The sequence below is a fragment of the Oryza brachyantha genome, chromosome 12 (genome assembly GCF_000231095.2).
Source record: "Oryza brachyantha chromosome 12, ObraRS2, whole genome shotgun sequence".
Taxonomy (NCBI): domain Eukaryota; kingdom Viridiplantae; phylum Streptophyta; class Magnoliopsida; order Poales; family Poaceae; genus Oryza; species Oryza brachyantha.
Genome location: NC_023174.2, coordinates 15,055,420 through 15,195,542, shown reverse-complemented (window position 1 = coordinate 15,195,542; position 140,123 = coordinate 15,055,420). Strand labels below are relative to the sequence as shown.

Sequence of the window (140,123 nt, the reverse complement as noted above, 5' to 3'; positions counted from 1 at the left end):
CTACAAATTAAAGTAACGTCATAAAAATATCTCTAAATGTGAATCTAACTACTTGACATGCGTGATCTTCTGGATTCTGAGCGGCGCTGGTCCAGTGAATTCCGCGACTGGAGGATGTGTGCTCCACGGGCCAAACCAACTGCGTGTGAAGGGTGACAATTAATAGACCTTAAGGCTAATGTTTAATTTGAAACATTAGGAATTAAAGGATTAAATTGACCACATAGAAAAGCTTCAGTGATCGGATTGGCTATCCACCCTAATTTAAATTAGTTCCAGTAAGACATGCAAATATATTTTAAATTTTGATGCATTTTTTAAGTTGCTTCCCACATGGAACAACCTAGGTTGTTCATCTTCATCATGCCTTCTAGGAGTCTATTCCTATAATCTGTATTGTATAAATTTAAAATTTCAGGAATTATTTAAAGTTATTACTAATTGCAATTTTTTTCTCACGAAATTGTTAAATGTCCGCCGCACAATGACAGTGACATGGAAAAAAATTAGAATAATAATGGAAGTATTTTTAAATATTCCGTTGCAATACACAGACAATATGCTTGCAAATTGAGGATACGAAAGGGATATGAGAAGCAAAATATATTCATTACATACACATGCCTTCTTTATAAAATAATATCATATCTTTTAAATTGAATTTTACAGTAATGAACCATCAGTGCTGCATGAAAGTGCAAGCTAGCTAGGGATATGTAAGATTTTCAGGATTGACTATATTAGGCTTGCTGCACGTTCACTGTTCGTTTGCCTCATCTCCTTTTTCTAGGCAAATGGCAGGAGCTCTGCCAATTTATTAAGGCCCTCTTTAGTTTCGAAAAATTTTCGCGTTCACCCGTCGCATTGAATCTTTGGACACATATATAGAACATTAAATATAATTTAAAAATAACTAATTGTATAGTTTAAAATGAATTTATGAGATGAATCTTTTGAGCCTAATCAGTATATAATTAGCCATAACTGCTACAATAACTCACATGTTCAAATGATGGATTAATTAGGCTTAAAAATTTTGTCACGTGATTTTCTAACATCCTATATAATTAGTTTTTTAATTAGTCGCCAAAATAGTCTTTCGACATGCAATCAAACATTCGATATGACATATAGCCCAAAATTTTCGCGAACTAAACACGCTCCTAAGCTGAAAAGGAAGAAAAGTTTGGTACAGAGAGCATAACTAGAAACGCTATCTCAGCGTCGACAGAGAGACGACAAGCACCGATTAGAAACCAAAACATTACACTAGGAGAGCTTCATGTATCTCTCTTTTTGTTGGTAGGATCACCGTTTGAGCAACTTCCCTGGGTGTGTTGTTGTTTCGTTGCAGCATATCAGTAATCTATTCTATGCATGATGATTCTATATATATACATACTCCTAATTAAATAAAACCTATGAACACCTATCGCAGAGAGGTAATTAATTAATTAAACATTATGGTAACCATGAAGAGTACTAGCTAGCTATACATAGGAAGGCTCTAAATGACTAATTCTCCTGAATCCACTTTGACAACGAGTAATATAATCCGGCCCCGCGGTATGTTCGAAGCATTGGTGTGCTTAGTTTCCCCCCAGATTCCTGTAGAAATTAAACCAAGAAGTTTGTGATGAAATCCTTGCAAAAATATGTGTAGTTGCATGGATTCAAATTTAGGTACATATATGATCATATCACTAACTAATTTCTTCTACACACATATACCTGACTGAATTAGTGTTTCTGGCGCAGGCTGCTGCTACTGTTCTTGCTTCTGTAGCCATGTCGACGAGAAGCCGGAGGCACGCCTGGAGCGGCCTCCGCCGGCCGGTACATTGGCGGTGGCGGCGGCAGCAACACCGCCGGGTAGGGGAGCATGCAGGGCACCATCACCGGAGGTGGCGGCGCCCCTGGCCCTGGAGCAGCTGCAAGAACCATCCCTGCCGGCATCGGCACCGTCGTCAACGACGACGTGACCGCCGGCGGCATGAGGTACTGCGGCGGGTACAGTGCTGGCGGCGGCGCGACGACGGACATGATCAGCTTCAGCTGGTGCTGCAGCGACCTCATGTACTGGATTGTCTGCTCCAGCGTCGACGCCTGGTTGCTCTGAAATTAATACATTCACGCATCGATCCGTGATGCATGCATGCCGGCATTAGTTGTCCACATTCATCAATTCAGAGAACGCACGCAGCATGCGACTATTCTTCAGTTAAGTGCCGCTAGCTATTACATGTACTGATATGTCGTTTGTCCACAAGCACGCATGTCCTAGTTAATAAGCGCGCATAAGTGCAGTAATACGATTCTTAAGAGCAAGTCAATAGACTAGCTCGAAATCATGGATAATTAAACGTTTGAAAATTTTAATTCCATCAATCAAATCCTGTCACTAACATTGGATGATAATCTGAATACATACACAAGTCAAAAATCTCATACACGCCCCCTCCCCCCAAGCCCTCCATACATTGCGCACGTGTTTGACAGAAAAACAAAAAATCAAATGTTTGATCAATAACAAAAATGCCAAATCATCTATAGTGAATGTAATAGTTAATTCATACAATAGGTACCTACAAATCATATACTGCAATATTAATATCTAGTCTCACCTGTCATATATGCATTACGTCTTGGAGTCCGTGCTGCAGCTGGCTACAAATCTATAGCTCGCTGCTCTTCTATCTCCTCTCTTATCACCTTAAAATATGTTTATAGTTGGCTTATAACCTGTTATTGTACCTGCTCTAATTATGACTGCTCTAGGTTAATTTACAAGAAGTTTACAGGGACCCCAAAACTCTTTTATTTTGCATGTTTACGCTTCTTAAACTACTAATTAATATTTTTTGTAAATAAATTTTATAAAATATGTCATATGCTAATACTTAACTAACAATACGATAATTCACTGCTCCGGTTTGCGTGCAAGGATTTTTTTCCCAACCCTAAATATGTCTGAACGTATGCATAGCGTATGTCTATGTATATGTCTAAATTCAAATAAAGTTGATTCTTTTGGATGGAGAAGGTAGCTGACTCCTGACTGGTTGATCGATCTGACCTTATCGCATCCCGGGACGAGCCGTTGCAGCGTCTTGAGCTTCTCACTTATCTTGACCCTCCGTCTCTGCACGTTCAAATTTTAGAATTTAATTTTATAGTTCACTTTGAGGTTTTAGTCATTCTTGTCTATTTTATAACATTAATTGACTTTAAACCAATATTAAGAAAGCTTTCATATAAAAAAAATCATCTATAAACTATTCCAGTTGCTTAGTTTATGTTTTCACACGGATACCAGAACAATCACCATTTTAATTATACGCATGCATGCATCTATTTTATCACAATGAATTTGGGTAATGATCGATAGGTAAGAAATTTTACGGTTCTTCGAAAAGTATCCAGAGACATCAAATTTTTATTGCCTGAAGTTTATCACGTTTGTACACTGAAAATACACTTATATATGATAAAAAAAAACCCTGGATAGAAATCACCTTTTCTGAAAGGTTATGAGCTCCTGCAGCGTTACGAGAGGATCTCGCCCTTGCTCCAGCTTTTGCTGACGATGTATGCTTCTTCCTCTCACCGGAGACGTCGCTCGCTGCATCCTGTCAGACACAAAAGATCCTAGGGTCGGTTAATTTGAAACAACATTATTATTTACCGAATTATAAGAACACACTTAATATTTTTAGTGAATAACTTAGTAAATATGGTCTGTGTAATACCGTATTTTGAAATAGAATCGATCTTTGCTGTCTTTTTAAGGACGGTAAAGAAAACTCTTTTTTAGAAACTGTCATTTTTAAGAAGACGTGCAGCTAGCAAATAATTCATGGCAGTAATCTCACGAAGTAGTCTGGCCAAGAATGTATGGAGGGAACAGGGAAAAACTCTTACGAATTTCTTCCGGAAATTAAGAAGAAAAAAAAATCATGTTTTGCCTTTTTTTTCTTGAACAGCTGCTGAGCTGCACAGCACATATGCTGGCTAGTTACACAGCAGGTTTCATTTCATATTCGTATGGAACTACACGTGGCCGGTTAAACCAAAAGTTTAGACGGTGATTGTTTGTTCTTTTCAAGGGAAAAAACCTTGAAAAAAAAAACAAACGATCGACATAGTCCCTCACAACTTCCATAGTTCACTTTTAAACTACCCAACGTTAAACATTTACGCATAAAGAGAATATTTACAAAAATAAAATTTATTAATAAAATTTTATATACATATTCTAGATGATCTGAAAAACATAGACGGAAGAAGAAACCACGTAAAAAAATCTTAAAATTATCTCTAAATTTTAAGGTTAAAAATTTAATTTTTAGCTTATAAACATAAAAAGAAGCGTAAAGATGGGAGGGTTAAACTAATTGATGTTTTAGTTTATAAGCATAAAAATATATATGCTTGTTTCAGTTTCTTATTTTTATTACTCCACATTAAACTAGATGCTTTACTCCCTCTTGCCTAAACTAGTTAGGCCGCGTTCGCGTAAGGAAGAACGATGGTCAGTTATCTGGTGTGGAAAATATAATAATATATTACTATATAATTAATTAATTATTAATTATTAAAAAACTATAAAATAGATCAATATGATTTTTAAGTAATTTTTTATAGAAAATTTTCGTAAAAAATACACCGTTTAGTAGTTTAAGAAACGTACACGTGAAAAACGAGAGAATCTGGGTTATAAAAAGGAGGACAGCCGAACATGTTTAGTAGTATACCTTTACAATTTACATTACATTGCAATAAGCTCGTACAGTAAGAGATGAGCTCGTATAATAAGAGATGCGCTGGGAGTGTGGATCAAGCATAAAGTAATATTGGATCCAACCAATCTTTTCATTAAATCAATTAAGTGCATGGTTTTCTGATTTTCTCTAGAAAGGTGGAAAAATCTGATGTCGGGAGGAGAGAGGAGGATGAATCCACTTAAAAATAATCTGCATCTATCGGATATATAATTACTATTCATATTAATTATTACTATGAAAGTATGTTGTATACTAAACAAATATGATCTTATAACTTTTCAATATATGATAACGTAAAAAATCACTCCACTCAACGGTAACAAGTATTACCTTCATTTCAAGAACATGCATATGCATATCGACGTGTCTAAATTAACGACGAAATTAATGAAATTACGTTCTTAATAAATTAATTAATTAGCTTGCATTTATATACATCTACGCACCTTGGTTGTCGTCCCCGGCCTGCCCTCCATCTCCGGCAGAGCTCCTCGCCGGCCACCGCCGTCAGTCGCCGCCAGCTGGCCGGCGGCCTCGCCGCCGCAGACGATCGGGTACAGCCACGCCGCCATCTCTTCCTCTGAAGGTGCAGCAGGGTGATCGCAAGGTGGCTGCTCCGGCAGTAGCATCCCTGGCTCTGCCGGCACAATTTCCGGCGGCGCGGCCGGCTCCGGCGACGACGCCGCCGCCGGCTGCTCGAAGCTGGTCCCTCCTCCTCCTCCTCCTCCTCCTTGGTGCCCCATAAACTCGAACAGATCGACGTCTTGGCTGTATGTATAAACAACATACATACATATGCATCCATGAAATTATTCGTACGTAGTAGTCATAGCATGCATGCATGCGCCTCCACATGCAACACATATATGGATCTCATATATATATATATATATATATATATGCAGATATATGTAGACGTAAAGTTATAGGGTCGAGTATATAGGATGTATCAATTTGAGATGTTTATGTAGCTATATATTAAGTATATATATCTGCTGATAATCTGTGTATCTATATAGTATATATGGACTGTAGCTGCATAAGCTGTATGCTTTTGACACAGGCACAGACGTACGTACGTGAAGTATTCGAAGTCATGTAGCATGCCGGAGAAGTCGCTCTCAGCGGCGGCGATCTCGCCGTCGTCGGTGACGACGACGAACCCTGCAGGATCTTGCCGGTTCATGAATAATATATATTCCAGTGTGTGGCAGCTATAGCTTTAATATTTGCTGGATCTCTTAGCTTGTAGTAACTGCTAACTTAACAGCAATGACACTATCTGCATGCCTCTGTAGCTTTAGCTCTCTCTCTCTATACATATATATATACTGCGAAACCCCTGCAGGGTTAGATTTTTTGTTTTATTTTATTTTGGAAACGACTTGAGGGGCTATGAATTAGCTGATCATGAATCCCATTTTGATGCAGTGCATATTAGGATTGGCCTTATCAGGGGCTACCTGACACTACTGCTGTTTAGAGACAGAGATAGATAGTGAGTGAGTGAGTGAGAGAGAGGCAGCTAGCTGCGTTGAAATGTCGCCGGTGTGGAAGACGACGATCGGGAGAGCTAGCTCCCATACGCATGCCATGCGCTATTCACCTGATTGTTTGCAACCCAAAGCAGCTGGCTTCGATCTAGCTCTACGTACGTCCCATCTTTTCGCTTTGTTTATACCTACAAGCTAAGATTTGAATTAACCTTAAATTTAGAGTTAAATTTAGGGGTTTCCACCGTAGATTTGAATTAGATAGTTCGAGAGGGAGAGATAGAGATGAGGTCAATGAGATATTTGAGCATGTAATGACACACATATGTAGCTAGCAGGTGTATAGTATGGGGAAACTATTTTAGTCTCTCGAGATGACATCCTCTCATCTATTGCATGCTATTTAAATAGTCATTAAAAATATAAAAAAAATTATAAAAATAGATTAATATGTGATATATCACTATATAAACATATAAGTTAAAATACGACTTCTACCATGCATAGAAAAAATAACAAATATATGATTGTGAGTATGTGTATACTATTTACAATTTAATTTATTATTTTTGCTATGGATTGTAAAAGTTATATTTTAACTTGCATGTTTTTGCAATGATATATCACATATTAATCTATTTTTATAAATTTTTTCATATTTTTTATGACTATTTAGATAGTATGTAATAGATGAGAAGCGGACGAGAAAACGACCCTCGAGAGCTTAGAATCCATGCTCGTATGGTATGTTGAAATGTCGCCGGTGCAGTGGAAGCCAGCTAGACGACGAGGAGAGAGAGCTGCCATGCGCTACCACACTTGATCTCCTGATTGTTTGCAGCCCAAAGCTGCTGGCACGTAGGTCTAGTGCATTGTACTCTTACTTGCATACATACATATATATATGTGTGTGGCCGGTCTGCTGTTATTGTCTTCTTTTTCGATCTCTTACCGACATCAATGTTAAGTGCATGCGTTGCTTCTCTCTTTGATTGACCTGCATGCGTTGCTTCTGTTATATGATTGATCGATGCTGTTGGCTGTATACGTCGTCTCTTGTTCCTATTGGATGGGAACACTGCACATGTATGTACGTACTTTCCTCCGTTTGTTTTATATTATAAGACTTCATGTGTTTGTCTAAATTCATCAATATATATTTTGTATATATGTTTAGATTCATTACCACTCATATGAATTTAATCAATACCAAAAGATTTTATGATATGGAACGGAAGATGTATGTATGTATATTAGGGTGATGCCACAGCCCAAGCACGACCCAAAAGCATATCGTGCCTGTTTTGGGTCATGCCGGCCTAAGCACGACCCAATACAGGTTGCCTAGTCTGTTGTCGTATTGTCATATCATATTACTGTCGTCCATGTGCCAAATGCATTAAGCCACCAATGTCATGTCGTATCGAAACACCGAACTAGAGTAATCGTCCGATCGACAAAACGGTCGCGTCCACGTAAGTACGTAACAATATCCGTGAGACAGGTATACCGAGTTGTACATAGATATGGCGTTAACATGAGCAATGACCTAGAAATAAAATCGACCTATTGTGAAAGCATGGTCTAGGAAGAAAACTGGCCTAGTGTGAATGTTTCGTGCCTCTTTTAGGTCGTGCCACCCAACGTACTTGTGTTCTAAGCCCAAGTCCGGCTCATGGTCGTGCTGGACCGGCCTGGCCCAATTTATGTTGGACCATGCCGTGCTTTCTGTCGTGCTTTGGGTTGACTCATGATTAATTCACATGAAGTCACTTCGACAACGAATTAATAAGCCCCAATTTGAAGCCTTTGGATCTAGCGCTTAATCTTTTCCCCCCATATTTCTGTAGAAAGCGAAAATGTTGGTCATGAAATCCCTGCAAAAATATGTAGTTGTTGGCGTTATAATACACGGACTCAATTTAATTAGCTACGATCATGCATATTGGTTACATTCTTTTGTCATATTTTCTCAAGATTTTACACACATATATATACCCGATTGAATTACTGTTTCTGGCTCAGGCTACTGCTCTTGTTTCTACCGCCATGTCGACGACGAGATGCCTGAGCAACGCTTGGAGCGGCCTCCGCCGGCCGGTACAGTGGCGGAGGCGGCGGCAACACCGCCGGGTAGGGATGGTACGGGAGCATGCATGGCACCATCGCCGGAGGTGGCGGCGCCCCTGGCGCCGGAGCTGCTGCAAGAACCATCCCTGCCGGCATCGGCATCGTCGACGACGTGACCGCCGGCGGCAGGACGTACTGCGGCGGGTACAGCGCTGCCGGCGGCGCGACGACGGACGTGAGCTTCAGCTGGTGCTGCAGCGACCTCATGTACTGAATTGTCTGCTCCAGCGTCGACACCTGGTTGCACTGAAATTAATACATTCAGTGAGATTCAGAGAACGCACGCAGCATGCGACAAATTCTTCAGTCAAGTCGTTTGTCGATACGACGCATGGCATTCTAGCTAGCTTCTAGTAACAGCTTCTATGGAAGTATGGATGAGCGATCTCACCAGCTCAATTACCAAACGCCAGAGATTAAATTATTGGAAACTATTTTCTCTTAAATTACTAGGAGTTTTTACTGACTGATCATTGATAGTATATATGATCTGACTGACCTTGTCGCATCCCGGGACGAGCCGTTGCAGCGTTCTGAGCTTCTCAGTTATCTTGAACCTCCTTTTCTGCACACAGCATGATCGAACAACACAAATCAGAACTAAGATCCATCGAGCTTGAACAAAAAGATCAATTGATTCATCGATTCATGTGTACCTTTTCTGTAAGGTTGTGAGCAGGAGACCTATGCTTCTTGGAATCGTCGCTTGCTGCGTCCTGTGTCGGACTCATCGTCAGGGAATCAGAGTAAGGCTAAGAGCAAGTTTAATAGTATAGTTAACTACTGTCTCCAATTCAATTATAGTCTAATAGCCAATTTATACAATACTTATCTATAACACATTAATACATGGTCTCACATATCATACACACATTGTGTCTTAGAGTCCGTGCGGCAGCTGGCTATAAATTAATAGCTTATCTCTTTTCTCTCTACCCTCTTATCTCTTTAAAATATATTTATAGCTGACTTATAGCCGGCTATTATACCTGCTCTAATGATGTGCAGAGTGTCCGGACAGAAACTATTATGATGATTTTCCTTAAGAAAATAAAATCGACCGGTCTCTTCTTGTCTTTTTCATGAGCAACTGCTCCCCACATCTATATATTAGTCTATATATCCGTATTTAAATATACGACACTAACACGCTATTGATTTTGTTCTGTGATTGGTGTGCAATTTTGACTAGTATTTTTTATATATGATTATTAACCATTTTTAAGAATTTGTAATACAGTAAAGTGCATATAAAGAAAAAATGTATTCATGTGATTTTTATATATGTTATATATATAAGAAACGAAATATCTTGAGAGGCATTCATGGTTGAACTTTCAAAAGTTTGACCGAGTAAACACTGTTAAATTTATTTGATGCATATTTAGAGTCATATTTGTTTTCTTAATTTGTAGAGTTTAAATTTGATCTTATGTAGAATATATCCTACATTAATCTATCTTATAATTTTTTAAAATTTTATAACTATTTAGATAACGTGGAAGAAACGAGACGAGATAACACTCGAGGGTTTAAAAAGTTCCCTGCAAGCTGTCAACTTTGGTTGCATATCAACAATTCTAAATTAATGACGCAAATAAAGTGCTTAATACTTAATTAGTTGGTTTGCATATCTAGCTATTCACCTTGGTTGTCGTCAGCGCCCCCGACGTGTCCTCCATCTCCGGCAGAGCAGCTCGCCGGCCAACGTCGTCGTCAGCCTCCGTCCGCCGCCCGGCGACCTCGCCGCTGACGATCGGATACAGCCACGCCGCCATCTCTTCCTCTGAAGGTGCAGCAGGGTGATCGTCGTCAAGTGTTGGCTGCTCCGGCAGTAACATCCTCCCCGGCACAATCTCCGGCGGCGCCGGCTCCGGCGACAGGCGGCGGTAGGAAACCGGCGACAACGCCGGCCGCCCGAAGCTGCTTCCTCCTCCTCCTCCTCCTCCTCCTTGCCACGTCAACTCCAAGAGATCATCTTCGCTGCACGTGTACATGTGAATATATACAAACACAGATGAATTAATTAATTAATTAACATGACTCCATTAATGCAATTAACACCCATGGGCGACGTACGTACGTGAAGTAGTCGAAGTCACGCAGCATGTTGGATAAGTAGTGGTTCTCGGCGCCGCCGCCGCCGCCGGCGGCGGTCTCGCCGTTGTCATCGTCGTCGGTGACGATGAAACCGCCTGCAGGTGCAGGATCTTGGAAGTTCATGAATGCCAGTGTTTGAACTTGAATGTACGTACGTATCCGAGAGCTGGTCTATATCTGTCTCTACAGCTTCTCCATAGATGTATATATAGTGTGAAGTGAAAATTTACGATCGAAAAAGTTACTGTACTTTTTAGCGTAAAATGTATCTTGTATCTGAGGTCCCGTTTAGTTTAAAAAAATATTTCGTAAAAACATCACATCGAATCTTTAAACACATATATGAAGCATTAAATATACATGAACATTAAAATTAATTACATAGTTATGCGGGAAATCGTGAGACGAATCTTTTAAGTCTAATTAGGACGTAATTAACCGTAAGTGCTACAATAACCAACATGTACTAATGATGGATTAATTAGACTCAAAATATTCATCCCGCGGTTTTCGGGCGAAATCTGAAATTTGTTTTATAATTAGAGTATGTTTATTACTTTAAATGGGTGTCAAAAACTTGATTTGATGTTTTTGTAAAAATATTTTGCAAACTACACAAGCCCTGAAGATATATACCAAGTTTTTTACTCTACACAATCTGTATCGGTTACCTTTTCTAGGATACATAGTAAAAAAAACACAGGAAAGATATATGATGCTACCTGACACTATTGCTGTTTAGAGAGAGAGAGAGAGTACAATGCATGTAGCAGGCGTTGAAATGTCGCCGGCGAGAAGAAGACGGGGAAGTGCTCCATGCATGCCATGCGCTGCTCATCTGACCGTCATGGATGCAACCCTACATGTGTACAGTACAATGCATATGTACGTGAGGAGATGTAGTATAGTGCCTACCTAGCTAGCTATAGGCAGATACATGTCCATCTTTCTTTCTTGACCAAGACTATTTAATTGTGCATACATGCATATCGCTAAAAGCAAGTTCAATATAGCTAAATGCTACAATATATATATAAATATATATATATATAGTAGCCAATTTATATAATAATTATTTACAAAACATATACTATCATGTCCCACTATCAATCATGTCCCACCTATCATACACACGTTGTGCCTTGAAGTCTATGCTAAAGCTAACTAAATTTGTAGATCACTCTCTTAACTTCTCTCTCTGCTGTTGTACCTGCTAAGGCGGTATATATATATATATATTGTGTGTGTGAGTGTGTGTTATAGTCGTGTCTTAGTTTTCCCACTACCTCTAGGAAGGGAACGTACGCCCACAGCATATGGTTATCTGTAGGCAAGTACATGGATCATCTTATGGTACTATAGAGGCATACATAGCACGTATAATCGTATTCGTCTTCAGATATATATCATGATATTTACCATTAGATGCCGTAAAACAGATTTGCTATTTGTCAAGTTTAAAACTTTTTATCTATCTCCCTATGTGCAGTGGCTTTCTCCCGGCTGATTCAGGATCCGAAAACTAAAGAAGTTGATTACTTTCTTCTTCCTCCTCCCCTATTTTTCATGGGGGATCCAGTGCGTTGGGGAACAGAGCCCTCGGCCTCCTCTATATCTGTCCATGTTCCTTGAGGAGACATCCCTCCTCTATATCCGTCCATGTTCCTTGAAGAGACATCCCTCAAAGATTTAGAATATTTTCTCCATCGATCCCTCGATTATCTATATGGCTATATATTACTTCAATAAGCATTTGTACAACCATTTTATTGTATTCATGCATGCATGACTCAATGCATGGTTGGTTCTAGATAGTTCTATATCGGAGGGTATCTCGATCTGTGCACGTACAATGCAACAACGAGCTAGATAGATAAGATGTTTTTGTGTTTTTGCATCTATATGGACCGTCACAAATAAAATATATGCGCTCCGATATATATTTTCGTGTAGCATGCAGCCGCCGTGCATAAAATATCAAATGCGGTTTTGATTTCTAGCTAGTGCGAACACAAATATGATGTCGTCTACAAGAGGACAATGTGTGTACTGTATCTGTACGTACGTGCGTGCGTGCTCAGAGCTGTAGCTATATAGCTAGCCAGCTAACTTATGTACGTACTACTGCATACTGTATATACTTCTACCTCCTTTTATATTATAAAATTTTTTAGTATTATCTAAATTCATCCATTGATATATATATATATATATATATATATGAAAATTACTCCTTTCACGTCATCACGTCATGATGAGAAACACATTCATAACTGTTTCTGCTCACACCCAACAGAAAATATAGATAATATTAAATCTCATATGAATGAGATAACCATATGTATAGAGCTTAGTTTTCTGTTGGAAGAGAGCAGAAATATGTATGGAGGTGTTTCTGCAGCTTAAACGTGAAGAGAGTAGCTACACCTAGTAATAGGATATATATATTCATATGAATCTAGACAAAAATATAAAATCTTGCATCGTAAAACGGAGGAAGTACTAAACCATCGAGTAGCAGTATATGTCTTGTTCATCCATGGATGTATGTGTAAAATATCTTGTGAAGTTTGTGATGGACTGGACATGCATAGTCACCTGTGTGTCGTACTTAATTACTGCTTCCTGAACCATCGTCATGTCGTATATATCGCCGTCGTGGCGTGCATTATATATGCACGGGAACTGCCTGCCCAGTCTACCTGCCTGCATTGTGTATGTATGTATACACGTTACCTCTATCTTTACTTTTAAGTCTGTTACTATTATTATTATTATTATTATTATTATTATTATTATTATTATTATTATTATTATTATTATTATTATTATTATTATTATTATTACAGAAATTTGTAATCGTGTTATTATAATTTCGCAAATGTAGAAATATATCACTGATATCTCCATGACATGTAGGGCCTACATAAATCAATGACACGTGGACCAGGATGTCATATCTACGATTTTAAAAAATTATAATGGCATCTTTGCAATTTTTCCTCTTATTTATTTATTAAATATTAACATTGTCTACCATGAATCTTGTATAATTAGAAAATTGCCTGTGTGTTACACCAGAAAATTTAAGATTGCGAAGAAAAACATAAAAAAGGCTAAATTTCAGATTGTGTAGAAAAACACACAAAATGATCATGTGTAGAAAAAAATACAAAAGTTTATACAAAAATATTCCACATAGAGAAAAACAAAAAAAATAAGATTAATTTCACCATAGTTTCGTGTACACTTTTTCACCAAAAGACTTTGTACATAATATCAATTATGTACAAAAAACACAAAAAAATTGATATTATGTAGAGAAACACACACAGAAAGAAAGTGTAAAAATACAAAAAGATCTAAAAAGATGAGAATGAATCTGTAAAAAATATACAATTTTTTTAGAAAAATGAGAATGTGTAAAGAAACAAAAGAATTTCAAAAAATAAGAACGCCTAAAGAAATAAGAAGTTCTTTATGTAGAGATTGGGCCCCCTTGTGACTCTGAAATCTGAATTAATTATTAAGGAATAAATTAAAAGGCCACAACAAAGTACGTGGCTGAAATCTCGACATGGTCACTTGGGGCATTTGAGTTTGGCTCAGAACCAATAGGCCGGTGGGATGCACGGCCCGCTCTGCTCTGATGGGCCGGGCTGTCCGAACATGGCCCATAGCAGGTTGCAGCAGCCGGATCTGCTCTCATTCCTGTTTGGAAAGAGTCCACCGGAGGTCACAACTTAAAGTCGAATTTGTTTTTCGTCACTTAAACACGGAATACTATAAATATGTACCGCTAAATTTGTGCTGTAACTTTGTGCCTGTCAAGATCTTAGCTCGTATCTCGTTATGTTATACTTCTAGCCAGCTACTCATCTCAAAATATCTTTCTGTCACTATCCCCAATATGATGGAGCACTGCAGACACATGTTAACACTAATCTAAACAATATTTAAGAAGGTCGAGCGTGATTTTCTGTGTTTTGGTAAAATTCACAATCAAAGGCGTGTCTCAAATCAGATTCTGGGAAGACATATGGTTAGGACAAACAACATTGTGTGAACAGTATCCTTGCATATATGATATTGTTAGGAATAAACAAAATACAGTTGCGAATGTTTTAATTACATCATCACCAACCAAATGTGTACTGGTGAAGGGATCTAATAGGTACTAAGTGGCGTGGAACAAACTTTTACCATGAATCGCTAATTTTCAGCTTACGTAGACTCTGAATGATTTCAGATGGAATTCAACTTCAAATAGAGATTTTTCAGTAAAATATTGTTGACGTCAAAAGTTGACCTGATAACGTGTCACACACGAAGGCCTGGGAGTCTTTCTTATACACTCCAGTGCATGACCTAAATTCTTAGAATGCACGGACGTGCCAGTCAGTTTGATCCTGCAACTGACAAGATAAAGAATAAAACAAGTCGATTGGCTATCGAGCCGATAGATAACCAAAAATCCAACCGATCGGACGTTGATGCAGTAGTGCTTAGCCGATAGGATGAACAATCGGCTGTTGAGAACTTGGATCGGCTGAGAATCCGAGACGAGCGTACTTGAATAGTTAAATAAACAATGAAACATTTGCTAGGATTGGCTAAAACCAACTTGCATGCAATACTCATAAGCCGATGCAACATAAATAACTACCGATCTAAATAAATAAAGCCAATTGGTATAAACATGTTGCAGTAAGGTAATCGGCTACTCTATTGATATAAATATAATAAACATGTAGATTGGCAAATATTATCGGTTATAAACGACTAATAGTAGAATAAGATTTATAAAATATCTAGCCTAATTTACTAGGAATAATCTTAGATGATCAGATCAAACCAAGACAGTTCGAGATTACGCCTAGCAATGTCAGGCTAGATACTAAACATATCCACATCGCTACCAAGCCGATGAGCCAATGACTGGTAACTTATCAGTTAGTACTCCGATAAAACAATAAGCAAAATATATCGATCTGATATATAAACCATCTGTGTGGTCCATAATTCAGGTGGCTTTAGGTCTGCCTCAGCCTCCTTCTGTTGCTCATATGTCTAGTAGTTGGTTACGTTGCTTCGGAAAAGAAAGGAAGTCACTTATCTTACTAGGGGCGGCATGAACTTGTTGGTCGTTGTGGTTATGCAGTAATGACATGGTATTTGACATAAAGATAACTTCTTCCTCTCTAGAGATTATTTTCAGAATTATTCACTGGCTCTGTACATAGGATATCCTTCATAAGTATGGTTCATAGAATACAGTTCTTATGGTGTGTCAGCATTTGGAACAGGTGTCCACGAAGTTTTTTACCCAGGAAGTCAGGAACATATAGGTTGCTATCCAAGATTGAGGATTTCAACTTAGCTATGTTGTGCCTTTTGGAATAAACGGTTAAGTGTGAGTCAAATGTTTTGGTGTACATCTTAGTTCTGCAAAGGCCAGGAGTGGTCTTGATATAGTTGTATCACCCTTGATGTAATCATCTAAGATCAATAAAAGTTTATTTTGTCTTTAAAAAATTAATCTTATACATAGGGTAATCATAGCATGTGAGCGTTGGTCTCCAGGGCAAGGCACCTCTTTCACACACGTGTATATATATATATATATATGTATGCGTTGTAGATAATTTATTTTTTCTTGGAAACGTTAATTGTAGACTTGTAGCTTACGTTGATCACTCGATCGAGGACCCAAACTATTGCAGTTTGATCGTTGATCTCCGCCACTAAAAGACTGAATGTTAACCAAAATTTGATCAAATTTAATCTCTTACTCATCAATTAATATAGGATTCTCAGCTGCTTGCAAGGGAAAAGAGAGGCTGTTAACATTGTCTTTCGTATAGTTTGCTATCACCTGCAGGTGAAGAGTCAACTACTCTGGATAGATGGATTTAATCATTTAAAACCTGCAAATCGCGACAAAAACATTTTAGAATTCAAGATATGGAATAGGCTGAAGTTTTCTTATAGGAGTTTTATGGGGAATCCTGTTTGCTTCTCTCCCTGATGTTATCTGTGGTGTGGCTGTGTTTTTCTCCCCTCCGTTGTTTTCTCGACTTTGTTAACTTCTAAGTTGTTGTGGCTTATTTTGTTTTCGTTTTGAAACTGTGTGTACTCGTGTAAAACCGATAACCCTGTATCCTAAACTGTTTTTTGGCTTTAATGAAAAACAGGGGAATCAAACTGTCATAAAAAAAAAGTGAGGCTTCTATGCTGGCTATATATATTTCACTTTTTGCACGTGAAAGATCGAAGCTTTCGCTGCATGCTTGCAGTATGATCGATTAACTTGTTCTAGCCAATAATTAGTTTCTGTTTCTGGCTGTCCAATTTGTCCATTTCACGGGTGAGTTAATTGATGGTGCCCAGTGTCCTCCATGTCTAGCTATCCGACATACAGTGGATTAGTTTCGTGTCAAGTCGTCGGATTATTAATTAATTCCATATGAAAGCATCCAAACACGCTAGATGAAGTGATCTATCCTGGATTTATAAAGAGATTGACCTGCATGTAAACTGATTTCATCTCAAACAGGGACGGATCTAGAGTGGGTGCTGTGGGGACTCCAGTTCCCCTACATTCCCCATAGAAAATGAGGAAGAGTGGAGGGAAATAAGGAGAGGAAGAAGAAGATAGAGGCTGGAGGAGGAAGAAGCTCCAGATCCTGGATTCGCTCCTGATCTCAAATCAGACTAGCTAATTCCATCGAATTAATGATTTCACTTTGGGGTTTCAAACACATTCGATGTGCTTGCTTGCTACAAGAGGGCGTCGTCGCACACTGCGTCGTGTTCATCCACGTCGACGGGGGAGTACGTGAATGGATACATGCGACGGAGGGAGGTCTTTCCGGCGAGCGACGGCTACTGGCGATGATGATGACGGCTGCTCTTAGATAAGCCCTGACCGACGATGCTCACCAATATATGGAGGTCGACGGCGGATACATCAACGGCGGCGCCGCCGCGGCCATCATCGGCACCAACGGAAGCATGGGCGCCCCAAATGGAACCACCGGCGCCGCCGCCGGATGAGGGAGACCACCAGCAACAACCGGCCGTCCTCCCTCGGCAGGTGGCGCCAATGCCGGCGCCGACCGTGACGGCCATGGCAACGGCAGACGCACGACGCCGACAGCGGCCGGCGATGGCACGAACGGCGCCGGCCGTGGCTGCACGACGGCGGGGTACACCGCCGCTGCTGCAGGCCTCATCACCGTGGCATACATTGCCTGGAGATTTAACACGCGCAAGTACGTTAAGAGACAAAGTAAAACAATTCGATGAATTAACACGCCCAAGTATAGCTGGCCATAAGACCCGATAACCGATGGCCCGGCCCAAGCACAGCATGGCCCGACCGTTGTCAGGCCTAGGCCGGCATGACCCGAGTGGTGGGCCGTGCCTATGCTACACCCTCGGCACACTGGCTAGCCTAGCACGGCCCAGTTTAATTAATAGGAATGAAAAATTATTAAAAGATATAAAATAAACTTAACTTAGTCATATAAGGTTTAGCCTAAAAGTAGAGGTATGTAAAATAGATTTATTCTGGCCATCGAAGACACAACCTAAAAAAGAGGAACAAAAAATAGACTCATTACACATCCCAATGAGTTAAGGGAGAAAATATAGACTTATTTACAGAATAAGCACGATGAGGCATCGTGTCTTCGGGCCAATCCGACACGACCCGAGTGTTATTGGGTCATGCCTATGTGCTCGGTGCATACCAGGCCGACGGAATTAGGCATGAGCCCAGCTATGCCTAGGCCAGGCGGGCCCGACGGCCCCTATGGTATACACGTTTAGAGACAAGAATTTATATAGGTCAAATGCACGTGGGATTAATGGTAATATTCTAGCCCGCTAATCGAGCTAATAATTTGAGTAAATTTTAGAAAATGGAATGTCAATTAATCTGCTGCTGCTGCTACGTGGATAATACGTGGCAACAATTCGATGAAATAATCTATTTCAAATGAGGCGTGACATTAATATGTGGTGATATATATATTAGATAATTAATTGTTTAGAGGATTTTGATACATTTGGGCTATGAATTTAATTCTATTAAAAAATTATCGATTATCTCGAATGGAACGGATAGCAGATCGAGAGGGTCAACCTGGAGTTGCTGCTGCAGTGACTTCATGTAATGGATTGTCCGATCCAGCGTCGATGATTGGCTAGACTGCAGCACAACACCGAGACATGCATTAGACCCACAAGATGGTAATCATCTTAATTGTAATTCTATGATTGTTGCAAAGTTTTAATTTCCTGAAAATTAAAACTGCTTGTATATATTTTTCTCATCCTTGGGAAATAATATGAGCTACCACTGTTTTTTTAAAAAAATTTGGTATCGTCTAATATTTAAGATACCAAGAGATACCAAATTTTACATAGAAAACAATATAGTAAATTTTATATAGAAAACATTGATGTCTTTCTGATGCCTTTTTAAGATGGTAAAATTGCTCATATAAAATTGTTGGAAGCAAAGGTAATTGTACTCATTAATTCCATTTCAAAAGAGGACAAAATATTGAGTTGTGAGCCGACCTTGTCGCACCCTGGAACGAGCTGCTGAAGCATCTTGAACTTCTCATTTATCCTACTCCGTCGTCTCTGCGTACATACATCACAAACATTCATGCACCATGCACATATATAATGCCACGTACGTTGATTGTATGTTATGTAAAATTTTATATCATTTAAATAATACAAAGTAATGAGAAATTCTATGTTATCTGAGAAAGTATCTCGATGTTTCAAAAATTTTGATATAAAATTGTCTTATCTACGGGTACTTATTATCTAAAGGTACCAAAGTGTGATACTACATAATACGGTGTTTTGTTTCCATTTTTCAAGAACAATAAAATTACAATAACTAAAATCTTTGAGAAGAGGAAAAGAGAAACTTCTTTTGTTCCTTACGTGGATGTTATGTTTGTCTACTGTAGATGGTTTTGTTAACATCTTGGTTACAAAGTTTATCCTTCATCTTATTTAAAAGACTTATATAATTATTATTTATTTTGTTGTTATTGTATTTATTACTGTATATATTTTAATTATAAACTTTCATACATTTAAAAAAAATTTTAAATAAAACAAATTGTTAAACATGTGCTACAAAATAAACATAACGAGTTAAGAAATATTGTAATGTTTAACGAATTTAATAGTTGGTTGCTAGTACAGTGTATATGCATGTGTGTATAAATATATATACCTTCTCTGTCAGGCCGTGTGTTTCTGCATAGCGAGGATTTCTTCTTGCTTTGTGCTGTCGACAAAAGGTAATAGTAGATCAAGTCGTCAGTTTAATTGTTAATTTCGAATGTGTATAAATACGTATTGCCAAAGAAATTTAACTGGCTTTCACGTATAATTCGAAACAAATTAGCCCATCTCCTCGGAACAGTTTTATTTGCTCTCTTTCAATGTATATATAAGATAATAGATGGTCAGATGGGCCATCTGGCCAGCCTCGGCCCAGGCATGCATGAACAAGCCCGTGCTGTAATTCATTGGGCCAGCACAACCCGACCTGTCGGGCCGTGTCAGACCCGTCCTGCAATCCACGGGCTTCACCAAAGGCACAAGCACTGAACTCAGACCATGCTGGACCAGTTCGAAGGCACGACGGTCTATCGTGCTTTTTCATTGAATAAGTCTATTTATATTAATCTTTATCTCTTTGGGTCACGTGAATAAGTCTATTTTACATATTTTTTCTATTTAAGTAAGCTTTATATAGCAAAATATAGTTTATTTTTAAGGTCTCCTGGTAATTTTTCTTCCTTACTCATTGGACCAAGTCGTGTCGGGCTGGCCCATCGTGCCAAGACATCAGCCCAGGCACAGACCAACAACAGTCATGTGGTGCCATGGTGTGGGCTAGGCCGTTGGCCCTCGGACCTTGTACGATGAGACGAGACATGCACGAATTGAAGATGTATACCTTGGCGGGCTTCTCTTCCTTTCTTGGGAGCTTCTCTGCATTCTCCATCCGCCGCCGCTCGCCGGACTCCACCGCCGGAGCTTGAATAATTTCACCGCCCGCTGCCCTGGACAGCTGGTGGTCGTCGTTGCCAGAGCCGGTGACGATCTCGGAGAGCCACGCCGCCATCTCGTCCTCGGACGGCGGCATCTCCGGCGCCGCCGCCGCCGTTCGCTGCGACGACAAACGATGGCAGCAGGGAGCCCCCGCATGGTACTGTATCTCTCCAGCACCGCCGCCGGCGGCGCAGGCCCACACCAGCTCGAAAAGATCGCCGCTGTGACTATATACAAGACCACATATATATAATAATTAAATCACGCAGGCATTGTATGATCGAATTGGATATATAAATTATGGGCGTACGTACGTGGAGGCGTCGTCGACGTCGTGGTCTCCGAACATCTGGTCGAGCGTGATGTCGACGGCGGCGCCGTCGCCGAGGTCGCCGGAGTAGTACGGCAAGCTCATCATCTCAATTCCTATAAGCTAGCTATATATGTATATATAATTTCTCAAAACTTTCTTCGATCCTGGAATAGGTTAGTTTTATGTGTGCATGAATGATCGAGCACAGGCAGGCTGATCGAGTGATATATATACTGGAGAGTGTGTGATCAGTAAGCAACAAATTAGTGGATCATGGAGAGGCATCGAGAGATCGAGAGAGCAAGGACGTGAGCTGATTGGTTGTGCACATGCGCATGGGAATAATATAGCGCCATATCGGTGCGCGCCGGCCGGTCCGTGAAATGTCTTTCTGAAAAACAATATTCCATTAATCAATCAATAAAACCACTTCTGGCTTATGCATAAATAGACGGTCGAGCAACAGAGATACGATATACCTCTGTACCTCTGTCCCGAAATAAGTTTATTTTTCGGTTTTTTAATATAACCTATTTTGATTTTTTATCTTATTTGAATTTTGTTTGCGATTAATGTTTTTATTGTTACTACATGATAAAACATAAATAATACTTTACGTGTGACTAATTTTTTTAAGTTTTGTACATATTTTTCAAATAATACAAATGGTCAAAACATTGGACACATAAATATAAAATAATGTTATTATGGGACGAAGGTAGTATATCATCCGACTATGGCTGCAGATTATACATATCTCTATGCATGTGTATATATTTTTGACACAATCAAGACCCATCTTTTCGCTTATGTTTATGCTTATAAATTAAAATTTGAGGTTTAAATTTTAGATTTAGAGTTGAATTTATAACTTTTTCATCATAGTTTACTTTTTAGCGTAGGTTGCTAAGAACACATATATAAAAGTCTTGCCCATAAATTATTTTTTTATTTACAGATAAGTTGTTCACTTCTTTATTCAGAAAACGAAACGATGGATACAAATATATGTGGTTAGTATAACCACATATATTTGAATACTCATTACGTACGTACGATGCAATCATGCGTGCACCAATTCCAGGGGTTTCCTGACTCATTTCATTATACTTCCCTCCGTCCCAAAACAAATAAGTTTTTCAATTTTTATATACAATAGTTAACTCTTCGTTTATTAAAAAAATTTACGATTAATAATTTTATTTTTATTAGATGATAAAATATAAATAGTACTTTATGTGAATAATTTTTTAAAAAAAATTAAAAATTTTTCAAATAAGATGAATGGTCAAGTGTATTTTTCACCGAAAAGTTAGTTTTTTTTTTTTGGTACGAGAGGAAGTATATATCTAGCTAGGGGCTAGGGCACAGGCTAGGCTTCCATCGTCGTCGTGGAGCTAGGTGTATATATGTCAATACGTGCATATGCATGCTTGCAAGGTGTCATTGCATACTTGGTGGAGAGGGAGGCGAGTGCACAGGTGTCATGAGACATGAGGCCACCAGCTATACCCAGCTATATGCATGGTATTTTATGTGTGTATATATAATCGCAATGCAAGCAAAACCAGACAGCCCGAGCCCCCGGAAATACCCCGGCCGGCCCGCCGCCGTCGGCAGCGGCCGGCGGCGCCGCCGCCGACGTACTATATATACGAATGCATCTCTGTGAAGCTGCGGCGGATGTACGTACCGCTTGGGCACCCTGTTGGGGCAAATTAATCCTCGGTATGAGGGCGGCGGCCACTACACCCCCATATATAGGGCTATAGGCCACCGGGCCATATATGCATGCAATGCACAGTTTAGCTACTACTTTTGTTTCCAAAGACAACATAGTTTCGAAAACAACTTAGGAAATTGCTATGCGTACGACTCAATCATTGACTTACGTGCGTACAACCCAATTAATCAACGGCTGCAGTACCACTCACTTGGCCCCCTTTGCCTAATCAATAGTCGTAGTGTTTCAGTCGTACGCATGTCGTACAATTGGATTGTACGTATAGCGGGACTGAGCAGGTTAATGTTAAGATCTCTTATATTTGGTCTCACATTTTCTTCGATAACCTAGGAGCCAATTAGGTCAGTGGCACTAAACTATTGCCTCTTGTAGTTTAGAGAAGTAGCAAAATCCTCTAATATGGTGGCGGCTTTTCAATAATAATGTCTGCCACAAACTTGTTTGGTTATTTATAGTTGTTGTTGTTCTCAAATTTCTTTACTAGCAGTGTCATTTCGTAAACCTATTCTACTGTAGAACGGTCATCTGACCATCTTTTATAGTAATAAAACTGCTCCATGACATATAGCTTGATGCGAACGTAAAAACTTCGACGTCGGCATCAACTACATCCCACATCTCTTTGCCCGAGGGCATATGCATGCATACATCCACTATGTTGTCTATCAATACAAACAAGGCCTTGTTTAGTTCGCGAAAAGAAAATTTTTGGATGTCCCGTCATACGTTTGATCGACTGTCGTAAAGGTTTTTTGGACATAAATAAAAAAAACAAATTTCATAGCTCGATGTTAACGCCAAAATTTAGAATTAGCTTTTAGAGGAAAAAGCATGAGACAAGAAGTGAAGCAATCGGACTAATCAATCGGAAAGCGAATTAGATAAAGCCGATGGAAAGCGACTCGGATTGAGAGATGATCAGTCCGATTGGGCCGCAAAGATTTTTCACGTTAAATCTATTTCTCCTATGTATCTTCGATCTAATCAATTTTCCTAACATCCTGCAAACATATTAAACTGCTGGAATTCAAATTGTTGGAAGCTAGGTAATTAAGTTATGTACTAGTAATTAATTCCATTTCAAAAAAGGACAGAATCCCGAGTTAAGCAGACCTTGTCGCACCCTGGAACGAGCTGCTGCAGCATCTTTAACTTCTCATTTATCTTGATCCTTCGTCTCTGCATACATACACATATACATCACATATATGCATGCACCGTGCACATAATGCCACGTTCTTAGGTTATGTGTATTACTTTTTATTTTTAATAGATAATACTGTTAATTTATTTTTATCACATGTTTGATCATTCATTATATTTAATAATATGTAATTATTACTTATTTTATTGTGATTTGATATATTATTAAATGTATTACCTGTAATGCCTATATTTTTACATATTTGGATAAATTTAAATAATTAATTATTTAATGCTTATATTTTTACATATTTTTGCATAAATTTAAATAAGATAAATGGTTAAACATGTGAAAAAATTAAAATCCTGGGAATAGATCTTATACCAATACTGACTACCCATTTCCATTGCTGTGCTTTCAAGATTCAAGAAAAAAATTTGTTGTGCTTTCTAAAATGGCATACCTATATGTACAAGGGTTCAAGTTTCGATCTATATTTGCAGAGTGGATCACCCCTCTCGAAAACGAAGATTTGAGGAGAATTTTTTTTCTGTAGAAAAGGAAGACAATTCCAATCTATAAACAATATACTATCACTGTTTATGCTAATACTGGCATTTTTTTTCTCAATATCAGGGATGGTTTAAAACTTGAACTTTGGTGAAATGAAATATAATCACTATACTCGACATCGTCAAGTTATTTACATATTTTTTCATATTTTTTTCCAATAACCGTTTACATTGTATTTGAGAGAGAACAAAAAACAAGGGATAAGAATGCATTACCAGCAGTCTACGGCCGTTTAGAGCATCTCTAAGAGAATGCTAATATTTTACTTTATAAAAATTTTTATTAGGTTTATCAAAAAAATATTTGGCATAAAAATTATATACTCCTCAAACAAATATCTAAAATTAAATAAGTTGTATTGGTAACACATATTTTTGCATGCCTTAACACATGTTTTTGTCTTAAATTTAGGATACAAGAGAGTTAATTTTAGCCATACGAAAATATTAGGAACGTATTTGGTAATCGATTAGAGATATATTTTTTAGCTTAATTTCTAAAATTTAGTTTTAAGCATTAATTTTAGACATCTCTTGGAGTTGCTTATAGTACATATGCCTTCTCTTCTCTGTCAGGCCATCCGTTTCTGCGTAGTGAGGATTTCTTCTTGCTTCGTGCTGTCGACAAAAGTAAAAAGTAGATCAAGTCATCAGTTTGTCAATTTGCAACGTGTATATATAAATGCGTATTGCTAAAGAAACTTCGCAGGTTTTCGCGTATAATTCTGAACAAAACAACCCAGCACCTCGGTAAAAAAAAAAGACGTACACGTGCATCAAAATTATATATACTACTCTATTTGTTCCAAACTATAAATGATTTTTGGTTGTATAGTGAAGATTAGGATTAGGGAGAGCAGACTTAATTTAGTGTGCCCCTCGATAGATATGGGACGAACGACAGTTGTGAAGTAGATGGTCAGAGAGATAGAAATTTGAATGGTAAATAATTTAATTAGATAAGTAGAACTATGACTAATGCATGGTAAATAATTTAATTAGAAAAGTAGAAGTATGATTAATGCTAGAAATATTAATACTATTATGGGACAATTTTGTATTTCGTTAATTACTTGATTATCAGTATTTTGTAATTTTATTTTTTTACAATAAATATCACAATAAAAAGGATGATACTATATCTTTAATTTCTACTGCACCTAATATCATTAATAGTATAATATAATCACAACCGTTTGATAAAAATAGATTAACGGTATGAATTCAATAATACACCGGAGTCAGCGCCTTAATTTTTACGGACGATCAGAACTCAAAACACACCTTATAATTTACAGGTGGAGGGAGATATGAGCTAAATGGAATAGATTGCTCGCGAACGTTCGCTGCGACAAACTACGGCTGCAGGGAACCCCTGCAGGCTAGCTGCAACTCGATCTCCGGCGCCGTCGTCGTCTTCACCGGCGCCGGCGCAGGCCTAGCTCCCACATGCACCAACTCAAAAGGATCACCGCTGTGACTACAAAACCATAACTAAAGCGCCCGATCGATCATCGATGCACGTACGCATAGACAAATTATGTAGTGAGTACGTACATGGATGGAGCCGTCCGCGTAGTCTCCGAACAACTGATCGATCGAGCGTGACGCATGTCAACGGCGGCGCTCTCGCCGAGATCGCCGGAGTAGTACGGCGAGCTCATATCTTCCTATGTGCTCTCTCTCTTTCGCTGCCTAAGATTTTCTAAGCTTGTCTAGATTCATATGGATGCTAACAAATCTAGACATATATATAAATTATATACATTTATCGATCGATAAATTTAGATAATGTTTGAAAGTCTTACAATAAATATATATATATATATATATATATATATATATATATATATATATATATATATATATATATATATATATATATATCACAACACTTTGCTTCGGTCTGGTCAATCTTAGACCCTGTTTGGATACCCAGGGACATTTTTTAGTCCTTGTCACATCGATGTTTAGACACTAATTAAAAATATTAAATATAGACTATTAATAAAACTTACCTCATAGACTGGACTATTTTGCGAGACGAATCTATTGAGCCTAATTAATCCATGATTAGTGAATGTGATGCTACAGTAAATATTTGGTAATCGTGGCTTAACTAGGCTTAAAAAATTGTCTAATGAAATAGTATTTATTTATGCAATTAGTTTTATTATCAGTCTACATTTAATACTCATAATTAACGGCCAAACATCCGATGTGACAAGAGACTTAAAAAAGGTCCCTATATCCAAAAAGCCCCTTAGTTAGGTTAATCTATGTGAGCGCTGTACATTGCACGATCGAGTACCGGCTATTCAGCCTTATCTTTTGCTTATACTTATGTTTATAATATAAATTAAAATTAAATTTTTAGCCTTTGTTTTTAAATTGACAAGAACTTATATATAAAAATTTTATTCACATATATTTTTTTATTTATAAATATTTTATTTAGCCAAACAATCACCCGTTGATCAAGTGATATATATACCGGCGAGCCCTAGAGCAAGGAATATGCTTGTTTCATTAGGCCCTGTTAGTTCCCAAAAATTTTCCATGAAAAACATCACATCAAATCTTTGAACATCTAAATATATAGAGCATTAAATATAGATGAAACGAAAAACTAATTGCTCAGTTATGTGAGAAAGCGTGAGACGAATCCTTTGAGCCTAATTAGTCCATGATTAGTCATAAGTGCTACGGTAACTGTCATGCACTAATGACAGATTGATTAGGCTTAAAATATTCGTTTCGTGATTTCTAGTGAGCTATAAAATTTATTTTTTTATTTATATCCAAAAAATTCATTCTGATATCCGATCGAATGGCTTTATTTCCGAGCTAAAACACCCCCTTTGTCGCAGGGCTAGCTAGGGCAGAGGCCTTCGTCGTCGCTGAGCTGAGCTGAGCTGAGCTGAGCTAGGCTAGGCTAGGACACATGCGTGCTTTCAAGGTGTCACTGCGTACTTGGTAGAGATGGAGGCAAGTAGTGCACAGGTGTCATAAGCTGCGTACTTTGTACCCAGCTGCTAGCTGTATACCGATGAGTTGCGCGCATACATACATATATATATATATATATTATTTTATATATGCATCACCATGCAAGCAAGCAAAACCAGATAGCTCGATGGAGCTCCCGGAAATATCCCGCCGACGTACCGTACGTCGGCAGCGGCGGGCGGGATAAACGACGTACGGACGCATGCGGCGGATGCACCACTTGGGCAACCTTTTGGGACAAACACGACCCTCCCGACGACGGCGCGGCCACCCAAAAATTTTCAAACTGAACGCAGCCTTAGCTATCTGCTCTTCTCATCCTAAAGTATAAAATAAATACTATCTTCGTTTTATATCGTAAGACTTTCTAGCATTGTTTAAATTCATCAATTGATGAATATATATATATATATATATTAGTATCCATATAAATCTAAACAAGACTAAATAGGGGGTAATCTTCTAGATAAACTATAATGATGAAGAAAAGAGTATATATTTACTTGTTGTTATATTAGGGTTATACGAGAAGTATGACCAGGGTAGTTGAAGGCAAAAAATGTAGTATTTTACTATACCTTATATTTTATAACACCTTATATAATACTGATGCTTTGGACCAAGGTAAATCATCCGATTCCAATGCAAAATCAGAGACATTATGGAGAATTACAATCACAACATTCATCACAAGAAAAGCACAAAACAGGGAGACTGTCCACCCTGCTGGGCCAATTGTCACCGTCGCTGCTCATCTTTTGTCAGATGGGCCTACAAAGGACATGGCCCGTTAGGCCTAACTAGGCCCAATAGTATACACTGGTGCTAGCTGGCATGCATCGTCTTCTTTATTTATCATCCGCGATGACATGGTCAAAGGTAAAAACCAGTATTAATTATTCACTCATCCACAGTCCATAACACTAACTTATTTTATAAGCTAATTTTATAAACGCATATATATGGCCAAAGTAGTAATAAGCTGGGTTTACTAGTCATCTAATAAATTAAGAGCAAATTAAAAAAATCAGCTCCTCCACTCGTTCCAAAATTTAGTAACCTAGTATTAGATTGTCTAGATTTATACCGCCTATTTATATATATATTATAAGATCTTTTGTCTCTACTCGGATTCAAAGGATGCTACTGAACCAATATGTATATATTTATATATGAATTAATATAGTTAAGATCATAAATTCTTATATGAAATAGAGAGAGTAATACTGTGTATCACCCAACATATTAAGCGGGTGATAGTTGCAGTATATTTATGAACGAAAAATAATATGTGAATAACATGTTTATATGTTTATATATGTATTCTTAGTGATGTAAAGTCATTGCTAGAAAATAAGCTACGATAAAAAAACGTTTAAATTTAACTTTAAATTTAAGGTTAAAAATGTAAATTTTATAAGCAGAAGATAAAATATATACGCATAAGCTAATTTGATCTTATGGTGCTATATTTTTTGAAGTACCGAGGTACTACTAAATCCTGCCATTAGCATTCCCCGTTTCTACTATTAGTCACGAAACGTTGGAATGCGAGGCGAAGAGAGAAGAAAATCAGTCGTTTTGTGTGCACGTTACCATGTTTCTAAAAAAAGTTATATGTAAAAAATGCTTTTAATTTTATATTAATCCTTTTTTAACTTTGAATAATTAATTTTCTTAGTCTCAAAATAAGATCACCCCGTTACCCTTTTATTGTCCCAAATAAGTTTAATTAGGAGTCTCACTGCTTTAAAGTTTGTGAAACAAATAAATAAATATATTGGAACTATAAAATGTGCTAGACAATTGCATCGAGATTTGATAGAAATAGTGGATATTCAATATTTTTATTTTATTTTAATGTGAACAGGACAAATAAAAAAAAGTTATTTTGAATAATGTAGTACTTAATTAATTAACCGTATGGTAATGATTTAACTAGTTTTACGTATCTTATTGTTTCTTCCATCTCAAACTCATCCTTAGCATCCTCAGGAACCGTCAAGGTAATGGGTTTACTGTGGATGCATGGTAGCGGTAATAAGTGGTTTTGAACGATTTTTTTTCAAATTCAAAATTTTCTCGATTCAACATGCGATAGTTTTCATTTTAAACTGTGCGGTTACCACGGTGACGCCGTGAAAAAACTGTCCATGTCACGAATGTTCGATCTTTCCTTCGGTCCAACGAACGACAGTTGTTCAATTCAAAACATATAGTTATAGTGACAAAACCGTTGCCACCATATATTTTTAAATTAAATTTTTCCGAAGTCAAAATCTTCACAGTTTTGGGGGTAACCGCACAATAATCATGCTCCCACTTATTTTAGTTTCCAAAACTTTTTTAAAAAATATCGCATCAAATATTTGAACATATAAATAGAGCATTAAATATAATATAGATTAAAAAAAATTACACAATTATAAGAGAAAGTGTAAGATGAATCTTTTGAGCTTAATTAGGCTATGATTAGCCATAGGTGCTACAGTAACCAACATGTACTAATGACAGATTAATTAGGCTTAAAAGATTCGTCTTATAGTTTCTCGACGGAATCTGTAATTTATTTTTTCACTTATATCAAAAACTCTTTTCAACATATAATCAAATATTCGACGTGATATTTGTTTCAAAAAATTTTAGTTGGAATTGGATGCACCCTGATTGCTGGCTTGTTTCCCGAAAGAACCACGCAAGATACTCCTATAGTTTTAGATCCTCTACCCTGCAGCACATTGACGAGACAGAGGACACACAGGATGACCTTCGATTCGTGGATGGGCCATGGCCATGGCCATTGGCTAAGCTCGGATCGAGGTAGACGAAGACGGACGAGACCCCACGCGCTCTGCACGAGGCCTCCTCCGACCGCACGCCACCGAGAGTCTCGATCACGGGGTCAACAGCGGCGGGCCCCACCTGCCAGCGCCCCCTGGCCTTCGCGGAAAAGTAAGACGAAAACGGGTCGGGGGCCCACATGGCGGGCCCACTCCCCGGACCGGGGCCGCGGTCAACAAACCCGGCGTTTGTCAAGGAAATACGATTAAGAGCTAGTATAAAAATAGCGGGCTATAAGCTGTCTAAATGCTTATATGAAGAAGAAAGGAGATGGAAGAGAGTGTAAGCGAGTTGTAAGCTTGTATCTAGCTCGGACACAAGAACCAAAAAACTTTATAAGAGTGATATGTAGATCATGCATTAATGATAAAGAGCTAACTACTATATGAATGGAAAATAAAAGCTATAAAAATATTGTATTATTAGCCTTGCTCTAATAATCAAGTCTTTGGAGACACAGTAATACTCTTCATCAATCATCAGGATTCATGACGCACACATATCTTTGCCGGTCTTTACGTGCCAGCGACTCAACAACACCATTGCTACTGTTTTTTATCCACATGTCAGTATACTCCAATAAAACATGACAGATAATTAGGGACGGCGGAGTTCGAGTTCCCGCTACCCCTATTTAAACTATTAGAGCCCCACAACCCCCTAAAATTTATAACAAAGATTAATAGAAAGGTGTTGAAACTCTATCTAACTTGTTCAGACTCCTCTAATATCGTTAGCTAGATCAGTCACTGCAGATAAGTATATATTGTTTTTTATTATCTAAATACTTGTGTTTTTCTATGGATAAATTAAACTGTGCACGTACTATTATTGTTTGGAACAAGTTAATCATGAATTTTTTCAAACTTTCATCCCTGCGGATAGTTTTGTATAGAAAAATTATATTATATAGCTAAAATAATATATTAATAATATGTAGATAGATCTTTTAAATATTAAAAGTACCTGAAATATTTTTGACAAAAAAAATCAGCATACGAGATGAGACTGTAAATTCACCATCACCGTTGCCTTCCTTTAAAGAAGTATACAACTATACATCGTTCCTTAACAAGTTTATATAACAACGTAAGTAATTTGAGTACAAATGCTGCCTTCTGTAAAAAAGTTGATTTTATATATAATTCATAATAGATGCATTAAATAGATAAGTAAGAGAAAGTTATTAGAAGATAAAAATAGAGCCAATCTTATATCTAATTCATCGTACATTTGAACTCTTAACACTACTTCTTCTGGATGAGCATACAGGACAGTTAGATATGTGATTAAACTCTTTACATGTTCGCCAAAACAATAGAAATAAACAAATCTAAAAAATATGAATATGTCTATTGTTGGGTCCCACATGAAACAAACTCAATAGTAATACGCAAAACGTTGTTAAATGCGTTATTTCATAGAAATTTCAAATTCGATATATCCATTCCTTTGTTCTAAAACAGATTATAGGATTTCTTCTTTATAGGAACCCTATACCAAAATAACCCAACCTTCTTGGTACGATTCAAACATAGTTTTTTTTTGTTCTTGAGAACACTTGGGTGCATTTATATTAGACTTGTTTAGTTTGCTAAGAAAATCAATCATTTCAAATATTAATATATTTCCGTCAAAAAATTAATATATTTATGTAAAAGTCCATTGAGTTAATAATTTTAATAACCAGATAAATCCATCCTATTTCATCATAACATATTTATTAGTAATTGTTCATCAAATTGTTCTATGATAATCAATATTGAAATATAGTGATTCACCCATGGTACAATTATTTTTTTTCTCATGTCATTAGTTCTGTCTGCAGTAAAGCCCCGGGTTTTGATTAACCAGGAGCTCATCATGCTAACCAACCTAAATACTACCAGCGGAGCAAAGTTGAAGTTCTACAAAAGTTAGGGGGTGTTTGTTTCCATCCGACTATCTTTAAGTCGCTGTTATATCGAATGTTTGGTACTAACTAAAAGTATTAAATATAGACTATTTATAAAATCCACCTCATAGTCTGTTCATATTCTAGACTATTTCGCGAGACGAATCTATTGAGTCTAATTAGTCTATGGTTAGCGAATGTGATGCTACAGTAAACATTTGTTAATCGTAGATTAATTAGGTTTAAAAAATTTTCTAACGAAACAGCCTTTATTTATGTAATTAGTTTTGTTATCCGTCTATATTTAATACTTCTAATTAACGTTCAAACATCCGATGTGACGGACTTAAAAAAAAGTTACATAATCCAAACAACCACTTAATCAAATCTAATAAAACTTAACAAAAATTAAAAATAAATTGTACCATGGCGGCCGGGACATTTCACACGCAAATTTCTGCCCCACACCAGGGGCAAAACCGTAAAAACCCTTTCTTTACTAACAACAACATCGAAGACAGCATCTCGTTGACCCTTGTCCTTGACACTGCTGACCCCCACGGAGAACAATTCCCAGCCGCCCATCTCACCAATCCAACGGCTGGGATTTCTCCACGTCACCCCTCCCTCCAACCAAAAGCAGGTTACTTTTTCGCGCAGGTCCCTCGGAATCTCCAAAATTACGTTTTTTTATGCCTCCGAGCTCTTCCCTTCCAAGCGGAGCTCCAAAGCTACGGTTTTTATTTTCTTCCTCTCTTCTTCGTCTTCTTCTCCAACTCCTCTCTCTCTCTCTCTTTCCTCTGCTCTTCTTCCTCCTCTCCTGCGTCGCCTCGTCTGGTCCTCTCCGAGCTGGGACCGATCCACTCCGCAGCCGGTGGCCGGACGCGTCCGGGAAGGATGGGCCGCGCGTCGGCACGGCGCCCCGAGCAGGTGAGCGAGCAAGACGAGTTCTTGATTCTTTTTTCTTTTTCTTGTTTTCTTCTCCTCTTCCGGCGACGAATTCGGTGCGTTTCTTCGGCGACCTTCCTCTCTGCCGGCCGACGGTGGGTCGTCCCGTGGTGGGTGGCGACCGCCGGAGCGGCGGCCACTTGGGAACCCGGCCGCCCGCCGTTGATCGGCGGCTGGCTGGGCTTCCCCCGGGCGCCGGATTTGATGGCGGCTTGCTCGGCGAGCCGTCTGCTTTGGTCGCCGGGATGTGCCGCGGGGTCTCTCGCGTTTCTTGGAGGGGTTTCATGGAGATCTGTGTAACTTGTCTTCTTGTCCCGTGTTGTGTTTTTTATTCAGATCTGAGAGCAGCGAGAAGCGGAGGCCTTTTTCTGGTTCGGTTTAGCTCCGGGCGGCCGCCGGCGATGGAGGAGGAGGTGGAGGCGGCGAACAGGGCGGCGGTGGAGAGCTGCCACAGGGTGCTGGCGTTGCTGTCGCAGCAGCAGGACCCCGCGCTGCTAAGGAGCATAGCTTCAGAGACAGGAGATGCCTGTGCCAAGTTCAGGAAGGTGGTCTCCCTCCTCGGCAATGGCGGCGCCGGCGGCGGTGCAGGCGGCGGCCGTGGCGGCGGCGGGCACGCTAGGGGCAGGATAGCCGGGAGAAGCAGCAAGCCAGCGGCGGTGTTGAGAGAGAAGGGGTTCTTGGAGAGGAGCAGCAGCAGTGCTCATCTAGGGATGATGATGGCTAGTGCTGCCACTCCATCTACTAGCTCCGCGCATTTGCGCAACCGGATTGGCGGCGGCGCGCCGGAGTCGTCGTCCCGGGGGCTTGATTTGGTCAGCTCGAGCAGCAAGGGTGGTCATCAGTTCGAGCCTCCGAAGCTGGTGCAGCCGCTGTCGGTTCAGTTCCAGTTTGGCGCCACTGCACATAGGTACCCATTCCAGCAGCATCAGCAGAAGTTGCAGGCTGAGATGTTCAAGAGGAGCAACAGTGGGATCAGCCTCAAGTTTGATAGCCCCAGCGCGACCGGGACGACGATGTCGTCGGCGTTCATGTCGTCGCTTAGCATGGATGGCAGCGTGGCTAGCCTGGAGGGGAAGCCGCCGTTCCATTTGATCGGCGGCCCCGTCGCGAGCGACCCGGTGAATGCTCACCACGCACCCAAACGGCGGTGCACTGGGAGAGGGGAGGATGGAAGTGGCAAGTGTGCCACAACGGGAAGGTGCCATTGCTCAAAGAGGAGGTAAGCTATGTTCTTGTAGTTCCTGACCCTACTATGGCTCTCATTTGTGGGGGTTGAGCATTATGTGCTTTAACTTTATTCATGTTGTTCTGTTCTTCAGGAAGTTGCGAATTAAGAGGTCAATTAAAGTGCCTGCCATTAGCAACAAAATAGCAGACATACCTCCAGATGAATATTCATGGCGTAAGTATGGGCAGAAGCCGATTAAGGGCTCCCCTCATCCGAGGTATGAACTAAAAACTTTAATCTTAGCAAAACGCGAATCCTTGGTTAACTAATGTCAGTGGTCAACTAACACTAAAAAATATATCTGTATCCTTTTTTTAGTCATGATGTGGTATTCCCCATATTGTACCTTGAAAGATGCCATGCCACATCTGCATCAGGCACTCATTGTGCTCCTTTACCTGTGGAATAATTGTTTGTGGATCCTCCACTCCACTCCACCTTTTCCTAATTTCCAAGTGGATCTATAGCCAAGACGTGTTGATACCTTAGTCGCGGGCACAATTAATTATAACCAGCTTAGTGGATTAGTGGATCATGACAGTCTTTTGCTATTTCTTTACTCCTGTGTGGAAAAACAAAATATCAATCATGGGGGGACCTAAAGTAGTTATATTGTTAATGTAACATGGATTTGATCAGCATGCTTGTCTATCTGCATCCTAATCTTGATTGCCCTCATCCCCCACCTCATCTCAAGCTTTAAAGTCTGCACTTAATGATAGGAAAATGTAGCTATGCCATGATAGCATGCACATGTTGTTGATTCTTGATTGTTTCTCCTACAGCACATCATCTTTATCTGCTGACTGCATAGAAGACCGATTGGGCTGATTTCTCGAATCCATTGCAGGGGTTACTACAAATGTAGCAGCGTCAGGGGCTGCCCAGCGAGGAAGCACGTCGAGCGGTGCGTAGATGACCCGGCGATGCTCATTGTGACATACGAAGGCGAGCATAACCATACTCGGCTGCCAACACAGTCAGCCCAGACCTAGGGAACCCGTAGTATTTCGCGCAAATCCATTCTGGAAAATGCAGATGCTCCAAGCTTTTTCTGGGGGATGATCGAACCAGCCATGTGAAAGTAGGTCGGCAAACTGTGAAAGTAGGAGTAACAAACAGCGGAGCCATTTGATGAGAGCCTGGTCATTTGCTTGGGCCCTTACTGAACTGCTACAAGCCATTGCTGCTATGGGTGGTCTCAATATCTACTGTCCAAAGTGGGGACATACAAGTTGTTGTTCTCTCTTTGATGAGCTGTGGCACATCAGATTAAGAGAGGATGGAGGAAGAACATGTGATTGGACAGTGACCTGCGAGATTTGCTCAAAGAAGGGGGATTAGGTTTGAAGAATTCGAAGGGAAGATTTGACAAAAGGAAGTGAACAACTGAACAGTGTGTAAGCCTGGAAAAGGATAAGCAGGATTTGGCTTTTAGCTTGCACAAGTTTACTTGCAATGACTTGCCTCTGTATGTTGCTTTTGCTTTATTGAAAGATCAAATTTCTTTTGGCAGAAGAATCATTCCAGCATTAAAGGTGCTTCTTGCTAACATACTGACACACTTGGACCATTAGGTTTTTTTTTTCCAGGTGTTAGTTGTTGGGTATGATTTCTCAGTCGTACTGCTGCTTTTGTGTAAAGCATTCCATGTTAATGACTTTGACATCATCTGCTATCCTTGGGTTCTTTAAAAGCTCTGTAGCCTACACAATAAATGGAATCTCACAAACATCAAAGATTAAAATAGAAACAAACCTTGGCTAGCAATAAAATGGATATCTCTGTACTATTTTTCATGACTTCTTTTATGGCATTGTAGTAGTGAAGTCTACATCACGTTTTCTCAGGAAATTGAAATTCAACAGGAACCCATGTCAGCAAGTGGTTTACATCTAGTAAGCTTGTGCAAATATTCCTGACCCATATGCTTGTTTATTCTTCCCTCTGAATGCTTCTAACAACATGGGGTTGACGATTGAACACGTTACTTGATGCTTACAACATGGAGTCTTCCGGATATATAATTATGAATGCGAGTCCGTACATGCATGGTTGCACTGTGGGGGCAAACGAATTGAAGAAACCTATAATTGGAGCAGCTCACTGGACAAAAATGCCTCACCAACCGATGATTTATTGTATGGTCAACTACGCTAATAATAACTAGTAGAGCCCTAAATCGACCCATACGTGCAAGCCTTAATTTGGTGGGAGTTCTCAAGCATTTCCATGTGACAACTATTACAGGGAATTGAATTCATTTCTCTATTAGTAGTACTGTGTTAGTAAAGAGTGAGTTTTTTTGTTTCTTAAAGCCTGGAACTAGGTTACAACAAGTGTGTCTAAGAGAGGTCAAGGAGATGATTTAGCTTCAAGCAAAGGTTCAGCTTAAAATTCGTAGTGTATTCTGACTTCCAAGCAAGGGTATAACATAGTGGAAAACTATTATGTAGCAAATAGTTAGCACCCTCTCCGCTTTTGTGTATGTGACCATGTCCTATGTTTTCCTTGTGAAGCATGAAATCTTAGTAATTGCCAGGCAATGGAGTTTCTTTTTCCAGGTTGATTCCTTTCTTATCAAAGCTCTTGTTGAAGGACAGGACAGGCTAACTTGCCATCTTATGGTTTATCATTGTTACCTTTGCTAATGATTAATACATTGATCAGCAAGCAAAAAGGCCTTGGTCGATCGGTACATCATAGCAGCATGTCTGACAGGCTACAGTTATAAGGTAGGATCCTCAAACAGCTATGCATGTCTGACAGATATGAGATATCATATCACACGAAATTCTTCAGAAAACAAAATGACAGCCAACTGGTTGGTGCATCTTTTATGATCGAAACAGAGTTAAACAGACCTACTAGAGGGGGTGAATGGTAGAGAAAACCAAAACCCAAAAATCTTTCACGGAATAAAAGATTAACTCTGGTTAGCCGCTCCTGCGATTACCTCTGGTAACGCCGTCCTATGCCGCCAATCTGGTTACGCCGCTCCTGAGATTAACTTGATCGCGTTGCTTCTATACCGTCAATCAGGTCGTCGAGATCCAGAGAAATACCGGTAGATGAAAGCAGAATATGTAGATTGAATGCTCTCAACTTTATTGCTTCAACTAGTATTTACAAAGTGCAACAACAGCACTCCTCTTAAAATTGTTGATCTAGAATCAACAACTATTCAACTCTAATTTTCTAATTCTAAATATCCAAAAGCACACCGAGGGCATACCCCTCGGTACCTATTTATATCAACAAAATCTATCACTGACTAGGAATCAGACTCCTTATCCTAGTAAAACTCATCTCCAAAATTATCTCCAATTAGAATCCAAAACCAAACCTCGGTGCAACAGTACCCGCGTGCTACGGTACCCGAACATGAACAGTACGCGGTCGCTACAGGAGTCCCACTCCGCTATAGTAATCCGGATTCGCTATGGTAACCCGCGGCTACAGTAACCCGACTTTACTGTACCAACTCATTTTCGTTTTTTCTCATCTGATCTTGATCCAATTTACTTCGCGATTTTCCCGATGCTTACACATACAACATGTGAAGCCCGTTACGACTCCATCCCACACGGTGTTCCTCCACCATGTGCCATCTCGTATTCAACATCGTCATCCGGCATTCTTGATCGTCCGGACCTCAGCTCCTCCCTGAGCTTAGTCACGATCCCACCGCCGTTGACTGATATTGACCTCCGAGAATCACGACTCTACTCCAACCATGTCACATGGCATTTCGACCATCCAGACCTCGGTTCCTCCCTGAACTTAGTCATGGTCCGCATCCCGACTATCCAAACCGCAGTTCTCCCTGAACCTAGTCATGGTCCTCACCAGCCATTGACCACAGTTGACCTTAAGTCACCTGCACACACAGAGACAAACAAACCGTTTCTGGGCACACATATCGCAACCTGACCCACATTAGTCACACACACTCACACCAACACATATCTGTTTCCAAACCAAACTCTATCAATTTACAAGCCAATTATTTATCACAAAATATAGATCATGACTATGATCTTACCCATCTTCCTCCTTTGCAGCTTTCCTCGTGACACTGAATAGCAAAAAAAGATAACAGGCTGCCAAATTGGATTTGTCAAGATATTTTTTTTTCTCATCAACTTGCGAAATCATGATCTAGTGCTCCAGAGTCTACCACCCCACATTAATTTAACCCGATTCTTGACATGATGATGTCGACATTCCAGATACGACGTCAGCCGCTAACGAATACAAAATTATCTAGACTTTGAGACACTTGGGCAATTCATCTCTTTGTCAGAGAAAAAAAGACACTCTAGTTTTCTCACCTAGAGATGTGACTTGCAAGAAACCAAGTTTGGCTTTGTGCATTGTATCTAACGAAGTGATGACTCTGAAGGAAAAAAAAAAGAAGATTATTGTGGTCACTGATCTGGTGGTCTATGAGGGCAGCAAAAACGTGCCTCCTAAGTCTAAAATCTGGACCCCCACACTCCCACAGGACGCATCACACATCAAAACAAGTCAATCTCTTCGCTGGCAGTTCGCCAGCAAGTCAAGACTCGCGTGCAAACTTGTAGAAAAATCATAGCCTAAGGTGTTTAGGTTGAGAAAATTTTTGAAAGAAGTGTCACGTTAAATGTTTGATCGGACGTCGGAAGGGGTTTTCGGACACGAATGAAAAAACGAATTTCACGGCTAACCTTGAAACCGCGAGACGAATCTTTTGAGCCTAATTAATCTGTTATTAGCACATGGTGGTTACTGTAGCACTTATAGTTAATCATGGACTAATTAGGCTCAAAAGATTCGTCTCAAGATTTCTTCCATAACTGTGCAATTATTTTTTTGGTTCATCTATATTTAATGCTTTATTTAGGTGTCTAAAAATTCGATGTGATGTTTTAGAAAAAAATTTGGGAACTAAACAAGGCCTAAATCTGCCCACGTTGGACTGCCACTATAAATGAATAGAATAAAACATTCTCTTGTGTTAGGATCATAGCTTTCTTTCAAGGAGATGATGATGAGCTTTGTGGGGTACCTTGTTAGGCTGGCTGGCCAATGCCCATGTTCCTCTAGAGTCTCCAGCTATCCTTTCTTCTTTTAGTTAGGGTTAAAAACGGAACAAATATGGACGGATAATATAGGTACCGTATTTGTTTCCATACTTTTAGGCGGATACGGAAACGGATACGAATACGAATATCTCGGATGCGGAAACAAATACGAATTATCTCGAATACGAATAAGGATCGGATATAGTCGAACACGAATACGAAAATAAATATTTCTCGGAACATACAAACCAGTCAAACCGTTCGTAAAGACAAATAGCACCACATATATATAGCTAACTTAAATCGAGATAGTGGTCATTTTAGGCCTCATCATAGATTAAACATATTACATTTAGTTTCATGGGTAACAGATAAGTGACATAAGTCTACCCCATAGTCTAATAGCACAAAAACAATTTGTAGTAAATTAATTGATGCCTTGATAGGCCAGATCTGGAATCAAGCGAGCTGAACTGATTTTAGGTGTTCGCAGATATCCGCTCATTACAATCTGCGGATATCCATCGAAATATCCGTATCCGTCGGAAACTGCCATACCGTATTCGTATTTGTATCCGAAGAAAATTATCCGTATTCGTATCCATATTCGAATTATCCGGAAAATATCTGCTCCGAGCTACCTCCGTATCCGTTTTTTTCCAGAGCGGACAGAAACTATCCGCTCCGTTTTCAGCCCTACCTTCAGGTGACCAGGCATGAACTCAATCAGCAAATAAATATATACTCCGTCTATTTCACAATATAAAATTTTCTAACGTTGCTTAGATTCATATAGATACTAATAAATTAGACATATATATATATATATATTATATATTCATCCATAAATAAATCTAGACACAGGTTAAAATATCGTACGACATGAATAGGAGGTAATAGATAGCAATCGTGTTAGCGTGTAATCGTGTTGACCATAGGATTAGAGGAACAAGATCGAACCGTCTCCGGTAGAGTAGCTGGCAGCTTCTTTATGCCAAATGATGAGTTGGTAGAGGGTCAGCCTTGCCATCCCCAAGATGCCATTGTTGATTGGACATTCAGGTCTTGGTTTGCTTATCCATTTTGTTCGTCGTCATCATCCTGCATACCCATCCTGATCACGGGTACCCCTTCCCCTGCAAAAATCACGGGTGCTCGGATCTTGATGCACATGGAGGTATGGAGCAAGGGCCCCCTGTTACACCTACAGTTAAACCCAGTTACACCGTAGCAACATCAACTGCAACAACTCTCTGATGATTCGGATTTGGCTAGCAGGAAGAGCAGCAGGTGGAGTGCATCAAGAGAAATAATATTAGGTTAAAACGTCTAAAGTTTTACAGCACGACATGAGTAGCTAAAACAGCTGAGCATATGAGGAAACAGGAAACAGTTGGTGCCGCCGTCAGAAAGCAGTCTGCACCACTGAAAAGTTCAGGGAAGTCCTAACAACCAATAATCTGAGAGTTCTTCGAGACAGATGAGAACCAACAAAACCAAAAGATCCCACACTCTAAAGCCTGGGCGCAACTAGTATCCGTAGCTCGGAGGGTAGGGTGGTGCGCCGCCATAGCTTCCTCCGTTGTGAGGACCTGCGCTGCCAGGGGGGGATCCGTATGATGTTCCTCCGTATGGTGGGTAGGAGCTGTAGCCCGCGTCGACTGGTTGAGAAGGTGGAGCAGGAGCCTGTGGGGGGCCTTGGGGAGATGCTTCAGCCATGAAATTCTGCAATAGGAAGATGATGCTGTTAATAGGAGATTTTTTTTTAAAAAAAAATAATGCATACAGCAATGGATGCAGATAGCCAGCTCTATCTGAGTGTGCATCTGCAAGTTACGATGGTTCGATTATCAGTGACCATTCTTAAAATGAGGATAATCATCTTATACTGATTATCATATCAAACCACGAACGTAGGATTTTTTTTTCCCCACCACTCCGGTATAATACATGTGTAGATTTCTCTATAGACATTTTTTTACCGTTGATGTAAAAAGAGAGCTGTATATACAGTGGTTACCAAACAACAGATCCAATGAGCTACTATTAAGTTTCTTCTATGCATCACTTCTAATTAATGCAACAGATACAAAATCTAGCATCCACAGTTTGTAGTTGTACTTGCTTAGTTAGGTGGACTTGAATATACATTGCTAGAAGAAATATTACAACATATGATTGCCAAATAGAACATCAGAATATTATATTTAGATAAGATGCAGTTGATAGACAACGTGATAATGATTCTCTTTAGTTGTTTTGCGAAAGAAGGGAAGAATCTGGGTGCCTTTAAGGGCAAAAAAAAAAAGAATACCTTGATCAGTTGCTGAGCAGTTTGAACTTGTGAAGCACTTCCTGTTATCTCCACCGTCATTTCTCCAGGAACACCTTCTTGAATGCTTATTGTTGCACCACTATGCCTGCGGATGTAGCTGATACTGGCACCAGCTGCCCCAATGACGGCATCAGCGTAGGAAAGAGGAACTTGCATACTGTGGGTCACCTGCCAAATAGATTTATCAAATATGGGGAAAACTCAATAAAAGCAACCATTATAACAAGCATGCAAATGATTCATTAGCTCAGGTGGGTCAAAGTGATAGCAACTAACTTGAGAAGAGCCATGTGGTGTGTGCTGATTCCCTGAGGCAGGGGGAGCGCCACTAGGAGGTGCATCACGGCCATATGAAGAAATTCCATAGTGTGGTTGCTTCTCCACAGGAGGCACATCAGGAGGAGGATAATAGTGGTCTTGAGGCCGCGGAGGCATGAACTGTGGATTCCCAGCATAACCCGGGCCACCAGGAGGAAGGTTTGATGGATGACCCCAAGGTGGAGGAGGACCCCACGTCTGAGGAGGTGGCATAGGTTGCTCTCTGTGTGCACTGTGCACTTTCATCTGACAGGAAGGCAAATTACGATTATCGAACAATCATGCAAGCGTAAGCAATAAACCGTGCAGTAAAATCGAACTTACCTGCATTTCAAACAAAGGGAGAACACTGCGATCAACAAGAAATTTTCTTAAGTGGCTTGCAATCAGTTCCACTGCTTTGTGAACATCTGTAGGTTCACCTTGTATCTCAACAACTCGGTCATCACTTAATGCAACAGGTGGTACACTTTCTGTAGGAAAAAAATGTTAAACTATCTGAAGAACAGTGCTGTAGCATGCTTATAAATAGTCCATGCAAGAATTCTTGTGAAACTAATTATCAGCTGGTAGGGGAGCCTCCTAATAACAAATTGAAATACAAATGGACAAGTGGTAAAGAGAGCATGTTAAACCATGGCTAATCAGCCAACAATCAAATGAGAACTGTAATGGTACACCATCTTAGGTGTGGTAAAATAAATGCTATGGCTGGCATATACGTCCAGCATGCTGGAATCCTTAAAGAGTGACCTTTGCCTAAGGAAGGTAATGGATATTTTTTTCAATACATAAAATGAAAATGGTTGATCCTATATGGCATATATGCCCAGTAAATTGTATGTGGCTAAGCCAGTTATTGGATGAGGTGCAAAATACTTCTCTTGGGAGTACACATGGCATATAAAAACATCAATTGAGTGTATACTTGATATGACTAAAAATGCATATTTCCTAATTCATACAAAGAAATCATACAAAATATGACAAAGAGCCATACATCTATCACTAAAACTACTCCAGTTTTGAAACAGAATAAAGAAAAACATAGAAAGTAATAGACATAAAACATGGGATGAAAATGTAAAAGCTCACCAAGAATTCGGAGAACACACTTCGAAGCATCCTGTATGGATTTAATGGTTGCTCCTTGTTTGCCAATCAGACTGCCAGCTTGAGAAGCTGGCACCAGTAGCCGTGTTGGTCCTCCAGCTGCAGCACGTTGAGGTTGATCAGGTTCAACATCTAAACCATCTGTTATCCGCTTGTGAACTCTAAGCAGTCCATCAACAGCAGGAGGTACTAGTGCATCTGGTTCATCCTTTGCTGAAATCATTACCTTTAAAGAAGAAAATAGTATTTATGTCAGCAGGTACAAAAACAAGGTACATACAGATGACCAAACATTGGAGAGTCAGTAATAGCAACATGGCAAAGGCACCAGAAAATGCCATGATAATACAAGGGAATATTATTTCCATCCACATGTCCGAATTAGATAGATAAATTGATAGAACAGTTATATCTATCCTGAAATTATTAGTGAGGCTGTAACATATATTCAGTCTTATCCATTTATGCATGGCGTAATAGCCTTCCCTTGAAACATTGCAGATACACACCAAAAAAACATCCATAAAGGGTAAACCAAGAGGCAATTCAGCACGACACAGACACTACAAGGAATGCCAGGTGTAGTAGGATAGTGACCACTTCCTTTTAATCATACAGCAAATTATCAAGGTATATTACCTAGGGCTAGTTCAATATTGCTGAACTGACCTGTGGAATATAATAAACAAATTCCTTACCATTTCTCGTAAAATATTTTTGATAACGCTCTTCAAAGAATGTCAATTCATTATCATCAATATATTTATTCAAAAGAATTACAAAAAAAAACAAAATATTTAAAATAAAACACTGACTAAATCTGTCAGAGTACAAACCATGCATTACATTCTACAGAACTTCCAGATTGTAAATATTAGAGCATCTAGCGGCCTAAGTAATAAAACCATGAAGTCAAAGAGAAGTCTATCTTCACTCAATGTGAAGGACATTATGACATTTTTTTCCTGGTTAGCATGTTTATTAATCTTAGTTAGCATCATTAATCATAATTATTTTTACTCTTATTTTTTTATTGACTATTGAACAAGGATCAAGACTGTTGTCTATGGGTAATAAAATCCCAATATCTGTGGATAATTGGATAATTAGATTATTGGATACTTAAGCTAACATCTTCTATCATATGGGTAATGTTATAATCCGAGCAAGAGAAATAGAAATGTGCCATTGCATTTTAGGTTAATTGGCTATATAGTTCACTCATCACATTATATGATTTGAGAGCACTGCTTCAAATGGACCAATTCTGAAAAAAAATATCAGCACATGTGATGTTACTTTGCATTTAAATACACTTGTAGATATCACGTTTATTATTTTGGAACCGATCAGGGTTACGCATTTTTACATTTTTTAATCTTTTATTATTTTTACCTGTTTGGTCAAAAAATCAAGCAGGTCATGGAATTACCAGACAACATATGAAGCTTCTTGATAGGGATCTTCGTCCAATAATCAAAAGATTTAACAGTACTTGCAGCACAGGAGCACAAAACTGAACTTTGATAACCGTGATCGCTCGTCTATTTTTGATAGATAAACAATTCAACTTGAGGCCTTAGACTGCAGTGAGAACCTGCAAAGATAGTTTGTTATTGCTTTCGACACGACGACACTATTAATTTCCGTACTTGCACGCCACTTTCTTCTTTTTTTAATGATTTTCACTTATTAGTTAAGAGTTTCTTTAGCTGTGGGGAAAACTTTTAAGACAACTAGAGTGAATAATTCTTTAATGGTTATACAACTAAGTATACTTAGGATGATAACCCAATTATTTGATTTTATTTTATTTGTATTTGCACCCAATTCTCCAGAATGGAACAAATAATTGTTGTTATCATCTGATAATCAATCAGATTATTCCTGAGAAAGAGCATCCACATATATTGACTATATGATACATGTGTTCAGAACACATGGGCATTAGCCTCCAGACTAGGATTTAAAAGAGGGGTAAGGATTTTAACTTGTCCTCATACATACAGCTAACAAATTGGCTAAACTCAGTGTTATGATATGTAGTCCAACCTTTATTTGTTCATGTAAAAATTACTTGATCAGTGCAGAAATCTAAAGTTACCCATGTAACCAAGTTTACATACAGACCAAAGTTAAATAGAGTTAGTTTTCACCACTTGTTGTACATGGCAATATGACAGATCTATACCAGGAAGGTTGTTGTTACAACACTATTTTTATGAGTGATTATACATTGAAGTATAGAACACACTACAATATCCTAGATGATCAAATGTTGGAAAGTATACACCTTCAGCTTGATTTAGCGCTGACAACAGGATAGTAGTTATTAGGAGCGCTACAAGCCCCATAGTCACTAACCAAAGATGTTCTTACACTTCCAATAAAACTGCATCCCCTTCTGAGGGAGTAAAGGAAAGCAAGCGAGCCTACTCAAGCACTTCCGTCACAAGTTAGATAAGTATTAAATTGAAAATCTCTTGTATCATATAATGTCAATGCCAACTAGTTCCTCAGAGTTTACATTTAGTATAGTCAACTCCATTACTTGCAGACAGGCTCACCAATTATCAGATAAACTGGCAAACACTAAATATAAACCACTGCAGTTGAATGTGAAATTGTGAATGTAATGCACAGTGTGGGGGATCAAGAAATTGTCTGGAGTTGTAGCCATCTGTAATTGATTCATCCCTCGATATAACCATATAATAGGACAAAAAAAACACCAATATACTACAAAATATCTACTTTGCTGGTTCTCTAAAACAAGTATACAGGATCTTCAGAGACTATGACATACTGAGAATACTAAGTTACTAACTGAACCAACAATAAGAGAAAATAGTCCTGCTTAAGAAAAGAGAAGAACTTACAGCTCTATCTGGTACCCCTGGTGGTCCATCAAGCACCTTGATGCGAGCTCTGGATTCCTCACACATTTTTTTGATAAATTCCCCTTTTCGACCAATGACGGCACCAACTTTTTGGGCTGCAACCAGTATACGAAACACACTTTCTCCAGGCCAACCAGGCCATTTCTTGTCATCATTTTCTGCATTGCCCTGCTGCTCTCCCAAAGCTTCTTCTGAGGGGATAGCTTGGTCCTCTTCATTCTGATGCCCCGCATTTCCATCATTCATGTCCAGCTGGTCTTCATTGTATGGGATCCCTGATTCTTCATAGCTTGGGTCTTTGGATTCTTCATCATATGTATTCTCTGGATCTTCCTTGTACTGCTCTGGCACATCGCCGAGAGGAATGGCCTGCTCCTCGTTGGCAATCCCACTCATGTCATGCTCCACAGGACTCTCGGTGTGCCCATCCATATTTCCTGGAAACACACAACGAGACCATGTCAAGTAACATGAAGCTGAAGGGGAATCCTCTCTCCCCATGCTTTGGGCAACCTAATTCCTGCAAAAACCTAGGCTCTGAACCCTACGAAACTCCACGAAGCCCTCCAACTTCTCCGGATCCACCTAGTTAAATCCTCAGCCCAACACGCAAACCCTAAACGCCACAGCAGCCGGTAGTCAAAGAGGAGAAGACAAATCAGCGGCGACCTCCGAAACCCTAAATCGAGAGCAGAGAAGCGCCCCGCGCCACGCGACCCCCCCGCCCTACCGACGCGTCCAAGCGTTAGGCCCAACCCTACCCCCACACCCTCGGCGAGCCCCCCACGCACACGGCGAGCTCCGGTCGGCGAGCTATCCCGCGCCAGCCAAACACGATGCCACAGGAGATACAGGTACGGGGAAGGGAAGCCGCTTACCCTACGGAGGACGACGGGGACCAGGGCTCGCCGGAGAGGACGCGCCGCCGCCGCCGCCGTGGAGGGTTTTGAGAGGAGAGGAGGGGAGAGCACGGGAGCGGTGCGGATTTGGGAGCGTGGCTTGCGCCTCGCCCCCGTGCTCGGGCTCGGTTTGATTTAAGGCGGCTGCGCCCTTACGGCCCATGGGCCTCGCCTGGGTCCACCCTTGGGCCGGCTCATACAAGACCCACCAAGCCAGTAGCTACTTAATGCTGCGCTCGGTGGAACTTTGGATCATTTGACATCCTCCCGAAAGACGCATTTCCAAATGCCATCCTCTTCGTCAACTTTAACTATTTACCACTGGCATCATAGGTTTTGTTGATTCAGTGTCACTTTTGTCTAGTTTTGTAGGATTATAATTATATAGGATCTTTTATCTTGCTAATAATTATTTTTTTAATTGTTAATTTGAATATAAAATTTTCTAAATCATATTTTTACATGGAATTCATTTACCTATATTCTAAATTGTACTGGTTCATAAACTCTTTTCTACTTAATATTTAATTTATAATTTAAATTCTAGATACTTCTAAATTGTATTTATATATTGACCTTTTCTCTTAATTTACACATGGACCCTTTTTATTTTAAAATCATAAATTGTATTTCTAATCTGATTCTTTTTAACTAAAATTTTAGTTGTTTACAAATTGTATTTATAGATGGACTCTTCCCTCACTATCATTTTCAATATCAATTGTTTTATTTGTAATAATTTTCAGTATATAAATACAATTTAGAAGTATCTAGAATTTGAATTATAAATTAAATACTATATAGAAAAGAGTTTATGAACCAGTACAATTTAGAATATAGGTAAATGAGTTCCATGTAAAAATATAATTTAGAAAATTTTAAATTTAAATTAACAATTAAAAAATAATTATTATCAAGATAAAAGATCCTATATAGCTATAATCTTACAAAACTAGATAAAAATGGCACTGAATCAACAAAACCTGTGATGTCAGTGAAAAATAGTTAAAGTTGACGAGAAGAGTAGCATTTGAGAATACGTCTTCCGGAAGGATGGCAAATGATCCAAAGTCACGCGTTCGGTAGGTAGAAATCCGGCGCGGAAAACGTGCTAATAGATTATCATATGATTTATTAATTATTAATTATAAAAAGTTGTAAAATATATTAATAAGATTTTTAAAGAAATCATTTCTATTCAAAATTTTTACAAAATATACACCTTTAACCGTCCGTTTAGTAAACACGCCCCTAAAAAATGAGGGAGTCCGGTTAAGGAAGTGAGGCAGCCGAACGTGGCCAACTTCTTTGGTCCCCTTTCATGGGAAAAAGTTAATTTTGCCCTAAATCCTGTTTAGGCAACTCTTCAAGGAATCTTCAGCTGTCGTAAGCTCATCAAATATTGTTTAGATTCGAATATGCAATTGTAAAAATCCATAAAATAAGGTGAAAGCGAGAACATCAAAATCTTAGGCCTTGTTTCTTTCGATTCGGGATTATTATAATCCAAATTATTAGTAAGCTGAAATAGACAGACAACTTATTGAAGTAGCTTATTATAATCTGGAGTCCAGCTTATTATAATCTTATAAGTTCATTTAGGTGAACTTTTTTTAGATTATTGGGTGAAAAGTTACCCACCATGCCACTCCACTTCCTCTTTAGACTTGCAACCCAATAATCCAGACTCTAATAATCTAGAAAAGAAAAAACTCACAGCTTATTCTACTATAGATTATAACAATCTAGTTTATAGTAATCTGACTCAATAATTTAGATTATAATAATCTTTAGCCGAAAGAAACAGGCCTTAAACTCATCCAGGTAGGATTTCAATTTCACTCTGTTTCTGAGGGAGGCACAACAGACTTTATACTCTTTGATTTGATTCAAGGTGGATGCTGCCAATGGGCCCATAGGCCTCGCGTTGGTCCACTCTTCGGCCCGCCCATATACCAGGCCCACCGAACCAGCGACTAGCCTCTCCTTTGGAGTCGCTGCCATGTGGGTCCCACTCCCCACCGATGGCAGCGCGGGCCCCACCACCAGATTCGCGCTCGTGACTCGTGTCGTCTTCTTCCTCGTCAGCCGTCCGGAGGGGAGGCGGATCACTGCCGTCGCGTCATCTCCCACGTCGCCGCCCGCCTCCATCCATCTCTCCGTGGAAGCCGGCGAGAAGGACGAGATCGATGGCGAAGAGCGCCGCCGGGCCCGGACGCCTCCTCGCCCTCGCGGCCGTGCTCCTCCTGCTCGCGGGCGCGGGCGCGGGCGCGGGGCACGACGACGCGGCGGCGCGGCGGACGATGGAGGAGTTCGCCGGCTTCCCGGCGTCCGACGACGGCGATGGGGGCCTCTCGTACTCGTACTCGTCCTCGTCGTCGCTCTACGTCGACTCCGACGGCCTCCAGCGTCAGGTACGTACGTACGTGCGTATACGCGCTAGTTCTCCTCTCCTATTGTGGTAGGCGAGGCGAGCCGAGGCGCGATTGATTGACATATATACGGCGTCGACTTACTTGCGCTGTGATCTCTCTCGCAGATAGATGAGCTGGCTTCGTTCTCCGACTCGCCGGCGCCGTCGGTGACCCGCGTTCTGTACAGCGACCAGGACGTGCAAGCTCGACGGTATCCCATTCTCACACCCACTTCGAAATTTGCACTTCATGAGTAGTGTGTAGGGAGAGTTAGTCGGCAACTAGTTAAAGAAATGGCTCGTTTGTTTTTTTACATTGAAAAGACTCCGATGGGATGAACAGAACTTACCCCGAATCAGAATCTGCTTAAACTTATTATTTGACGCCGTGATAGGAGTTGATCTGCTATAGTTCTGATTGGATGCTGTTTCTGATTCGATAGAGCTGCTGTTGCATTTCAGTTGGTACATGTGTGTATCTGCTATCTGTCCATGATGATAATATGCATCTCTGTCCTATGTTGATTGCTCTTAATTTCTACAATGTTTAGGTATATAAAAGGGATAATGAAGCAGCTTGGCCTGGCCATTCAAGAAGATGCCGTTGGCAATATATTCGGGCGCTGGTGAGTTGATCTTTTGACTATTTTGGAAGCCTGTTTATTTGATTTATCTGGTTTTACAAGTTGCTGTCTATGTCAAAAAATTCTGTAGCAAATGATCTTTGGAAGGTTACTAATTTGAATAGTTGGGATAGCATATCTGGTTTGAATAACTTTTCTTTGCTCCAGTTACCAGCATTACAATTTCTTGGCATAATTGGAGGGGCCCCACTTGGCCAAATGTCTTATGAAATTAGTTTTGTTAGTGATCTATCTTCCAACCCTGATGCCGTTGATGTTTGACATCTCTCACTATCTTTTGGAGTTTCTATACTTATGCATAAAAGGAGCAATTTGTGCTGGAGTTATTATGCCTGTTGTAACATCGCATACATCTACAGGGAGGGTTCTGAAGCAGGACTAGGAGCAGTTGCAACTGGTTCTCATGTTGACGCCATCCCATTCTCAGGCAAATATGATGGGGTGGTTGGTGTCCTGGGTGCTCTTGAGGCAATTAGCATGCTGAAAAGGTACATATACTGCCTGACAAGTTTTTTACTGCCTTTTGCTCACATTGTCTATGTTGTATGCACTCTCTTTCATCAAATATTAATGTGATGAACTATCAATCGAACTTAGTTTGACTTAGTGGTTAGTGCATTGTACAGTTTTATCCCCATGCAATACTCGCAACATAGGGATTAGACATTCACAGTTTCATGTCACTATACAGCTTGAATATGTATACTGGTTTCAAGGAGATGATGGTCAGATTGTGACAGATGCTTTGCATAATTTTACACCTTTTGATATCACAATTCCAGACCATATAAGTATTAAGCATTATATTTTCCATCTTGTGACAAACATTGCATGTTTCGTCTGTGTTGCCACATATTTGAGGAAACAGCTAAAGCATATCTAGATGCTAGATTGGTTTCATTTTTGTGACGAAACAAACTCTTGTTGCTTGTATCATACAGGTCTGGATTCCAGCCAAAAAGGTCTTTGGAGGTTATTATGTTTACATCGGAAGAGCCTACAAGATTTGGAATTAGCTGCTTGGGAAGGTTTTGCCTCACTGACCATAACTTGAAGCTTATTATAAGCAATATTACTATTTCAGATTGGACTTATTGTTCCACGATCATGTTTTGTTGTTACTTATATTTTCACTCCTTGATAATTTGCAGCCGCTTAATGGCAGGGAGTGAAGAACTCGCTCAGGCCCTCAAAGAAACATTTGACAATCAGAATGTGTCATTTTTTGATGCTGCAGACTCTGCTGGCTATAAGATGCATCCTGAGGACCTACATAATGTGTTTTCGAAGAAAGACAAGTATTTTGCTTTTATAGAATTGCATATTGAACAGGGACCCATTTTGGAAAAAGAAGGTTGGATTCTGAGTTAATTAATAATTTTAAGGCTTGAAATTTCTCCTCTTACTCATATATGTTCTTACAACAGGTATTCAAATTGGCGTTGTTACTGCTATTGCTGCCCCTGCAAGTATTAAGGTGGAGTTTGAAGGAAACGGGGGTCATGCTGGAGCAGTGCTCATGCCTGCAAGGTTAACATCTCCATTCATTGTTCATCCATTCAGATTGCATTATTTGCCCACCACATATATATACATGGGGAAAAAATGTTTTGCAGAAATGATGCTGGACTGGCGGCAGCTGAATTGGCATTAGCAGTTGAGAAACACGTTTTGGAATCTGGATCAATTGATACTGTTGGAACAGTTGGTATGCTTGACAAATTGGTTTTGTTTCTATCATGCATATCATTTAAATTTACCCAACATTTATTTATGACCCACAAAGTAAATTTGGACTATATATGTGCCTCAACCAATTTGTATCATAGCCAAGTGAATAAAACATGCTGCTTTTCAAGCTTAGAACATTTTTAGTTCTGCATCCTCCTGAAATGCATCAAATAGAGAATGTTGCTGCACTTAAAAGTAGGAATTTTTTTATCTTTAATTACAAGCAAGAGACCATAAGCAAGATTTTCAAATGTTTTGCCTCGTCATAGACTAGATGCTCAATTAGAATTGTTTTGTTCTGTTTTATCATGAAAAGATATTTATGAAGCTCGGAGTTTTCAGATAGAATCTTAAGAAAATGGTTGATATATTTTCAGATTTTTCCCATAACGAATTGTTCTTCTTCAGGTATTCTGCAGCTACATCCAGGAGCTATCAATAGCATCCCAAGTAAATCACATGTGGAAATTGGTAGGAGGCTGTTTCTTTTGAACTGAAGTACGGTTATTCTCTGGAAAAAGTATCATCATGTTACAAGTAACGACTTCTTAATATCCTTTTTATAGATGTGAGAGACATTGATGAGAAGAGGAGGAATAATGTTATTGAGAAGGTTCGCCAATCCGCAATTGAGATATCAAAGAACCGTGGCGTGGTGCTGTCAGAGTTTAAGGTCATAAATCAGGATCCACCTGCTCTATCTGACAAATCAGTCATCAGGGCAATGGAATTTGCTGCAAAACAGTTGAATCTGGAATATAAGTTGATGATTAGCAGAGCTTATCATGATTCACTCTTCATGGCCAGGTCAAGTACAGGTCCCAACAGGGTTTCCCCAAATATTTTGATTGGCGATTTTTGAAACATGTGGTTTTTTTTTCTTAATTTCAAATAATTATATAGTTTAGTGAGCTATTTCAGTGAGTGTGATCATACTGACATGTTTATCAACTAACACGCAAACTCTCTTTGTTCTGCAGAATATCACCAATGGGAATGATCTTCATCCCATGTTACAAAGGTCTGTGCACACCATCATCACTTCATTTCCTATTGAAAAAAAATCCAGTAATCTAGATGCTATAATGTTCGAGATGATATAGTTTCTTATGCCAGTTTAAAACTCTGCATTAATTAAGAAAATAAACATTGTAATAAACAAATTTATGAACACCACAACAAGCTTCTGCAAAATGAAGAGTGGCTACTGAAGTCATCCTTCTGGGTTTTTTGCCGAGCCATCCTTCTGGGTTTCAGGTTACAGTCACAAGCCCGAAGAATATGCATCCCCGGAGGACATGGCGAACGGTGTCAAGGTGCTAGCCTTGACAATGGCCAGATTATCCCTGCAGTGAGCTCAAGCATGGAGGAAGGAATCAAGAGTTCAGAAGCACCCAAACACCTTCGTTTTCCAGCAAGTGAAACACGATGTACAGCAGTTGCTCGCATGGCCTTCTCCGCGTCAGACGTCGATGCAAAACAAAGCCATAGCTCATTCTTCAGGAATAAGAATAACAACATTTGGATGGTCAGAAAACTGGTCCGTATTTTTCAGAGAGGAAATAAAATAAATTTCTGATGGCGTCACCATGAATCTGAATGTATCATGCGTTCTTGCTTGATTTCCTAGCTTCCTTTTCGAAGGAAATAATAATAACTATAGTTGATACTAAAAAAATTCACAGAAAACATAACTTTTTTTTTTCAAACCGCCATCAATTTTCAGCGAAAATTTGTTGCGTCGAATAATCTCTTGTCAGCAATACCTTGCATTTCTTCATGCCTTGTCACATTATAAACCAAATTATGTTTTAATAATTATTCATTTTTACGATATATAGTGACTTATTGGTTCTGGTTTTATGGCCAACTACAGAAGTGTGACGAGAGCAATGAAGTTATGCTGAAAGTTAGTCAATGGTCATGAAAAAATTCATTTAACTTTATATGGAGATGTACAAATAGTGGTTGAATAAAATGATTTTCTCCTCATGTTGGAGTGTTTTAGACTTGCACTCCTATCTTTTTGCTTTTGTTTATGTTTATAAGTCAAAATTTAAATTTTTAACCTTTAATTTAGAGTTGATTTTAGGGTTTTTTAATCAAAGTTTATTTTTAGTCTTGTCTTTTGAATCTCTAAAAATAAATATATAAAATTTTTATTCACAAATTATTTCTCGTTTGTAAATATACCGACAATCACCTCGATGTTGTCTCGTTATCTTTGGACTATGTTTTAGCTGCAGCTCCTTTTATCTAACCTATAGTGCACCAACCGCGATCCTCACTTCTACATCCTCACCTCTTAGATCCAACGATACATAACAGTTTGTCTCAAAATCAAGAGCTTGGATTGTTCGCGTTGTCCCTCACCCATCTACCCTAGCAACGCGCCCTCGCCTTCCCTCTGCCCCAGCGCCGCCTGGCTCCGCCTCTCATGCTGCCTCCACATCGCTCGCGGCACCTCCACTACCAGCGCCGCCTCCGTCGTCGTCGTCGCTAAATTTTATATTATATACGTACATATATTATTTAAATTATAAACATGTGTGTTCATATTAACTTACAGGTAATTGCGGGAGCTATTTTTTCTACCCTATAGTGCACCAACTATAATCCTCACTTCTACATCCTCACCTCTTAGATCCAACGCTCCATAACAGTCTATCTCGAAATCAAATGGTTCAGATCGTCCGCGTCATCCCTCACCCAGTCTACCCTAGCAACGCGCCCTCCCCTTCCCTTCGCCCTGCTCCGCCCTCACGTCGCCTCCACACCGCTCGCGCCACCGCTCCTCCACCGCCTGCGTCGCCACCGTCGTTGTCGCCGCCGGCCCGCCGCCCTCCACGCCGCTCGCGCCGCCTCCGTCCCTCCTCTACCCCGTCCGTTCTCCCCTCCCCACCACCTGCACCACCACAGCCACCCCAACTAGTGCAAGCCAAATTTGGCAGATCCACCGCAACGCCCGTGCCGACAGATCCGCGGCGCCGTCCCTCCACCGCGCGACAGATCCGCGCCACCCTGTCCACAGCTTCACCATGCCGCCAGCCCCTCCACCGTGCCGTCCCGACGCCGTCGTCACCATCCCCGTTGTTGCCGTCGCCCGGCCACTCCCGTCGTCACCCCGCCATCCCCACCGGCGGTGAGCCACCCCTCCTATCTCTGCCGCCGCTGTGATGCCTATTAGTGGTTTGGTGAGTTTCTACTACGTTGCCTGAGTTTGTACTCCAATTAGGTAATTATGCATATTAAAATCTTGACCTGCAGACCTCTGCATGGCTCATCACATTTTGCTACCGCCCTGTTCTAGGAGGCTTGAGTCCAGATTTGAATGTTCCTTCATTGCTAGAAATCGCTTTCAATGCCAATACTGGAAGTCTTGTTAAGAGGTATAGGGTTTAGATATTAGAACTCTCTCTCTAAAAAAAAGAATCTAGATATTAGATATACATAACTGCCTCTCTTGTTTGGTAATTTGGTTCGTAATATTCCCTCCTTGCGTACTGGTTAGTATACTCTGGTTGAATTATTATTCTTGCTTGGATGATCATGTACCATAAGACCTCAACTCTATATGTATACTCTGTTTCTCTATTAGACCAAATATACTCTGGTCATAAAAATCACACAACTATACTTTTTTCCAAACTACTAAACAATTCATGTTTTTTTTTGCAAAATGTTACTTAGTGTTGGTTAATTCCCCTGTTTGTACTTAAACTGTATTTTTCAGGCCAGCTTATTTTTAGTTCTTTTTTCTTGATTTTTACGCACGGTTTATGAACTACTAAAGGATACGTTTTTTAAAAAGTTATATGTAAAAATGTTCATTATCTCATATTTATAAATAGATATTTACCTTTACACCGGGAAAGAACACAATTACATAAATAACTCTGTCTATCGCCAAGGTGGGAATGCTACGACCTTGGCTTGAAGCGGTGAGTGGTCGGACAGGACAACTAGATTACACATCTACTGTTAGCAGTTGCAACTTGCGAAAACAATACACTATACATGTGTTATCAAATCTTTGGCAATCACACCCTTCTCATATGGGGTCATGCAAGGGCGGAATTGGGCCTGAGCCCACTCTTGGAAACCATTTTAGTGGACTAATGCGTTCGGGAGGTAGGTTGTTAACCGACACAGAAAACACGATAATAGATTAATATATGATTAATTAATTATAAAAATTAGAAAAATGAATTAAGCTTAATTTTTAAAGCAACTTTCATATAGAAAATTCTAACAAAAAATACACCGTTTAGCAGTTCGGAATATATGCGCGTGAAAAACGAGAGAATCTGAGGTTGTAAGGGGGAAAGCGAACGAGACATAATACCTATATATATTTTCCAAAAGTTCATTTCCAAAAATATAAAACTCCAATGGCCCAGTCCTACTCGTTCGGGCGAGCCCCGCCCATGGCCTCTCAAAGCCCAGGTTCCCACTTTCCAGCCCAAATAGCCTATCACATAAGATAATACTAAAACCCTAATATATTCGTGTACTCTTCCCCTTTGTGGCAGCGGCGATGGCGCTTATCCACAGCAGCACCACAGCAGCGGCAGAGCAGCAGGGTGTTGCAGCGAAGCGGTAGAGTTCAGCGACGGAGCGGCATGGCGCGACACTCGGCCGGCGGCCCCCTGACCTATGTAGCTTGATTCCCAAAGCTTAACCCAATACAAGTTAAGTTTTTCTCAAAGCTTTCTTGAGAAATTTAATTGTATCTCACTCTATTTAGATGTCTTTAACAAAATATCACCCACTAGCATAGTAAAATATCACCCTTCATCTAACATTTTTTAACAAAATACCACCTCACCGTATTTAAAGGTGTATTCTCATTTTGTTTTCATCAAAAAAAATACACTAAATGTCCAGAAATACCCTCTTCTATTCTGAATAGACATACTGGGCCTACTGGCTGGACAGTAGCGTCGGCTCGTCCTCCCATCAGGCAGCCACGCCCGACGCCGCCTTCCCCCAGTTCCCCGCCGATCTGCACGGTCGCCGCTGCCTTCTCCCTACGCCGGACCCGTGGCCGCCGCCCCCTCCTCCGTCAGCGCCCCCCCCCGGCCGCCGCCGCCTCCCCCTGCAGCCGCGGCCAGGCTGCGTCCTCAGGCCCGGCGGCAGGTCGACGCGGCCACCCCCCTGCAGCCGCGCTATCCCCGGCCGCCGTGGCCAGCTCGCCGCCTCGGGGCGGCGCCGGCAATTCTCCTCCCCCTGGGCCCCGTCAGCGGCAGTACCCGGCCGTCGTGCTGCCAGCTCTCCTCCCCCGGTAAGCCCTATTTCAATTTTAGTGCTCTAAATTTTTTTGATTAGTTAGTATACTGCTACGATTTTAGTTAGTGCATTTCCCTGAATTTAGTGTTTAGTTGCATGGTAGAACCTAGAAATTAATTTTTGGAGTAAGAAATGACTTTAGTTGCCGCTTATTATACTGAATTTAACGTTGATGACACAAATTCATGTATAATATGATTTATTATATGATGATGAATGCCTGGGATTTAATTTTAATGTTTGCAAATCAGCTGAATGGATGCATTTTAATGTTTGCAAATAAGCTGAATGGATGCTCTGTCCACATGGGTGCTGTTTGGTTTTTTTGCTGGGCGTTCTTTCGGCCTGGAGGTGGACAGGCTGCCATGCTTTTAAATTGAGCAGGGGCATTTTAGCCATGGTGTTAGCTTATGTTTCTCCATATGGATACATTTTGTTCACAATATAAAAATATTATATTCGATGGTATCAGGCTAAATATATATGCAGATCATACTATTTGCACTTTACAATATAATATTTGATATATAACTTGAATCGATTTTAAGCCTGAATGCATTTTATATGATAATAAATTTAACAATCGATATAGTTGACACCAGGGTTTGCAAAACCGCGAAAACCACGGCGGTTACCGCGGTAACCGTGCTCTCCGCAGAGGCACGGTTTTGGTAAGCCGTGGTAACCGAGTTTAAATTTGAGGAGAATTTAAAAAAAATGAGGAAATTTAATGAAAAAAATATATGTGGTATATGTTGATATATGGTGTAGTTTTGTCAAAGAAATTAATGAAAAAATGTATTCCCAGCGTAATTAAAAATCATAAACGAGTATTTCGGGAAACAAAATTAAAAAATAGCCTATTGCAAGTAATATTTCACAGGAAGATGGTCAAGAATATTTTGTGTTGAGTCATTATTAATTTACACTAGACACTAGGGTACATAATGTTGAAATACAAATATACAACGATAGATATATGGAAAATATGTATAGAGGAAAATTATACGTGCATCTTAGTATGTGCATAATAGTTTTATTCGTAATAATGGGTAGTAGGTATAGTTGTGACGCAACAATCAAAATAAAGTTGTTATTACTTGTTATTGAAGTGAATTGTTTGGTGAAGTGTGATATGCTGGTGTATGTTTGTATGTTGCAATATTAAGAATTTAGAAAATGTCATGTGAAAATTTTCTTGTTTTCCTTATAACATGTCCTATTGTCATAAATATAGTCACAAAATACTTTCCTATTTTTTATGTATTTTTTAGATTTTTTAAAGTTTTTTTTATTTGACATCACACCCACGTTCTCCTCGCGGTAACCGCGGTTTCCTCACGGTAACCACGGTTTCGGCTAAAAAACCGCGCAGTAAGCCACGGTAACCGCCGTTCTCATGTGTTGTTCCAACAAGTAGGTACCGTGGTTTTCGTGGCTTACCGCGCGGATACCGCGCGGTAAGCCGCGAAAACCGCGCGAGTTTAAATTTAAATTTTTTGGATTCAAATTCATCCCGGTTTTTGCGGTTACCGTGCGTTAGCGTGGTACCGCGGTTTTGGCGGCTTGCGCGGTAAGAGAAACCCTGGTTGACACCGTAGCATTAGCACGAGCACGTTACTAGTGACACGGTTTTCTCTATTTTACTGTGAACTGCTGAGGTTTTCTCTATTTTACTGGACAAATACTAACAGTTAAAATAAAAAAAATCCAACCCGTAAACAGATAACGGTCGGGTTACCCGCTCCAGCCTACCCACCCCCGTCGAGCATTTCGTCGAACACTTGCCGTGATGCCACCGCCTCTCCTCCTCCCAGCGCCACGCTGCCCTAGCCCTGCCGCTGCGCTGGCGGCGTCCCGTTTCTCCACGGCCGCATCCTCCGGAGGAGGTGGCGGCAGCGGGCGCCCGACGAGGCCGCCCCCGCCGCAGCGGCAGCGCGGCAAGCCCGGGTTCTCGCGGCAGTCGGCCATCAAGAAGAGCTTCCAGCAAGAGCAGGTGGTGTTCTCCACGTCGGTTCCCCCTGACCCCACCGTCGCCGTCATCGGCGGCGGGGCCTCCGGCCTCGCCTGCGCCTCCTCCCTCGCCGCCCGTGGTGTCCGCACCGTCGTCTTCGACACGGTTCGCCTCCTCCCCACGGCCCTCACTCACTGCCTTCCTCGCCGCATGCGGGACTCCTCACCCTCTTTCTGCTTCTGCTTCTGCTGCAGGGGATGCACGGGCTAGGAGGGAGGATGGCGACGAGAGCGGTCGCCGCCGGCGACGCGCAGCAGCAGCAGGAACTGGTGTTCGACCACGCGGCGCAGTTCTTCACCGTGAGCGACGAGAGGTTCCAGAGGCTGGTCGACGAGTGGATTGGCAAGGGCTTGGTCCGTGAGTGGAGAGGCTTGATCGGTGAGCTCGACGCCGGTGGCCATTTTAGGCCTATACCTTCCTCGACACCACGGTACATCGGCGTGAACGGGATGCGGCCGCTTGCAGATGCGATTCTGCCTAAGGTATACCCATTGTGATATCTCACATTTGTTTTCTTGAGCAATATATCCGCAAAATGTTTGCAAGATCATATTCCATTCTAGATGCTAGAACTGAGAGCTTGACTGCAATACTCTCGTATTCTACTGTCAGAATTACCATTGATATAAGAATCTCAACTGTTAGATTAAAAATTCTACTACCAGTAGAAAAATTATTTTACTACCAGTAGTTGCTGTGGTAGTATTGAATTAGAAAAAATGAACGGTCTAGATTAGTTCTAGAATCAGTTGATAACATCGTAGAACACCTGTAGAACTGAATATTTATATTAGTATGAACTGTTGTCAGAGCTGATCTGAGATTCTGAATCACTCAGAAGTCTGAGCTGAAATTTTGATTGCTGTCATATTCTTGGGTGCTCATTCCATTGCTGAGTGGCATGTCAACCTGTGCAGAGTGACCTGGTTGAGGTCGTGCGGCGTTGTTGGATAAGCAAGCTTGAGCCGTTCAATGGCATGTGGCGCTTGTTTGAGAATGAAAAGCCTCATGGTCAATATGATGCAATTGTGATAGCACATAATGGTCAGTGCGAATTCTACACAGTATTCCTCTTATCTTTCTCTCTAGCTGGGTTGGAAGTTCAGGAGTTCAATCTTTTTTTCCAATTCGTGCCTTTTCAAAGAGTAGTTTCACAATAGTCCGAAGTATTGCCTAAAATGCCACATTGCCATGATTTAGGGTACAGTTTCTTATAGGAGTACCATATAATGACAATTATATTCCCGAATACTAAATAAGAGTGCTGCTTCCATTGAGAGATTACTGAGGGGGTTTGATTCTTGTGCTTGGATGGATATGGCTCATTTTCTTCATCTGCCAGTTTATGATTAGTATAGAAGGATTAGGAAAGTAATAATACCAGTTTACCACAAGTGCAATAAAGATATTATTGAATTCACAAAAGGAAGAAATTACTATGGACCATAGACAAGACCATATGCATTTTTTGTGTAAACATCATCATCTTGTGTTTCTGGAAGTCGCTTCTTTTAAAACCAGAAGCACATCGATGCCTAACCTCTCTTTAGTCACTAATCAGGGAAATGTGCCAATCGTCTGCTCTCTACATCAGGTCTACCACTACTGACAAGACAAATGAAGGTTACTGACACAACAAACTGAACTGAAAAGGCATATCCTTATCTTATAAGTTCTTACTTGAGTTTCATACCCTCTATGCTCAGAGATTACAGTTGAGTTCTGTCTGGGCACTCCTTGCGGCATTTGAAGATCCTCTCCCGATTCCACAAAGTGATCCCTATGGAACATTCGAAGGATCATTTGTGAAAGATGTCGATTCTCTCTCTTGGATGGCTAACAACAGTCAGAAACTTTTCCCTTTGCAAACCGGCAGACCTGAGTGCTGGACATTTTTCAGCACTGCTGCTTATGGAAAAAGGAACAAAGTTCCACAGGTGGCTTATTCGCTGAAGTTATTTGATATTTTGCTTTTGTTGTACCCCCTAGTTGCATGGCACTACACATCGTTACAATTAATTAAAAGACCACATTTTAAGATATTTTCCTAGACTCTTTTCCTTTTCTTCTGCTGAATTCTCTAAAATATATTTGATTGTTGATAACAGGAAAACATTCCAAAGGTCACGTCAGAAAAGGTTAAGGAAGACATGCTTCAAGGTGTAGAACTTGCTTTAGGACTATCAAGAGGATCTCTTCAGCAACCATTTTACACAAGAGTACAATTGTGGTAAGTAATGCATACCCTGAATCTCTTATATTTGGTTTATCATGTTAAAACGCAGTGATGAATTCAGTGCCCGAAACACAGGGGTGCAGCTTTACCAATGAACACTCCAGGAGTCCCATGCATATTTGATCCCCAAGGGCGAGCAGGCATCTGCGGTGACTGGCTTACAGGTTCAAGTATAGAAGCTGCAGCGCTGAGCGGAATGTCTCTTGCAAACCATGTAAATATTGCCTTCATTTCCTATCTGTTTCTGCACTCTATAGCATATCTCACATCTAGCAGTAAACAAATGAATTACTAATTCATTCTATATGAATTCATCCATTTATATGGTAGTTATCACAAATTCTATAATGCAGATCGCCGATTACTTTGCAAGCAGCGGTGAACGACCTGAGGAGTTTGCAATGGGTTTGCATGAGAACTTGAACCAGGTTGAAGGTCATGATATTGGTCAGTTCCCAGGTTTAGAGACTCAGAAACTGCAGGTAGCGGAAGCTCAGCTACAACCGAGTACATGAACTTTTTGATTTGATGATTGTGTACCGATCATTTCTGTAGCATGTAAAATTGTGAGCTGATTCTTTTGTGGCACAGAACGCGTATGTTGTAACCGGCACAAATGTACATCCACCATGTATCTGCTAGAATTTTTTTAAAGCTCTTAGAATTTTTCATCTACCTGATGTATCTTGCCTCTTGTTGTTTGGAAGGCTCTTAAATTCTCGGTACATATATTGGAAGAGCTGTAGTGTTCCTAGGTAAATCCAGTGTAATTCTTGATTCAAACAAGAGTGTTACTACTTCATCATCAAAATAACCAGAGCAAATACACCATTGCACAGCAATCAGAGCTACATGAAAAGAGCAATGCAAACACAGCATTACACAGCAACCACGGTACAGGAAAGAGCACCAATGTACAGAGAGAAATGGTGTTACATAAACAACAGGGCAGTAACCGATGAGTCATCATAACTTGCCATGTAACATCAAGAGTATCACATATAAGGTGGAGTAATCATCATGTTGAGCACATAATATTTCAAAGAAAATGGCATGCACTTTGCACTAGGTTTAACAAAATAATTCACTTTGCACCGGGTTAAGCCAATTACTTTTCACTCAACACCAGCCTATACGATTTGGTCTGATCCGACGAGCTGGTGCCCACATGCAGGTCCACCATGGCATATGATTGGCATACATAGTATAGTCAACATTATTAAATTACACCTAAACCAACAGCAGTATGTAGTATGACCAAGGTGCCCATCTGCAAAGAGGACGTTTGAATAGTAGACTCTAACTTCTAACTTTTCACAAAAAAAACTGCAGCTACTTCAGAACAACAGAATTGGGTTTTTTTTTTCATATGGGAGCAGCACAAGTAGTTCTGAAATGACCTGTTTGGTTGCAGCGGCTACAGTGCACAACTCTCTTGATTCGACCACGGTCCTCTGCACGGATTCTCTTCTTCCTTGGCCTCCCGGGAGGCCTCAGGGATTTTGGCGGGTTGATGATTATGTCTACCTTGGTCTCTTCAGCCTGGCCTTGATCAGATGTTTCGTTCCAGAGGGTTTTGTCTGGGATAGGGTGGATCGTTTGCGAGTACGTCTTGCGGTATGTCGCAACGGTGAAGCAACTCTCTGTATAGCGGTGGACATTCTGTCTGCAGGAGAGCAACGCTGCCACGCCATGAGCACAAGGCACACCATAGAGCTGCCACCCACGGCACAAACAGCACCTGTTGCGGATGTCCACGATATTAGTTCCCTCATGAGGCGAGATGACCTCAAATTCAGCCTCATTGGCTCGGGCAACTTGGTAGCCCCGTGCACGCTCAATTGCTTCTTGCACACGTCGCTCCGCTGCAGGCACAAGGATAGTTGTCCACTGCATGCTTGCTTCACGCCGTTCGTTGAACCATGTCATTAATTGGCGTCGGATACACTCCATCATCTGAATTATGGGAAGGCCTGAAGCATCCAATATCCAAGAATTCAGTGATTCTGTGATATTTGCTGTTAGGTGACCATACCGTGTCCCCTCAAAGTAAGCTGTGGCCCAAAGGCGAGGAGGTAGGCGTCTTATCCAACAAACAGCTTCTGGGGACGTGTCCTCTATCTCTAGTAACTTAGTTTCAAATTCTATCACAGTCAGTGCATTAGCAGCCTCCCAGAGAAGGTTGACAAGCACTGGGTTATTGAACTCCTTTCGGAAAGTTTCACTGAGACTGCGCATGCAGTGCCCATGGAATGCAGTTGGGAATTTGAAGTCAACTCCATCAATTATTCCCTTGCGTCTATCAGACAATATAGTGAGTCTTGGCATGTTTTCTGTGTTCTTCTCCAGCAATTCGTGCAGCTCAGACAAAAACCATACCCAATTCTCATCAGTTTCCTCATCAACCACACCAAACGCCAGAGGAAATAGGGCACCATCACCATCAAATCCTGTGGCAAGAAACAAGGTGCCGAGATACTTATTTTTTAGAACGGTTCTGTCAAGCCCAATGAGTGGACGGCATGCATTCACAAAACCATATATTGATGCATGGAATGATATGAAGAGTCGACGGAAGCAGTTATCATCCGGATTCCCATAGACACGAGCTATGCTTCCTGGATTTGTTCTTTCAACTTGCCTACAATACTCAGGAAGGAGCCGATACCCTTCCTCAAAAGACCCCCGAACTGCTGCCATGATCCGCTCCTTCCCTCTCCATGCTTGCTTATAGGATAACGTGATCCCATGTGACTTGTGGATTTCTTCCAAAATTTCCTTGGGCTTGCAGTGTGGGTTCTCACGTAGCCTCTCTTCGACAGTATTTGCAACCCACTGCACAGATGCCTGCTGGTGGCCTAGATGGTTTATTCCCACACAACTGTGGTTGTCATGGATAGTTCGGATGGAGAAAGTGGGCACACCAGGGAGCTTAGCAGCATGAATGCGCCATGGGCAGCCCTCAGCAGCACACTTAGCAGTGAAGCGTGTCTTATCAGACTTCACCGTTTGTATCTCAAAATGGCAGGCAATGGCAGTGTTGCGGATGGCTCTGCGGCAACTCATGACTTCAGGGAACTCCTGCCCCACCGCAAGCTGAAACTCAGGGCTGACAACCATCTTCCGTGACTGAACAACAGGGGCGACCGCAAGAGGGCCCTGCGAATAGTCATGTGCTGGCTGGAGGGCGAGCTCGTGGGCTTGCTCAAGAGACAGCTGATCCATATTCTGGTCGACATCAAGGTGATGCGCATCCGTGAGCGTCAGCTCATGATTCTCCGTCATGGCAAGCCCATTATGGTCTTGACCATCCAGGGAGTGCGGATCGTCATCGTGCCCCTGCCCCAACGCAAGCTCGCTGGTGTGGCCATGGTGGTCATGCCCTAGAACCAGCTGGCTATCATGGTGGTGCCCGAGACCCAGATCATGATCATGCTCGTGCTCGTGCGACTGCCCCAGAACAAGGTCATGGTCATGGCCGTGGCCGAGGCCAAGCTCGTGGCTGTGCCCGAGCCCTAGCCCGTGGTCTTCCTGCCCAAAGTCATGGTGGTTCTGCCCCAGCGCCAACTCGGGGTTCTCGCCGTGGCCGAGAACCAAGTCGTGGTTGGCCATCAGCGATCACAGCCAAGAAAACTCAGAATCGCAATCTCCCGGCGATCAGTGGCTGACCTGACGTCCGGCATGGAGAGGGGGGCTCACCTGAACCCCCCACCCAAATTTCTCTGCAAAAGAGGGGGGAAAAACGAACTTTTCGTCAGCGCCGCATCCCGCATCAAAGAAATCAACCCGGATGAGTCGAACCCCAATCCCCCAAGCCCAGATGAATCCCCAATCCACTCCACATGAAAGAAATGAGCTTCCGAGGAGGGGCACGAGAGGGGATGGACTAATAAGTACCTCCAATTCGATTTGAACCCGAGGCGCTACGGGAGGAGGCCGACGGGATGACGAGACCGCCGGCGTCGCGCCCCCCGCACTCCTCGTCGGCCGCGCTAGGAGGAGGAGGAGGAGGAGGAGGGGCAAGAACCGGAGAAAAGGCTAGCTAGGGTGCGGGGGCGGTGATCTCCTGCCGCCCCGCGGCGTGGCCTGGTCGCCGGAGCGGCTGCGCGCGGCGGTGAGGGGGGAGAAAGGCGGCGGCCGCGGCTGGCTCCTCCTCCTCCTCCTTGGTCGGCTACAGATCGGAGGAGATTTGAGCGAGCGAGAGGAGAAGAGCGACGGTGGGGGAGAAGAGAAGGGAGGAGAAGAAACAGATTTGTGGGGTAGAGGGGCATTTCGGGCATTCTACTTGTCATCTTTTTCTTTACCATCTTAAAAAAAATCATTCAAAAAAGAAACTTTATTTCGAAAAAAAACAAACTTTGATGTAATTTCGTTTTATTTGAAACTGAGATGACACGAAAAGCCCCACCGTGGGTGTATTGGTGGATGCCAGCTTATTGCATGACACATTTTAAGTGTGTTTAGTTTATCGACGAAACTAACCTCTATTAGATGGATCTACGGTAGTTAACTTGTCATGATTTTGACAGCGGAATAAGCATTCAAACTTTACCGCAAAAATATTTATAAGGCACACGTTGATATGGATCCGAACATTCTCTTTAGGCCAAGTCAGCAGCTGAGAAATTTTTCGACAAAAAAAAACATAGTGTAAAATGAGGATTGACTTATTTATTGCGCATAGACAAAAGAAGAATGTTTTTTTAGGAAACTGTTTCCCATCTCTATTTTGGATCTAAGCTACGGTCTTTACAATCGAAAATAATGACATTGTTTTCAACGGCCATAAAATCAGTTAGTGGTAGGATATAAACAACAATAAAATTAACTCGATACAAGCTAACCATAATCATCATTAGTCTTAAAGTTATTGTCACGAAAAATAGATGCAACCACTATATCAAAGATGAAAACTTAATTTATTCATCACAACTTTATTCAAACATGATTTTTAATGTTAAATGTGATACTTGACTTAGTCAAATATACTAACTCATTTCAAAATGAAAACATTTCTTATTTGTTTAGCAGGGAATAAGGTTTTGAAGAAAATACTATCATGCACCTAGAAATGGATTGAGATGAAAGAGTAAGGGGTGGTCGTTTGGCTTATCGAGGAGTCAAACATCATATTTGCAAATAGAAAAATAATTATAAAAAATTTATACAAGTGTTCTTAGCTATTTAAAAGCCTATACTAGAAAATAAACTACGATGAAAAAAATCTATTCTAGATTTAAAATTAAAAATTTAAGTTTTGACTTATAAGCATAAGCAGAAGAAAACGATAGAGTTATAAGTAGGAGTAAAACGATAAGACTCTTGAAATGGAAATGATTGACGTGACAAATAATATTACGAACAATGCTAGAATTTTCATATTTTGATATAGGATTCAAATTTTAGAATACTTGTATTTTGGAATATAGTAAGTACTTACATTTCTGGATAATATTGGGGATGATTGTATGGCTGACATATTTGTAAACGAAAAATAATTTATGAATAAATTTTATATACGTATTCTCAACGATCTAAAAGTTAAGGCTAGAAAATAAACTACAATAAAAAATCTCTAAAATCAACTTAAAATTTGAGGTTGAAAATTTAAATTTTGGTTTATAATTATAAGTAGGGTGCGGAAAAATAATGCTGTAAGTGGGGGTAAAGTGATAAGACTCTTGAAACAGAAATGATTGTTGTGAAAAATAATATTGTGAATAGTATAAAAAATATATATTTTGATATAAAATTCAAATTTTAGAAATACTTGTATTTTAGAACGGAGAACCTTACAACTCTGGATAATATTCCATCGAACTTCTACAATTTTGATCTCAATACAAGACTAGCCTCGAAAGTCATGTATGCTTTGACCCAATCGATTATTAAGAAGTACGCATAAATACTCACCAAAATTATACGAGTCTTATGACTTTTCCAATAACCTTGGCATGGCAACATGATTTTTCAGAGGGTACATTAATGATTTTTTTTTCTTCCTTTGTCGCCGTTTCATGCAGTTTCAGAGGCCCGAGGCCCATTCTGTGGCCCACCTCTACCAAGCCCACGGCCCAGCCAGCGGCGCGGCGGCGCGGGCGGCAGAGCCACCGCGAGATCCGCGCCCCCACTCCACTCCGCCGGCCACCACCCTCCTCTCTCTCCCACCGCGACCTCCTCCTCCTCCTCCTTCTCGAGCTCCCTGGGCCTCTTGCTCCTACTGGTCTAGGGACGGGGCGGAGTCCTGGGTGGTGGTGGTGGTGGGAGGCGCGCACTGGTGGTTCCTTTTTGGTGGTAAGGGAAGCTTGCCCGCGCCGACTCGGGCTGCCATTGCCGCGCCGGGAGGATCGCGCGGCGGTGTCCGCGAGGCGCGAGGCGGGCGGGAGCTCCCAGCTCGAGGGTGAGGGGGGCGCAGACCGGGTCGCCTGTATCTGCCGGTTTCGTCGTCTGAGGCGGGCGGGTTATGCGTTGGATTCTCTGCACAAAGCCGCGGGTGAGTTAGGATTAGGGTTCCTCTCGCTGGAGCTGGTTGGTTTTGGGCGAGGAGAAATTGAATTATGTTAGTGAATTCAAGTGTTGCGGGGCGCTGAACTGCTCATTAGAGGAGGGGAATTGCTAGGGGGGATGGATTTGGGTGCAATTTTGCCCACCCACTCTGGTTCAACCTGCAAAGCGATGCAAATTTATGGTTCTAAATGAAATGGATGGCCAAGTGCTACTACAGTGTTAAAACTATAGTTAAATTACCTAGTTGAATCTGCAACTCACTCTTTTTTTTTCTTTTCCACCTTCATTTCACACAAATGTCACAGTGCGTCAAGTGGATCCGCCCATGGTTCTTCCGCAGCAAACCGCCAATTTGCTGGAGGCCGATGGCGCCGAGAGCTTTATATGCAAGCTTCAGTGCAGCGTCTCTGATGGCCTTCCTCATGCGACACCTGTTCCAGACCGGATGACACAAGAGCATGAATTGGTGGGAGATTCATTCCGGTGCTGTTCCTTTCATTCTTGGTGGGAATAAGAATTGCGCTATGCTTCCTTTGTGTGCAAGATCATATAGACATATTCTGTCTCGGTGTTGCAGGTTAATGGTGTCTTTCAAGTGCTCCAAGGCTTTGACACGGCCTTGCTCTACTGGGACAAGGATGCGCTGGGATACTGTCAGAAAGCAGGGGTGTATGTTTCGCACCTGTCACATATGAGCCTCAGAACTGTGCTCAAGCCTTTTCTGTTTGCTGCGACATGCTTGAAGCATGTGGAGTTATTTGTTGGGAGGGTGAGATCATGTGGTCATGGAACTCCGACGCTGAGTGCATTCGCTAGTTCAGTCGATTCTTGGCTAACGGTGAGGTTGCAATTCAGATTGCAGTTACTTCTACTCTTCTAGTGGTCTTTGGGGATGACACTTTTTTTTGTCCAAAATTCCAACCATTGTTGTCACAATAACATCAGAGGCTCCGCAAAGCAGCTCTCAAGGAGGAAGAGCAGCTGTTTCTTTCGGTTGACAGGACTATAACTCTGCTAGGATTGACTGATTCTATGTCAAGGTCATGCTCCATTCTACGATAATATTCCTTTTGTTCTTCAGTATACTGTTAATTTAGTCATTTTACTAAATAGATAACTAGGTTGGTTTTAATACTGGTGTTTTATGTTAGTGTGATGGCAGATGCACTCAGCAACTCTATGTAATATGTGATGGCAAAAAAATATTCTGCAGAGATATCAGATATTATACAACAGACTTTATGATAGTATAGTTTTAAACTTTTTGGGGTAGTCTTTTTGAAAGGCGGGGAGGGCTCTACAAATGATAACTCATGTTTTCAGTTTCATGCCCTCTTTATCACTTGACAGATTGTGGCTTTCACTTGCCCCATAATACAAATTCTGTTGCAGTTTATATTCTGGAGCAGAACATTTGTATCAAGTTGTGCAAGGATCTGTGCCTGATGCCTTTTGGAGTTCTGGCGCGCAAATGGCATCTACTGAAGTGGCGGTTCATGTTGTAACCCATCTTTTTAAGAAGTTAAATGAAGTCTGTCTTGTGGAAGATGGCGAGGTTGCACAAAAATACCCAATTGTCCAAATACCTATACCTGGTCTTATTTGTTTGTTATCAGAATGTTCCACAATCTTACATCTGAAATTGTGATAAATTCCAGGGTGAACCTTATCATATGCTGTTAGTGATATTCACTGGAAGCTTGTTACCATATCTTCAGTGTCTTGATTCCTGGCTCTATGATGGTATTCTTGATGACCCTTATGAAGAGGTATTGAAGGAACCCATTTTCTAACTACCTGTTGACATTATTAACTGGTATTCGCAACTTTCAAGTTATGTTGACATGTTAGCTGTGAAATACTGTGAGGAAAGCAAAGCATGTATTCTTTGCTCAACCTGACTACCTCAATTCAAACATAAAGCATGATTATATCATTATGTTGTCAGCACGATATCACATGATCTTTTGGGGGTGGAGTTGGCACATGGCAGAGATCTTAACCCTATTCGATGTGTATCCTGAAAGTCACCCATAATCATATGCATTTATGATTTTGACTTGTATATATGATATGATTATACCAAAATTCTTTCTAGAATGATGTTGTTACTCTTATGTCTGAAATGTTTCTTTGTGTTGGGCTCATTTGTTAAGTTTGGTTAGTCTTATAAACACTTCCAAGTTTTGGAAATGCTTGCTGTAGAGTTGCTACTTGAGATCATGTAGTTAATATTACCTTGATTACAAGCCTGATGTATAATCCTGTAGGGATGCAACTGATGCAAATCCTTTAATATTAATATTTTGAACAGCCATCATGATATGTGCTATGATTTGCATTTTAAAACTTCTGTTGTGGTTTGGGAACCTGTTTTCTGTAGATGTTCTTTTATGCGAACAAGGAAGTTACAATAGATCAACCAGCATTCTGGGAAATGAGCTATATGCTCAGAGTACGAGGGCCACGAGCTGACAGTTCATCAACTTTAGCTGGCAGTGAATCTACCAGGAAAAAGGAATTGATGAGCCAGGAAGCAACTGCCACAGGAACCTTCTTGAAATCTAGCAATCAAGGGTCTGCAGATATATTATGCCCTGTTTTCTTGAAGGATATAGCAAGAGCCATTTTATCTGCTGGAAAATCGTTTCAGCTTGTTCAGCATGTTCAAGATGCACATCGGATTCAAACTCGTGAAGTAATACATGAGTTCAATGTTGATCAGCATGGCAATTACATTAGTCAACAGAAGTTTCAGCCAGATACCTCAAGCTTAAGAATTCAAGACAAGCATCTAGCATGTGAAGAAATTATTGAAGAATCTACAGGTCAGTTTGGAAATGATCCTCGGAAAATGGGTTTCTTAACATTGTCTGAGAGCTTCTTGATATGCCTATCTGGTCTGTTGGAAAATGGTGTCCATGTTGATGATTACTTAAGAAATTTGTGTGCTGATAATGCTCCAGTTAACAAAAAGTTTGTGCATAGTAAGAGTAGTGTGCAAGAAACAGAGGAGACATGTGGAGAAAACAGCTCTGAGAAGACTTGGTTAAAGCTCCTAAGAGAGGCTACTTCAGGAAGGAAATATGATGGTATGGAAAAAACCTTAGCCAGAAATGCTGTTATGAGAGATCCAACATTTGTTCCTGGAGATCATCAAGATGCATCTTCCATTGCAGTAGAAAGGCATTTCAACCTATCCTGCTATGAAAACCCAGCAATCATTGCTTGTCAAGAAATGTTACAGAAGAACAAAAACTCCTGGAGTGACTTAAATATTTCAAGAAGTTTCCATCTTCCTCCACTGAATGATGAGAACATGCGGAAGGCTATATTTGGTGATAGAGACACTTCAGGAACTAGACCTGGTGATACACAATCTACAACATATCTCCCTAGACTAGATGGAACTGATTACAAGTTTGGTTTTCAGTTTGATGATTCAGAATATGCCCGTCAAGAGGATGACAGGAGAACCTTGGAGGCACTCTATACATTCCCAACTCTTCTGCCATGTGTAAATGTGAGATTGATTCTGAAGTATAGCCTGTTCATTTTTTCTTATTAGTTGGTAACCCTGTTCCCCTGCAGGAAAATGTCCCACTGTCAGAGATCTTACCTTTGCAGAAGGATAGCACACTTGCCTCAAGGGTTTTGAAGTTTATTCAGAGCATGAGTTTGAGGGATCCTCTTCAACCAGTTGGTATCATCCAAGAATGCCTTTCTAAATGTATAAAGAGACAGGTCTGCTCAAACATTATATTCTATTATTTACATTATATATATTGCTAGTTCATCTGTATAATAGGTTTTGCATTTCCCCCCATCAGGTCGATCACATAGGCAAGCAAATCTTGTCAAAGCTAATGGGTGACTGGAGATTAATGGACGAACTCTTTGTTTTACGTGCTATTTATTTGCTAGGATCAGGTATGCTACAGGTTCTTGGCCTCTTCATAATATTTTTCCTCAAAAATATTTTTACTAAATGGAAGGTTACATGTTTCATCAAAGAAATAAACATTATTTTGAAATTGAGTAAAGAAATTAATACAGTTCTATTGACCAACTTGAGCCTTTAGGTGACATGCTGCAGCAGTTTCTGGTAACAATTTTTGATAAGCTCGACAAAGGAAATTCCTGGGATGATGATTTCGAGTTGAACACTTTGCTGCAGGTGGTTTACTATGCTAATATAGTCAATTAAAGTTTATGTCCCATAAATGCTCTTAATAACCTTATCAGATATTGGCTGCAGGAATCCATAAGAAACTCAGCTGACAAAATGCTCCTAAGTGCGCCAGATTCTTTGGTTGTTTCGTTAGCAAAGCATGACACACGCAATGATGAAGAAACTACAACTTCCAGGAAAGGTCGTGCACAAGGTTTTGGCATCGAGGCACTTGATGTGCTTAATTTTACATATAAGGTATGCACAAAACAGTGGCAATATTCTGCATTCTTTGCCATGCGTTCATGTTATGCTGGTGATGGCAGGTGTCTTGGCCTCTCGATCTGATCGTCAATACGGAGGCACTGAAGAAGTACAATCAGGTAGTTACTATTTAGACTAATTATTTAGCAGTGCAATCTATTTGACATCTTCTGGTCTTTTGCTGTTTTGCTCAATCAGGTCATGGCGTTCTTGCTAAAGGTCAAGCGTGCAAAGTTTATTTTGGACGAAACCCGAAAGTGGATGTGGAAGGTACTCATCCATCCTATAACCTTGCCATCATCTTATGCCGTCTGTGTGTGTGTGTATATCCTCGGATAAATCTGGAAACAATATAAACTCGTATATTCTTGATGTATGAAACCTTTTTCATGTTTATATTATTTATTTTGCAATTTATACAAACACATATTGTGTCAAACCTATTCACACTGCAGGGTGGAGGCAGCACGGTGCAGAATTTTAAACAGCATTTAATAGTAGAGCAGAAGCTCCTACATTTTGTTGATGCATTTCATCAATACGTCATGGACCGGGTGAGTTAGATATTTTTCTTTATCTGTTCCATTCTACAACTGTCTCTATTGTACTCATAACAGCTTTTGAGTAGGTATACCATAGTGCATGGACTGAGCTTTGTGATGGCATGGCATCTGCCACTACGCTGGATGAAGTCATGGAAGTTCATGATGCATACCTCTCTTCTATTCAGCGACAATGCTTTGTAGCCTCTGATAAGCTGGTGAGTACCTTGTCATTCTCATAACAATCAACGTTTAGTTCCAAAAAATTAACTAGATTGTTCATATCCCTTGCGCAGTGGGCCCTCATAGCTAGTCGAGTTAAGACGATTCTCGGATTGGCACTTGACTTTCACAACATAGAACAAACTCTTGGTACTGGTGGTACTGCCCCAGCTGTCAAGGCAAGATGCGAGATGGAAGTGGACCGGATCGAGAAGCAATTTGATGAGTGTGTTGTGTTTCTCCTCCGGGTATGTTTCCATCTACTGCAAAACTCAATGATCTGTTATGCTGACTGAACTAGTAGTTTTAGTAGATTTTCATGACAAGTATAATTTGACAACCTCAAAATATCCTTTGGCAGATCCTATCATTCAAGCTCAATGTTGGTCACTTCCCGCATTTGGCGGATCTCGTTACGAGAATCAACTACAATCACTACTACATGTCTGATAGCGGAAGCTTCTCTGCCATCCCTGGGCCCCGGCCACGGTAGCAGTCCTGCAGCGTTCATAGGATCGTAGGTGTTCCTCTTCATTTTCTGCAGTGTTCATAGGATCGTAGGTGTTCCTCTTCTCCATTTTATGTGGAATGTATATACTTGATTTGTAAATTGTAACATGCCTGATCAATGCTTACAGAATATTTTAGGATTTGTAGGTTGTAATTTTTGTGCCAGTATGGTTTTTCTTTTCACAGGACTGACTTAATATCCCAAGTTTGCTTCCATTGATTGCTCAAATATATATATTCTTGCCACAGAAATTTGACCTGCTCTCTGTTTGCTTCTCAATTACATTGTCAAATCATGAATCACAGAATTTTTCAGTGGATATAGATCTTGTGCCCACATGTTAAACGGTTGAACCTTCACAAGGCCAAGGCTCACATTGGCACATTTTGTGAAACAATTGTTTCTACTGAAGAGATATGTGCAACATACAGAACTGAATCTACAAGATTTGACAGGTTATGTATGGGCAACATTTAGCCTCATTTCGGTGGACATGAGATTAAGTCCGTAAGGCATATCAGCATGATGGCAATGAACAAAGTGTTGTTGCAGATATCGATGTAATAAACTGAACCATGAGATCGACGCCAGACCATGGAAAGAAAAAAAAGGCTAATCCAGATTTGTATGCATGTATTCGACTGATTTCAGATTCTTTACCACGGGAAAAAAGTGAAGAAAACAAAGAAATATGGCTATTGAATAAGGAACTGAGGAGCTGTTCTTTATAACACTATAGAGAAGGATTACAATTACACTCAGCCCAGAAGAAAACAGCATGGATTACAACACATTATTGTGAATTGCAATCACTAACCATTGGAGGTGCTCAATGGCCATTGGCAGGACGATAGGATGGGAATCTGTTTACTCCATTGGCTGGATTCGGGTAATCACTTGACTGATAGGGGTAACCATTTATATCTGCCCCGAAATTCGGCAAGGAGAGGTCCGTCTGGCTGTATGGCCACTGGTTCATCATCATATCATCAAACTGGCCGTTGGAGTATGAAGGCAGATCAAATTGTGAGTAACTCCTCTCCCTTAGCCCCCGAGATGTACCGCTCAAAGAATTATAGAACCTTGGGATATCCTCATCATAGTATTGCTCGGATTGATCATACAGGTATGGATCAGATTGAGCAAACATGCCATAATCAGGTGTGCTGGAATTATTGGGCATTGAGAACTGTCGAGCAAATGCCTGTTGGCTGCGTTGTAGAACCCTTAACGTTCTCCTTTCGATCTGGTCTTCATCGAGCAAGTCATTGATTATGTCTAGGTGCGGAAACTCATCATTGACTTGGCCTTGTGGTTGGAATGGAGTAGATCTAGCAGAAATTTCTGACAGTGGCCTGCTTCGTGGTTTCCCAAACAAATAAAACTTCTCAAACTCAGCTCCAGTGCTTGAGCTTACTGCCCCATGGTCATTGCTGCTACTGCTGCTGCTGCTGCTTGCCTGCTGAGAGCTTTCTTCTCTCCACTGGTTGAGTGTCTCAGGCTTCACAGTTCCAAAAGTCAACCCTTGTCGCAATGATGATCTGTCATTCCCAGCCAGGTTCTCTGGTGATAAAATTGAAGGTGATGAGAACATTGATTGTGATTGTGCAACTCTTTGCCCTGATGAATTTGTCTGGTGAGTGTAACTGCTAGCACCAACAGAACTTTTCTCCATCATGGCATTACGGTATGAACGTGGAATATAGCTAGGAGCACTGGCAGAGGGCTCATTGCCCAGACGTCCAAAGGCACTCATCGAACGGGAAAGAAGTGGAACACTTTGAACTGCTGAAGCCACAGGTGTTGTTTGTTTGGCTGCAGGGACTTGTGGGGCACTCAAGGGCCTCGATACTGAAGTTACCTGGGTTGCCGTACCACTGCTTACCAGGGAATTCTGTTTCTGAGCTTCAGATTTAGAGGCTGTGGGCACCTGCGGATTTCTTGCAACTGGAACTGACCTCTCATTCTGGGTCACATGAACTGTAAGAGGTCCTTTATTTGAAACTAACTGAGCAGACGGAGTGGTCGTGACAGCCATCGCTGTAGTGGCAGTCACAGCACCTGAAGCTTCGCTTGCACGGGAACTCAAATTATTGGTGTTTTCTAATGAAGATTTCGGCTGTTGGGAAAAGATATGCTGCTTCTTAATAGGGCTGACAGAAGCCTCTGTCATTCTTAACTTGGATGGGCTCATGACATCAGTGTGCCGGTGTGCACTCTGCTTCTTCTGCAATACAACTTTGTCATCCTGAAATAGTATTTTTTTTAATGTTTATTATTCAACCAACCGCAATGTTTTATACATTGATGGAGAAATAAGAACCAGAGAGACAAAAATTCTTCTGTAGAGTAATTTTATCATAATGAAATGAGCTGCATATGGTGTGTTTCAAACGAATGCACAGAAATTATTGTTAAAGACAATTGAGAGATGGCACACCTCATGTTCATGTCTTGGATCTTTCGAGTTACCAGAAGTACTGCTGACAGATCCAGCAATACCATTTGGCACTGAATTTAATCCACCTTGTGCAAGCCCACTTCGTGTATCATGATCCTTGTTCCTTCGATTGTTTCCTCTAAATCACAAAATACAGTGTCATCAATACCAATGACAGAAGGAGTAAATGCTAAGACTCAGATTATACCTGTTGGATGAGGATTTGACATTTGTCCAGGCACCTCCAGTATTCAAGATAACTGAAGGAACTGAATCAGATGAACAAGTAGATGAGCTGTCATCCACAAAAGTCCTCTTTCCTGCATTCTCATTTTGCATTTCAACCCCTTCAGGCACAGTAGCTTGAGTTTCTGAAGCATCTGTTTCCCAATTAACAGGACTGGATTCACTGTCTTCAAGGTCATTATGAAGCAACTCACAACTATCATCTCTGTTATCAGAGATATCAGACACTTCTTCAGGGTTGTCTGCATTTGAGGTTATTTCTTCTGCTTGACTTGAGAGATCATCTAGGATCCTATCATCTGGTAGGCTGCTCTCTATTACTATTTCCTTTATGTCAGCCTGCTCACTTTTCCCTTTATTATTTTTCCGACTGTTTTTCTTCTGTTTAGCCTAGGAAAAGAGGAAGACAGCAGAATGCATGCTTATGCCATGTGCAGCCAAAAATACTAATGAAATGTTCACAACGATATAGTCTCTGATAATCCCATTTCATGCACAAAATAACATCCAAATAAAGCCTGGGGTACACCCATGGCAGAAACTAGTTTACATCAAAATTTAGCATGAGAGAATATCTGACAGAGACTTGGGATGGTTGCAGCATCGAAGAGTAACAAACCTGTTTTTTCCTGATGCGTTTTTCCTTCTCAGCAGCACTACGTTTTGCCTTAAGTTCAATTTCTGCAAGCCCAGCAGCCTCTTCTTCACGAATGAGCTCCTCTTGGCGCTTCAAAGCCACCGCCTCTTGGTATGCCACCTCTATTCGGCTGATACAAGATTCATAAGGTGTAAGTACAATACAATTGAAGGAAGAATTAAAACCTATCAATCAAGATATAAATAAAAACAGTCTGATAATACAAGTGGCATGTCTTGCCACAATGGCAACTGGGAACCAGCACAAGTGCTTACATGCAATAAAGCATCAAAGTAACAGAAATCAAACATGTCAAGTTTACCATCTGGGGCTAGAAATCAACTTCAAAACTTCACGATTCCCGTTTAAAACCTATGGAGCAAAAATACTAATACTGGATGGAGACATTAAACTAGAATAAAACCTCTTACTTGAATATATGAGCTAACGCAAAAAATTCCAGTGTCTTCCATCCAAGCTCTACAAGCCGTCTATCATCACGTTCGATTGAATCTTTGTTGAAGTCGTCGCCTGAGCTGCCATCCTGTAACAACAAATGGCAAAAGTAGTGAAGACTAAAGAGAACCTATTGGAACGGTATAGTAAAATAAAATCCCATAAAGCCAAAAGTAGTGAAGACTAAAGATAACCTTTTCTTTTTCTAGTCCATAACCCATTTAAGTCTATGGCTAAACTATATGTTCTTCAGATCAGTAGTAGTACGAAGGAATACATAATTTAATGGGTGTGAGTAGGGATGGGCGCAGGTCAGCCCACAGGTAATCCGTTGGCCAGCTCTAGTTTAACTAAAGGAGCTAAGTTTTATTTTTTTAGCTATCCAAAATGAAACTTAGTTCATTTAGTTGAACTAGAGCCGGCCATGGATTACCTGGGAGCCTATCCGTGCCCGTCCCTAGGTGTGAGCATCAGCATTATGAAAAGCTGCTTTTTAATTCTAAGTTGATATTAAAAATAAATTTCAGTGCATTAGTAGATTGTCCATAACATGAAATATTCTAGGATGAATGTTATCCTAATAAAACTAGATGCATAAGGTTAGCAGGCTGCCAATAGCATGCATACCTTCGTGCGGTTCTGTGAACTTTTATCATCCTTTGTAGGCAAAGGTTGATGTGGTAGTGTGTCCAGTGCAGCTCTTTCAAGCAAAAGTATCACATCATCCGCCAAGACAAACATGTCCTGATCAACAAGCACCATAGGAGTGCTTCGAATATCCATCTGGACCATCTCAGCTAATTTGGGCACCCCCTTTTTATTCTTGGTCTGGTATTCAAGAGCCTTTAGTCCGCTATGTAACGAGTCCATTACTAAGGTTGACGTAACTTCCTTCTCTATAAAAAAATGTTTCACTAGAACTTTCAATACAGTGTCAGTCTTTTCCCTTGTCATGTACTTCCGCACACTTTGATCCATTCCTAACCAGAATGCATTGAAACTGCAACTTGAAAAAAAACATTTTTTTTAATAATAGATATATTAGCATGGCATGTCAATAGGTTTATCTTAGAAGGTATATTTGAGATGTGCTGGGCCATAACAAAGAGATGAAACCAGAAGATAGTTATCTTACCTGGACCACCTTAGTTTATCTTCAATCAACCTGCTAAGCTTAGTTCTCCTTTCATCAATAAAGCGTCGGCAAATTTGTTCCACATTAGAGAGATACACCCTAACTAGTTCCCTTCTGTACTGACCATCAAGGCAACGAAATGGACGGTCTGCCTTCTCCCTCAAATATTACAATGCAGAAGCAGAAACGGTTATGCAAAGCAAATAGATACTTTCAACTTCAAAATAAATAAATAAACAAGAAGTCAGTTGTTTTTATGTACCAACTGATGTAAGATAGAAGAGAAACTACAGTAAATAGATACCTGATCACTTGAACTTGAGCTTTGATGGTAAGAACGTCCTCAACAACAAAGCCATCATGTAATTTTGATAGCTCCATAAATTTTTTCCACCCCCAATCATGCTCTTTCTTCCAAAATCGATGCAGCGTATCTGAAATACTAATTTCTTTAAATTTCACATGAAGAATTCAAGAAAAATTGAAACCAAATAGCAGTGTACCAACTCACCAGAATACTTGGATTTCTTAGGGTCTCTATTAATTACAGCTATAGTAAACTGTGCAAAGTGACTCCATCCTGAAACAAAAGAAATCCATAGAAAAGATCAGATTTGTGAAACAAAAAAAGTAAACGTGCATCACTGTTGGAGAGAACATCTACCTGGGAGAAGCTTATCATGGTTGGCAACACAAAGAAAGAGCGACAAGTGATTGCAGACATCACATCCTTGTGGATAAATCAGGATGTACCTGAAAAATCAACCAATAGATCTCAAAACATGTTGTATGATTGATTCTGTTGTAATCACCATTCAAAATTAAAACTAACGGGCATTCTCATCTAGCTGGGAAGTAAGAAGCCTAATACAGCACAACAAAAAACATGCTGTAGTTTAAGAAAATGTCAAAGATAAAATAGCAGCATCGATTAATACACAATTACCCGTACTAAGAGGACATACCATTTATAGCCACCAACATCAAAGGAATTACTCCGCAGCTCTCTCTTGTTAATTTGGGAAAAATTATCAATCCTCCAAGTAAACTTTCCATAAAGTTCAGAAGGCCTTGGCCCTAATAAAATAAAATGAAAGCAACAAGGACTGAAGCACAAATATGAGGAAATCAGTAAATTCATTAGAAGGTTCGATCATCACAAACATTAATCCAGCAGAATCTTCAAATAGGTAATGCATTAATTATCACTTCTCAGTTCTCAACACCATATTTTCAGAGCTGTCCTTCCGCCTAGGCAGTTGTCAGGATAAATCAACTATGTGGTCTAGGAGGGAGGGTGCAGTCAAGTGCCTATGCACCTGCCTTTTATAAGACTGTTACTAGTTGCATTAGCAGTTCTAAGAAATCACATATTTTGTTGAATTTTATCTTTAAAAAACTGTAAAAATTAACAGGCGATTATTGGAGAACAAACCACCTTGCTCATAAATATGCAATTGTTGTGGCATATAGAAACAAAGTAATGGGCAACCCTGTTGGCAACTATCTCATGTGATGGTGTGTTGATGGTCCCCCTAGAACCATAGGGCCAAGAAGTGAATTCCTACAACAGTAAGGTAATTAAAAAGAAATAATTTTCTTGGTTCCTATCTCACAATGATTCATTAGGTATTTAGGTCAGCCAAAGAACAACCACTAATCTGTAAGGTCTTAAAGGGAATGTATTAAGCAGCAACAAGAAATAGGAAAGCAAGTAACAGAACGAACCACAATCATCGTCATCACTGTCCGAATAAGCTGGCGAAGTTGATGGTGTTCCATTCTCAACTTGCTCACTCGATCTCCACTCTGCTAAAGATTCCCCGGAATGACTTTGCTGATCACTTGGTAACTCCTCGGTTGATGAGGACCTACCATCCCCTGTATAGTCCTCAGTCAAAGTACCAGCCATGAATCAATCTTCAAAGGGATGCAGCTCCACTATCAGCCTCACCCTTTTAGTTCCTACAATAACAACGAGCAATCAATATTTCAACAAGGTAAACCTAAACCTAGACCTTAAAGACACGCCTTCTAACAGGAAGCGGGGGCACCTACACTAGTCTGTTGGCAAAACTTAATCCATCACATATCAAGCAATTGCAAGGAGTTCTATTGTAGCAACTACACATTGTGGAGCACAATGGAACGTATGAGAACAATAATTATATATACACCCCAGAAGCACCCGCTGTTATCAGAGAATGTACTGTCATTAAAAATAACTATAATTGCGAAAAATCACTATACTAGAGAACCGCTTCCATCATTAAAAACCACCTCCAATTCATGTCTGACTACAGATATCCAACACTAGGATAGAACCTTCAGACCGTGAAAAAACTAAACCTAATCAGCATTAAATCATCTACGTCAAGGTTAGCTTTCTTCTTCTCCTCTTCTTTTGCCCTACAAAACAACGAGTAGAAATCACACCGCGGCTAATTAACCTCCCTAATCCCCGCAAGGATCGCTAGTCCCCTCCACGTCATCCAACCCAACCCAATCCAAACATCCGAGAAATCCGAACGCCGCACTGCGAGAGAGATAGAGAGAGTGAGTGAGACACCGGAACGACCCCAGATCGGGACCTCACGCGCGGGGGCAATGCCACGCCTCGCCGGCGCGCCCCCGATTCGCGCCAGGGCTCTCCTCCTCCTCCCCCCGCGCACTCCGGATCTGACCCCACCCCCACCCCCACCCCCTACCCCCCACCTTCCCCAATCGTGGGGGGAGGCCGCCTCGCTTACCGCCGCACAGGGGGGAGATCGTCGGCGCCGCCTCCTTCCTCCTCCTCCTCGTCGTCGTCGCGTCAGGCGGCGGCGGAGGCGGAGGCGAGCTGCGCGGGTGCGTGCGTGCGTGCGCCCTAGTCGAGAGGGAGAGTCGAGGAGGGTGTGAGGATTTTTGGCTTCTCTTTCGTCTCCGCTTCTTTTTTTTTTTCTCTTTTTTTTTTCTCACACGCTGCGTTTGAGCTCACTAATCAGGGGAGGGAGGGGGCTTACCGGGTTGGGGTTAGGGTACGGACGGGCGAGTTAGGGGTATATATAGGGCATGGTTTTTTTTATTGTTTTTTATTATTGTATTAATGGATGGATAATGCATTAAATGATGTTCCAAATTAGGTGTGTCTAGGTGTTTAATGTGGGTGTGTGTGAGGGATTATTGTGAGTGTGTTTGTATAAATGTGGGTGTATTTGAGAGAGGTGGTATAAATATGTTTGTGTATAAATGTAATGTATTTTTAGGGATTGTTATGAATATGTATGCGGGTGTATTCGAGGATTTGTTCTGAATGTGCATGTGGGTGTACATAAGGAATTATTATTATAAATGTGTAACGTTGGTGTATCTCGATTTATTATGACCAAGTAGATGTGACATACTTGAAAGATTATTATAAATATGTAGATGCAAGTGTTTGTGAGAGGGATTATCATAAGCAAGAATGGATCCATAAAAGGATCATATGTATGGTGTGTTTGGTTGGATTAACATCTCAAGATGGGAGATGACCGTTCCAGCAGAACAGGGCGGTCCAGGAAAAGAATATTTCATAAAGATCATAGATAGGTATGTGGCCAAATTGGTTGGATGACTAACAGTGGTCACCAGTGATCGTTCAGTGATAATTAGCGTGTTTTGTTATTAATTATTAATTAACAAATTTAGATTAGTGCTAATTATTAATGATAGATATATTTCATTATTAATTTATACTAATTATGATAAGATATATGTTGATTAATTAATATTATTACTCCCTCCGTTTCGCAATATAAGATTTTCTAACATTGCCTAGATTCATATGGATGCTAATAAATGTAGACACATATATAAATTATATATATTTATCAATAAATAAATTTAGTCAAGGTTAAAAAGTCTTACAATATGAAACAAAACAGAAGTAGTATTTATTAGTAATTAAATATGATTATCCCATTCATCTTCATTCATCCAACTAAACAAAACATTTAATCATCCCATCTATCCAACTCAATATAAATTTGGTTCACCATATCCCTAAAAATTTAGATGGTCATATCTCATCTCAGCTTGACCACCAACCAAACACACTAACTTGACCACTAACCAAACGCACCCTTAAAGTTTTTTTATAAACCAAACGCACCCTTAAAGTTTTTTTTATAGAGTGAGAGGTAGTAAAAATTGGAATGTTTGAGAGGGCTGATATTTAAGTTAATCCGTCATGGTGGAGGGAAGAAAAATGTAATTTCTTCGTCCCACCAAATCAATATTTTTTTCTTAACCAAAATGGTGTTAAACTTTTTTTTTTTTGCGTAGCATGGTGAATTCATTCACCTCGCCTATCGGTACATCTAGGACATCGATGAGGGTTGCCATCACATTCATGCGGAGGTATGACAATTAAGTAACATATAAGAGACATATATCCATCGTTATATTACATATAATACACCAGCATGACCGCAGATACCCTAGCATTTAATATAGTTTATCCCTAAGATGACTTGTCCCATATAACATGTCTGGGTGTTTAAAGTTGTTGCAAAACATTATACCACCCCATCCATTTTACAATATAAAACTATCAATCTTCTCTATAAAACTCTCTCTCTCTTTCTTCATTTAGATACTACTGCATCTATATATATATATATATATAGATACAAACCATATATATAAATATATTTAATAAATCTGATGGAGCATCGATGACTACCACCTGTGTTCATTGCATCGCAGGCTCTGACTATGGCTGAACTGATAGCCAAATTATTTTTTCATCGTATGGATACTAATACATCTAAACGTATATACAAACTAGGTACATAAAACAATTAATAAATCTGTATGATGCTAGAAAATCTTAAAATAAGCATCGTTGACTCCACCACGTGTTCATTGCGTCGCAGGCTCGCACCCTTTTCTTTCATTCTTTCGTTGAAACTGCATATTGTGCGCCCAGGCTTCTTAGGTGGAGCCATTTGCACATTAGGATGCCGTTATAACGGAGATGTAATAAAGATAATAAAATCTGTGGAATTCCACACGAAAATCAGCATGTCATAAAGACATAATGCATCTAAGGCAGATCTATTTTGATACTGTTGTTCTCGTAAATGTGGCGCAACAATGTTTATTAAATAGATGAATACAAACATCTAGAGAAACAACAATATCAAATTAGGATCCCAAACAAAATCAAACTACATATAAGACCATGAGACAGGATTTCGTGATGCTAGGGCATTTCATGATCCAGCAACACGCAGTCCCATAGAAAATTTTCCAGCAAAAGGAGCAATCTTTTTGAAGGTTCCTATTTTTTACACAAGACAGAAGATTCACAAAAGTGCATCCAATATTCTAATAATTGCCAGCCTGACAGCCAAAAAATAAGAAAGGGGGGACGAGAATAAACATGATCTACGGGTTCAGACAGATTACATCTCGCCACACTAAAGCTCCAAACGAAAGAAACAAGGTTATTTATCAATTTAAAGACTTGAACAAGCAACATCCTATAGAGTACCAGAGTCTTTGCCCAATCCAACAACCCAATATCAAAATTCTTAATAAACCGGCATGAGCATTCTTCTGATGTTTTGAGTTGAAAGAAATCCAAGAATTTAGGTGTCGTCGACCTGGGAATGGAAGACAAAGCTTGGAAATGTAGTGGTAATGTCCCTGCACAAATATGGCAATATTAGCTTGTGAAATATGTATAGGAAAAACAAGTGTGTCTAATACATTTTATAAATTAATAAATCTTTTACAAAATGTGAAATTTTTACAAAAGTGTCAAAAGTAGAAGCCCGAAAATATGAATACTACATTTTTTGGGAAAATAACTTCTAGTACTTTCTTAAATTGAAAATATTCTTCTAGTACTATGGGTTTCTGTTGCTATGAAGTACTGTATCTATGGTTATGAAGTGGGTTGCTTGAATCTGAAAATCTGAAACATGCAGCCACCAATTCATTCAGAAGTTCATCACATTCGTTTTGATAAACAAAAACATTTATGCGTAGTGCATTGACACTATGTATTAAAATTTTAAATAGAACCCATTGACAAAAAAAACTTTTTTTTCCTATGCAAGATGTTGCAATGGAAACTTAATTGGGGAATGAAAATCCAACCATCTATGTTCAAGAGCAGAAGTAAACGTTGTAATTACAATTATCAAAATGAAAATGGCATGTGTGTGAAATTAAGTTGAGAAGATTCAGAATTTTGCCCCAATGTAAAAGATGGGAATAAAAAAATTGGAAAAACTATAGAAAGATATAAAGTATAAACGGAAAAGGAACATCTTACTTGAGGTACTGCAGAGTCATGTTCTTCAGCAAAGAGGGATGGCGAAGAACAAGATTGCGCCACTCTTCTTTATCAATTTTTCCATCATGCTTTGTATCTGCCTCCTCAAATGTCTTCAATGAGGAAAAAACAATTCAGCATTGGAAACAGGTAAAAAGCAACAACTGAAAATGTTTTATGCCACCCTATTGACGATAGGTCCACAACAATCTAACTATATTTAAAAATTAATATCACAAAATCAGTATTACTCCTTCCAGTCAAAAGATAGACATCCTGGAACACATGTAAATATGTAATCAAACAACAATAATTTGTACTAATAATATTGCCTAGAATGTGTAGTTTAGACAAAAATGAAGAGTAAATTTACACATAAAATACTAAGATAATATTACACATTTCTAATTTCTTTTAATATGTGCCATCCTATTAACTGTGATAAGTTAAAAATGGCACATTTCGTTCACCATACAGGCATACATGGGAAAAGTAGTATGTTTCACCAGCACTTTAGTTAGACTTCTTTTACCAACATCATAAATATAATAAGGAAACATGGAGATACTAATTTTCATTTGCAAAGCAAATACAGCATATATATGCAGTTTGATAATAGGATGCTATGCAGAAGTCTGACCTATATGAGGCGGCTAAGAATTAAGTACACGATACAAGCTAAAAAAATTACCATCTAATACAGGATATAACCAAACACAAAATAACATATATATGGAAACCTTAACATACCTTATCAATTATGCTCTCTACAACTTCATCAGAAAGATTCATTCCTGATTCAGCAAGTGTAGCAACAACCATCTGCTTAACCTGATTAATCAAATATATAAACTGTGAGGATGAAAAAAAGGGGAAATGTCTGACCCAAAAAAACAATATCCTCAACAAAACTAGTCTTTAATAATAGAATATCAGGTATTTAAAGTTCAGCAGATATAGTCCTGAGTCCTCATCTCACAGCAACAAAACCCAGTGCAATTCGTTGGAATCAAAACCAAGAATAGCAAGTGATTAATCTGTCATTGCTACTACATGATATAAAACTGTACCTCCAGTCTACTGAAATTCTTTTTGGTTTTTTTAAGCTCATTCTTTATATAGAAGATAACTCTTGACATGCAAAACCTTCAACAGCATTGCCTCTATATTGAGAGAATTATTCCACTATTTTAAATCTTGTAAACTTTAACGGTAGTTATCTAACTATATAACTGAAAAGGTAATCTTTCTTATGCCATGTAACCAAAACAATCAACATGGATCATCAGGTACAGACTAGTAACATAAATAAAATCACGATTTCATGTACCAAAAAGCTCAAGGAATATGTTTAACAAATTAAACTGTATGAACCATATAAGTAGCCAAGATGCTAGCTTTATTCAGCAGTGAGCAATAAGTAATTTAGCATTAGTACCTCCTGTCTCTCAATGTAGCCCTGTTGCTTTAGATCATATAGCTGGAATGAAACTGCAAAAATAAATTTACAAATAAGCTCAAAAGTTATTGATGTGATAGTACATAATATAGAATTGCACTGTTGAGGACCAACATATCCAAAAAAGAAAATGGAAAAAGTTAAACTAAAGAAGCAGGAGCAACCCAAAACAATCAGACCATTAACTTGAACTCTATATTAAATAGATTTACAAATAAGCTTAAAGTTATTTATGTGATAATACATAATGTAGAATTGCATGGTTGAGGGCCAATATATCTAGTACGGTATGTTTGAACTCACAGTCAATCTTCTCATCAGGGGGAGCACTTGGATGAAATACTGAGAGTGCACGAGCGAATTCATCAAATCCTAAAATTCCATTATGTTTTGTATCGAACAAATCAAATACCTGTGAGAGCAGGGAAGATATTAAGGACATGTGGCAGTACATCACCAAGGGCGAGATTATGCACCAGTGTCTTAAAAAAAAACATAGCTTCAACTGCTTAGATGTAACATGTAGTGAACAGTGTTAATCATGCAACACCACCAATTGATTCTGGTAAAATTTAACTAACAAAAGATATTTCCAAATAAGACATTTACATATTGTATAAATGGACCATGAAATGTAGTACTCAAATATTTTGAATAACAAACAAATCAAACCTCACAAATACAAAACAAAATACAGAAGTGCGCTAGTTGCAATGCAAAACGGATAACACTCCTACAGTCCTACTGATGGCAAACTATAATAGCCAAAACATAGGTCAGTCAGTTAAACATGTACATATAAGTCCTAATTATATGTGCTGTTTTAATTTGTAAGTGGTACATGCCATGAGTGTGTACTAATATCAAATAAGCACAATGGTGCTATAACATATCATTAAGGAATTTCACATGCCAATTAACACAAAAGGTACTAGGTAAGATGTGGGAAAAGCATAGAAAATTCTAGACAGGATCGAACACAAGTAGGGAATAATGAATAGGTGTCCAGAGGACAGAAGACATGACACTAGAGGGGAATGACTAACCAGCGTCAGATATTATTTTGACATGTTTGGCTGGTAATAGGACAGGAAGGAGAAATCCTAAATTAAAATGGAAGCATTATATAGTAACAGTCTGCATATCCGAAACATAGACCGATAAATCCCGGATAAATGACACTATTCCCATGCAGCATCTTATTTTCTCTATTATTGTCAAACACAGGTTCTCAGTACCGTTCACTGTTCAATTGCTCGTGCTGCATTGACAAGGCGCGGCCGAATCTCATTGTTTTGCAAAATTTCCAAAAGCGAATAGCCCAGTATGCCAAATCAGAGCAACAGCATGCTGCGGCATACAATGATCAAACCATGTTGCAATTAATGCAGACTTACCCGGTCAGCGAACAGGCTCTCCTTCTTGTTAGTCTTGAATAGCGCCAACTGAAACTCCTCCTGCACAAGGTCAATGAACAAACCCAGAACACACTAAGCTATCACATGCACAGATTCACAACAGAACGCCTTCATCAATCAATCTAACCCCCAATTCCCAAGATACAAGACGGCAGTTCCGGTGCCGCAAACCGACGGCGCCACGTTTTACCTTGTTAATCAGCCCGTCGTCGATCACGGCGCTGCTGATCTTCTTGAAGAGCTCGTACAGCGCCTCGACCTCACTCACGCTGACTGCAGAAACAACACACAAATCCAGCATCAGCCAATTCCTCCCCCACCCTACTTAGACAGGCTCAAGAACGACAGAAATCGTGCGAATGCGCGCGAACTTACAGACGGTCTCCCGGGCAAGGACCTGGGGATCCTCGAGCCCCTTGGGCTGCGGGAGTTCGAGGTCGCAGCACTTGAACAGGACCGCCGCAAGCTGCCGCACCCCGTCGAAACACTGCACCATGATACTTACTCCTCCTCCACCACCACCGCCGCCGCCGCCGCCGCCTTCCGCCGCAAACCCAATCTACTTCACCGGGCAACAGAACAAACAAACAAACGAAACCCCCACGCCCAACCAAATACGACCGGGACCACGCGCCTCGGACTCGCGGGGCGGAGGGATCGGAGCGGAACTCGTTGGAGGGGAGGGGAAGGGGGGGGGGGGGGGGGGAGACGGGAAGGGAGGAGGGCGGGACGGGGCGTGATGCGCGTGGTGGTCTACTTGTATCGGCTCGTGGGTAGCAGGGAAGCGGTTGGTTCGGTTTCCGCATTTGGGGGGGGGGGGGGGGGGGGAGAGGCGCGTGATTGCCGTTTCGGGGAGCGAGCTCCGTGATGATTGGTAGGGGGAGGTGGTTGGTAACGACGGCGGCGGAGTGGCCGCGGCCGCCGCCAGCGGCGCTCCGCACGCAACGGAGACGGCGAGGCGCCGGCCCAACGGCCTCAACGGAATCCGTTCTCTGACCGTTTCTTGTTTTTTTTTCCCTCTCGTTTGGACTGGGTGTTCCGGACCGAAACGTACGGGGCTTCCTCGGAACAGGTTTTTAAATTTCGATTCTTCTAAAATTTCTGTTGGCTTCGTCTGTAATAATTTTATTTTTCGTTTTTTCGTGTCATCATTCGCTTCATTTAAAAAATTTGTAAAAAACTTAAAAAAATTAGTCACACGTAAAATACTATTCATGTTTTATTATTTAGTAAGAATAAAAATATTAATTGCAAAAAAATTAAATAAGACGAAGAGTCAAAACATTGTATCGAAAAATTAAAAAATAATCTTATTTTGGGACGGAGTTAGTACGAGTTTTTTCATGCACGAATAGATCTAGCCTCCATATTTTTCTCGTTTATTTATAAACCAAAATTCAAATTTTAAAGCTTACATCTGAAATTAATTTGACGGTTTATTTATCGTTGTTTATTTTAACATTTTTTTAGATTGCTAACGAAGATTATTTTTTACTCGTTTCGCTTATGTTCGTAAAAAGCACATAGACAGGGACAACTAGTCTCTCCGTCTGCACAAATTTTCTTCTTTCGGCACACATGAATTTCATACGATTTTAAATTTTTAGAGGTATAAGATATTAGAGGGGAGCAATGGTAGAAGATGGCTATGGTTTGTTTGATATCCCTTAAACTTAAATTATCAGAAAATTATGATCAACTGCCTTGTTTTTTATTTCATCACTAACGATGGCCTATACCATCCTAATCATACAATAAATTTTTCTTTACAGCTATTTTACTACATTTATCATGTTTTTGGCACGAAAAGTATTTAATTTGAAGATTCTTTACTAATATAAAATATTTGCATATAGTTAAATGTAGACAAATGCTAACCATCACACTCTAAACTAAGTGTTAATTTACACATTCAGATAACATCAAGTAAATACTAGGTGCTATAATCATAAGAGAATATATGATTTTTATAATATTTTGTTGTCTAATGTTTATGACTTTGTTATTTATAGCACGTTATATGATAAATGTTTACCGTATAATTTGCTACTATATATGTCGTGGTTTTGGCGCGGAACGTATTTAATCTAAACATATTTAATCGAATAAATTCTCACTAATACAAGTTTTAGATCTAGTTGAATCTAGAAAAAGCTAACCATAGGGGGTGGTTGGGACAAGGGGCTAATCCCATCAAATATTTGGACACTTAGTATATTGATGGACACTTACTATAAATAGTAAATGTAGACTATTAATAAAACTCACCCATAATCTTAGACTAATTCGCGAGACGAATCCATTGAGCCTAATTAATCTATGATTAGCCTATGTGATACTACAGTAAACATGCTCTAATTATGGATTAATTAGGCTTAAAAAATCGTCTCGTGGATTACCACTTATTTATGAAATTAGTTTTTTTTATTAATCTATGTTTAATACTTCAAATTAGTATCCAAACATCCGATGTGACATGGGGCTAAAAAATTTAGCCCTATCTAGACAACCTCATAGACCCTAGTCAACGGTATTAAAGTTACGTGTATGGATAAACTCAAACTCAAGTATCCACGCGTTCCTATCGATTTACAACATACCACTTGCTTCTTTTTACATGCCTTTTCAATGCACCCTTCAGATGCCAAATGCGTCAACCTGCCACAGTTTTCATGCCTTTCACTGTCGACGCGTGCTCCCAGCATCCACTCAGCCTCTGCGTTTGATAATGGCCGCGGCAAAGAGAAGCAGTTTCAACCACACAGCAAGGATAGCCATGGCAGCCAAGGTTGCCATCGGCCATGTAGAGCAAAAAAGATGGCAATTCATTATGAGAAATAGATGGACGGGTATGACGTGGAGATAAAATGTGGATTAAGATTTAGTCAAGGAGAGTTGCAATCACAGGTCAGTCCAATGGTAATAGTGTTTAAACCTTTGATTAATGTCCATGTCAATGTCATACTGAGTTGATGCTCGATGCAGAATATTAGTGAACTGAAATTAGTTGAAATATGGTTAGACAAACATGATCAGGAGGGCTATGTGTGTTCATGCTGCTTAAGTTTTTCATCATTTAGGTATGTTTGAATAGAGCTAAACTTTTTCAACTCTATGTCACATCGAATGTTTAGACACTATTATAAATATTAAATATATACTATTAATAAAACTCATCCATAATCTTGGACTAATTCGCGAGACAAATATATAAAGCCTAATTAATCCATGATTAGCCTATACGATGCTACAGTAAACACACGCTAATTATGGATTAATTAGGCTTAAAAAATTTGTCACGTGAATTAGCTCTCATTTCTATAATTAGTTTATAATTAGCCTACGTTTAATATTTATAATAAGTGTCCAAACATCCGACGTGACATAGGTCAAAAAATTTAGCCTCATCTAAATACCCCTTAATCTGGTGCTTGGGATCATGTTATCAAGTAGTATCAACAAGAAAAAGAAGTTCATTCAAAAAAAAACAAGAAAAAGAGGTTTTTGTCTCAACAGATCCAGTTTGTCAGGCAGAACAGAACTGCTCACCTGATACCGCAGCCTTACTGAAAGAAAATGGAACAGTTATGGATTTTTATAAACAGAGAACGACTGTATGATTGATCTGCCAGTGTATGAAGCGTGTAAAGACAAAAGGATTAGAGTTGTTAACACAAGCTTCCAATTCATGCTTCACCCGCTTGGCTGTTTCCAAGACAATAAAATATTGTAGCTTCTGATCCAGATCGACTCAGGAACAGGAACTGAGCCTACATTCTTCCTCGAAGAACTTGTTTTTTTTTTCCCTTTTGTAACTCCTGATGTTGCAGATAGATACTCTGGTCAGTGTTCACTCAACGTCAGGTTTTGCAACTTCAAAAGCCAGGAACTTTCCCTTTGATTGTGCTCTAAGAACATGAACAAGATAATGGGGTCATCATATGTGTCAGAAAAAGTAATTCCAGAACATATTTTGGTCTGGACGAAATAAACTAAAACGTCTTGCATATCAGTTTTCGCATCAATAAAATAGAGCAGCTATGACTATGAAAATCGAGCAAACTAGTGCTGAAAGAAAAGTGACACTAGATACAAATTCCAAGTGCGCTTTGTCTCCACAGGGTATGCGCCATTCAGCTTTCTCCACGGGTGCAGCATCAAGATCTTTAAGCAACCACGAGCAGGAATCAGCAATTGTATCCTTTTTTCTGTAGCGTAGAAGTAGATCTGGATTACCAAACTCAACCGTCGCATAACCATTGGCATCAAGAGGCTGCGAAATAAACATCATAATAGACTGTTAAGAGTTCACAGAATATTCTGACAAAGCATATAACTAAAAGGTATCATATTGTCAGAGAGGCTTGAAAATTCATTAAATCTGCACATGAGAAGTTGAACATGATATAAAACCTAAATAGGACCAGATCAGAATCTTAAGCATGACAGTCCCCTCTGGGATTTTCAGAAAAACTAAAAAAAAGGTGAAAGACCACATGTTTTTTACATGCTTCAGTTGTTTATTCCAAATTTAAAATTCTATAAATATGAAGATAAACGAGAGAGAACATGCCAACAATAAATATGACCACAATATATCTATGATAGGATATAACTATTCCAACTATTGCATGCATTCAACATCGAAGATAAACAAGACAAAAAAAAATGTGTGCATTTTAACTTTTACAGCATTTTTGCAGCAAGAGAGAACATGCCAATGGCAGGGCAGGGAATATGGTAAGCACCAGAGAACTTTGCTTCTTTGTTCTGTTATTTCTTGAACCATCCACCAATCACATGTTGAGAATTTCATATGCAAGTATTCTGCTATATAATGAAGTCAGGATTCCCTAAAGAAGCACTTTAAGTGCATTTGTAGACCTTTCCTTTCAGAATCAAGCTTTCTTATCAGTGTATCCCTCATGCATCCCACCTTTATTTATTTTTCATTTTTTTTCTCAATAATATGATAATATGTCAAAATTAGATGATAGGGATGTGTAATTTGGCAATGTTTTGGACTCAAAATTTAATGTGAAGAAGCAAATGTAGAACAAACGGCGATTCTCAGTGTTTAGTTACTAACACTCATCTCCTTGCTCGTGCTTTTCATTATTTTTGTTTATTGATAAATTACACAGTTAAGTTATTTTGCAGGATATGACAATATGACATCACTCTCCCTTGGTTTTTCTGATTATTTCTGGAAATCTTTTAAGTCTGGATGTGCAAAAATGATACCTAACAGTTGTGTGCATCAAGGTCACTGGTAATATATGACTAGTGGGTTAAAGCAAAACAACAAGCTTATTGAAGTTGCAATTTGGCTGATCTCTGCTCACTAGGTGCATGTTCTGCACTAAGCATGTCAAAGGGCACGAATTATTTCTAGGATATTGTGCATTTAGCAAGTAGTAATAAGAGAGCCCTATGTAACCAGGATGTATCAATCCTTGTCCATGGAGGTAGAATTTCCGTAAAAAATGGGAATTAACAACCATAGGTGTTGAACATTTGAAATTAGAAAATTTCCACAAGTTGAGAAGGAAAACCAAAACAGTATATGTTCTATTCTCATTTATAAAGAACATGTGCGCAGGCAAATGAATCTCAAAAAAGGAAAAACAATATTCATAAGGCTCTATGTGAATACAGCATAACCTAATAATTGCAACAGAAAGTTCATTGAGGACCTTACCGGGTATCTAGCATGGAGAGGCAGCTCTACTACGAGATTACAATCCACTGACACACTTGACCTGAGATCAACATGGATTTCCACAGCTGACCGGTTAGATAGAGCTGAAGGCAGCTCAAGGTTGGTATCTCCGAAAACATGAACATCAAGAAATACTGCAGCATAAAAAAAAACTTAGCAGAAATAAAGGATGTTGCAGTTGCATGGTGGAACTCAATTTGCTTAGTTAGATATCACCTTTCCGCTCAACAAAATGTTGTAGCTCAAATGGGTCAGCGAACACCCCATTCGGGAGATTTTCAATTACCACCAGATTGGCAAGATAGTTATCAAGGAAATTAGCCACTGCATCTGCACACTTAGAAAATTTCACCTGATAGACTAGACGGCGGTGAGAGCCTTCACCAACCAGTTGCCGGTGAAATTCTGAAAGCTTAGGCACATCAAGGTCATAATCAAGTCCTTTGCACAAGTCATCAGAATGAGATGTTTCAATCAAGTCGCGACGTTGAAGCTGGCCCGTTAAGATATCATGGTACACATCAAAAACATATCTCCTAGAGCATGGCATACAGTTGATGAATTTCTGGCCGGTATCTACCTGTTCACTATTAAAATTAAACCTGATCCATACAAACATTAGACAAAAAGCTAGCTTGGAACAAAAATGCACCTAAAAATTCAAAATAGCAGGGCATATCTTGTATTCGTATATTTCAAACAAGGTACAGTGAACTACCATTGAACTCACTTAGAACAACATAAATCTAATATGAGATAGCTTCACAGTACTGCTAAGGTTTGGGGCTAATCAACGGAGAGATGCTCCCACGATTATTAGTTTTTTTTTACCATTTCCACAGTTTTCTGTATTCTATCTGCGCTCCTAAATCCTAATGTGGCGGAGCAGCAGCATTTCAGTAAGCAACGAAGGGACGATCCACAAACAGTAAGCAAAGGGAATTTCTTATCCCTTCTCAAGTGCGCAGTTCAATCCAGATCAACAAATTAACACAAAAAAATCTCGCGAATAATGATCTAATTAGCTAAGCACCCGCCACAGGTACCTGCCCAGGCGGCGACAACGAGGCCGCGGCAACGCCGGCGACCCAAGCCACGACGACCGCCAAGGCGAGCAACCATGCCCCGCTCCCCGCGGCCATCTTCTAGCAGCAGCAGGCACACTCACGCAGAGCAGCCACTCGGAGTGGCGGAGGCCGAGGTGACCAAGCCGGATCTGACGACGGGACGCCACTCGCCCGGCGCCGGATCACGAACGGTAGCTCTTATCTCCCCAACGGTACTCCAATGGGCCAATCCTTCCTCACACCATCATTCCGACGGGCGCGCGCCCCCGCCGCATACGGAAGGGGGGCGTAGCGCGGCGCGGGGGCACCGGAGGCGAGGAAGAGGAAGGCCGGAAGGGGGGATGGATAAGCAGTGACGGAGGGGGAGAGTGAGTAGGGAGTGCGGCGGCGGTGTTGGGGATTGCCGTCGAGCCTCGCCGGCGGCGAGCGGGGGTGCGGGAAGAGAGGGGTCGAAGGCGGCGGCGACGGCGACGGCGACGGCGAGGGAATGGATCGGTGGATAGCAGGGCAGTCTGTAAGCGTTGTGAGACGTTGGATTTCAATCCGATGGTTAAAACATTAGCAATATTTGGCGAGAAAAATATTTTCAGATGTATTTACTGTGTACACACTTTCCAAACTCTCGTGCTTAGGTTTATACGCTATAAAAACTGGATTTTAAAACTTAATTTTAGAACTAATTTAATGGTTTTATTATAGTTTATTTTATTGTATTTGTATTGAATCGTTAAGTATATATATATATATAAAAGTTTAGGTAAATTTCACTTTGGGTCATATTTTTTTTCTTAAGTTTCACTAATCTATTTTTCAGTTTAGAGTGGGTATGTTTATCGTGTTGCAAATTATATCACTCCAAACACCTTTTTAATACGTATCGATTACCTTAAATATATTGGCTCTGGTACACGGGCAAATTTCACATCTATACGCAATCTATATATATTTATTAGAGGGGAGGCTATATATGACCTAAAGTGAGAGTTGGATGTTTCAAATCGCAAAGATGGTAAACTTTTTACATGAACATATAATTTGTTACAGAAAGTCTAGAGAATAAGATGGGACGGGAGTCGACTCTACTCCATGTCGTCGTCGGCGCCCATGCCGCTTATCGACGTCATCTCCTCCCCGCTGCTCATCCGCTTATCGACGTCATCTCCTCCCCGCTGCTCATCGACGCCGCTCCTCCGTGCTACTCGCAAGTGCCACACCTCCACACTACTCCATCTCTGCGCTCCGATGCTGCTTCGTGCGTTGATGCCGATCTCCACTATGCTGATACTGTTGGATATCATCTAGTACCAAATGATACTAACCGATATTATCTAGTTTATAATTTATCATGTTCTCTAGGTGGACCTTATTTATTATCGTTCCACTATTTGATACAATGTTGTGCATCTGAAAATGTGACTTGAAACTTGCAATTTCATTCCTTCAAAAATTAAAATGAAAACACTTGAACAACTTAAGATACAAAGGTATTACAAATATCCACTGATGGCTTGTTTTTTGAAGGATATGTTCACTGTGAGAAAAAGAAAACGACAAAACCTCTCTATAGAAAGACTTGCATGTATTTTTTCTGAAACCTGGAAAACTTACATGTATTATTTCAAAGGCACCAATAAAAAAGCAGCAGTGCAATTTCTGTACCACTCAATCCTCTTTGTTTTCTCAATTCACCGCAGATTAATGCTATATCATGGGGTACTATATTTAGCTCCAAATAGTCTAAAAAATATGCATCCATCCTAGCAACTGAGGAATGAATGAATGATCAATATGGGAAAGATCCTGTGATCTTAATATGATTAAGGGTGCTTCTCAGGCCGTAGCTCTCGACGGCCCGATTGGCTGCTCGAAAACCGTCTCCATACGCCTCAGACGAATCCGTTTCGATCTGATGCTTGATGAATGCTCCCAGCTTCTTCTCGAACTCAGTCTTTGCGCCCTTCTTTGATGAGGTAGGCGTCGAAGACGACGACGACGACGACGCCACGGAGGTGGCTGACATGCTGGCACTAGAACCAAAGATGATCTCTGACTCCAGCCACATGTGGGAGAGAACTTGACATATGCCTTCTTCAACCTGGGGGCTAAGAGACCGAAATCCTAGAAAACAAAAGGGATGTTACCAACACTGATTGGAAAGGAAGAAAGCATGATGGCATTATGTAATGGAGGTGCACATTATGCCAACAATGAGCAGAACCAAATCTACCTTTCAGACGTAGATACGCATGCATCATTTCATGGGCAAGAATCGAGCCGGTTTGTAGTCTGCATGACAAAAGCACATTATAAGAAAAGTAATTAGTGGTATGTTCAATTTTTTCTAAAGCTTTGATGTAACATAAGTTGATTGTGAAAGAGCCCAAGAAAAACTTTGGTCAATACTAAAGGGAAAAACTAAAACCTATACAGTTTACCTTGGCAATCCATATAATATCAGGATCGCAGTCACTTCACACCGTCTTTCCAGCTTATATGGTGCTGTGATCATATCTAAAATTCTGTTTCCTGGTCCGATTATTGGTCTTCTTAAGATCTGGATGCATTACATTATTCATCATTTCATCACATGCAAATTGTAAATTTTGTATCTGTCAGTCACATCAAATTTATGCAGTAGCATGACAGTATTGAAACTCACCGTTCTGACAATTTGCTCTTCAGAAAGACACAGTCCCCTGGTTTCAGGAAGATGATGCCCCTGAAATGACAGAAATAGAAAAGCTCGTAAACTCAATATATACCAAGTATTCTGCACACAACACAACAAGACTCTCATACCACTTACATTTTTCTCAGCTTCCAAAGCTTCGTTCAGAGCCTGTCTCTCAACCAACAGTATTGGAACTTGTTGCTCTACTTTCATGTTCAAACCTTCAAAAAATTCCTGAATGTCCATATAAAGGTGTTGGCACTCTGGTGTATCCATTATTGAAGAGTTGAGACATTCCAAGCAGAGTTTCCTCCCATCATCTAACGTGATGTATTTGACGTCCATCGGCTGAAAATTTCAGGAGGACAAAAGGAATGAATTTACTACTTTAGTTAATCCACAAATTTCCACTGCAACTCGTAGGTATATAAATGTCACATGGTTAAGCACATAATAATCACTAGAGAAAAGTAAAAAGAACCTCTATTGACACATGAGTTAATTGCTAGCTGTTGACTGTTAGAAAAGCTTCAGCTGGTTCCTGTGCTGAGCCAGATATTGACACAGAAGTTCAGAAGTTGCTTGTTTTCAGAATGTTAGAAAAGCTTCTGTTGAACCCTACACTGAACCAGCTTTTCAAGAGCCTAGTAGCATGGGAACTGAAATAAGCATGAGAATATGGTAACTCCATTTATAGAACTATCTGTGTCTATTTAAACTGGTGATTAAATGAATACACAGATTCCAGACAAACTTAAATCTTTGTTTTCCAAATAGTAGTCAAAATTCGAAACTGACTGGTTTCTTTCCAGGCACAAGAGACAACCAAGCTGGCAAACTGGTCACATTGAGGATCAAAATCCCTGTATTTACCTCCATTCTTTCACAACTGCAACACCTAGGAGTGCCATCATCTTCGTGGGAAGGACAGTACTTTTGCATCCAGAATGGATGTGCTCGATATTCGATCAGCCCATTCTTGTTTGTTGGAATCTGTGTAAGAAATGCAACAGTCACAATTCAAGGCAGAACAAGAATGTAACTCAACTAATATATTCATGCACATCAAAAGCATGGAATGAATTCACTTACAAAGTTCTTGCAGACATCGCATTTTGGATGAAAAAATTCTTTGTAACATGATTTGTGGTATGGCTGATCTTCATGCATAGCAAACTGAAATAAAAGAAGTATCAATCATTTTATCTGATCGAAGGACAGTTAGTGGTAATATGCTAGGCTGTTATACCTCAAACTCAGATATGGGCTTGTTGCAAGCAAAACACCTGAAGCACTGAGGATGCCAAACTGAATCCATACAACTAAGAAAACGTCCATGACCAATTGGGTTTTTGCATCCAGCACAAGTTCTACAAAAATCAGAAATATTTTTTCTTAAAAAAAGACACATGACTTTATGATGTCATTACTAATTCAAGACTAACAAATAAACAAGATATTTGCATGATTGCATTGGAAATGTGGAGCAAATCATCCCATGACTCCATGGCAGGTACAAGATGCTACGGAGTACTAATCCTCTTTATGCACATGCATCAGCACAACAACATGCATAGTATTTCTCGAGTAGAAGAACATGCTGAGAAAAAGAAATTAAAAATATTGTAATTAAGAGGTATTTAAAGCCTTGTCACTTTGCTGAGAATTAGCTTTTTTGACAGTGTGGGATTATGTTAATCCAACACTGTAAATAAGAAACATGAAACATAATAAACATAGCATTCATAGGCACCTGTATCCAGCTGAGTGGAATGGAATCTGAGGTGGCTCTCTTGAGGGAACACGCTCTGTTGGAACATTCTCAACAGGAATATTCTGACGTGGAGGAGAGTCAGCATTAAGGCTCTCCTGGAGAGCTCGTGCAAGTTGTTCATCTTCCTCCAAACTATAATCAATATCTACATTGAAACAAAAAATGGAAGTGGTAGAAAAAACAAACTTTTAATCTGTTTGTATTAGATCATTTTCTTTTCCACAGTCCTTGCTCTCAAGGAGATAGATAACAATATATAAACAACTATTCCATCCAAAAATATAGCAACTTCTAGTATTCAAAATTTGTCCTAGAATAGTAGAATATAGTGGCAACTTCTCTACCAAACCATCTCACATTTAAGTTCTCCACCTACTTCCTTATCTTAACCAATCACAACCATCCCTCATTTTATTTCACCCCTCTCCTTAATCCTCAAGAAAAACTACAGAAGTGATTATATTTTGGAATAGAGGAAGTAGATAAGATGATAAAAATTGTCAGGATAGTACTAACCAACAGCTTTTCCCTTATTTTGTTCTTCTGACAAAGATAATGCAATAGCACGATCAATATCTTCATTATCACTTTCATCATATGCCCCCTACAATAATCAGGATGCAAAACTGAGTGACCATTCTTATATCTCCAGAATATGCATTCTACAGATCAAGGCTAATCACTTATAACAACAATTTTCTTTAGATAAACTTAGAAGTGCAGATATCGACATAAAAGGCAAGAAACTAACTCCAATGTTATCTGATGGATGACCTTCATGCCAGTTTCCATCATAATGCCCCCTTGAAACTCTATTTACTGAACCTTTGAATATTTTATTTAACCAACCCATGACCTTGGGGTTATCTGAGTATCAAATTTTCTTTAGCCTGGGCCGTCTTACCCCCCCGCACGTCAAGTATTTTTTTTTTTAGCCTGCAGCAGAGAACAGAGTAAATTGAAAAATGAAACTTGTAGAAGTTTATGCAATCATAGATGATTTATCTGAGCCATTTACTGATGCCAGTATAAAAGATACGTATTTTTTACAATGGTACGAAGTTACAATCTATAAACCAAGTGGTGCTTGTGATGACAAATCCGTATAGTGCTTCTGCATGTTTTGTTTAACATATTAAATACCTCAAACTCAAAGTAGTCCTAACATGCATATTGCAAACATGATATGCAGATTTTCCTTTACAATCCAATCATATTATCAACATATTATTCTTTTTGGAGGGTTAATTATCAACATGTTACTAATCAGAATACCAAAGACACAATAGAATAAGACCTTTTAGAAAATAATGTGCATCAGTTAGAAACCTGCATTGGACGAAACTATTAGTCTAAGAATGCATGGCATATCTCAAGTTCAACAAAACGAGGTTGGAGTTTCTGTATAAGTATGCAATCAACATGAAACAGAGGTGATCAGTGGCCACACCTTTTGTCCAATTGCATGCCCCTATAACCTGACTCCTCAGTCCTCAATATGAATTCAAAGAAGGATGCAAAAGAAAGAACAACGAACTCAATGCAACGAATCAACCCTATACGGCTATATCAGTAACATTTGGCATGCATGGAATCATACAAGCTACAAGAACTTTTCGCTCAGAAAAACTCTGGTGCAGTTCTGCTAACACAACTGGTCGCACTTCCTGACAACAACTGAGGCCAAGTTGGCGAACCCATGTTATGCTACAACCACGTTAGGTAACTAACAACCCAATATCTCTAATCACCAAGCACTTAACAAGAGGAAATAAAATATTCGATGAAGAAAAAATTCCTGCGACCATCCTCCTCACACCAAGAGGGCATTTAAGAGCAACCAAGAAACACGCATTGAGATAAAAGCACATGAATAAGGATTACTGGCATGCAATAATCAAATTAAGGCACGATTGCTATTCAGGAGTGACTCATATTTTCTTTCAGTGGCAAAAGGCATGGCGCGATGACAAAAGAGGGAGAGCTTTTAGTTCCTCAACTTACCAGAAAACAAAATTTTCATCAGCTTTTCGCCAATCGAGGACGTTTCCAGTACTTCAGAAAACCAAAGCTGTATCCCAATGGAAGCAAAGCAGATTAGCACAGTACAACTGGAAACCTTGTGAAGCCTGAACTGAAAAGGAACAATTCGAACTGTAGCATCTCACAAATCAAGAAGCAATCATACCACACCTTGAGACTGCAACAAACTAGGAATTCAGTTCACCGCCGATCGCCTTCCGCTCAATACGCTGTGATCAAACACAACCAATTCAGCAAACCCAACTCCAAGACAACCCCAAAACACCAACTTTACCATTCAAACGAACCTTTCACCTCGTAGTGACCCTGAAACTCCCACAAGAAACTCGAATTCTGTAGCCCCGATTGACCACGCACCAAGAACCGAGGCAGAGGGTAACTAACTAATCGAGCTCGGGACAGGCGAACCACCGGCCGCGGACAGCTCAGGTTCTTGATCTCTCCCCGCCCAAGAACGCCGCCCACAGGATAAAGAAAGGGAAGAAAAAAAAAAGCAGCGAGAAGGGGTGAGACGGGGACGCGAGAGAGACCCCCCGGAGCCGGCGAGAGGCAACAGGTAGGAATCCAGGGGGGAGGGGAAAGAGGACAAGGGAAGGTGAAGGAAGCGTGACATGGACGGGAAGGGAAGCGGGGGGAGGCGGAGGACTTGCTAGGGTCAAACAAGTGAAAGAAAGGTGACGTACACCTCGTGCCCGCCCGCGCAGGTGGCGCGCTGACGTACCGCGGAGGGCGGCGCGGGAGGGGCATGCCCACATGGGCGGGGGCGGGGCGCGCCGCCGCGCGCGCTCGGCCGGGGCGCATTCCGTCGAACGCCTCGCGGGCGAAGCGGATGGTAATGGGAGGGAAAAAGACAGGACGTCGCGCGGACTCGCGTCGCGAGTTGATTGGCTAGTGATAGTTTCTTAAGAGAGTTTTCTTTTGTTTCCAATTTTTCCTTTTTATAAACCGATTGGAAAAAAAACAAACCCAAGCACTCCATAATGGATGACCATGCGAACGGGAGAAGTTAGTGGACTGTTGATTGGCTAGTGATAATTTCTCAGGGCATCCTGTTTGTTTATCACATTTGGTATTAGCGTGGATCCAGCAGCAGGAGGCATTAACATTTGATCGGCCGTACAACGTATAAGCATGTCTGGGGTATTAGCGTGAGATCCGTTTAAAAAGAAACATCAATAGCAGTCTCTATGACATCCTGTTCTTGTCAGAAGCACAATAAAACTAAGATTCTTTATTTGCTTACTTCCGGTCGTAAGCCTGTGACCTGGTATTTCCTATCTTCACAATGCTTATTACCGAGTAGTAGGAACATACTAAATGCTTACTACCTAGTTTTTTTATACAGTGTGGATGCCCTTGCAAGAGTTTTCTTTTGTCTGTTTTTTCTATAAATTGAAAGAAAAAAAACAAACCCAAAGACTCCATAATGGATGACCATCCGAGCGAGAGAAGTTAGTGAGTTGTCGGCGTCACGTGCTCTTTTACTATCGCTCTGTCCGCCTTGTGCCGCCGGTGTTGCCTTCCCCGTGCACCTGCGCCGCGCTGCTCCGGCGCCGCTCCTCTAAGCTCCTCGCCGGTGCCGATCTCCACGTGTGTCCTCCATGCTGCTCTTGTCGCGTAGTTGCCGATGATACCAAATCTTATAGCATATGAGTATCTTGTCTTAATGGTATTCCGTAATATAATCGTTCTGAAAAACAAATGTCACTCCGGGTTCCTCCATACAATGATATTGGAAATACAACCTCTTATTATTCGTCTCGGTTTCAGGTTGTTCTTATTAATTTTTTTGCACATAAGTTCTCGTGGCCTAAAGCTTCACATGGATTATACGCATACAAATATGTCAAGATGAGCTATCGGCACTCTTCATGCCAACCGTATCTAGTCGAAATCACCGAAAGATGAGTTGTTGTGTTTGTCTTTTGGAGTTCGACAGCGGTTGGTTTCCTAAGTAGATTTAAGGTGGGGGGAGATGATAAGTTTGGTATAACACCGTATATATAAGGATGAAAATGTGTTTAAATTACAGTGATAGCAACTTAATAGATTATGCCACTCACTTTGACAAGGGTAGACTTAACTGATATAAAAAGTTTTGAACCCATGACAACTAGGAGGCGTGGTAAACCATATAGCATGTGCAAAACGGGCTACGAGAATGTACAAACATCGATAATATGAGATAATCTCAAATCAAGAAGAATCAGGAGAGGTGAATTTATAGCAATCATCTTATAGGGGGATCTCAAACCAAGCTAATATTTGGGGCTCTTCTTTTTGCAATGTTTTCTCTTTGTTTTTAGGAAAAAAAAAAGGGAGTAGCGTCAATCAATAGACACACATTCAGTTTGAGTAATTTTAGGTTGATATATTATTACTTTTAGTACTATTAATTTTAACTACTCCCTTGGGTCAAAATTTCGTACATGTAAACAAAGATCCAGTTTAAATTTTAAATTTTTATTAGCTAATGTTATATTATAATAAGTTCATAACATGTAAAATGTTTATGATTGTTGTAGTAATTTTATACGCAAATATACTTTCTCTATTTTAAATTTTAGCATTCGAGATGTTACTAATTATTAAAACTTTAAATTTTAACTGGACCTTGGCATAAAAATCGATATGACTGAAAGGAGTACATTTGTAATGTTGTATATTACTAAACATGTTGGATGTTATCTAATTAGCACAAATCCTATTTACAGGAAACAGAGAAAACAAATTAGTCAGCCATTACACTTTCCACATGTATAGAGTTTGAGAAAATTGCTTCTAATTTGATTTTTTGAGTGTGCTCCACATTTGATCGTTTTCCAGGATTGTATTTAATCAAATTTTCAACAAAGAACGAATATGTTCAGTACCTTACAAAATATTATTTTTATGGTCATATCTATTTTTTATTATGAAAGAATTTGATTGAGTGAGTGATGAAACAATAAAATATAGCTTCTCCTTGACCACAATACAAACTCAAAGATGTAAAGCCGATCCAATCATATAAGTTCCATCATCGGATTCCCCGTACGTGCTTGTACAAGGTTTAAATTAATTAAACAAGTAGCTGCACACTTTCATATATTATAGTAAGAGTAAAGTACAGTAACAGCAACATGCAGATGAAACCATGAACATAAGTTGCAATTGGAAGAGTCACATGTAGTGTGAGTCCATTACACATGTCAAGTTGCATAATGTTTTCACAAACATTTGTGTGAGCAGAGAGAATTACTGCTAATTAAGAACATGAAATTGCAGTATAAATAGCATATTCAATTTTAAAAAATAACATTTCCTCTTCCAAACCACAGTCCACAGCCCAAGTAATCTAAATTGCTATGAGCTCATGAGATATTTAGTTGAAGGCACATCCAAGAAATTATGTTTGCCAGAATCTTAACTCTAAGACATCATGTGGACAGCTCATGTTAGGTAGAAACTTAGTGGAGACACCAACTTAGGAGTCGTATTACTTAACTTTTTCTTAAGATAATGAAAAGGTGTTTACATTTCGTAAAAACGGCGCATAGTGTGAAATTCTGCATTTTTTTTCTCATCCATCCTACCGACAATGGGATCACTCATCTGAAGTTTACCGTCTAGACCCTTTTCAGCTTCACCTTTCAGCTTCACCAAGATGATAAAATTCAGATTTTGCTTGACGCCATCCTTCTGACATGTTTTGTTTGCTCTACTGATTCAGATTCCATCTTGACAGCAAAGCTTCATCATGTTGGGACTGAAGATTCTACTCAGGTCACCAAAGTACCAAACCCACATTATAATGCTGTGAATTTGGTATGTAGCATGTGGTCTTTTGGATGAACAAGATTGTGAACATGCCAGGAATTCTTACTTACCTCAACTTCCCTGAGCTACAATCTGACCAAGGCATAAATCATGAGTCATTCATGGAGACACTTGACAAAAGATGATAGCAGTCACCAAATGCTAACCTTTTGGTTCCCTTTTCAAGTTATTCTGTAAGGTGGAGCTTCCACTAACAGCAAGACAAAAGAACACCATTTCCTCCCAACCCACTGAAGCTGATGTACATTGAACTCCTTACTTTTCCCCTAATCATCCCCAACAACATCCAACTGCAAGACTATCCACCACATCTTTCCAAAATCAAGGGAGAGAGTAGCACAGCCAAATCATTGCTCCAAACAAATATATGCTTGACATGACGATTACTGAGCAGTGATCAAGATTTTTGTTATGATAAACAAAGGAAAAACATTTGATTTTACATACAAGCTAAGCTCTGGCGCATGCCAAACTTTACACGATAACTCTAGCCAGATCTCATGCCCATCATCAGATTGACCAAGGCAATCTCCAAAAGAATCTACATGAGCTAAAAGCACTACTCCTCCCTATCTTATCAAGATGAACTTCTGTCTGGTTATAAAACATTACCTTGCCTGACTGACATAAGGCCTGACAAAAGTCCTCCTCCACCATACTTCAAATGCCCTCTGCAGATTAGGGCAGTTATCCCCTAGCTTCAGGAACCTCCCAAGCCATGCTAGTAGCATCGACCGTTGATCTTCCAATGGAAGTGTCAGGATTGTCTGCCCGATTCCTTCCTCAACGAGCTTCCTATCAAATGACCGGCAGCTGCATTGTAACCATGAGTAGTCATCAATGAGTGCTTGCAGCCAGACTTGCAAGAGAAGAAGACGAGTGTTCTTGGATGGAAGCATCTCTCCTCTTCCAATTCCAACAAAAAGCCTCGCTGTGACACAGCTAACAGTGTGACGAGAGGCAACTGGTAATTTTCCATGTAATTCTGCAATCTCACTTTGGCTTGCCCATAGAGTCACGAAATCATCGCAAATCCGCTGGTTAACCAATATCTCAACCAACCAGAGGAGATTGTCTGTCTCGAGGGTTATTTGGCGTGTAAGTTGAGCCGAAAAATCTGGTTCTGATGCTTCTCCAAACAGTAGACGGAGTCTGTCTAAGCAACCTCGGCATGAACTGTACAACAATTCTGAACAGATATCCGATGATCCATCTGTGCAATGGCTGTTGTCTTTTAGAAGATTCAGAACCAGTGATTTCATTTCCCGACGCGCCCTGTCATCGGTGCTCTTCAATACCATCTCCATTATATGAGCCAATGTATCGGTTGGTGACTTTAGATTGTCAGAAGTAACTCTTTTCAGCAGAGGACTAACTCCGTAAGCCTTGCTCTGAAGATGCCGTATTGACGACACAACATTGTCTTCTTCCTCACCAACCCAGGGAACAGCTTCCAAATAATCCAAGCATGACTTGACGCATGCGTGAAAACCAAGTGACTCGGCAACCTGCAAAAATTCCACATTTAAAATGATCAATATGCCAAAAAGAGTTATTAAGATTATTGCACAAGAATAAATTTTGCCTTTCATATTTCCAACAGTACAATTTATTATATGACAAGAATAATATATATATAGCTAAAGCAAGGATCAGATATTCAGATGGAGGTAGATTTTGTGTATGTTCTTCTGCATTTTCCCACATAATTGAACATTGAAACTGTTCAGTTACCTTCACATGCTTCTTTGAGACTGTTCAATTATGCTAACACAGAAAGACTGCAAAGAACATCGTGTGCAATGTCTGAAACAGAAACACAATTCACTACAATGTGAAATTCAGATCATCAACTTTACCTTCATAATGCGAAGAACACGCGAGACATTCTGCTTGAGCAGCTTGTGCTTTGCCTCGTCGCAGTACATGAGCCCGACGGTCTCCACATAGATCTCAGCATCGTCACAGTCATGGATCTCGACGCAGGAGGGCACAGCGGGAGAGCCATGGCCGCCACCGCCACCGGAGGCGGCGGCGAGCTTCTCGGCGAAGAAGCCGCTGCTCCGGCAGAGGACGTCCCTGTGCACGCTCATCCTGACGGCGATCCCTTCCTTGCCGTACAGCATCACCGTCAGGTCGCTCGTCTCCGGCTGCCCAAACCCGACGCAGATCTTGTGCTCCTCTGCGGCCGCCGCCGCGGCGGCCGGCTGGGCGTGCTGCTGCTCGTCGGGAGCGTCTCCGGCGACCGGCTCGTCGGTCACGGACGGCGCGTTCTGGACCGAAGGCGCCCTGGAGTGAGGCGCAGATGCGGTCTTGTGCTGCTGCTGCGGCTGCGGCTGCGGCGGCGGCGGCTTGCTGTGGTGGTGCGGGTTCTTGAGGCTCTTGTGCAGCGCCGCCGGCGACGGGCAGCACCAGAACCCCTCCGGCGTGACGGCGATCGGCACGGTCCGCATCCTCGCCGCCTGCGCCGGCTCCACCCTCTTCGGCCTCGATTCCTCCATTTCCTCCGATGCCACCAACCTCACATCCGTTTCTTCAGAGACCTCGAGACTCTCTTGGCCTGCAAATTCGCGCAAGATCAAGATTCACAAAGCTCACAAGGGACTGATTGCTCTCAACGCCATCGTGGAAGGGAAATTGGGAGAAAGAACTGTTCTTGGGCGAAGAAAACCAGCAAAAATCCGGCCTTTTCGCATCCACAAAAAATCTCTACTAATAATCGGGAAGAAGAACACGACAGCTAAACAAAAATGCATCTCCCCAACACGCAAAATGACATCTCAAATCCACAAACTACAGATTACCCACACGAACAAAGAGTTCCAAGAAAAACAATCCCTGTAGTCCAGTACGAATCAATCCACAAGAAGAGTACCTGACTGGCCGGGAAGAAGCAGCACTGCAGCAGCAAAGAACGAACGGATGAACTATAAACTGCTCGCAAAACCTCACCAGCTTTCGGCTCTCATCTAGTCCTATCCTAGCTACCACATCGGGTACATTCTGGTTGCACACTGCCCTAGCAGAGCGGCAGAGTGGTACTACTAATATATTGCTGGCCCGAATCCAATGCCTTGTCCTTACTGTTTTTTGTTAACCGAGAGAGCAAGCAAGCGTGGGTTTTTGTGTCCTCGCATCGCCGCAGCAGCAGCAGCCAAGAACACCCGTCCCCATTTTCACTCCTCACTGTAGAAGTGTAGATGCACTGTTCCAGATGGCTGCAATGGCCGACACATGTTTTCTTTCTTTCTTTAATTCTTCTTCGGCGGCCTTGTTTTCTGACGAAAATTTTATATTGTATAATTATCTGACTATGTGATTGAATTAACTATAAAGAACTTGAAGTTGATTAAGAAGACTAAAAAAGAAACAATTTTTAAAAATTTATACATGAAACACACCATCTAGAAGTTAAAAAACGTGTCAAATATAATATCAGTAAAATAAACATGGCCGTTCTTCCTCTTGTACCGAGTTGTTGTCACGTTTAGAGCCCCTTACAGAGTAACAGGAAAAACATAGGATTTTGATAGGAATATGGGTAAAACAGATGTGTGTGTAAAACAGAGGAGTGTAAAACACAGGAAAAACATAGGAATGACCGTTTAATTGGACCACAGAAAAAACACAGAAATTTGAGGAGAGATAAAGACTCAAATGATTTTTTCCATGAGATTTTACCTCTTGTTAACTTTCTTCCGAAATTTGTTTGGGAAAGGCATTCCATAAGAATTTTATAAGATTCATTTCTTTGATTCAAAGGGCTTTGTGGGAAAAATTCCTATAGAAATAAAATCCTCTAAATTTCCTATAAATTTCCTTTGAATCAAAGGGGGTCTTAGGCTTTGTTTAATTTGCAAAAAAAAATTTGCAAAAACATCACATCAAATATTTAGACACACATTTAAAGTATTAAACGTAGTCCAATTACAAAACGAATTTTAGATTCTGCCTGGAAACCGCGAGACGAATCTTTTGAGTTTAATTAATCCGTCATTAGCACATATTGGTTACTGTAGCACTTATGGCTAAATCACGTCCTAATTAGGCTCAAAATATTCATCTCACGATTTCCTCTATAACTATGTAATTAGTTTTAGTGTTTAGGTATATTTAATGTTTTATTTAGATGCCTAAAGATTTAATGTGATGTTTTTGAAAAAAAATTGGGAACTAAATTGGGCCTTACTTTCCTAAGAATGGTGAAGTTTTGTGTATGAGTACTGCTGGCAGACAAGTAGATTAGGTAGGAGTATACAAATCTCTTTGGAAGTTGGGCAATGCCAAATGACACTGGATTATTTCGGGTGCAGAAAACACCTTTCTTGTGATGCGAATATAAAAACAGCATGGATTGCTCTGTACTGCACTCTTTTGTTAGGCCCCAAAACCAATCATGTGTGAAAAGAAACGGGAGATGACAGGAAAAGATGTGAGTGGCATTTTTTAAAAGAAACAAATTGTGTGCTTGATAAAGAAAAAGAAAATTGCTTGATAATTGTGTGGTTTGCTTTCACATCACATGAGAGGCCCCACATAAGAGCAAAGAGTAAAGTGTATAATTGCTACTTCAGTACTGGATGTCTGGATTAGTGGTTCAAAACAACAGATCGATGTCCCTCTTAACAGTTAGAGTAACACCAGACCAGGAGTAAGGTTACACATCACACCACCCCTGCATTGAGTGGATCATACTTCATATCCTCCCTGTGTTTGGCCCAATAGAATTTATTACCTTTATGAATCATTTCATATCGTAAGTCTTTTTAGTTTTATCTAAATTTATTTATTAATAAATATATATAATTAATATATATGCCTAGATTTATTAGCATTCTAGACAATGCTAGAAAAATTTATATTACGAAACGGAGTGAGCAGTGTATTGTTGTTCACTTGTACTGCATCAAATACCAGATCACAGATGGTCGGTGAGCTGTAACTACTTTCGTGCTACTACTATTTACGTTCCTGTTGTTTTCGGATTACAGATTAAGCTTCTTAAGCTACTGAATAGTAATATTTCTCTACAAACTATTTCCATTAGAACGTCTAAGAGAACATTTTGAAACCAACCTTTCAAATTTCTAATAATTAATTATTTAATATAAACTCAATTCCATTCACCATTTGTATCAAACAAAAATTTAGTAGTAATCTTTCTAAATATAAGCATTTATAGGTTATTTAGGATAAATTAGGGAGATATCAAAATATTTTTAGTTACTCACGTGATCAATTTTTGAATTTTAAGTTGATTATATTTTTTAAGCATTGATTGGCTCTTGAAGTATTAAAATAATTAAAACCATAAGAATCACTACAGAAACATTTATATTATGATACAAAATTTAAATCTTAAAAATATTTATACTCTGAAACGGATTTATAATCATTGATAACGAAGGTAGTCAATGAGTCATGGTGAGAGAGCTGAGATGACATTACTACAAGCTGGGCCATGCACAAGGCAGGGCATGGGAGTGACTGACATGAGCGGCCACTACCAGTTGGATCTACGGGCCTGTTTGGAGTTTCTCCTGCCCGCAGCTTTTTTCAGAAGCTGTTTTTATCAGAAACTGTCCTAAACGGTTCACAACTTAATCTATAGTTACAGATTCTAAAAAATAAACTAAAAATCCAGAATCTGGAGAAGCTGGGTTTTAAAAGATTTTTCAGATTCTTAGAAGCTGACTACCGAGCAGTTGCTTCTTAGAATCTAAAACTCTCCAAACAGCCCCTGATCCTGATCAAAGCGCATCAACGCGTGTGGAGCGTTTGGCTTCTTTTCACATCTCCTTTTCTTTTTCTTGATGTTTTTTAGATAATACTCCACCTTTTCTTGTTCTTGAGAAAGGGCAACTTCTTTTCACATCTCCCTTGAGGGTGTAGGATTATTTATTTTTCCAAGGAAACATGATGATGGATCGATCATCCGGTTGTTTCAACGAGCTGAGTATTCCAGTTCAGAGGAAAATGCATGGCATCAAAGCATGGCCTGTAAACCTAGGGCAATTTGAGAGAGGTATTCTTTTTACAGTATCCTCTGATAGGGTCAGACTTTGTTTCATATCATTGATGAAATGGCTTCCAAATTCTTCTTTTATACTACTTCCTTTGTACCATATTATAAATCAGATAAATTTTTGGCAGATTTTTAAAATACAAGACCATGAATTATCTTTCTAATATGTTGTATACCTGTACAAAGTAGACATCATGTCAAATTACTTTCATAGACAAATTTATGAAAACTCAAGCATAACATTGGACATAAATATTTAACTATTCGTTAAAGGTATGCTGACCATTTTTCCCCAAAATTTTTGTCCCTGTAAACTGAAATGGAGGGAGTAGTTATGAAGTAAAAAAAAATCACAAATACCGTTAAGCTGTTCAGAAGTAGTGAGCAGCTAGCAGGTATTGCTCTTCGAAAGAGTGATAGGTAGTAGTCAATGCTAGTAAAAATAGGGTGTAACAGCAGCATCAAATCCATTGTCGTCTAGTCCGGTTAGGATACCTGGCTTTCACCCAGGCGACCCGGGTTCAAATCCCGGCAATGGAAATCGTTTTTTTGGGCTCGAAACTTGCTCGAATTTTCATTTTCGTAGTATCACCTTTGAAAAAAAAAATTCAAATCCCGGCAGTATGTCGTTAGATACTTGCTCAAATTTTCGTATTATCGCCTTTGAGAAAAAACTCGCTCGAATTTTAGTATATGATTGAATCGCAGAGAAATATCATGCCCAACAAGCCCATCTTCTGATGAGATACCCATGCTGTTGAGCAGCTCTGCTATATTGTTTCTCTTCTCCGGACCCGGAGTTTTTCCCTTTTTTTTCAATGGGCTGAACTCTACAAGAACACTTTAAATTCGTTTTGAAACTTGCACTTTTTACTGTAAAAAAATTGAAACTTGGTTAGATATGAAACTTCATGAGATTTGAGATGCTCATGATGTTGAGTACCTCTGCATTTTATTTCTACGCCGGACCGTCGGAGACGGATGGGGAAGACGCCATTGGTAGCAGTACTGATATTTCCGATGAGTTCTGAAGTTCAGTAGATCTTTTTTTGGTTCAAGTTCATCGGTTCTGAACATTAGTTGCCCGGCAAAAAGTTCTGAACATTAGCGATTTCTTACAAGTGTCTGAACTGTTCATAGTTTTTAGTTGATACCAGTACTGAATTGTGCCAAATTAACAGTAGTTTGTTCCTCACAATTTAATTGAAACCAGTTTTGAATCTGCTCCCTTATTGCTAGTCATTACAGATTTAAGGTTGGTTTAGTATATGAAACTCTAGTGTATTTGTACAATAATGATATTTACCTTCAGTACTGAATTCTACTTAGACTATTGATGATGGATTGGTACACAAAGTTCAGTAGAGAAATAACTGATATTTTTTCCAAAAACCTGGATAGTACTGAAACTTTAGGGTATTATCTGTTTTCGCCCTAGAACTGAATTTTAGCTCAAGTATCTGACTGACTGTTAGCTCTAGTTCTGAATTTTTTTTGCTCTAGCACTGAATTTCATCTCTAGTTCTGAATGTTAGTATAGTTTTGAATTTTTTGCTCTAGTACTGAATTTTAGCTTCACTTCCGAGTTTTGCCTCTAGTTCTCAATTTAAGCTCTAGTTCTGAATTTGGGCTCTAGTTCTCAGCCTCAGTAGCTATAGCACAGATTTCAGTTGCAGAGTCAACATGTTTATGTTAGCGACACTACAATCCGTTGTTTATGTTTGCCGAACGTGGTACAGTAGGAAACAATAGTTGGCTACATTCTGTTGGAATGGTGTTTTGTAGGTTCAAATGTGAAGGAGCAAAGATACTACCCATGAATTGAAGATCGCCATGTATGTACAGTTATTGGCGAAGACAGATCCTCCTGTGCTGCAACGTGAAATTTCCAAGGCAATTGTACTGAAATTTCCATGTTCATACCTAATAACATATTTGTAAATAAAAAGTAATTTATGAATAAAACTTTCGTATAGATAATCTTGGCGATCTAAAAGCAAATAATGAAAAATAAATTGTGATGAAAAGCTATAAATCAACTCTAAGTTTAAAATTTTATTTATTTTTTATAATTACAAACAAAAGCGAAAAGACGAGGGTATTGCTTTTGAACCAGTGTAGAGCACTGTGTATGTTGATGAGAAGTGCTCTATAGAATCAGAAATATTACCTCATCAACTATGAAAAACGATTTTAAAAGGAGATTAAAAGCAAAAAACTTTTTAAAAAAATCATGGTACTTGCAGTTAACACTCGGCCCAGATGGAATAGCATGGTACCTACAATTCAACACTGTGGAGCTCAAATGGAAGGTGAGTTTGGTGGGGACAGCGATTCGGCAGCGGCTGACGTGGACACGGGTTATGTTATTGCACGAGTTGATTTTGCCACGTAGGCTACGTGCGTGCGTACACGTGGTAATTTACATTTTTTTTTCCTTTCGCCGGGCGGCCGGGCAGCGGCGGCGGCGGCGGCGGCGCCGGAGTTGAGGTGAGGTGAGGTCACCGCGCGATGAGCGAGCCGATGACGCCGGCGATGAGGGCGGTGGGGTCGCCGAGCACCGCTGAGATGACGACCTGCGCCGCGAAGCCGGCGATCTCGCAGCACCGCTTGACCTTGCTCTTCCTGCCCCAGTACGACGACGACCCTCCCCTGCTCGCGTGGCTGCTCTTCGCCGCGCCGCGTATCACCGGCACCCTGTACCCGCCGCTCCCCGCCACCGTCGCGCCGTCGTACACATTGCCGCCGCCGCCGCCAGCGCCCTTGTGGCGGCCGACGCCGTGCCAGCTCTCGACGAGCATGTCCATGACGCAGGCGACGTGGAGGCTGTAGCTCTTGCAGCTGCTCCGGTACGTCCAGCTCCGGCCGCGGTGCCCGCACCGGTGGCACGCCGTCGCCGCCTTCGGGTGCAGGTACAGCCTCGCGGCCGCGCCTCCTCCCCCTCGCCCGCCGCCGGCGTCGAGGACGTGCGGCAGCGTGGCGCAGCACGGGTGAAGGTCGAATCCGCAGGAGCGGCAGTGGTACACGAACCCGGCGACGTCGCGGCCGCAGGCGTTGCAGTACCGCGTCCCGGGCGCCCCCGGCGCCCGCGCGAGGAAGACGAAGGCGCAGCGCGGGTAGAACGGGTGGCGGAGCGGCGGCGGCGGCGGGGACAGCGGGAGCGCGCACTGGCGGTGGAGGTCGTGGTCGCACCCCGGGAACGGGCACCGGAAGCGCGCGCCGATGCCGACCTCGCGGCAGCCGTCGCACCGGAACGGCGTGTCGGCGTGCTCCAGCCGCAGCCGGTGCTGCGGGTGGCTGAAGTGCACCACCTCGCCGTACCTCATCGTCGCCGGCGGCGAGCTTCCGAGGTGGTAGAACTTAGCCAAGGAGAGGTTTTTATATATGGGGTAGGAATATGGAATAAATTCTATCAAACTTCTTTTTTGGATTTAGATGTTTGGCTATTTGTGGTGTTCTAAACTTGTAGACCTCTTCGGAAATGAGCAATTTTGGATTAATTTAATGGGAATCGAACTAATTCATATAAACTTTCCATGTTATAAAGAAACTGTTGATAATATAGTATAAAATTCTGGTTGATTTGTTTTTTTTCCTACGCTTAATTAGCCGTGGCTCAAATGATCATAGTAGCAGTGTCTTTGCTTTTGCCGTTGAACTCTCACGCTTACATGTTTGTCCAAACTCAAACCATTACAAAATGGTGATATGATATGTTGACATGAGTTGTGCCAAAGATAATAAAATCCCTTCTGTGATAGGGGAGAAAATAAATATTGTGCCATGAAATATCGCAAACAAAAGCTATTGTTTTTAATAACAGCTTTGAACTGGAATGTTTTGGTTTGAATTTCGGACTGTTTTATCAAATCCTGTATTTTTTTTAAAAAAAAGTACTCACATAATTTCTGGAATCTACCAGCTAGTTCAACAAGCTCATACCAGTTTCATACACTTTTCTTGCTTGATATTGGTACTACTCTACAGTCTGCTCTCCATATGGCTAGCTGCAGCTTGGCCTATGGACAAATTCATCTGCCACCACAAATTTTTCCAGCCACAGCGACTGTTTGTCACTGAAAACACACAGGGCATCTCCCCTTTTTTGCTGTGCGTTGGTGCTGGCATCTGTTCCTCCTCCTGTCCTCCAACGTCAAATTATTCCGGTTCTTCTCTTAACTGCTAATCCTTCTTAGCAAGTTCCAATCCCCAGTTTTAGCTTTTCCTCCTTGGGTGTTTCTTTCTTTTTTTTCTTGTCTTGATGATGGCAAGTGTGCACAAGGATAAGAGCGCACAAATTCTTGATTATGGAGTATAAGATTGGAATGTCTCCAAAAGCCTGAAAAATATCTCGTCACCTGGGATTTGGGTGCTGCAAGAATCACTTGTGCAGGCAGGCAGGAATTTTGTAATGGATAAGGGAAAATGATGCTGAAATTGTTGATTGGGGATTGGTAAGATAACATGGTTAACAGACAGAGAAATCCTTGTTACTCTGAAGAACAGTTTTCCTGACTTGCAAGTTGTAATAGTTGGCATTTCTGAATTGGTGGTTTTCCTTTCTGTCGCTGTTGCAGAACTCAACTCCGCGAGAAAAACAAAGATTTACAATGGCAGGAAGGAATGTTGTGAAAAAAACTACTTCAACTAGAAGCAGGAAAAAAGGAATTTTTTTTGTTAGTTTATAGTGCTAGTGTGACAAGGATTCAGTGTTGATACATTCTTTACATTCACAAACATTTACATGCCAAATTTTGCAGACCTGCAGTGCAGAAATAGAGTAACCAAAACCTGAACATTTTCAATCTGAATAAAATCTGAACTGTTCTGTCAGCTTTGAATTGATCCTTTTTCACAGAAACAGTGGGCATCTGATCTTTCCCTGAATCTACTATCATTCTGAACTTTCTATCGAATTGCTCATTGTGCTATTTGGATCACAAGATTTAAGCAAGGAATTGGTTCTGGCCTTCTGGGAGTAGAACCATCCTTTCACCAAACAGCAGCATGTCAAAAAGAGACGAAAAGAGTAAGGCTATGTAATAATGCAAGGAGATGAAATTATGAAGCATAAAGAACATCGCAAAGCAGAGTTATATAGCTATACCTAATGGCATTGAGACTGAAGCTTTATACCGATTCTCATTTTCTTATTCTTTATCAAAAGGCAGAGGCCACTTACCAACCAAAGAGGCCTTTTTGTCAGGAGCCAAGATGAACAAGAATAGGTGTCCTGCTGCAGGTTTCCAAAGTCCGATGAGTTCAGTGCAGCACAAATGGTTGCAGATTCCCCCAGTGAGTCAGATTGCAGGATGCATTGCACATCCAGTGGTTGATGCAGATGATGCTTGAGAGATATGAGAAGTTAGAAATGCTCTTATTCTTAGCGCATGGCAATTTGGAAAGCATATTCGACTTAGGTGAAATTAATATGGACATAAGAATATAGCAATACTATACTACTCCTACCTCATGAGATTGGATAAAAGTCACCGACAGGTTCTCTTCAGGTCAGATATTTTGAGTTCTGTCAAAGCATATAAAACTGGAATTCAGATTATTATTCTTGTTTTAACAAAATGATTGTTATTGTGATTGTTCTTGTTTTACAACATTTTCACATGAAACAGTGGATTGTCTTGTGACAGCGCAACAATTCCCCTTTGCTCCTTATACTCCAGACACAATTTAGTCAGCAGGAAGCTTCAAAGTCATGTCAAGAAGTGATGCCATTTTCAGAGTTTTCGTAAATTCCCATGGTGAAGTAATCCACCCAAAATGGTTTCTCCCACTGCAAAAAAAAAAAAAAAAAGTTTGTAGTTTGCACAGCTTTAGTACAGGGCCAAGTTCGATTCTGAAGCAAAACTCATGTGATTTGTTTTGGTTGGTGTAAATACTGCTGGTCTCTTGTCCAAGATGAGAGCTTGGAAGTCGTCCAATGCAATGAAAGAGGAGAAGTGCAGTTAATGCACTCCTTGGCGTTTGTTCTTGAAATAATAGCAGCATCCACCAACCCAAGCTCGCAGCTTTGCACCGCTTTGCACTCAACCTCATGCAGCTCCAGCTCGATGCCTCATCACTCACTCATCACTAGCTAGCTAGTCCTAGCCTACCACTCCACCTCTGAGCTGAGCAGCGAGCTCGTACTCGTCATTGCTGCGCGCGCCATGCGCACAGGCTGACGCGCACGAGGTGGGGGAGGCGAAGGCGGCAGCAAGAACGCCATGCGCGCGCTCCGGCCGCCGCCCGGAGGCTCGCCGGCTCCGGCTCCGGTTCCGGCTGTATCGCCGTCGCCGTACGCGGCGATGTTTGGCGGGGGTGGCATTAGCTCGCCGCCTGCTCCGAATCCGGAGATGTCGCCGGGGCCTGCGCCTGCGCCGGCGCCGGCGCCTGGGAGCGTGGCGGCGGCGCGGGAGTTCGCGGGTGGGAGGCGCGGCGCGGCGTCGAGCCTGAGCCCGCCGCTCATCGCGATGCTGGCGGTGGTGGGAGCGGCGCTGCTGGTGGTGCTGTATGCGCGGCTGGTGAGCCGCGTGTTCCGGGCGGCGCGGCGGCGGTGGCGGAGGCGGCGGCGGAGGAGGCTGCTCATGATCCCGGGCTCCCCCACCGACGACTCCTTCGCGACGTTCACCACCTACGACAACTACTACCACACCTTCTCGCCGTACGGGCTGGACGACGCGGCCATCAAGTCGCTGCCGTCGGCGCAGTTCCTCAAGTCGTCGGCGATGGCGTCACGCGGCGGGGGCGGGGGGGAGAGCGCCGCCCGCGACTGCGCCGTGTGCCTGCTCGAGTTCGCCGACGGCGACGAGCTCCGCGCGCTGCCGCTCTGCGCGCACGCGTTCCACGCTGACTGCATCGACGTCTGGCTCCGCGCGCACGCCTCCTGCCCGCTCTGCCGCGCCGCCGTCGCGCTGCCTCCCCCCGTCGCCTCCCCGGTCCGCGCCGCCCGCCGCGTGCGCCCAAGCCTCGACGACCTCCTCTTCTTCCACCCCGTCCCCCAACCACCACACGCCACCGACCCCTCCGCCGCGCCGGAGATCAGCCCGGCGAGCCCAGACCAAGTCGGCCCGAGAGACGACTTCCTCCTCAAGCGCTCCTACTCCTTCGGCTTCGAGCGCCACCTCCTCGCCGTGGACGCCCCCTCCACCGCGTCTCCGCCCTGGCGCTACCGCCTCAGCATCGGCGGCGGCGGCGGCGCCGACGGACCAACCCGCGGCGGGCGCAGCAGCTTCTGGAGCAAGCGCTGGCCATCCCCGTTCGGCGGGGGCGGCGGCGGCGCCGCCGCCGCCCCCCGCGTCTTCTCCTTCCGCTCCTACCGCTCCGCCGCAGCGAAATCTTCCCCGTTCTCCCGCCGCCGCACCGGCGCCGGCGCCCCCGCCCCAGGCTTCTTCATGTCGCTCGCCTCCGAGCCCCCCTCCATCCTCGCCGCCGCGCGCCGCACCCGCGCCGCCGCCGCCGCCTCCAGCCGGCTCCGCTGCGGCGACCCCGAGGCCCTCCTCTCGCCGGACCGGCTCAGCCGCTAGCCGGCCAAGAACGACCAAAGAAGAGGCGAGTCTCCTCCATCCATCTCGCCGGCTCGGATCCGATCTGCGTGGTGGCGAGCCGAGCTGGTGGTGGTGGGCCTGGAGGTGGGAGAGAGCGAGGCGCAGTAATGGCGCGATAAATGCTCAGCCTGCCCGCTGCTGCTGCTGCTGCTGCTCGGGCGGGGTGGCCGCTTTAATGGCGGGAGGCTGGCTGTCGCTTCTTCCTTCCCGCGCTATACTCCACCGCCATGCATGCCGCCGCGACCTCGCCTCGTTTTCAAACCCCAGATCCCGAGGCACACGAGTCAAAGTCAACGCCACATCCCCAGCCGTCCGATCAGAAAACGACGGTCTCCGTCCGGCCCACGTGGAGCATTCGTTTTCTCATCGGACGGCTCGTAGCCTACTACTACCACCATGTACGCCATTTCTCCTGTACGACCAGTATGAGTTTTGTGCTAAAAAGATTTTCTTCTTCTTCATGTCGTCGTGGTCACGGTGGCCGGTGTGTCGCCGGCGGCGAGACAAAAGGTCGCCGTGGCGGCGCGGCGGTGAATGGGTGGGTGAGCAGTAAAATGCGCGGGAATGCAATGCGAGAAAATGCGGGTGTGTGAGACGAGCGGGATATGCGGGGATACGTTAATTGGGTGTCTCCGAAAGCGGCGACCCTGGGCCACCACCGACAGCGTGGGCCGGGCCCACTGCACTGCCCAACACTGACAAGGCCGTGTTGGGTGAGGATAAGTTAATTTATAAAAAAACATAGTAATAGATTAATAAATAAATAAATATTAATTATTAAAAATATAAAATAGATTAATATTATTTTAAAAAAAAACTTTTCTATAATTATTTTTAAAAAATACACCGTTTAACGGTTTAGAAAAAGTTAACTAGTTGGGTGCGGCGAACGTGGCCCAAGTAACCATAGTGAGATGTAAATGGTTGCGGTCTTTCTACAGTTCTTTTAATTATGTTTTAAAGTTTTTATTTTTTAAATTTTTTTTTAACAAGACACTCCTAACTCCTAAACGATCTGGATAAATATTTGGATGGTTTAGTTTTAAAAGTGAAAAACATAAAAGGTTTAAAAAAAGGTTCTTTTCTGCTCACCCTCGCATTCTCACTGCGCCTTTTTTTTCTCTTTTTCAATCCCACATGCTCCTCCAACGTTAGATACGAATTTGCGCAAGCTAAACTACAAACTGAAATAACTAGCGTAGGTCAATGCATACATGTTGTAGGCCCTCTTTTATTCGGCGTTTTAAAATCATAAGCTAATCTTGTATTGTTAAGCTAGAAGCTACTTCCTTCCTTTTATATTATAATATAAGATATTTGACTTTTTTTCTTGCAATGTTTGATCAATTGGTTTATTCAAAAAAATGTGAAAATATCATTTATTTTGCTTGTGACTTACTTTATTATCAAAAGAATTTTAAACACGACTTATTATTTTCTATATTTATACTAAATTTTTAAATAAAACGAATGGTCAAACGTTAAAAAAAAATCAAATATCTTACCTTATAAAACGGAGGCAACGGAGGCAGTAGGTTTTATTAGTTTTTTTACTTATTTAAAATAGAGATAGAAACCCACGATAAAACTTAAAGTTTAGAAGGCGTCACCTTATAAACCAAAAGATGACTTAAAAAGATTAGGTCAGTAAATTAAGATAAAACAAAGATGGTTTTATTGGTCAGTCCACTTCTATCTTTAGGGGTATTCCGGACAGCACCATAGGGTAAAAAAATATCTTCGTACATGAGCATGTTATTAAAATGTCTAAATGGTGTGTTTTTTTAAAAAAAGTTATGTAGTGTTAAAAATCATTTAATCATTTAAAGTTTGAAACAATAAATATTCATTATTCATTTACTAATAAGCCCCCTCATTTCGCATAACCATATGCATGTTCTTTTTCACCACCTTCAAAGACAACCTTAGCTAGGCATAATAAGGTGATGATGGAGGCCATATTTTAGTTTTTTTGGAAAAATTGAATTGACATATTTATAAATTAAAATTAATTTGTGAAAATTTTTCTACATATGTGTCCCTAGCAATCGAAAAAAAATGTTGTAACATAAACTCTTATAAAAAAAACTCAAAATTAACTGTAAGTTTAAGGTTAAAAATTAACGTTTTGGCTTACAAGTATAAGAATAAGTGAAAAAATAAAGGTGGATATGTGCTAAGTTAGAGAAGAAAAAATAGGAATAAGTATATAAAAGTTTTACCTATTAATATTTTTCGATCAATAGTAGCAATTTTTCTCTTACAATAAATATATACGAAAGACGATGTTGTAAGCTGGATCGTTCGAGAGTGATTATTTGGTTACAAACAAAAAAATATTTTGTGAATAAAAATTTTATATACGTATTTTTATCAATCTAATAGCCAAGATTGAAAAAAAAGAACTTTAGTGAAAAAAACTAAAATCAACTTTAAATTTGGGGTTAATTTTTCTAAAAATTTTGGCCTATAAGCTCAAAAAGAGGCAAAAAGATGATGTGCTAATTGACATAAAATTCGTACGAATTTGAGTTTTTTTTCCATACGAACAAGAACGAGGCCAGGTGGGTCCGTGGGTGGGCACAATTTCAGTAATTGCGAGACATGATTCTTTGCGTGGAGCAAAACTGCGAGCTGGAGCAGCATAAGAACACATGGTGAGATGAGGGTGGTCCTCTGCTCGCCCATTCGCCGTCACAATGATCGATCGATCCATCCATCGACGGGAAGCTTTTTAATTAGCTTCAAGTTGATGGGTTCCCATCCATTGCTTTTAATTCTTTCGAAGTGGTGAAGAGACATGTTCATGCATCCGCACCGCAGCTTTAAGGTGTTTGTTTTAAGGGATTTATTCTTAATCCCTAGTTATATTGGATATTTGATACTAATTTGGAGTAAATATAGACTAATAAAAAACTAATTTCATAAATAAGGGCTAATCCGTGAGACGAATTTTTTAAGCCTAATTAATTCATAATTAGCAAATGTTTACTGTAGCATCACATAAGCTAACATGGATTAATTAGACTTATTAGATTTGTCTCATAAATTAATCCAAGATTATGGATGAGTTTTATTAATAGTCTATGTTTAATATTTCAAATTAGTATCCAAACATCCCATGTGACATGGAGCTAAAAAGTTTAGCCCCATCTAAACAACCCCTAAGGCTGATTGATTGGCCGGGCTAAACCACGCGGCCACCTACGAAATTTTTTTATTAAATAAACCTTTTTAGCAAGTAATTTTGTTACTAAACCATCGGGTAATTTTTTATAAAACTGAGTTTTTTTGCTACACCAGTATGATGTGGCGGGACGAGACAACGCTGTCATGCCGCCTGATCGGCATGACAATGACGTGGCAAGACAACAATAGCGTGGCAAACCGTTTCGCCCGCCAATGTTGGTGACATGACCAAAAGGTTCGTAGGATGAAAATATTTTTCCTGAGGTTTAGTAATAAAATTATTTATTAAAAAAGTTTAAGAAATAAAAAAATTCCCCACATACCGATCGATGGTAATTTATTCCAAATAAATTCGCAGCAACAGTTTGGTTTCAGTTTTTGATACCAGGTTTCGCATCATCATGATAATCACCATGATTATTGCGATAATTGGTTGGGCCGTGTTTCGATAAAATACGGTAGAGTTCGGAAAATATTGTAAGAATTTATTTTTTTGAAAAAAATATTGAGGATAGTTGTCGTTTTTTAACCTAGTGATGAAGTTTTTTTTTTTAAAGTAACTCATGCAACATCGAATTGGGATCGGACAGTGAATTGTATTAGCATAAATAAAAAAAAATATGACAGTTCGCATTGTTCATGGCCCGAACCTCATTTACCAGTGAAAAAAATTGTGGCATTCTATATAAATCTCCCAAAGTTTCTCAGCATTTTTTGGATTTTTTTCATCCCAACATTTCAATTTTTAAACTACCAGCAAAAATCTCATTCAAACTCCCGATTATCGATATTCCTTTCAACACAATGATTATCTCCTGCTATATCACGATAGTCACCTCATGTTTCATTGTTTCTATGGCAAACCCGCTACGGTTCCATTCAAATTTGCGCAATTTTTTTTAGTGATAATCGATTATCACCAAACCGCTAGCATCATTAGCATGTGGTTACAGCCCAAAACATATTGCAAACCAAGAACTATATATACTATGCATGCATGGGTCCTTGAGAGGTGGTGCTGCCAGTGCCATCAATTTCTCATTTTGTACCTGCATGCCACATATATGATGAAATGTCCAAAGAGATTAACATCCCATCTTTTCGCTTCTGCTTATTTTTATAAACCAAATTTAAATTCTTAGCCATAAATTTAGAGTTAAATTTAGGGATTTTTCACCAAATTTATTTCTCGGCCTTGACTTTTGGATTGCTAGAATACATATATAGATAAATTATTTTTCATTGACTTTTGGATTGCTAGAATACATATATAGATAAATTATTTTTTATTTACAAATATATAGTTTGACTTTTGCAATCACACCCTAAAAATGACTATAATTAACAATTCTAGCAATACAGATGGATTGGCTTTGCTTCTATGTTTTGTAAACATATAAATTAATCCCTCTGTTATCTATTACAAAATTTTCTAAATTTATTTAGATTTATCTATGTATATATTTTATATATGTGTCTACACTAAATAGCATATAAATAGATCTGAATAAGAATAGAAAGTTTTATAACGCGAATCAAGGAAATATGTCCGTATGTTCGGCGTCACATGTTGGCTCTGGGAAAGGCCATAACTATATGTTTAAAATAAGAATATGTGTACGTTATGAATAAAGTATTGATATCTCAATCTTTTATAAATTGTCATCTAAACCATTTAAAATTTTGGAAAAAACAAGACTGATTAACAGAGGATATATGATTCTATTCACACAAATTTAAATTTAACTTCTAAATACTATAATAAAATAGGAAAATTAAGCCGTGAGTATGCGTTTGTAAACTAGTTTCTGTTTAATTTACCTTTTTAATTCGTAGAATTTATATTTTTTAAAAAATCTAATCATATAAAATGGTCGCGCAGGCGTTCACCCTAGACCGACCCGCTCCTCGGTGACTCCGCCGCCGCCGGCGCGTGGTCAGGAGCCCAGCCCTCCCGCGCGCAAGAGGAGGGCGATCCCACCCGGTCCTCATCGAGCGCTAGCCCTCCCTCTCGCCGGCGCCATGACCTCCTTCTGTGCCGCCCTGCCCTTCCCAGTGGTCTCCAGGGTGGCCTCCCCCATGCCGTCACGCCCCCGCTCCCGGCGGCGGAGAAGGCCCAGCCTGGCGGCCGGATGCTGCCAGGGCGCGCCACGAAGCGCGGGAGCTCCGGTGGCGGTGGGTTCAGCCGCAGCCGGCGGCGGCGGCACGAGGAGGTTGGTGCGCCTGGATCTCCTTGGTTTAGTCCACTTTGCTTTGTTTCAGCAGGAATGCCTGGTTTATTGCTCCAGATGAAAGAACACAAAAGCTTTACGTGATGCTATACTGCTTGTTGATGATTAGATTTAACCTGGATTTTTGGCTATTCAATTGAATCATCAGCCAAACAATCGCAAATACCTTGGTTTGGTCAAAGACAACGCAAAAGCTTTAATTTGGTTGCACTGTATAAACTTGACAACACTATACTATCTTTCGTTTCTCGTGTACGCCAAAATTAAAATTTTTAACTTTAAATTTGAAGTTGATTTTATGGCTTTTTCAGCAAACTGAATTTGAACATAATGTGCAGCACACATGTGGCATTATGCTTGAAAATTGTGATGTGGCATTATGCTTGAAAATTGTGACTGTTCTGATTACCCGCACTGTACTCAACAGGTGTGAGTTATTTGATCTCCACCAGCAGGTGGTTCCATTTGCGGAATCTTGGGCTTGGCAGCAGTCCATTGTGTTAAGGAGGAAAGGGTTGGTAGGCACAAATGAAGATCACTCAGACACCTTAATCGCACTGCAGCACCCACCAGTTTATACCCTGGGCACTGACAGCACCGAGGATTACCTCCATTTCAATGTTAAAGATGCTCCTTTTGAGGTTCACCGTATTGACCGTGGTGGGGAGGTGACATATCATGGTCCTGGACAGGTATTTATCCGAATGTCAGTGATGCCTATATTATTACATATCCTGAATTAGTTCACTTTACTTGCAAGTTATTGATAACCCATATGGTTCTCCATTATTTTTCTAAAGCTTTTGATTATTCATCTAGACATCTACTTATGGAGTTAACTTCAAGGATAGCTGTATAGGCTGAGATGTGAAAATCTGACTACCAGAACGTGACAAAATCTTGATTTTCACTCAGGCCAAACATTGTGTCTGTTCTTCCTATAATCCTATTTCATACTCAATCTTTGCATGATTTTCTTATTGCTAATATCTTTGCTTCTGACAGTTGCTTATTGTTTCCTTAGCTTGTAATGTACCCGATTCTCAACTTGCGCTATCATCAAATGGACCTTCATTGGTACTTTAGATCGCTTGAAGAGGTGATCATCCGTTCCCTATGGTCTGCATTTTCCATCAAGGCATCTAGGGTAGAAGGTCTAACCGGCGTTTGGGTTGGTACTATACTATCCTTTTGGAAATGATGAAGCTATTTTGAATGTTCAATGAGATAGAGTGACATGTCACTACTCACTAATATATCTCCTCTATTTGCTTTGTAGGGAATAAGAAAGTTGCAGCAATAGGAATTCATATCTCACGATGGATAGCATATCATGGCCTAGCACTCAATGTAACCACTGACTTAACACCATTTCAACTGATTGTTCCCTGTGGCATAAAAGATCGTGGTGTTGGGAGCATCAAGGAGATATTGCATATGGCATCTGATGGAAAAGAGACAGACGGAACAACACTGATGGATAAAGCTTATAGATCCTTGCTTAAAGAGTTCGCTGAAGTTTTCCAGGTCTCTCTATATCATAGTTCTGACTGGAATATTCAGGAAAACAACAATTTCAGTTAACTGCAGAATGTTTTATTGAATTCTTGAACCTCAACTTCCATTAGGAAGTCCTGAAACCAGTACAAAAGGATACAGAGCCAAACATTATTAACTCAAACCACAAGCTCCTTCAATCTAATGACACCAAAAGAGTAGAATTAGCTACCCCTGTCCAGAAATTCAAGCTTTTGCCTCACCTGCCAATCAGCTAAAGCTATCAGTTTTCAAGATCATGGTAAAGCAATAAGTGTAGGAGAGATGAGAAGCTCATGTAAGCCAGTCAAACCTTCTTTCGGTGTCGAAGTGGATCCATCTGCCTTTGTGTCTACACCCGGCCATGGCTTGCAAGTGCAGTGCTTCCCCTTCTCAATATCTTCGTAAACGGACGTAACATGTTTGCCACAGCCGTTCCAGGTGAACTTGCCACATTTGTTGCATTCCACCTTGAAGCACATCCTGTGTTCTTCAGGAGCTCCTTATGTCTCTGGTGGCAAGTGTTGGAATGTTTCTTTGGATAGGTTCATTTGGTCTTCATGGATTCCAGGATTTTATAGCATCATGTGCTGCTTCTGTCTTCTGAAGGAACAATGTACAGGTAGGCTGCCCCCTATGCTACTCATTGTAGACTTGTAGTCTGGTGATGGATACAAGGCATGGATAATGTGTAAAATCTTGCTATTAGTGAAACTGTAGATATTCCCTATGCTGATTCTTTTGTGTGCTGCCAATGTGCTTCAGATGTAAACCAAGTCTGGGCTATTGTGTTCTTGTTGCTAAACATGATCAAACCACATTTCTTGGCTATATAGGTCAACAAGAAAAACACCAAACTTGCCATCTTATGATCGATATGAAATTTTTGGCCATGACAATCAGTATGGATATTGCCTTGTCATTTCGCGATTTATTCTTATGCTAGTCTAACTGTATCTATACCAAAAATATATATTCAATTCGGCATGAAATACTTGCCATCTCCTAGAGCTCGGCTAAGTACATATTATGATTTTTTTGACACATCAAAAAATGTCAAATTCACATCAAATTCGTATTCCTCTGTAATTACAAATTAAATTAGGAGCTAAGCAAAGCGCGGCATGGAGCCGTTGGTCGACGGCGAGCTCTGGTCGCTGATCCACACGTCCTGCACCGACACCGGCGACCCGGCCTTCTTCGCCGCCGCCGGCGTGGTGTCCACGCCGTCGAAGCCGATGTCGACCATCATAGGGCGGCTGGCTCCGGTTCGGGCTCCCGGCACGGATGCCGGGGCGGCGTCCCTGATCCGGCTGAGCTCGGCGGCGACCTCGCTCATGCACGGCCTGACGTCCTTCTGGAACGCCAGGCACCGGAACGCGAGCTCGCTGACGTGGCGGACGGAGAGCATGACCCACTCGTCGCCGCGGTCGACGAGCGCCGGGTCGACGATGTCGTCGACGCGGCCCTTCCCGATGCGGTCGAGCGCGAGGGAGGCGAGGTTCACCTCGGCCGCCGGGCGGGCGAAGTCGACGACCTTCATGGCGGTGATGAGCTCGAGGAGGACGACGCCGAAGCTGTAGACGTCGCTCTTGTCGGAGAGGTGGAAGTTCTGGTGGTACTCCGGGTCGAGGTACCCCGGCGTGCCCTGCGGCGCCGTGGACACGTGCGACAGCGACGCCTCGAGGCGGACGGCGCGGGAGAGGCCGAAGTCGGCGAGCTTGGGGCGGAGGTCGCCGTCGAGGAGGATGTTGCTGGACTTGACGTCGCGGTGGAGGATGGGCGGCCGCGTGGAGTGCAGGTAGGCTATCGCCGCCGCCGTCTCCGCCGCCACGCCGAGCCGCGCCCGCCACGGGAGGCCCCCGCCGGCGAGGTGGTGGGCGAGCGTGCCGTTGGGGACGAACTCGTAGACGAGGATCTGCTCACCGCGGTCGAGGCAGCAGCCGAGGAGGCGGACCAGGTTGGGGTGGCTCAGCGACGAGATGAGCTTCACCTCGTTGAGCAGCAGCGCCACGGCCGTGTCGTCGTCGTCGTCGTATCGGCGCCGGAGCCGCTTGATCGCCACCAGCGACGGCGAGCTCGCCGGCAGCTTGCCGACGTACACCGTGCCGTACGCGCCCGTGCCGAGGCGGTGCGTGTGGGAGAAGGAGTTGGTGGCGCGCGTCACCTCGTGGTACGAGTACACCGGCACGCCGCTCGACGACGCCGCCTCCGACAGCAGCCGCTTCGCCGCCAGCCGGTCGGAGCCGTACCGGCCGCCGCCGGCGGAGCGCCGGCAACGCGCGCAGCAGAGGAGGAGCACCCCGGCCGCCACCGTTCCCGCCAAGACACCTGCAACAGTTAACCCCAGCAGTCAAATTTATTCGTTAAAAAATAGAAAAGATTAAAAGGCTCGTACGGTTTATTAATGATTAAAAATAATTTATGAGTAAAACTTATATATATTATATATATGTATGTATATTTGCCTATTTTGCGATGTAAAATTAGAGCGCAAAAAACTATGATGAAAGGTCAAAATCAAATCTAAATATTTAAAATTTAATTTTTGGTTTACGAGTATACACAGGCAAAAAGATAAGATGTAATTAGTACGCTGCTAGCTACACTTCTAGTCCACTTAACCCACTGCAATTATGCTAATTAATTTGTACACTGATATTTAAAATTCTCCGATTTATATGAGAAAAAACATTGAACTAAATATCATGACATTCCTACAATATTCTTGGTAAATTCTGATGAAATTTATGCATTTAAACTTTAAAGGCCCCAATATGTCAAATGCCTTGAATGCAAAAAGGGCACATTTTTTTATTTCCTCTGAAAATTTTCTTGCACCCCCCCCCCCCCCCCCCCCCAATCTCTCTGAATGTAGAGGTCAGAGGTCAGCATGCATGGCAGCCATTTTCTACGTAAGCTGCAGAAATAAAATTTGCGACAAACTTGACTGGAACTCTGGAAGTATATATTTGACTCTACACAGATACGTACATGATACTGTATTGTGACAGATTTACGTAATAATTTGCCAACTAGTATTTACAATAATGTTTGATTTTTAGTTGTCCACATGTTAAAAGTAACAGTAGAAGTCAAGCATAAGCAAGATTTTTTTATTATTTATTTACCTCCAACTATCATCAGAATTTTCTTCCTGGAGCTCTTGGCTGCAAAAATAAAAATGAAAAAGCAAAATCAAAAAAATATATCAGATCTTCGTATTTATTTTCAGTTTGGGAACATGGGCTGAATAACTAATGCCCAGGATCATAAATTGGGTTAGGTTTTTGGTAGCAGTTGTCAGTTGGTCGGTTTTCTGACCAAGAGCAAAATTGACTTAAGGTGGTGTTTGGAACAAGTGACTTGATTTATTGTTAGTCCCTTGTCCTATTAAATATTTATACGCTTATTATAAATAGACTATTAACCAAATATATCCATGATCTTGGGCTAATTTACAAGATGAATCTATTAAGCGTAATTAATGCATGAATAGCCTATGTGATGCTACAGTAAACATGCTCTAATTATAGATTAATTAGACTTAAAAAATTCGTCTTATGGACTACCACTCATTTATGAAATTATTCTTTTATTAGTCTATGTTTAATACTTCAAATTAGTGTCAAATATCCGATATGATAAGAGGACTAAAATATTTAGCCCCATATAAACAACCTCTTAATTTATGACAAAATAACGTCTCCACGTGAGGATAGCTCCCACAGATTTGTCCATCCATCAAGACAAGAAAATTCAACTGATAATTGTTTCAGACACACCAAACCAAGTTGAATTCAATTTGAGTTTTGATGCCTGAAAAAAAAATCGGTGCCTTTTTCTTGCATGGAAATAACTAATTTCAGGTCAAATAGTTTGATGCGGCTATTTATTGCCGTAAGCATTATTAGTATCATCATATCATAAGCAACGTGTGAAAAGTGTGGCAAAGTGACAAGCAATTTATGTTTGTTCAAATCAAGTCACCATCATATATTGAATATCTCGCGCTTAAATATCTCCAACAGCCCATCTATTTAATCCTTTATCTTAAATGAAGACTACAAATTGAGCTCCAACAGAACGACAATCCTATCATCTATTTTGGATGTCATCCATATTAGGATTGAGAAACTTTATATTTCGATGATCTCTCCATCCTAAAAATATAGAGTATGTCATATATGTATGATATGGTGGAGTGTAAATAGATATGAGCATGAAACTGTTTTAGATGACCATTCAAACGAAGATATGAATGATTAAATTTAAATAAGCTATTGAAGATGCTCTTTTAAGTCTATGGGTGCTGGCAATTTCTGTAGAAGGAATTTCGTTCAATTTGCCCTGAACTCAAAATTTTCATGCCAAATCGATCAACTGAATTTAAATCGTCTCCACCAAAAAACCAATTTCAACTGAACCATATGAAATACCATATCGTCTAGCGTTGTTCGTTTAAAAAAATTAAATTTAAAATCAAGTTTTCTATCTATTAATAAACATATAAAACGCTCTACGTTCAATGTGAACTATGATTAATTTGTCTCGCGCGTGATTGACCGCATCGATGACTCACGAGTGTTGCTGACGTGGAGCGTTGGGGTGTGGGCCCCACCCATCTACGACGGTCGAAAGCCTAGGGAGGGAGGACTCACCGGCGAAGAAGCACCCGTCGCCGGCGGCGAACCCGTCGCCGTCCATCCCGTCCTTGCACGAGCACCGGTGGCCCCACTCGCCGGTCGGGGTCTGCACGTCGTGGCACGTCGCGTTCGCCGCGCACCGCCCGGCCTTGTCGATGTCGCCGCCGGAGCCGGCGGCGGCGGCGGCGCTGCAGTTCCCGTTGACCCACCACCCCAGCTCCGCCATGGAGAACTCCAGCGAGAACCGCCCCTCCCGCGTGTCGGCGTACACCGACGTCAGCAGCTGATCGCAGCCGAGCTGGTCGACCTTGTCCCACCGCGCGAACAGGCCCACGCCCCTCGCCATCTCCTCCTCCGTCGAGATCGTCGCGACGCACGCCACCGAGGACGACGGGGTCCCGTTGCTGCTGGCGGCGCCGCCGCACGCCGCCGTGCGTAGCATCGTGGACATGGCCTCGGCAGGGAGGGTGCAGTTGGTGCTCGCCGCGTTCCGGCAGCCGCGGACGAACAGCCCGCTGCGCGACGTCACGCCGTAGTTCGCGCCGGCGAGCCACCGCCTCGCTCGGAGGACGTCCCGGTCGCACGACGGCGGGAGGGAGACGACGAATGAGGAGTTGGTCGAGTCGAACGGCTTGTCGACGACGACGGTGTACTGCTGACCCGTCGAGGGCGTCGTCGAGCCGTTGGTCGGGCGCCGGAGCACCGCCACCTTGGAGCCGCTCCTCTCGTCGCAGGAAAGCAGGACCGGGCAGTCACCGGAGAAGCCGAGAGGGTAGGGGACAACCAAACCGCCGCACCGGCGTTGGCATCCCCTCCCGGTGGCGGTGGCGGAGAGAGCTCCATCGGGAAGAATCAAGAGGAGAAAGAGGACGAGGCCGCCGGCGAGGTGCATCGCGGCGGCGTTTAGCTACCAGATCAATGTCTGAGGTTGGCTAGCGAAGCTAGTAATATACCCATTTTCTTTTTCTTTATATTTTTAATATGACATCGTTGATATTTTCATAAATATTTAACTGTTCGTCTTATTTAATATTATAATTTAAATATATAAAATTATAAGTTATACCTAAAGTTATAATATAATAAATCAAATTATAGTAAAGTAATTAATAATTATATTTTTTAATAAAACAGATGATTAAACACGGATCGTTAACTGTATTATATAAAAAACGGAAGGAGTATGACCAAGCTAGGGAAGGAAATGACTAGAGCCGTTGCATGTTGAATGGATGACCAGATGGCTAGAGCTTTGATTAGTCAGGCAAACACATTGTCAATCTATGATTCATCTTGAAAAAATGACCCCTCCTTTTACCAAAATTTTGCACTTATTTTAGTTTTCTCTCAGGTGGGAGGGCCCATATTGGGAGGAAATTATTTGGGACGGAGTCTAGCACCGTCTTAAAATAAAAATCTAAGGGTTATACAATTAAAAGGATAAAACAAAAACAAAAATATAGGGATATATAAGAAATTAAGTAGAGGTTGAAAAGGATAAATAACATATCTTTTCACTTATGATTATAAGCTAAAATTTTAATTTTAAAACTTAAATTTAGAGTTGCTCTTGAGTTTTTTCATCACACTTTATTTTGCAACATCTACTTTTAGATCCCTAAGAGCACATATATCAAATTTGGTCTTCTTTCTCCATCCTCCTTTCTATGTCTCGAGATATTTCTTCGAGCCAATTCTCTACATGCCAATAAAATTTTACATGATTACTTATACGTCACTGAGATTTGCCTGATCCATTGTATATATCCAAGTTTTTATTTAGATCTTTTAAAAAATGACCTTAATTACATTGCCATGTTATTAAAAGTTACAAATATTTAACGTAGGAATTGTTAGTGACGTGAAAAAGTAGTAAATGATAAAAAACAGAATATGCAGGTTTGAATTTCAAAATTTTAAAAGGTAATTTTGTTGAAACGAAAAAAAAATCAAGATTTGCATCAAATTTTAAAAGTATTTTTTTGCATGAATATATAGTGAAAAAACATTCGTAAAAAACAGGGGGGGTGGGTGGGATTATGCGATGAAAAAAATAAAAATGATATTCATAATTTTAAATAAATACCAAATCAAATGTGATGAAATGTGTACAACATTTTCACCAAAATTTAAAAGCAAATAAAAAACATTTATTTCTAATTTATGATTTAATACATACTTTTTAAAATTTTTCGCAAATTTATTTTTTTTTTGAAAATTGCGCTAAACGATTCCATACCATTTAATGTTATTGTAAGTTAAAAATTTATCAGATTACGATTTATAAAGTAGATAACATGCAAGTATGAGAGAGGAGTGTTGCAGTTATTTAGCAAAATCTAATGGTCAATTAATAAAATGAGCACGTAGGATATTAAAATTAAAACTCAAGGACATTTTAGGAATATACTGAAGTTTAAGGACATTCAGCAAATTTTCAGGGTCTGTAGAGAATTTTCTCAGTTGCTTTCGTGATCACTACAATCTCTTTTTTTGGCAAGTTACTTCTCCGGTTCATAAACATAAAACATCATGCCTTATGAATAGATAACAAACAGTTTAATATATGAAAATAGAATTACTAGCTCGATATTTGTCAAAAAAAATGCAGTAATATTTTCAGTACCTTTTATAAGAAACATGGTTAAAATAATTCGACATGTCATCTACCAGGTTGAATTCAATCTGGTACGGGATGCTAGAAAATTCGGTGGTTTCTATGAAGATATTATTGCAGGTCAAAGAGGGTCAAAGAGTTTGATGTGGCTACTTGTCCCCGTAGGCATCAGTATTATCAGATGCATCGTGTCAAAAGTATGATAAACTGACAGGCTGATTTTCTGCAAATAATTTCTGCTGTTCGAATTAATCCAAGTCACCATTTTTGAAAATCTCACACTTACAGCTACAAAACTGTCTACCATTCCCCGTCTAAAAGTTCTTGAATTTTCGATCTTAAATTTGAAGTAAATTTGAAGTTTTTTTTACCATGGTTTATTTTTCAGCATTGTCTTTGAGATAGCTAAGAATACACACAAATTATCTTATGTTTACAAATATACCGTTTGGTTTTTACATAAAAATGTAAGACAATCATCCCGTTAGAAAATACGTTTATTTGAACTTACTCTAAAATTTCTACAAAACTATATTCTCCTTTACAAAGTCTTTAGTCGGCCATAAACTAAACATTTTCGTTCCACATCAAAGAACTAAACTTAAAATTAACGCGTTATAAAAAATGCACTCCACTCTAAGGCAGAGTTCGCTTCAGATTGTAGAAATCTAGGTGAAGTTTATAAGCCACACGTAAAACGAGATCGATGAACCACTGGAACATAATTAATTAGTACATTGTTTATTAACTACCTTCGGTCGTAAATGTTTGATGTTTACTAACCAACTTCAAACAAAAAGAAGTAGAGAGTATAAAATAAAAAAACTCCCTCCGTTTTGTAACGTAAGATGCTTGGTTTTTCTGCTTGCAATGTTTAACAATTTGTGTTATTCAAAAAATTATGAACCAAACTAGTCCATGTCATTTTTACTACAAATTTTTTAATATTTGTTGGGGTGGATAAAAGGAAAGGGGATTAAAACATATCTTTTGTATTAATTAACATATTATACTTGACTCTAAATACTTTTGAGATATGTTAATGTCTACCACATCTGTCCTAAAAAAACTTTTATCAGTTTATGTGTCCCGTGTTTGTCCATCCGTCTTATTTGAAAAATTTATAAAAGGAACTTAACAAATTAGTTACGGATAAAATATTATTTATATTTTATTATACAATAAAAATATCAATATTAATAAAAAATCTTAAATAAAACAAAGAATCATGGTATCAAACTGGAAAATAAATTTATTTTGGGACTCGGTAAACACGCTATTAAGTCTGGAAGCTCAGTTAGGTGTGAAAGTGTTTAGCTATGATTTGATTAGCTCCCGTGTGATTGACTGCAGCGACGACTTTCGCCAGTGCTGCTGACGTGGACCACGTGGGCCCCACCCACCTACACTTATCGCTCGAAAGTCGAAAGCTTAGAGAGCAGAGCACTCACCGGAAAGGGAGCATCCATCGCCGGCGGCGAACCCGTCGCCGGTGAACCCCGGGCGGCACTCGCACCGGTGGCCGGGCGTGCCGTCCGGGGTCTGCACGTCGAGGCACGTCGCGTTCGCCGCGCACCTCCCGGCCTCGTCGCCGCCGCCGCCGCCGAGGCTGCAGCTCCCGTTGACCCACCAACCCATCTCCGCCATGGCGAACTCCAGCGAGAACACCCCGTCCCGCGTCTCCGCGTACACCGACGTCAGCAGGTTGTCGCACCTGGCCTCCTCGGCCTTCTCCCACCTCACGAACAGGCCTTCCCCCCGCTGCTTCGCCGTCGGATCCAGCGAGAGCGACGCGATGCACGTCAGGGAGGACGACGACGACGTGGTTCCATTGCTGCCGCCGCCACAGTTCGTGGGGCGGAGCATGGCCTCGACGGGGACGTTGCAGCTGGCGTTCGTGGCGTTCCGGCAGCCGCGGAGGAACAGGCCGGAGTGCGACGAGACGCCGTAGTTGGCGCCCGTGAGCCACCGCCGCGCGTCGGAGACGGTGCGGTTGCACGACGGCGGGAGGTTGATGGCGAAGGTGGAGGCGCTCGAGTTGAACGACCTGTCGACGACGGTGTACGCGCCCATCTCCGTGGCGTTGGTCGCGCCCGGGCCGAGCAGCGCCGCCGTGGAGCTTCTCTCGTCGACGCAGGCCAGCTCGATCAGGCAGCCGCCGGAGAAGCCGAAAGGATAGGGGACGAGCAGCCCGCCGCACCGGCGCTGGCACCCGCGGCCAGCGTCAGCGGCGGCGCCGGCGGATAGAGCTCCATCGGGAAGAATCAAGAGTAGGAGGTGGGCGAAGAGGAGCCCGCCGGCGGCGAGGCGCATCTCTAGCTGCGGAGGCGGCGAGGCTGCGGGTAGCTTAGCCTACTCGGAAAGCAAGCGATTTGGCTGGAGCTGTTGCTTGTTGAATGGGAGTTGGGGGTGGGTGATAATGGTGGCCGGGTAATGCTTTTGATTGGTCAGACAAAACATGATCATGGTCAATTGGTCATGAGTGTATCTTGAAAATGACCATCTTTTTAACCGTTTTTACTCCAGTATACTCCGTCCGATCAAAAATATTTATACTTTTAGTAGTTATTTCTATCAAACTATTAAAATTGATGAAGCAGTTAATTTTATTTTATGTTCGAGTTCATTTATAAAATCTATGACATTACGATACGATAATACTTTCTCCATTTCATAATATAAGACACAATCATCACTGATCCAAAGATCAATAAAGAGTTATAACTAACTTCTCATTTAGATTACCTAGGTGCATGTATGTATCCATGTAATGTAGTTGGATGTTTTGACGATGAAAAAAGTGCTAGTTAATACATACTTGCATGCATGCCTTATATTATGGAATAAAGAAAAAATTGATTATGATTTATATTATGGAATGATGGGAGTAATTTTTAAGGTAGTTCTATGTATATTGTTGATTTTCAGACTTTAAGTATTTAATTAAATATGCTAGTTCCAAATAGGGCTGAAAACGGAGAGGATAGTTTCCGTCCGCTCCGAAAAAAACGGATACGGAGGTAGCTCGGAGCGGATATTTTTCGGATAATTCGAATACGGATAATTTTCTTCGGATACAAATACGAATACGGTATGACAGTTTCTGACGGATACGGATATTTCTACGGATATCCGCATATTGTAATGAGCAGATATCCGCGAACACCTAAAATATGTTCAGCCCGCTTGATTCCAGGTCTGGCCCATCAAGGCATAATCAATTTACTACAAATTGCTTTTGTGCTGTTAGACTATCAGTATTTGTTGAACTCATTATATGCTATGGGGTGGACTTATGTCACTTATCTGTTACCCATGAAACTAAATGTAACGTGTTTAATCTATGATGAGGCCTAAAATGTCTACTATCTCGATTAAGTTAGCTATATATATGTGGTGCTATTTGTTTTTACGAACGGTTTGACTGGTTTGTATGTTCCGAGAAATTTTTGTTTTCGTATTCGTGTTCGACTACATCCGATACTTATTCGTATTCGAGATAATTCGTATTTGTTTCCGTATCCGAGATATTCGTATCCGTTTCCGTATACGCCTAAAAATATGGAAACAAATACGGTACATGTATTATCCGTCCGTATTCGCTCCGTTTTCAGCCCTAGTTTGAAAGGATAAATGGTCAAAAGTACATTTTTGTTCGCTTTAAATTGTTTTTGTTGCTGTTTTGACTTAGTCATGATTTATGTTCATACTATGTAAATATGTGTGGGTTTAATTGATCTCGCACTCTCATGCGTTGACCAAGTGTCCATCTCTGGGTTACGTGCTTTCAGGTGCAATCTTAAAAATAGTCTTATGTTGTTGAATTACACTCGCCATTCACAAAAAAACTATACAAAGCTGTAGTATAATAGTATCACTATTAAAAGATATGCTTTCAATAATATTAATTCATCACTTGTTGAAATAGAAGAACTCCACAGGATTTTCATACGAAATTCATGAACTAAATTCCAGGTTATATATAAAATAGATCGATTTTTTTTCCAAACAGTACAACACAAATTACAGGATGTTCCATCTTGGATCGCAGCTGTCATCTATCTCTCGTCGTTTCGCTCGTCTCAGCACACTGGTCGCCTAATATTTCAACCTCATTTTTTGCCGTGACATGAACATCACGTAACCGTGTTGAAATAGAGATAAATAAGAACAAATTATGCATGTCAATTAGCTAAAGTCACGAGATTAGTTTGTGGACGTACGAGAAGAGGTAGAAAGCGTAGTAACCAGAACAAAAAGAAGGCGAATCTCCCTATAGCGGTTCCGACTGATGCCATCATCGCCAAGATCATAAATTCGATTAAACATATTGGTAATCAATCAATTAACTGCAGACAAGTGGTTATACTTGCGTCATTGGATAACTACTGGGTACTCCGTCTGTTTCAAATTATGTCACTTTAAGATTTTGTTCTAAGTAAAAATAAATAAATTTAATCAAATTTATAGAGAATATAATAGCATTTACAATATTAGTTTAGTTTTCTTTAATCCACGGCTGGATCTACTTTTACCGTATATTTATTTTGAGTTGTAAATACTAGCATATTTTTTATAAACTTAAACAAACTCGTATATATTTAACTTCTTACAAACCTAAAATAACCTATAATATAAAACAGATCACATATTATTTAGATAGAAAAAAGATAGGGACCTACGCACCTACTAGCTTGACACTTCTTTCTTACGCTCTCACTTGGTTTTTCCATTTCCTTTTCCTTTTCTTTTATCTTTCAGTCTGCGGTCTGCCTAAGCCTCGAAGTTGAATGACTCAGCGGACTCATCAAACTTGTGTGATAGTAGGTTTTATACTGAAACTAGCATTAACAGTTTTTTTTTTTCAGAAAAAAATACTTTATACATGTAGTTACATTTTTTTCGGACTTAACGATTTAAAAGAGAAACGGTCACATATATATTGGGTATATGTAGTGTGATATTGCCAGATGGTAAGTAAAAAGAACGAGCAGATGGATATTATCTATTACAAGAGCATCATAGCCTATTTGGTTGTTACAAATTTCACAGCAATTCCAGACTCTGAAATTGAATTATTTTCAGTAAATATCCTGTGCTTCGAAAAAAAAAACTTATCATGTAGAGTATCAGCGTCGTGGTGGTACTTACCCGTACCGGCAAAGTGGAGTGCATGACGTAATTGGAAATGAACTGAACGGCGTTTAGCAATAATTGATGGCTTGGTTGCTTGATGCTTGACTGAAATACATTCGGCGTATCTCTGTCCACGATGGAACCCTTTACCGATCAAGCGTACGTTGCGTAAGTTAGCTTGCTGCATACCTTTTAATCGAGTTTCTGTTGGTCAATTAATTCATGAAAAAAACACAAATAACATATTTGTAAACGAAAAATGATTTATAAATAAAACTTTTATATGTGTGTTTTAGCGATCTAAAAGATAAGGATGAAAAATAAACTATAATAAAAAAATCTCAAAATCAACTTTAAATTTAAGGTTGAAAATTTAAATTTTAGCTTATAAGTATAAGCGAAAATGAAAAGATAAAGCGCGCTAGTATACCAAGATAGTCAGGAGTACATGAACTACTCCGTTTAGGGAGCTTTTCTGGCGGTCACTACTTCTTCCAAAAGTCACCAATTTTTCGAGCAGTCAAATTCTTAGCTCGATTTTAAGATTAGTAGCTATAGAATTAAAAATAATACCCTAGAAACCAGAAGCTCAAATATAAACTTATCTATATTCTCATTGGCTATCTAATCACTGCTGTTTATTAGTCCATGCGTTTCAAAATATACATATTTGTAGAATTTAAATTGTTTACCGTTTCTGTATTCATTCTCACGATTTCAATCATTACAACAATTCCAAAGTCATTCAGATACTTAGAAAATCTAATTAATTTAAAATTCAAAAATTTATCGCCAAAGTAATTAAAAGATAATATTTTGATATGTCTTAATCTATGATAAATAACCTACAAATGACTGTACGTTGGAACGCAGGAAATAGAATTTTATGGTCCTAAACAGATGCTTTGACCTAAAAGACATGTGATTTGATAGAGAAGCACTTGACATGTCTCAGTCATTATAAATACATGACAATATATTAGATTTTATTATTAATCTAGTCTTCAAAAATATAACTTTGAACTAAGTATTTTATGACACATTTATATTTTTTACTTTTGAAATAAGCATATCAGAAACTATTGACAGCCAGTTTATCAGAAATAATTACCGAGTCTTATCCTGAACATTGAATATTTATTATGATTGCAGAGAGTAAGGACTAAGGAATACATCACGGACACATAGTACATTTCCAAGGCATAGCATAGGACAACGCCAATTGCTTTCATTTTCAACTGTAGATATGTCGAGTGGTTTGCCTGTCGACAATGACATGATTGTCCTATAATGATGCAATGATTCAATGAAACTAATTAGGGCCACTTTAAAACTTGGGGTTGAAAAAAAACGAAGAAATAAAAAAAGAACACATAATTTGATAAGAATAGGATCATAAAACAACGTATTGGGAAACACATGAAAAAAAACATGAATTATCATTTGACTAAACCGCATGAATTGGATGTGGGGGGTAGATTTAAAATTTTCTTTCGAGAGATTAGAACTCTTGCTAATTTTTCTCTAAACCTACCTACATTGACAGTTTGACATCCATCCTTTTGTTTATACTTATACTTATAAGTCAAAATTAAATTTATAGTTGATTTTAGGATTTTTACTTAAATTTTAGATAACTAAGAATATATATATATATATATATATATTATTCATAAATTATTTTTTTACAAGTATATCGTCAAACAACGACACTCTTGAGTCATTTGTTATAAATTTCATATGATTAGAAAAAAAACTCTGATCCTTTGTTTCAAAGAAAAATCTATAGGATTTGAATCGTACAAATTACCATCACATTTTTTTTATTTGAAGGGAACCTTACCAACAAAAAAAAACATCAAATATTTCCTTGTGAATTCCAAGCCGTCTGATTTCAAATTGAGAGGAGACCAAGCCGAGTAGTACTGTTTACGTACATGTCGGGGGCAATCGATGGTTCAGATTTGGCCAGAATTTTAATTAACTTTGCATTTTAGCACCTAATCATTGCAGCATCCATGTAACATGTTGATGTGCACATCACAATGGGAAATAATTAAGGCTTTGATACGGGAAGGCCATCCGCTTAATTAATTTTATTGCCAATCAAGGGGGCCACAGGCCACACACACACACCATTGTCGTGTTAGTGATCGGTCAGCTAGCCAGATCTGCCGTCATCAGATGGTTGCGATCGCGTCATGCACGCACGCTAGCTACAGTGCGCGTTCACTTGCGTGACGGCTCCGCGCGCCTCCCCGTCTCGCACGGTATACGTCGTTGAGTAGTCAAGTCCCAAGGAGTTGTTTGGCTGCTAGTCACTGAGCTCAATCCCGTTGATTTGGTTGCGTTTGTGGATAGTCAGGAAGAGTATATGTTTTTTTTTAAAGCCCCGTGGAGGGTGTATATTAATTAGGAGGGATCATAATTACAAGAAAAAGGAGAAAATAAGAGAGAAAAAACGAAGGTGTAGAACAGGGAGGGGGTGGAACTGCATGGCCTAAGCCGAGAACAGTAAGTCACGCTATGCCACAG

The 140,123-nt window shown here is 40.6% G+C and overlaps 15 protein-coding genes and 1 non-coding gene across 25 annotated transcripts; 7 read left to right on the top strand and 9 right to left on the bottom strand.

Annotated features, from left to right (window-relative positions):
* Window positions 1-32,891: 32,891 nt before the first annotated feature.
* LOC102715630 (protein WRKY1) lies at window positions 32,892-35,991 on the top strand. The gene is made up of 4 exons (XM_006664106.3): window positions 32,892-33,049; window positions 33,404-34,286; window positions 34,387-34,512; window positions 35,146-35,991. Exons 2-4 carry the CDS (start codon window positions 33,469-33,471, stop codon window positions 35,288-35,290), a joined length of 1,089 nt encoding a protein of 362 aa, XP_006664169.1. The 5' UTR covers window positions 32,892-33,049; window positions 33,404-33,468; the 3' UTR covers window positions 35,291-35,991.
* A 4,745-nt stretch (window positions 35,992-40,736) lies between these two features.
* Window positions 40,737-47,021, bottom strand: LOC102715357 (flowering locus K homology domain). The gene is made up of 7 exons (XM_006664105.3): window positions 46,906-47,021; window positions 46,007-46,464; window positions 43,110-43,353; window positions 42,339-42,487; window positions 41,973-42,260; window positions 41,676-41,864; window positions 40,737-41,086 (listed from the first exon to the last, which is right to left on the bottom strand). The coding sequence occupies exons 2-7, from the start codon at window positions 46,457-46,459 to the stop codon at window positions 40,892-40,894; spliced, it is 1,518 nt and encodes a 505-aa protein (XP_006664168.1). The 5' UTR covers window positions 46,460-46,464; window positions 46,906-47,021; the 3' UTR covers window positions 40,737-40,891.
* A 1,985-nt stretch (window positions 47,022-49,006) lies between these two features.
* Window positions 49,007-53,308, top strand: LOC102704859 (ureidoglycolate hydrolase). Its single transcript, XM_006664645.3, has 12 exons — window positions 49,007-49,340; window positions 49,466-49,551; window positions 49,891-49,965; window positions 50,343-50,471; window positions 50,925-51,011; window positions 51,135-51,337; window positions 51,411-51,513; window positions 51,600-51,691; window positions 52,123-52,185; window positions 52,281-52,521; window positions 52,695-52,735; window positions 52,972-53,308. Exons 1-12 carry the CDS (start codon window positions 49,116-49,118, stop codon window positions 53,067-53,069), a joined length of 1,443 nt encoding a protein of 480 aa, XP_006664708.2. The 5' UTR covers window positions 49,007-49,115; the 3' UTR covers window positions 53,070-53,308.
* A 3,334-nt stretch (window positions 53,309-56,642) lies between these two features.
* Window positions 56,643-61,928, top strand: LOC102704583 (renalase). 3 transcript variants are annotated; one of them, XM_040529844.1, is made up of 9 exons: window positions 56,643-56,998; window positions 58,729-59,122; window positions 59,212-59,499; window positions 59,935-60,061; window positions 60,579-60,640; window positions 60,733-60,954; window positions 61,126-61,247; window positions 61,329-61,467; window positions 61,607-61,928. In XM_040529844.1, the coding sequence occupies exons 2-9, from the start codon at window positions 58,796-58,798 to the stop codon at window positions 61,766-61,768; spliced, it is 1,449 nt and encodes a 482-aa protein (XP_040385778.1). In that variant the 5' UTR covers window positions 56,643-56,998; window positions 58,729-58,795; the 3' UTR covers window positions 61,769-61,928. The 3 variants fall into 3 exon arrangements, with proteins under 3 accessions (XP_040385778.1, XP_040385777.1, XP_015698352.2); XM_040529843.1 differs by having other exon boundaries at window positions 60,724-60,954; XM_015842866.2 differs by lacking the exon at window positions 56,643-56,998 and having other exon boundaries at window positions 58,723-59,122; window positions 60,724-60,954.
* Window positions 61,929-62,229: 301 nt separating this feature from the next.
* Window positions 62,230-65,462, bottom strand: LOC102715076. The gene is made up of 2 exons (XM_006664104.3): window positions 65,151-65,462; window positions 62,230-64,975 (listed from the first exon to the last, which is right to left on the bottom strand). Exon 2 carries the CDS (start codon window positions 64,863-64,865, stop codon window positions 62,619-62,621), a length of 2,247 nt encoding a protein of 748 aa, XP_006664167.1. The 5' UTR covers window positions 64,866-64,975; window positions 65,151-65,462; the 3' UTR covers window positions 62,230-62,618.
* A 2,203-nt stretch (window positions 65,463-67,665) lies between these two features.
* LOC102714793 (gamma-tubulin complex component 5-like) lies at window positions 67,666-73,610 on the top strand. The gene is made up of 17 exons (XM_006664103.3): window positions 67,666-67,746; window positions 68,066-68,226; window positions 68,338-68,598; window positions 68,706-68,800; window positions 69,153-69,315; window positions 69,419-69,529; window positions 70,144-71,283; window positions 71,352-71,504; window positions 71,591-71,690; window positions 71,843-71,937; window positions 72,019-72,189; window positions 72,258-72,314; window positions 72,394-72,465; window positions 72,651-72,749; window positions 72,824-72,955; window positions 73,034-73,207; window positions 73,321-73,610. Exons 2-17 carry the CDS (start codon window positions 68,086-68,088, stop codon window positions 73,450-73,452), a joined length of 3,096 nt encoding a protein of 1,031 aa, XP_006664166.1. The 5' UTR covers window positions 67,666-67,746; window positions 68,066-68,085; the 3' UTR covers window positions 73,453-73,610.
* A 554-nt stretch (window positions 73,611-74,164) lies between these two features.
* LOC102714519 (TNF receptor-associated factor homolog 1a-like) lies at window positions 74,165-81,383 on the bottom strand. 2 transcript variants are annotated; one of them, XM_040529380.1, is made up of 13 exons: window positions 81,135-81,383; window positions 80,113-80,349; window positions 79,350-79,461; window positions 79,049-79,137; window positions 78,896-78,964; window positions 78,689-78,818; window positions 78,385-78,543; window positions 77,877-78,255; window positions 77,225-77,337; window positions 76,776-76,923; window positions 76,119-76,546; window positions 75,911-76,049; window positions 74,165-75,718 (listed from the first exon to the last, which is right to left on the bottom strand). In XM_040529380.1, the coding sequence occupies exons 2-13, from the start codon at window positions 80,294-80,296 to the stop codon at window positions 74,300-74,302; spliced, it is 3,369 nt and encodes a 1,122-aa protein (XP_040385314.1). In that variant the 5' UTR covers window positions 80,297-80,349; window positions 81,135-81,383; the 3' UTR covers window positions 74,165-74,299. The 2 variants fall into 2 exon arrangements, with proteins under 2 accessions (XP_040385314.1, XP_040385315.1); XM_040529381.1 differs by having other exon boundaries at window positions 77,877-78,249.
* A 2,170-nt stretch (window positions 81,384-83,553) lies between these two features.
* On the bottom strand, window positions 83,554-88,256 carry LOC102704305 (calcineurin B-like protein 2). Its single transcript, XM_006664644.3, has 8 exons — window positions 87,944-88,256; window positions 87,759-87,841; window positions 87,548-87,607; window positions 86,454-86,562; window positions 86,130-86,182; window positions 85,442-85,522; window positions 84,692-84,804; window positions 83,554-84,057 (listed from the first exon to the last, which is right to left on the bottom strand). Exons 1-8 carry the CDS (start codon window positions 88,062-88,064, stop codon window positions 84,000-84,002), a joined length of 678 nt encoding a protein of 225 aa, XP_006664707.2. The 5' UTR covers window positions 88,065-88,256; the 3' UTR covers window positions 83,554-83,999.
* A 2,747-nt stretch (window positions 88,257-91,003) lies between these two features.
* LOC102714247 (phosphatidylinositol-glycan biosynthesis class X protein) lies at window positions 91,004-94,889 on the bottom strand. Of its 2 annotated transcripts, none has more exons than XM_006664101.3 (4): window positions 94,337-94,889; window positions 93,507-93,870; window positions 93,270-93,424; window positions 91,004-91,841 (listed from the first exon to the last, which is right to left on the bottom strand). In XM_006664101.3, the coding sequence occupies exons 1-4, from the start codon at window positions 94,430-94,432 to the stop codon at window positions 91,590-91,592; spliced, it is 867 nt and encodes a 288-aa protein (XP_006664164.1). In that variant the 5' UTR covers window positions 94,433-94,889; the 3' UTR covers window positions 91,004-91,589. The 2 variants fall into 2 exon arrangements, with proteins under 2 accessions (XP_006664164.1, XP_015698414.1); XM_015842928.2 differs by having other exon boundaries at window positions 91,007-91,841; window positions 93,507-93,892; window positions 94,337-94,355.
* Window positions 94,890-95,787: 898 nt separating this feature from the next.
* On the bottom strand, window positions 95,788-101,427 carry LOC102713970 (protein DA1-related 1-like). Of its 3 annotated transcripts, none has more exons than XM_006664100.3 (14): window positions 101,133-101,427; window positions 100,996-101,054; window positions 100,807-100,873; window positions 99,554-99,738; window positions 99,319-99,406; window positions 98,782-98,947; window positions 98,278-98,398; window positions 98,121-98,204; window positions 97,902-98,021; window positions 97,164-97,376; window positions 97,017-97,076; window positions 96,793-96,911; window positions 96,585-96,643; window positions 95,788-96,475 (listed from the first exon to the last, which is right to left on the bottom strand). In XM_006664100.3, exons 4-14 carry the CDS (start codon window positions 99,653-99,655, stop codon window positions 96,141-96,143), a joined length of 1,467 nt encoding a protein of 488 aa, XP_006664163.1. In that variant the 5' UTR covers window positions 99,656-99,738; window positions 100,807-100,873; window positions 100,996-101,054; window positions 101,133-101,427; the 3' UTR covers window positions 95,788-96,140. The 3 variants fall into 3 exon arrangements, with proteins under 3 accessions (XP_006664163.1, XP_015698783.1, XP_015698784.1); XM_015843297.2 differs by having other exon boundaries at window positions 95,960-96,475; window positions 100,991-101,054; window positions 101,133-101,417; XM_015843298.2 differs by having other exon boundaries at window positions 95,960-96,475; window positions 101,140-101,417.
* A 2,527-nt stretch (window positions 101,428-103,954) lies between these two features.
* LOC102713699 (BTB/POZ domain-containing protein At3g50780-like) lies at window positions 103,955-107,871 on the bottom strand. Its single transcript, XM_006664099.3, has 3 exons — window positions 107,540-107,871; window positions 106,524-107,224; window positions 103,955-106,172 (listed from the first exon to the last, which is right to left on the bottom strand). The coding sequence occupies exons 2-3, from the start codon at window positions 107,163-107,165 to the stop codon at window positions 105,273-105,275; spliced, it is 1,542 nt and encodes a 513-aa protein (XP_006664162.2). The 5' UTR covers window positions 107,166-107,224; window positions 107,540-107,871; the 3' UTR covers window positions 103,955-105,272.
* Window positions 107,872-111,155: 3,284 nt separating this feature from the next.
* On the top strand, window positions 111,156-111,229 carry TRNAE-UUC. The gene has a single exon. It is a non-coding gene; the product is annotated as a tRNA-Glu (tRNA).
* A 1,559-nt stretch (window positions 111,230-112,788) lies between these two features.
* Window positions 112,789-114,052, bottom strand: LOC121055978. Its single transcript, XM_040529397.1, has one exon. The coding sequence runs from the start codon at window positions 114,013-114,015 to the stop codon at window positions 113,191-113,193; it is 825 nt and encodes a 274-aa protein (XP_040385331.1). The 5' UTR covers window positions 114,016-114,052; the 3' UTR covers window positions 112,789-113,190.
* A 3,107-nt stretch (window positions 114,053-117,159) lies between these two features.
* LOC121056068 (RING-H2 finger protein ATL65) lies at window positions 117,160-121,645 on the top strand. Its single transcript, XM_040529883.1, has 2 exons — window positions 117,160-118,082; window positions 121,537-121,645. The coding sequence occupies exons 1-2, from the start codon at window positions 117,160-117,162 to the stop codon at window positions 121,643-121,645; spliced, it is 1,032 nt and encodes a 343-aa protein (XP_040385817.1).
* Window positions 121,646-123,358: 1,713 nt separating this feature from the next.
* LOC102704026 (octanoyltransferase LIP2p, chloroplastic-like) lies at window positions 123,359-125,024 on the top strand. The gene is made up of 4 exons (XM_040529395.1): window positions 123,359-123,635; window positions 124,081-124,345; window positions 124,678-124,752; window positions 124,933-125,024. The coding sequence occupies exons 1-4, from the start codon at window positions 123,445-123,447 to the stop codon at window positions 124,954-124,956; spliced, it is 555 nt and encodes a 184-aa protein (XP_040385329.1). The 5' UTR covers window positions 123,359-123,444; the 3' UTR covers window positions 124,957-125,024.
* Window positions 125,025-126,162: 1,138 nt separating this feature from the next.
* Window positions 126,163-134,863, bottom strand: LOC102703746 (wall-associated receptor kinase-like 14). Of its 4 annotated transcripts, XM_040529394.1 has the most exons (4): window positions 134,037-134,863; window positions 129,851-129,983; window positions 128,321-128,359; window positions 126,163-127,520 (listed from the first exon to the last, which is right to left on the bottom strand). In XM_040529394.1, exons 1-4 carry the CDS (start codon window positions 134,763-134,765, stop codon window positions 126,298-126,300), a joined length of 2,124 nt encoding a protein of 707 aa, XP_040385328.1. In that variant the 5' UTR covers window positions 134,766-134,863; the 3' UTR covers window positions 126,163-126,297. The 4 variants fall into 4 exon arrangements, with proteins under 4 accessions (XP_040385328.1, XP_040385326.1, XP_040385325.1 ...); XM_040529392.1 differs by lacking the exon at window positions 129,851-129,983 and having other exon boundaries at window positions 133,904-134,863; XM_040529391.1 differs by lacking the exon at window positions 134,037-134,863 and having other exon boundaries at window positions 129,851-130,843.
* Between the last annotated feature and the right edge of the window lie 5,260 nt (window positions 134,864-140,123).

Excerpts from the sequence above, each read along its gene's own strand:
- LOC102713699 (XM_006664099.3), bottom strand. The coding sequence starts at position 107,165 with ATGGAGGAATCGAGGCCGAAGAGGGTGGAGCCGGCGCAGGCGGCGAGG. Across the intron at positions 106,173-106,523 it reads GTGTTCTTCGCATTATGAAG|GTTGCCGAGTCACTTGGTTT; the intron begins GTAAAGTTGATG and ends GAATTTTTGCAG.
- LOC102714519 (XM_040529380.1), bottom strand. The coding sequence starts at position 80,296 with ATGGCTGGTACTTTGACTGAGGACTATACAGGGGATGGTAGGTCCTCA. Across the intron at positions 79,138-79,349 it reads GATGTTGGTGGCTATAAATG|GTACATCCTGATTTATCCAC; the intron begins GTATGTCCTCTT and ends TTGATTTTTCAG. Across the intron at positions 78,256-78,384 it reads GATAAACTAAGGTGGTCCAG|TTGCAGTTTCAATGCATTCT; the intron begins GTAAGATAACTA and ends TTTTTTTTCAAG.
- LOC102703746 (XM_040529391.1), bottom strand. The coding sequence starts at position 130,727 with ATGCACCTCGCCGGCGGCCTCGTCCTCTTTCTCCTCTTGATTCTTCCC. Across the intron at positions 128,360-129,850 it reads CGACGGGTGCTTCTTCGCCG|CCAAGAGCTCCAGGAAGAAA; the intron begins GTGAGTCCTCCC and ends TTATTTTTGCAG. Across the intron at positions 127,521-128,320 it reads AATTCTGATGATAGTTGGAG|GTGTCTTGGCGGGAACGGTG; the intron begins GTAAATAAATAA and ends TAACTGTTGCAG.
- LOC121056068 (XM_040529883.1), top strand. The coding sequence starts at position 117,160 with ATGCTGGCGGTGGTGGGAGCGGCGCTGCTGGTGGTGCTGTATGCGCGG. Across the intron at positions 118,083-121,536 it reads CCCGCCCCAGGCTTCTTCAT|TATGATGTGGCGGGACGAGA; the intron begins GTCGCTCGCCTC and ends TTGCTACACCAG.
- LOC102704305 (XM_006664644.3), bottom strand. The coding sequence starts at position 88,064 with ATGGTGCAGTGTTTCGACGGGGTGCGGCAGCTTGCGGCGGTCCTGTTC. Across the intron at positions 87,608-87,758 it reads ACGACGGGCTGATTAACAAG|GAGGAGTTTCAGTTGGCGCT; the intron begins GTAAAACGTGGC and ends GACCTTGTGCAG. Across the intron at positions 84,805-85,441 it reads TAGAGAGCATAATTGATAAG|ACATTTGAGGAGGCAGATAC; the intron begins GTATGTTAAGGT and ends TCCTCATTGAAG.
- LOC102704026 (XM_040529395.1), top strand. The coding sequence starts at position 123,445 with ATGACCTCCTTCTGTGCCGCCCTGCCCTTCCCAGTGGTCTCCAGGGTG. Across the intron at positions 124,346-124,677 it reads CATATCATGGTCCTGGACAG|CTTGTAATGTACCCGATTCT; the intron begins GTATTTATCCGA and ends TTGTTTCCTTAG. Across the intron at positions 124,753-124,932 it reads ACTTTAGATCGCTTGAAGAG|GGAATAAGAAAGTTGCAGCA; the intron begins GTGATCATCCGT and ends TTTGCTTTGTAG.
- LOC102704583 (XM_040529843.1), top strand. The coding sequence starts at position 58,796 with ATGCCACCGCCTCTCCTCCTCCCAGCGCCACGCTGCCCTAGCCCTGCC. Across the intron at positions 59,123-59,211 it reads GCACCGTCGTCTTCGACACG|GGGATGCACGGGCTAGGAGG; the intron begins GTTCGCCTCCTC and ends CTTCTGCTGCAG. Across the intron at positions 61,248-61,328 it reads TACACAAGAGTACAATTGTG|GGGTGCAGCTTTACCAATGA; the intron begins GTAAGTAATGCA and ends CCCGAAACACAG.
- LOC102713970 (XM_006664100.3), bottom strand. The coding sequence starts at position 99,655 with ATGGGTTGGTTAAATAAAATATTCAAAGGTTCAGTAAATAGAGTTTCA. Across the intron at positions 98,022-98,120 it reads GCGATGTCTGCAAGAACTTT|ATTCCAACAAACAAGAATGG; the intron begins GTAAGTGAATTC and ends TTTCTTACACAG. Across the intron at positions 97,377-97,901 it reads GCAGTTGTGAAAGAATGGAG|CCGATGGACGTCAAATACAT; the intron begins GTAAATACAGGG and ends TGAAATTTTCAG.
- LOC102714247 (XM_006664101.3), bottom strand. The coding sequence starts at position 94,432 with ATGGCCGCGGGGAGCGGGGCATGGTTGCTCGCCTTGGCGGTCGTCGTG. Across the intron at positions 93,871-94,336 it reads CGTTGTCGCCGCCTGGGCAG|GTAGATACCGGCCAGAAATT; the intron begins GTACCTGTGGCG and ends AATAGTGAACAG. Across the intron at positions 93,425-93,506 it reads ACATTTTGTTGAGCGGAAAG|TATTTCTTGATGTTCATGTT; the intron begins GTGATATCTAAC and ends TTTATGCTGCAG.
- LOC102715076 (XM_006664104.3), bottom strand. The coding sequence starts at position 64,865 with ATGGCCAACCACGACTTGGTTCTCGGCCACGGCGAGAACCCCGAGTTG.
- LOC121055978 (XM_040529397.1), bottom strand. The coding sequence starts at position 114,015 with ATGAGGTACGGCGAGGTGGTGCACTTCAGCCACCCGCAGCACCGGCTG.
- LOC102715630 (XM_006664106.3), top strand. The coding sequence starts at position 33,469 with ATGGAGGAGGAGGTGGAGGCGGCGAACAGGGCGGCGGTGGAGAGCTGC. Across the intron at positions 34,287-34,386 it reads TGCCATTGCTCAAAGAGGAG|GAAGTTGCGAATTAAGAGGT; the intron begins GTAAGCTATGTT and ends TCTGTTCTTCAG. Across the intron at positions 34,513-35,145 it reads AAGGGCTCCCCTCATCCGAG|GGGTTACTACAAATGTAGCA; the intron begins GTATGAACTAAA and ends AATCCATTGCAG.
- LOC102714793 (XM_006664103.3), top strand. The coding sequence starts at position 68,086 with ATGGTTCTTCCGCAGCAAACCGCCAATTTGCTGGAGGCCGATGGCGCC. Across the intron at positions 72,315-72,393 it reads CACTGAAGAAGTACAATCAG|GTCATGGCGTTCTTGCTAAA; the intron begins GTAGTTACTATT and ends TTGCTCAATCAG. Across the intron at positions 73,208-73,320 it reads GTGTTGTGTTTCTCCTCCGG|ATCCTATCATTCAAGCTCAA; the intron begins GTATGTTTCCAT and ends ATCCTTTGGCAG.
- LOC102704859 (XM_006664645.3), top strand. The coding sequence starts at position 49,116 with ATGGCGAAGAGCGCCGCCGGGCCCGGACGCCTCCTCGCCCTCGCGGCC. Across the intron at positions 49,341-49,465 it reads CCGACGGCCTCCAGCGTCAG|ATAGATGAGCTGGCTTCGTT; the intron begins GTACGTACGTAC and ends TCTCTCTCGCAG. Across the intron at positions 49,966-50,342 it reads GGCAATATATTCGGGCGCTG|GGAGGGTTCTGAAGCAGGAC; the intron begins GTGAGTTGATCT and ends ATACATCTACAG.
- LOC102715357 (XM_006664105.3), bottom strand. The coding sequence starts at position 46,459 with ATGGATGGGCACACCGAGAGTCCTGTGGAGCATGACATGAGTGGGATT. Across the intron at positions 42,261-42,338 it reads TCCCTTTGTTTGAAATGCAG|ATGAAAGTGCACAGTGCACA; the intron begins GTAAGTTCGATT and ends CCTTCCTGTCAG. Across the intron at positions 41,865-41,972 it reads CACCACATGGCTCTTCTCAA|GTGACCCACAGTATGCAAGT; the intron begins GTTAGTTGCTAT and ends TCTATTTGGCAG.